Raw genomic sequence first — 144,179 nt, forward strand, 5'->3', positions numbered from 1 at the left:
TGAGTATCTTTATCCCTTGATTCTGTAGGGAGCCGACCTATTTAGGGAACCCCGAAATCAGTTGAATCAAAAATCAGATTGAATCATAAATAAAGAGACTTAACAAGAATTTTCGTATTGATAGGAACATGGATCGAGGTCATCGTGGTAGAAATGGTAACCCCCAACTTGATGAAGAAGAGCTCGACCTGGATGTTCATAAAACTCTTCATAGTTCGCAGCCTGGACCTTTCAAGGGTGAAGGGGAAAACTTGGGCGCGAGGCTGTGGAGAAGTGGATCAAATCAATGGAAGAATACTTCGATGTCACCGGGTACAATGAGAAGAGAAAAATGGCTCTTGCAAGGTTGAAGATAGTGGAGATAGCTAGAGTGGCATGGAGAAACAACTGCGAGACAAACCGTCTGGATCGAAATACCCAAACCTGGACTAATCTAAAAATTTACCTAAGGACGAGGTTCTGTCCTCCCAGCTTTTTAGAAACAAAGATGAACGAATTCGTAGAGTTAACCCAGGGGAGTAGAACTATTGAAGCATATCACCAAGCATTCGCACTCCTCGTCAGATACTCACCTCCACTGGATGAAGAACAACTGATGGCCAGGTTCATTCAGGGACTGAATGAACCTTTGAATATCCTGGTGAAGAATGCCAAGCCAGTTTCCATGGCCGAAGCAGTTCGGATGGCGAAGGATTTTGCCAAAGCCTTTGATGTCAAAGTCCCGCCAAAGCTAGCACCATCACCTTTATTGCTAGAAGATGATTCCAACCTTCCTCCGCCCAGAATGGAAGAAATGTCCTTTTCTCGAAAGTGAATCCCCTGGATTTCAACTTCAGAAGTTCCACCCTTGAATAAGAGAGTGAAATGCTATAATTGTCAAGGGTTTGGACATCGTAGCATGGATTGCCCAACTCCTTTTGGATCAAGGTTTTCAGGGTAGGAAAATCAAGGATTAAGATTCCAGACTCCAACCCCTTCCGTCCAGAGTAATCAGGGTTCTATCTGCCAAAATCAGGGAAATCCCAAAGGTAGACCCTCTATCCAACCTGCAGTTTCAATCCAAAGTAATGCAAGACCTCCACCTCAGAATAGGAGAAGTCAAAGAGAGTTGTTCCCAAATCGGCCGTCCACTTCCAAGGCAGTAATGCTGGAAGTGATTGAAGTTGAAGAAGAAGATGAAAGAAATCATACTCCACCTGTGAGATGAGGACATCTCATGTTTTTTAAGTGGGGTAGAATGTAAGATTCCTCCCTAGCCTCTCAGGATGTCCAGTACTTCCCCTAGTCAATCTCTCTTCAGAAATATAAAAGATCTTGTTTTTACCCTGTTTTGATCTAGAGAGAGAAAATGTCTAGAGGGAGGTAGTCCAAAATTGAGATATTTTTGGATATAAAAATCCTCCTAGTGTCTAAAATGAATTCCCCTGAAACGGAAATTCAAAAAGAACTTTCAATGTGTAATTGGAATTAATTGGAAATGGGTATAAAGGACCTTAGCCTAAGGGCCTAGATTTTCAGAAATTTTTGGATTATGGTCCAATTAAGGTTCATATGGGCCAATAAGATCAATCCATGTGTGGGGAGGACATACATCCAATTTGTAAAAGAAAAATACCAAAAAATGAGTAAATGCTCACATAAGATGAAGAGTTGACTATGTACAAGGGTTATTAGTAAAAAACTATGAGTATTACTAAAAAAAATGAGATATTTTGGGTATAATGATTCCATTTTGACACATGTGTAAGGAAGGGGAGTCCCTTCAAGGAGGCGCCTACTTCACATGCTTGAATGAGTTTTAAACTCAAAACTAATGTGATATTTTTATCTCTTCTCTCTCTTGGATCAAACCGAATAAAAAAGGAACCAAACTAGGTCCAAATCTGGTCCAAATTCAACCAAACTGAATCTGGAAAATTTCTAGAAATCAGTTGGTCTTGGTTAGAGCCTCCCTCTCCTATAAATAGAACCTAAGCCCTTTGTAAAAAAATAGGAGAATTATACCATGCCAGAATTATACTAAAATAATGATAATTTTTATATTCTCTAAAATTCTCTCCAAATTGAAGAAATTGGAGCTTCCCTCCTTCTTCAATCTCCATTGGTGGCTCCATCAACATACCAAACCAATTGATTGGTTGGGGGTCTTTACCGTGATCAAAGAATAAAGCAATTTGTAAGGTAAAGGGTAAATTTTGATCTTTTTCTATAATTTCTCAATGTTTCTCTCTTCTCAACCCCTCTCAAGCTTTAGAAGCTTAATTGGAATGGCTTTTTAATGCTATTGAAGTTAATTGATGAATGGTAGTAAGGAAATACATAAATTCCCATTTATGCTTAATTTTAATGGTTTTTATGATTTTTATCTTCTCTAAAATGAATATGATATTATGCCTCATTGAAAAAAGGAATTCCCCTCTCTTCTTTAGTAAATCCAACCATTCTTTATCCTAGATGAACGATTAATGGATAAAATCAAGTTTTTCATAATGTTTCTCTTAAATAAGTAGAAAAATGTTTACATTAGAATGATTTAAATACTCTTGGTGAAATTCTAATTAATTTTAGAGAGTTAAAAATTGAAAAAATGGTCAGCCATACAAAGGAGGTTTTGGCAAAATTTTTTAAAATTGCGTAAAAGAAGTTTTACTTTTTTTAATTCAAAAAGAGTAATTCCCATCGTATATGTATTCTTGAAGTGTTATTTTTCATCCTAGGTATAGAAAAATGCATACTAAAAATATTTTACTAAAAAAGTGCTACTTTCTTTAGAATTAAATTCTATGCATAGAAGGAAGCATATTGAAATTATTATTTTGATTTTAAAAGTGTTATTTTTATCATAAATGATTTTAATGCATAAATGGATGCATGAAAGAAATTCTTTTATATTAAAAGAATGATTCTCATCATAAATAAATGGATGCATAAAAGAAATTCTTTTATATTAAAAGAGTGATTTTCATCATAAATGATATGTATGCATAAACATATGCATAAAAGATTTTTTTATATTAAAAGCATGATTTTCATCATAAATGAATTTTATGCATAATTTAGATGCATAAAAGAAATTCTTTTATATTAAAAGAGTGATTTTCATCATAAATGATTTGTATGCATAAACATATGCATAAAAGATTTTTTTTATATTAAAAGTGTGATTTTCATCATAAATGGATTTTATGCATAAATTAGATGCATAAAAGAAATTATTTTATTATAAAAGTGTGACTTTCATCAGAATTGAATTTATGCATAAAAAGATGCATAAATGAAAGTTTTTATTTTAAAAGAGTTATTTTTCATTGGATTTAGTTTTTATACATGGGAAGATGCATAAGAGAAATTCTTTTGTTCTAAAAGTTTAATTCCTACTAAATTGGATTTATGCATGAAAAGATGCATAAAGAATTTATTTGTAATCCAAAAGTATTATTCTCATCAATTTTAATTTTTTGCATAAATAGATGCATAAAGAATTATACTTTTAATGTAAAAGAGTTGCTCTTATCAATTTTGATTTTATGCATAGAAAGATGCATAAAAGATTTATTTTTATTTACAAAGTATTATTTTTATTGAAATAGAAATTATGCATAGATAGATGCATAAAAGATTTATTTTTATTTTGAAAGTGTTATTCTCATTAAAATGAAATTTATGCATAGTAAAATGCATAAAAGGTTTATTTTTAATTCGAAAGTGTTATTTTTCTTACAATTGAATTTATGCCTAAATAGATGCATAAAAGCATTTTTATAAAAGTGTTATTCCTACTAAAGTTATCTTTATGCCTAATTAGATGCGTAAAGAATCTTTCTATCAAAAATTAGAATTCTCTCTTACTTGTGAGATGAGATGTGATAGGAATCAGATTGATGTAGATGGATGAATGGATGATGTGGTTTGATGTGTAAATGATGTAGATTAATATAGATTGATGTATGGATGATGTGGTTTGATGTGTGAATGATGTGGGATGATGTAGATGGATATATGGATGTGGATGTGGATGTGGATATGGATGTGGATGTGGATGTGGATGTGGATATATGAATGTGGATGTGGATGTATGGATGTGTATGTATGAATGCGGATGTGAATGTATGGATGTGTATGTATGAATGCGGATGTGGAAGTGGATGTATGAATGTAGATGTGGATGTGGATGTATGAATGTGAATGTGGATGTGGATGTATGAATGTGAATGGGGATGTGGATGTGGATATGGATGTATGAATGTGGATGTGAAAATGGATGTATGGATGTGGATATGGATGTATGAATGTGGATGTGGATATGGATGTATGAATGTGGATGTGAAATCGATGTATGGATGTGGAAATGGATGTATGGATGTGGATGTATGAATGTGGATGTGGATGTATGGATGTGTATGTATGAATGCGAATGTGGAAGTGGATGTGGAAATGGATGTGTGGATGTATGAATGCGGATGTGGAAGTGGATGTATGAATGTAGATGTGGATGTGTATGCATGAATGGGGATGTGAAAGTGGATGTATGAATGTGGATGTGGAAATGGATGTGTGGATGTATGAATGCGGATGTGGAAGTGGATGTATGAATGTAGATGTGGATGTGGATGTATGAATGTGAATGTGGACGTGGATGTATGAATGTGAATGGGGATGTGGATGTGGATATGGATATGGATGTATGAATGTGGATGTGGATATGGATGTATGGATGTGGATGTGAAAATGGATGTATGGATGTGGATGTGGATGTGGAAATGGATGTATGGATGTGGATGTAGATGTGGATGTATGAATGTGGATGTGTATGTATGAATGCGGATGTGGAAGTGGATGTGGAAATGGATGTGTGAAAATGTATGAATGTGGATGTGGAAGTGGATGTATGAATGTAGATGTGGATGTGTATGTATGAATGCGGTTGTGGAAGTGGATGTATGAATGTGGATGTGAAAATGGATGTGTGGATGTATGAATGCAGATGTGGAAGTGGATGTATGAATGTAGATGTGGATGTGGATGTATGAATGTGAATGGGGATGTGGATGTGGATGTATGAATGGGGATGTGGATGTGGATGTGAATGGGGATGTGGATGTGGATGTATGAATGTAGATGTGGATGTGGATGTGGATGTATGAATGTGAATGGGGATGTGGATGTGGATGTATGAATGTGAATGGGGATGTGGATGTATGAATGTGGATGTGGATATGGATGTATGAATGTGAATGTGAAAATGGATGTATGCATGTGGATGTGGATGTGGATGTACGAATGTGGATGTGTATGTGGAAAAATGTGGATGTATGCATGTGGATGTGGATGTGGATGTGGATGTACGAATGTGGATGTGTATGTGGAAAAATGAATGCAAATGTGTATGTAAAATGATGTGATGTCGATATGAGTGAATGGATGAGATGTGGATGTGAATAAATGATATGTGATGTGAATGAATCTGATGTGATGAGATGGAAAATGATGTGAATGAATCTGATGTGAATAAATGATATGTGATGTGATGTGAGGAGATGGAAAATGATATGATTGGATAAGAGTGAGTACACATATGAATGCAATGTGGAATAAGTAATGTGGATTAATGAGGGATAATGTGGAGAGACGAGAGTTCATTATAGAAACTATATTTGTGACCTGTTTGTAAATGACTGTTTTATGTTAAGAATGCTGGGGAAGCATTTTGACCGTCTTGTGTTTAAGGTCGTGGAGACCTAATTGATAAAGTTGCAACAGTTGACAGAGAGTCAACGGAGGACGTCTTGCATAGCATGGTCGGCCGAGGTCTTGACCATCGGTCCGATTTAAATGGTGAGCTTCCGGTACGGTGGATGAGGGACCAAGGAAGCGGCCTATGAGTGAAGCGCTAGGTGACCTGCGAAGGATCCTAAAGGGTGTTGACCATACGGTGCTTGGGCCATGGGTCGGCGAAGATACCCACACGTGCGTCGTAGAAGATATTGAAACAAGGAGTAAGAGTTGTTTTCTGAAACTGGGCAAGGATCTGGTTGATTGACCTTGCTGGTCCTCAACGGATGAGTCCATGACTCTTTTATATGGATCTGTTGGTTGATCTTGCTGATCTTCCACAGAGATTCCATTTTGTTATGTGAATATATTGCTAGTTACCTATGAGCTAGGAACTATCAAAAAGGTCCCTGAGTGAACAAGTGGTGAGCGTTCTGGTTTGCCAATGATGCCATAAGTACACCGACGAAGGAATGATTGGAAATAAGAATTCAACCAGAGATTTTGAGGATTGTGATCAATGACACAATGGTTTCATTAAAGGATTGTTTTAAAGATGGATGATGCTGAGAAAAAAGACAATTTTATATTAGATGTGTAAGTGGTGTGACTAGTTTTATGTTTGCATGAACATCCGGCTAGGGGGCCTGGGAACTCTTTTCCCTGGTACCCAGGACAAAACCTAACCAAATTCCTAATTGGATCCCATCACTACAGTGGTTGGACGGTTGGCTATAACCCATGGGAATGGATGGGGTTAGGCTGGACTGATGGTTCCATAAATCGAGACTCAATTTCTGTTTAGTTCGATAGATGAAGTAAATTCCCGACAAAAGTTGTTCTATGGAAAAGAATCAATGGCTGTGCCTCTCAATGAGGAAAAAGCGTTGGTCTCTATGATCCAAGTACAGTCTTTTTCCCTACTCTGACTATAGGACTTACGGGTTCGGTCAGATGAGCTTAGTTAGTTAAGGTTTTTGACTACGTTAGGGAAAAGTTATCCTAGTGGAATCGCCCGTGCTTTCCGGGCAAAGGAAGTTTTTTCGGATTTGGTTTTGGAAAAACCGATGGATTAGTCTCTTGTCCAGATATCCGTGGGCGAGGCCCCGAGTGTGGGACCCTGCCCCACACAAGAAGTGCTACTTCCGCTACTAGCACCCCTAAATTTGTTGCGCGGTGGGGACAGGGATCTTACATTATCTACCCCCTTATCCGAAGACATTACTGAAAATTAAGGGTAAACCCGTTGAGACTATATTTACTATGTAAACCCGCATATGAGTTTCCTTTAGTCTAAACTACTCACTATGAACCTCTTAGACATTATCTAACATGGTTACATATAGAATAGAAATCACTTACAATTGACAACACAAAAAAGTCCCAAAATTATAAATCCCAGTTAGAATTAACAATTATGCTCCTCCATTTGAGGACATTAATAAGTGTCATGCAAAGACACTATGAAAGTTGTAACATTATGAGATATTGGCCACCCAAGGCCTTAGTTAGTAAGTTTTGGGCACCCCAGTGTGAATAAGGGCCAATTGTAGATAAGGTATTTTCTCATAATGAATAGACAGAATCCCCCTTTGTGCTGCTATGAGAGCTCTTGCCTTGTTTTGAGAGAGTGTGTGAGAGTTTACTCTAGTGCATGTGCCTTCTCTATGCTTGTATGCTTGTGTAGAGAAGTTAGAGAGAGAGAGATTTCCTTGTGAGCAACTCTACGATGAGACAGTATCATGGAGGTGAATCTTGGAGCATTGGAGCTTCTCAAAGTGAGCTTGGAGACCTCAAGGGACATGAGCTCAAAGCATTGGTAAGTTCCCTAGGACGGTTTTGATCTATTGCTTCTTCCAAAGCTGAACTTGCTTAGAGTTCCTTCTTGGAAGGTGTGGTAGCCCCTAACATTTTTGGTGTCACTGCCAAAAGGAAACAGCCTTGTTTCTTCCGTTCTCTTTAAGTTTCTTCTCCCACTATACAAGTTACATCATTGCCTTTACATTCTAGTAGTGCATTGTGTATGGAATTGATGGATAAGGTTTGAGTGGAAGTGAAGGTTTGTGAGAAATTGGTTGTTTTTGTTGTGTGGGTGAGTACTGGAGTGACCTTAGAGGAAAGCTACACCATTTTTTCCTTTCAATTTTGATGTTTGTATCACCAAATTCATGAACGCGAATGAGCAAGGTGATACTATGTTTTTTGTTTTTTCAAAAAAATCCACAAAAATAACAAACATAAGGAGCCATTGGTTGTGTTTTGACCTTGCATTACATTCCTTATTACTAGCACAACCATTTTGTTGCATCTGGATAGGTAATTTGTACCCATATTTCTTCTGTCGACATAGGAACTTAACACGTGAAAGTGCAGGAAAACTGTTCACGACGTGAACTATTTCCTGCTATCTTATGGTGTGAACCACTTCCGCAATCAGCGCCAAACGTCATGGGATTACCTTGCTAAAAATAGGTCACCTTATCCTAACATTTCTAACACAATGGGTCCTACACAATTTTCATCCGTGAACTAGCAAAGAATACTTCACAACATGAAACACTATTTGTTTCATGGCGTGAACCAATTAGATCTCACGATGTGAACAATTCTCTGACATCTCTCACGACATGAACTACATAGCTTTTCATGACGTGAACTAGTAACTATTTCACTGTGTGAACTATTTTCTATAGTTTCACGATATAACAAAATCTAGTTCACAAACCTAGTATTGTCAGATTAAGGTTAGGGAAGTGTCTTAATTGAGAAATGTGAGGACCCCGCCTCCTCCGAGGGCACAGGCGGCAGAAGCGGCATCAGCCTCTCGCACGGGGCAGGGATCCACACTCAGGGCCTTGCCCATGGATATCCGAACAAGAGACTAACCTGGTGGTTCCTCTGAAACCGAACCCGAAAAAACTTCCTTCACCCGGAAGGCACGGGTGATTCCACCAAGAAAATCATCTAACAAGTCAAAGTCTTAACGAACTAAATTGATCCGACCGAACCCAAAAGTCACATGGTCAGATCAAGGAAGAGACTTGCACTTGGTCAATAGAATCACCGCTTTTTTTTTCCTTTTTGCGAGGCATAGTCATTGATTCCCTCCCATAGAACAAGGATCTTCCTAGGACTTAATCTAACTAACGTAACTTAATCGTAACTATTTGTATCGTAGGAATCCCCCGATCCAGCCTACTGGCCCATGGGAGCCACCCACCCAACCACTGTATTGGTGGGATTCCTTTATAAAAATTTGGTTCTGTTTTGCCCGGGTACCGAGGAAAAGAGTTCCCAGGCCCCCTAGCCGGCATTTCAAGCAAAATGTAAGGTAGTCATACCACTTACACACCCAATATGAAATTGCCATTTTAACAGATTCGGCTCTCTTTAAAACAATCTTTCAATGAAATCATAGTATTACTGATCATGATATTCCAAAATATTGAGTCCATTGTTTTACAAAATATATCATCCAGAATCTCCATTGAAGACCACCTGGTCAACCAACGAGATCCAATATCAAAATTCAGTTCACAAAAGTAATTCCTTTCAGTTCGTCTATATCTTCCTCGATGTATGCATGGGTGTCCTAGCAACTACGAGTCCATGCATCACCTGGTCAAAACCCTCTAGGATCCTACTTAGGTGTCCTAGCACTTCACTCAGGGACCGCTTCGTCGGTCCTCGCCCATCATACCGGAAGTGCACCATATTAACCATACCGAGGCTAGTCAAGACCTCGGCAACCTTTGCCGTCGAGCGACGTCCCTCGAGGACTCCCCGCTAGCTGTTGCAAAACAACGAGTCTCTCCTTAGTTAAACACATACCAAACGCTTCCTCGATCATTCTAGCGTAAAACAGTCCTTTAAAAAGAAAACAGAGGTTCTATGCAAGTAGAATTCCGAGTTCGAGATTAGTTCCACAAAACCCTTTTCCCTTAATCTAGATTTTCTTAATGAGAATCATTGATCTCTCATCAGGGTAATCTACCCATCATTTGAATGAATTTTCAACTAGATTCTTGGAGATTTCGGTTAAGGGAAAACTATGCTAATTCAACGGTACTCTATTCTTTATGTCAAGAATTGGAATTGGTCACGAGGTTTTTGGTTGATTCAAATTCGAGAGATGGACAAGTAGTTTACTAGCCGCCCCTCTCGGAGTCGTGGTCTAACCAAAATTATTCGGTTTACTTCTAACTTTGATTTTTAAGGATTTTCTTTAGATAAAAATCTACTGAATTTCTAACCATAAGAAAAATTCCAACTTTATGAATTTCATTCCTTCCTAACCATAATAGATAAAGAAATGCTTCTATATGAGAATATCGGGTTTTTATAAAAATACTCTTCTTCCATTAATCTAATTTTGGGTAAATATCAATTTGGTGATTTATCCACCTAAAATATCTAAGAATATTCTTTCTACCAATTTAATTATCAACCCTAAGTTTCTAGGTGAAATTATGGTGAAAATTTCTCTTTTGTCACCAAAATTTAATTTAAACCTTTCTCTACTTAAAATACCATAAAAAGTTTTATTTTAATTAAATACAAATATCCATTTTTTTGAATATGCTTAAAATTTCTCTTTTTGCATTTAAATGATTGAATTTCAAATGTCATGGGAATTCCTCTTTTATCATAAAATAAATTTATCTAAAATTTATCTTTTTTATAAAAATATCTTATTTTAAATATGCCAAAAAATTCTATTTTTGTATTTAAATGATTGAATTGCAAATTTCATGGGAATTCCTCTTTTATCATTTAAAAGTTTCTTATGTATAGAATAAACTTACCAAAAATTTCTCTTTTCTTTTAATTAAATATTTATGCATAAATACTAAAACTTTATTTTCCATGAATATGATGAAAATCATTCTTTTTGGATAGAATGTCCAATCCTAGAATATGGTAGGAAGTCCTCTTTTAGCTTTATGATAAAAATAAGATATGTATTATTGTTTGAAAAGTTTGCCATAGCTTCGTTGCTATTACTGATCATTTGTTTTTTTTAAAGAATAAAACATTGTAAATGAAAATATGATAGAAGATCTATTTTTAAGCTTTAATCTAAACTATGGATTTAAATCATAATTTCAACCATAATCATAAACTTAATTATGATTATTGTACTAGATTAAGCTAATTCCATTATTTCTCTTTTTCCAAAATTGATAGGATAATCTATTTCTCATTTAGAATTAATCAAAGTAGTTTTTAACTACTTATAAATAATCTAAAAGAATTAACCATTATTTTGTTAACACAAAATCATAAAAATACTATTTTCTTATTCTCTAGATTAACAAGTCTAGAGTTTGGTTTTGGAATAAGAAATTATCAAAGAGAAACATTCTTTTGCTAAACAATTAGTCATAGAAATGACTATTCTTTTTGAGAGAGAGATACACATAAGAAATCATTCTGAATAAACATAAAGATTAACTTTTTCTTGGTTACACATTAAGATTCTTAGGGAAAGCTTGATTTGAACTTAAAACAACTAATTAGAAAACTTCTCAAGCTTGAGAGGGGTTGAGAAGTGGTCATTTGAGAAAATTCACAAAAACCATAAAATTCATTCTTACCTCAAGGATTAGCTTGCTTCTTTTTCTAGAAGTGAAGCCCCCAACCAATAAATTAGTTTAGCAAGTTGAGAAGAGAGCTCAAAGAGTTTTTGAAGAGAGAGAGAAGCTCCAAGCTCCCCAAAAGTAGAGGAAAAATTAAGAGATAATAGAAAATATGATTATTTTAATGTAATACTAGCATGGTATAGCTCACAGATGAGAATACAAAAGAATGAGGGTCTATTTATTTGTGAGGGAGGCCACTAACTAAGTCCAACTGGGTTCTTGGATTTTCCAGCTTCAGTTTTACTCAATTTAGACAAGATTTGTACCAGTTTGGGTCCCCTTTGATCGAGTTTGATCCAGGAGAGAGGAGAGATAAAAATATCACAATGTTTTTGAATTAAAAACCCATCCACACATGTGAAGGAGTCACCTACCCTCAAAGGTCTCCCTCTCCTTACCAAGGTGTCAAAAATTCATCATTTATCCAAAATATCTCATTTTTTTAGTAATATCTCTTAATTTTTAACTAATACCTCAAAGGTCTCCCTCTCCTTACCAAGTTATACTCAGTCAACTCTTCATCTTATGTGAGCATTCACTCATTTTTGGGTATTTTCTTTTATTCTTTGGATTTATCTCATCCCAACACTTCTTGCATTTTGAAATAGAGATTATAGGGGATTGAGGTGAAAGCTTATTCATTATTCAGGATGAGGAGGAATCTTACATCCTCTCCCACTTGAAAAACACGAGATGTCCTCATCTCGCAAAGTGGGGGTAATCTTTTACCATCTCTTCTTCTTTCTCCCAGGTGGCGTCTTCTAGAGGGAAGAACTTCCACTTGACTAAAAACTCTCTAAGGACTCTGCTCTTGAGAACCTTCTCTCGAACATCAAGGATTTCTTTAGACTGGGGTACCATCTAGCCTTGAGTCAGAGAAATCAATTGTTCATTGTCAAGCACGTGACTCAGGCTGGGTACATATTTCTTAAGCAAACTAACATGGAATACATTATGTACCTTGAGATGGGGAGGAAAAAGAAGTTTATAAGCTAGATCACCTTATAACAGCATACGGTCCACAGTATCTGGGAGAGAACTACTTGTACTTCCCTAAAGATAAGGAACTTCTTTTTGATCCGTAAACTCAAATGAAGGTCTGAATGAATGTGATGTGAGTGAATGTGATGTGGTTTGAATGGATGAGATGTGAATGAATGTGATGTGATGAGATGTGGATATGGGTAGATATGAGTGGATGAGATCTGATGAGGATAAATTGAGGAATGATGTGATGAGATGAAAATGTGATGTGATGAGATGTGGATATGGGTAGATGCGAGTGGATGAGATCTGATGAGGATAAATTGAGGAATGATGTGATGAGATGAAAATGATGTGATTGGATGAGAATAGGAATACTTATTAAATGGTTGTGGAATTAATTAATGTGGTTTGATGTGGAGCAATGTGGAAAGACGAGAGTTCGTTATGGAAACTAGATTTTTGAACTATTTTTAAATGACTGTTTTATGTCAAGAATGCTGGAGAAGCATTTTGGCTATCTTGTGAATGAGATCGTGGTGGAGACCTAATCTGGTAAAGTCGCAACAGTTGACGGAGAGTCAATGGAGGACGTCTCGCATAACAAGGTCGGCCAAGGTCTTGACCAACCTCGGTTCGATTAAAATGGTGAGCTTCCAGTACGGTGGATGAGGGACCAAGGAAGCGGCCTATGAGTGAAGCGCAAGTCACCTATGAGAAGGATCCTAGAGGGTGCTGACCATACAGTGCTTGGGCTCTCGATCGTCGACGATACCCACACGTGCATCGTGAAGATATTGAAACAAGGAGTAAGAGTTGTTTTCTGAATTGGGACATGGATCTGGTTGATTGACCTTACTGGTCCTCAAACGGATGAGTCCATGGCTCTTTTATATGGATCCGTTGGTTGATCTTGCTGATCTTCAACGGAGATTCCATTTTTGTTTTGTGAATATATTGCCGGTTATGAGCTAGGAACTATCGAAAAGGCCCCTGAGTGGACAGGTGGTGAGCGTTATGGTTGCCAATGATGCCATAGGTACACCGATCAAGGAATGATTGGAAATAAGGATTCAACCAAAGATTTTGAGGATTATGATCAGTGACACAATGGTTTCATTAAAAGATTGTTTTTAGAAGATGCTGATTCTATGAAAAAGGCAATTTCATATTGGGTGTGTAGGTGGTGTGACTAGTTTTAAGTTTGCATGAATATCCGACTAGGGGGCCTGGGAACTCTTTTCCCTGGTACCCGGGACAAAACCTATCCCAATTCTTAATTGGATCCCATCACTACATCCCATCACTACAGTGGTTGGGCGGTTGGCTAACCCACGGGACTGGATGGGCTAATGGATCCCTAAAATGAGACTCAATTCTGTTATGGTATGATAGATGAAGTAAATCCCGGATAAAAATTGTTCTATGGAAAAGAATCAACGGTTGTGCCTCTCAATGAGGAAAAAAGCGTTGGTCTCTATAATCCAAGTGCAATCTTTTCCTTGATCTGACTTTGATACTAGGGGTTTGCTCAGATCAGTTCAGTTAGTTAAGGCTTTTGACTACGTTAGAGAAAAATTTATCCTGGAGGAATCGCTCGTGCTTTTCAGGCAAGGGAAGTTTTTTAGGGTTTGGAAGAACCGATGGATTAGTCTCTTATCTGAATATCTGTGGGCAAGGCCTCGAGTGTGGGACCCTACCCCATGCAAGAAGGGCTACTTTCGCTGCTAGCACCCCTGAATTCGTTGCGCAGTGGGGATAGGGATCTCACACAAAGTCTTAGTGTAGTTGTTATTCCATATCACTTTCAAATCCAAACAAAGTAACTCTAATCATGTACCTAAAGAATAACCATAGATAGGATAGTAATGAATAGTCCATGTTAGAATGCCGTGAACCTCAAAGTTTTTTTGCCTATAGGCTTGGACATGTCAAGCACTTTTATCTCTTTCCATAGTTGTTGTATATCTTTGATAAGTGGTTCCAAGTAGACATTGATGTCTTCGACTTATCGTTTTCCTACATGGAAGTGTTGTATTGAATGAGAGTTATCAAGAATTATAAACATATCAGGTGGATATAATTTTAGATCATGTTGCTTGTGCATGTACTTGGAATTAGTAAACTCAATATTAGATGCTCCTTCTTTATGGACATGAATCGTGGTAGGCTGTAACTGATCAGCACTACTAACCAAGTTGACCACTTGCTTGATCTATGTGAAAATGGATTAATTCCATTGAGACCAACACCAAGTTTTTAGTGTGACAGGGTTCTTCACTAAACTCTGGCCATGTTCTATCAATGTGCTTGAAGGCTTCATAGTCAAACGGAATGCGTAGGATTTTGTCTTTGCTCACATTCTTTGCCACCCAATCCATAAGCTTTCATAACTTCAGGCTCCAAAATACGTACTTTATTCATGGGGATAATGGAAATTGTCTTAGAGCCTTATTGATGAATAAGTGTTACTCCCTCCTTAAAACATGAAGAATTGCATTTGGGACGGAGAACGGAGTTTTTATGCTCTCTTGATATAAAATAGAATCATTGAAGCATGCATGGATTGTTTCGTAGTCAAGTACAAGGCTCTTGATCATCTTTTGTGCCTCATTCGGTGTTTTTGGGATGGTGTTATTGGGAGGTAGAATCTTACCAGAAAGTAATCTAACAACAACAACAACATTATATTAGGAAAATAAACATACTGTATTACTTAGCATCCATGTATATGATAAACTTATGTTAGTAATACTAAAACTAATACATTACTCCAGGAGTAGCGAGCTTGGAGGTTCAAGATTAGGAAAGTCATACATAATCTTGTCCACCAAAGAACTCTCATAGTTCTTTGTGAGTGCTTCTTGTCGGAGATTATTTTCATGAGGATCACTGCCATTTGTATTACTTTGAAATCAATCATCGGGAAATCTAGTCATGCCATTAGCATCATGCTTTGCATTGTCAGGTTTCTCTATTTGACATGCATATTTTTCTCTCAACCTTTAAAAAGTACTAGGATCATGTGCTCTAAGAACATGCATACATTGTATTGTGACAATTGAGAGTGACCTTGATAATATAAGGGCACATCCTCTACAATTGAGAGTGACCTTGATAATATAAGGGCACATCCTCTACAATATCATTATCTAGAACCTATGATCCACTACGAATTAGACAATCATAAAGACAAAATGATTCATAATATGACAAGTGCCAACAAAGTAATAAGATGAGTGACAAACAAAGCACAAATTATTAAATACATTTGTAAAGTCTCATCAATTTTTGACATCATGTACACACAATGTTGCAAATATACTCAAATTAATATAACCTTCAGTGCCACACGTTATAATAAGTGAAAAATGTAAATATACCACTAGAATGTCATGGATTGAAGCTTGTTACAAAAGACATGCATTAAAAATGTTACAAATACATCTATTATCTATGTGGAGCTAGTGAACACCTACGCCAACCATAATTCACTAGCAACTCCACACCAACATGCAACAATCTATTAGCATTAACGACAATGTATCTAGGCACATCTCTACTCATATGCACTAGCTCATGACATTGTCACACTCCACAAAATTACAATAGTTCTTTTATTTCTCCCTCTGCTATCGTTGATTAGACTAGATATATTTTTGTGAGTGTAAGTTCTTCCATCGATATACAATCTCGTTGTTTCGTTATGGTTAATGCCTCTTCTAGCAAGAGAGACAACATTAGCACATAGCCCATATGTGGTCATACTCCTGATACAAACTGATGCCATGGACCCCATGAATAGATATGTCCAAAAAATGTCATAAGAGTGACCTTAGAGTGAACTAGGACATATAAATCCTATGTAATAAAAAGACCTTGACCCTCGCCAACAAATTGTAGATGGCGCAATCACATTGTGAGCACCCTAGAAGCTAAAAACTCTCCAGCAGCAGGCAGCTGGAAGTGATGCTCCCAACTAGCCACCATAATGTCGACAATTATATGTCTGTATGAGAGGTAGTAGTAGGCGACTGGGTAAGGGATTATTCTCAGACGTCTCGAAATGAGAACAAGGAGGTAATTGGTGCATACATGCCTTCATTTGTAAACTGAAGAATAGGTTGACTATGATGCATGTGAGGAAGCACAGATCAATCAAGCCCATGAAAGCCATACTCCATTTGTAACTGAAGAATAGGTTGACTATGATGCATGTGAGGAAGCATAGATCAATCAAGCCCATGAAAGCCATACTCATCATAAGAAAGATGTACAATTGGATTTGGCCAATGATGATTATACCTAGATGCATGTTATATATCACTTTGTCTATCAAGATCATATAGAATTTGAACGAGTCAATGTAGAATGATGAGGAAAAAGAAATATCACTTACCATAGTCTGATCGTGTCTCTCAGACATCAGTGCGTCATGACATCTTCCAAACTCTAGCTTATGGATATGGCATTACCGTCATGTGCATTGATGAATGCCTTGACAATTCATGCACCAACATGTAACTCTCTGCTCATAGTATGTTTGTGCCTTATTAGCTTCATGTTGCATGGATCTAGATCACATCGGATGTCGATGAAGATAAGGACACACCTCCTCGCCCTATCATAGGAGCTTGTAGGCATACTAGAGGAGGCAGTGTAATGGAGTATGAGTCAAAACCTCTATTTACCATTGGAAAAAAAGAAAAATTACAACAACTACTCATTAAAGTTATCTATTTATGAGTTTGTAGTGAAAGTATTCATAGCATGTTCAATTTATTTAGAGTTCTTCACTCATATGAACCTAGTAAGTATTATCTCTAGTTGTAATCTATATTTTTGGACTTAATGTTTACTACAACCTGTCTGAGTGTCCTCCTATGGGCAAAGAAAACTCTCTTAATCTCATGGATAATTGCTAGTAGAGCATCTTGCACTCCTGTAGAGCTGATATTTTTGAGCCTCAAGCTGCCTCATTTTCTCTTGTAGCACCAACACTTGTGTTGGAAGAGTTGCCTCCTCAAATGCCATGTGGATTGGGTATTATCCCATAATATGTTGAAAACAGGGCTGAAAACCTTTATTATAAAGGTCAAAAATACCCTTAGGCCTCCCTCGTCCCTCCACCACCCTTTTTACAGGTGAGTGGGTTAAGGGATGGAGGGCCCTGAGGGAAGCCTTCCGGTGGTAGTGGCCATTCTGCACATACTCTCTCTCTCAACATGGTATCAGAGCGACTCACTCTCCTCTCCTTGCTATGGTCATTGTCCGCTCCTACCCAGTAAAGCCTCTACGACTAAGCTCGCCATGGTCCTTGAACAAGCTTCTGCTACCATGGCCAAGCCAATGCTACCTCTCAGCCTAATCCATTTTCAAGCCCCTTAGCTAAGCCATTGTACTCAATGCATCCTCTATCATGATTGTCGTGGGGCTGAGTTCAATGCCAGAGAAGGTATTGGAAGAGCCATCTCTTTAGCTACCACATGGACTGGGTATTATCCCATTTGTTGAAAACCCTTAGTATAAGGGTCAAAAAGGCCCTTAGTTCTCCTTCATCCCTCCACCACCCTTTACAGGTGAGTGGGTTAAGGGATGTCTTGAGGAGGGAAAGCCAATCGGCAGTGACCATTCTGTGCATACTCGCTTTCTCTACAACTTGTTTTGGAAATTTTCTATAGCCATTTGGGACTTTATGGTATGCATTTAAGATAGTTAAAGAGATCAACTAAATATATAATTCCTATGGTTTTAGTTGGGAAATCATCCGCCAACCGCTAATGCAGCACTAGCTCTCATAGGCCACCTTCTTACGTACATTGTCAGATGCTCATTTAGTAGTTTGCCTAGAATTTATGGACTATGGTCCCACAATATGTGTAACTAGGGACATAGGGTGAAGGTCCCTGGATCTTGTAGCCATAGGTACTATTTCCTAGGGTAATTCTTTCTTAGTACATGCCACCTCATTTTCATGTTGGCTAATACTGCCCCCCTACTACTGCTAAGATTAACTATTTTCTTTGCTTGTGCCTTCTCATTACCCTCCCCATTTTATGAAAAATCTTGAGAGAGGGTTCTCCTTAGGTCTACATTTGATTCAAGGAGCATGATGAGATCTATTCTCCTTAGCACACAAACATTTTCTTTCTAGTCTTGGCCTCTACTGGACCTTTTGTGGTGGTTTATAAGGTCTCTTCCACTCTTAGTTCTTTGGAGGGGTGGAGTGGGTCTAGGTGAGTCCACATCTCTTTTATTTGGCTTCTTAGGTGTTTGCATATTTAAGCTTGATTTGTTGTTCACCTCCCCACCATGAGCTCTCACAATTATACTATGGTTTCAAAGTGAAATCCCACACCAAGGTATTGATCCCTAAATGTTAAGAGCTTTTCAATCTCTCTGTAGACATGCTTTGTAAAGATCTTTATTTCTAGCACATTTTTGACTACCTCTATGGTCAACGTAAGAATAACTCATCGTCCACCATGTCCCTAGATTGGATCTTCCTGGATGCTTCGGTGGTCCTATCATATGTGATTATAGCTTGGAAGTGGTGAAGGTAATCCATCCCCCATGGCTACAATGTGAAAAATTGTAGGAAGACCATTTTTGTAGTAGTTGACCGACCTTGACATCATCTACCATGAAGTGGACGACATTCAGAAGAGATGGGATCATGTCATAGGAATTCTTATTGATAAGTCTACCCTTAATGTGGAATTGTAGCATACATTTTCCTACTTGCTCCAACTCTTCAATTATGAAATATCAAACCTTGTTTAGGGGGCTACAGGCTATTTGGTGGCTAGACTTTGTCTTGCTAATCTTTGGAGACTTGAGAATGCTTCTTAGCATTGATCAATCTCGAATAGGCTGATCAGGTTGGCATTCTGCTAGAGATACTCTTCCTCTTCAATCATCAAGGTCTAATCCTTCCAACATATTTTCTCTCTCACGACAACTTTCAGTCGAGATGGATTCTCCACTTTTCACCAGCTGACGATTAAAATCCTGACTCTCTTCTTTCCTTTGGCAGATAGTTATCCTATCTGCATCCCAGTCTTGCTTGTTCCTTACCTGCCCGGAGCCATGGCCTGGCCTAGTAGCACGGGTAGGTACCTTTGATATCCTCCATTTAGAGCACCAGTACTGCAATTTGGAAATTGAATCTAGTCACTTCAAGCATGACCTGGTGGATTAATTTGAGTGGTTGTACTTGCCGGCCGCTGATCTACCATTTTTACAGGGAATGGAGTGGGCTCCCATCTGCCTTAAACAACCGAGCATTCTATTGGTCGTATATTGTTGAAATATACAATTGAATAGGGTGTGAGCGGGAACAAGTCCTTAGTAGCAAGAGGCTGTAAAAGAGAATCTGTAAATGAGTGAGAAGCTGTGAAAAGGTGAGAGGTATCTGAGAGAATAAAGGGTAGCATGAGAAGATGTAGGATGTGTGGAGATATTCTGGGAAGAGGTGGAGAGAATCAAGCAAAAGAGGTGGAGTGAATCAAGGAGAGGATTGGATGTAAACTCTATAGATTGAGGCATTGACCTAATAAGAATTTGCTGGTTTTTGATTATCCATGCCTACATTAAGTTATCAGTTAATTGCTCACTAACTGCATCTTAAAATCATTGTCTAATCTCTTTGTTAATCATGTTTATTCTTGCATTTGATCCACCATATCTCATCACATTGCTGCAAATTTAACATGGTATCAGAGCCTAGCTTAGAATCCATCAAATTTATGAGCCCATTATCTTGCTAATCACCATATTTTGAGACAAGAGGAATGATTATAGGGGGAGAGATTGGACATCTTGATTGGCTGGGGGGGAGGAATCTTACATCTTTCAAGGTAAAATTAAACAAAGAGTCAAATTTCTTGAATTGATGAAAAAATTAATGTAATTGGTATTTTGATGCATCTAGATACTCTTAAAACACTCAAAAATACTAATTTTGACTACTCACATGATCAATTTAAATCCTAATTAACACATTTTTAAAATTTTTTACCTCTTGAATAAGATTAATCACCCTTAATAACAAAAACCAGTCCATTAAGAGAAATTAATCAAGTTCAAGGATTTTTTGATAGTTTTAAATTTAAAAAAAAAAGACTAAGCTATTATTAATGCTTGCTAACACTGTAATGCAAACAATTTCAACAAAAAACACACAATTAAACTAGAATTAATTATTTTAGTTCTTTGTTTAACACTAAAAAGAGCTAACATTTACTAAAAATTGTATTCTATTGCATTGTTTGATGCAATGGATGCAAACTAAGTCTAATACAAACTATGTGCAAGTCTTAAGAACATTAAAAACCACATTAACAACACAAACAATAAACTAAGCTAAAAATTAAACAAAAAGCATTCTTTACAAAAATAAAAAAGAGAGCTATTCTACACCAATTCACGTACAAATCAGCATCAAATCCACATCTTTTTTATGAAAAAGTAATAATCAAGATAATGGGCAATGGGTAATGCGTAGATTAGAGGAAAAACGATGGAAAAAGCCAAGGGATGAATCTCCAACAACGGCACCAAAAATGTTATGGCTCACCCTAACCTCCCTTGAAACACATCCAACAAGAGACTACATGGTGAATCGCAATTATCGTGTGAGGATCTTTCCGATGGCCGAGCTTGTAATACTTGAGGTCTCCAAGCTCTACAACTCCGTGTGAAGCAATTTCGTAGCACCTAACGAGCGTTGTCACACTGCCATGTTGCACTACAGGTACTCGTCCCTTCCCTCACCTCACTTCACTCACACTCACTAGCATGCATTAGAGAGAGAGAGAGATTAGCAAGAAGATTAGCAAGAACAAGACTCAATTGCACAATGAAAGAGTATGTTGTATTATGAGAGATATTCTCTTATATACATGACCATAAGTGCTCACACTCACTTAAACTATGGCCAACGAGGCACTTTAGGCTTATAAGAGGCCTAATGCTATTACAGTGACTACTCTCATAATATATTCATGAAGTACATCACTTGGGACTTCATCATTCTAACTTGCTGTTACATGCTCTTGAAGCGAGAATCATCATAATTATTACTGTCACACCATTACGGGCGCCCGTCCAAGTTGTAGCTTTGGACACCATTTCTTCATATCTTCAATGTATTACCCTTTGGTATAGCTATCGCGACTCCTTAACATAAGATAATGGTGGTAGCTCTTGTTAACCCTAGGAATGGGTTAACAGAGCAGCGAATGGAATCCCCAACATCCCAACAAAAAAACGATGCTATGTCCCCGACGTGTTGTAGTGTTTCATACACAAAATCCTTCACGACTCCTCTAAATCTTTCAACCCAAAACATCCATTGTGTGCTTACAACTCCAACAAGCTCCACCTTCTCAACGTGGTGGATAAGCACATAGACTTAGGAAACTCTTTTTCCATCAAGCATAAGAGCTCTATGCACTCCAACTTTTTTTGTGAATCTCTTGAGTGTCTATTTCTTTTGACATGATCCTCCTGAGCCATGGACTACCTTTAGGAAGTTATGCCAGTCATGTGTCTTTAATCCAAAAAGACCGTTATCGTCCATAGTAAACATGTTTTGCAAACAATGATGCACCATAGCATGTAGGTGTATGTATCGATCTCATCCTAGAATTGATTGTGTTCATCTCGTCCTTTGTCAATACCCATGGTGTGTTGAGATATTGAGCTCATCTAGTGAGGCGGTGGACACTGATGACCTGCCTGGGGGATAGGCCCAACACTTACACCACTGGCATGGTTGATATATGGTCAGTGGGATGACAGGCTGTGTGACAGCCATTCTAGAGACTGGCATAGTTATAGCGCCAGCTCATTTAGTTGGGTTCACACTATAGAGAACCCTAGTATGTATTTGGTTGAGTACCTTTTCATATTGTGTGTACTCTTATCTTTGTATATGGTGTATTGAGTGTTGTGTGAAGAAGAAGAAGATTTTCAGCCTCTCACCTTGTGTGTTCTCTTTTAGGGTTTTGTGAGTGTGTGTGTGCTTGCAAGAGCTCAAGCTCTCTTCTCCCCTGCATCTTTTCATGGTATCAGAGCCTAGTTCATGCAAAGGGCTAAGCTGCAAGCAAGAGAAGCACAGGAAGCGGTACAAGGATAAGAGCTTCATCTACTCTTCCCTATTTGTGTTGGCGACTGCACCCTTGTCGGGAGCTCTACGGGAGGCACCGATAAACGATCTTTGATATTGAGGAGCTTTCTTCCTGGGAGTAAAGCTTTTGGGAAACTATACTGCCCTATTGGATAGTTGGATAGAGTTTTTTGGGCCAAAAACGCATTTCGGGCGCGTTAGGACCTTTGTTTTTCAGAAAGCAGGCGATTTCGAGCACTACGGGTAAGTCATCGATTCTATGCAGAACTCTGTTTTAAGAACTGCAGGAAGATAGATTGGTTGTGTAGACATTGTGTGTACTGCAAGGAGGTTAACAGTTGCCATTGGGTGTATGTATGCACATTGAGATCACTGGTTGTGACATTTGAGTGTAGTACAGTATCGCTGTAGAAAATACAACAGTTTGTGCAGGATAAACCAGAGTGCTTTTTTTGGTAAATTTGTGTGTCTGGCAAGATGTCAAATGATGGCATAAACCAGATTGTTGCTCAAAAGCTTGATAAGAAAAACTTTCATGCTTGGAGGTTCAGGTTGACAAATTTCCTGATGGGAAAGGGTTCTGGGACTACATAGAAGGTGAGCATGAAGAGGCATCGGAGATACCGGCGAAGATCAATCCGACTGCTGCTGCTGCAGATGTGAAAGACTTCAAGGATTGGAACCAAGGAGCCAGAAAAGTGATGTATTGGCTCTCTATGAGTATACAAGACACCATGATTGGGCATATACAGGATGCCAAGTCTCCCAAGGAGGCATGGGACACCTTGGTAAAACTCTATGAAGCGAATACCAAGGTGGCACAAAAGATATAGTTGAAGAATGACCTTTATACTGTGGAGAAAAAGAGTATGTCATGACTATGCATTGAAGATCAAGGGTATTGTGGAATCCCTTGCATCTATTGGCGTTTCAGTAGATGATGATGATAAGGTGGAAGTCTATCTACGTGGTCTCGGACCACAATACAAGGCGTTCAAGACGTCTATTCAGACTTGAGAAAACATTCCCAATTTCACAGATTTGGTGTCTATGTTGATTAGAGAAGAGAAGAGCTTGGGTGAAGACCAACAGTCTTCACAAAACAAAAATAGTTCAAAGCAACAGGCCTTCTACACAAGTTCAGGAAGAGGACGAGGTAGAGGAGGCCATGGATGCGGCCAAGGAGGTGGCCAAACAGGTAATCAAAATTATAGCCAGTTAGCAGCAACAGTCCTAGAATTCACAACAACAACAACACGTAGGTGGAAGAGGCCAATTCAGAGGCAGGAAGAGTCAAAGTGGTCGTGGAAATTAGCAAAGGCGGTATAATGATACACGTGGATTCTTTTATTGTGGTAATCCTGGACATGTGTAGGCAGATTGTTATAAGAAGTAGGCTGACATGCAAAATGGGAAATTGCAGCAAAACAACTATGCATCCTCGAGCAGAAACAATGAGGATAATGAAAGGTTGTTTATTATGCAGCATGTCGTTAATGCCATATCTGAAAATGTTGAAGCAACACATAAAGATGATGTATGGTACGTTGATTCGGGTGCTTCGAACCACATGACAAGTCATGGGGAGTGGTTCAAGGAGATGAAAAACCTTGAAAGACCAGGCTTTGTGGAAACAGGGGATGACACCGCTTATCCAATTGCCCATGTTGGAGATGTGCCATTGTCTATGCAGGATGGCAAAGTCAAGTACCTTGCAGATGTACTTCATGTTCCGAACATAACAAAGAATCTGGTTTCATTTGGCCACATGATTGAGCAGGGTTTGCAGGTTCGAGATAATCCTGATGGTTGTTATGTTGAAGACTTTAAAGACAAGTGCACGTTGGTTGCAAAAGGCAACAGAGTGGGCAGAATGTTTACATATTGAATGTAAACATGCCTGAAGTGAGTGCTGCGATGTTTGCAAATGGTTCAGGAATTATTGCAGACACAGATATTTGGCATAAAAGAATTGGACATGTGAATGTGCAGAGAATGAAGTCTATGCAGAGACTAAAGGAATTGTGACAGGGCTGCCAAAGTTTAAAGTTGAAGGTATGCAGAAAATATGTGAAGCATGCCAATTTGGAAAGCAAACAAAGCATGTATTTCCATGTGACAAAAATGTGAGTAGAAATGCACTAGATGTTGTGCATTCAGATGTATGGGGTCCTACGAAGACCATGTCTTTGGGAGGCTACAGGTACTACGTGACATTTATTGATGACCACACAAGGAAAGTGTGGGTATACTTCATGAAGGAGAAGGGTGAGGTGTTCACTCATTTTTTCAGAATTTCAGAGTTATGTGGTTGAAAAGCAAACAGAGAAATATGTAAAGTGCCTAAGGTCAGATGGAGGGGGAGAGTACTTCTCCAATGAGTTCTTTGAGGTTTTAAAGAAGAATGGTATTCAGAGACAGTTTACATGCAGATACACTCCGTAGCAAAATGGAGTTGCTGAGCGGAAAAACAGACACATTGCTGAGATTGCACGAGCATTGATGGGAGAGAAGAATATTCCGCATAGCTATTGGGCTGAGGTTGTTTCTACAGTAGTTTACATCATGAACAGGACTCCAACTGCAGCCATACATGATGTAACTCCAGAGGAGAGGTTTACTAGCAGAAAACCTGATTTGTCTCATCTGAAAGTCTTTGGATGCATTGCATATGTGCATATGCCAGATGAGCTGAGAACTAAGCTAGATCCAAAAGCTGAAAAATGTGTGTTTATTGGGTATTCCCTTGAGCAAAAGGGATACAGGTGTTATAACCCTGCTACACGTGAGTTGAGGGTAAGCAGGGATGTTGGTATGCTGCTGAAAAAGAAGCTGTTGGGGCTGATGTGAGTGGAAATGTGGATGCACAGAATGCAAATCAGCAATCACACTCTTTGAGTGAACCAGGAGAGTCCTCATCTAGTCATTCAATTGATAGACCATGGAGTGGCAGGCTGCGTCATAATACCAGTCGTCCTGCAAATGTGATTAGTACATCACATAAAGGGAAAGAGAAAGTGGTTGAGCCCCTTAGTATGCCTGACATTTCTACAGAGCATTCTGATGTTGATGGAAAGTCTAGTGGCTCCAGAGATGAGCCTTCATGAGGATCTTGGGATACCAGAGAACACCTGGTGTAATGAAGACTATGGAAGCCATGAATGCAAAGCTACGAAGATCTAGGAGAGTGAAGAATCCTATGCAGAGTTTTACCTATGATGGTTAGGTGGCACATCACTATGCATACATGGCAAAAGTTGTGCAGGTTGTAGAGCCCACATGCATTGATGAGGCTGTTGGAAATGTGTGTTGGGAGAAAGCTATGGATGAGGAGATGGATGCACTATATGAAAATGAGACTTGCGATTTAGTGCAATTGCCTGAAGGCAAGAAAGACATTGGATGTAAGTGGGTGTACAAAGTAAAACATAACAGTGATAGAAGCATAAGCAGGTACAAGGCTAGATTGGTAGTCAAAGGATATGCGCAGACATATGGCATTGATTATGAGGAAACTTTTAGCCCAGTTGCCAAGATGGCAACAGTGAGAGTTGTGATAGCAGTGGCTACGTCAAAGCAATGGTCTTTATATCAGATGGATGTAAAGAATGCATTCTTGCATGGGGATTTGCAAGAAGAGGTGTATATGTTGCAGCCACCTGGTTATGAGGATGTGAGCCACCCCGAGCATGTTTGTAGGTTGAAGAAAGCCTTGTATGGCTGAAAACAAGCACCAAGAGCATGGTCTGACAAGATTTCTGAATATCTTGTCACTATTGGCTGTCATGTAGCCAATGCACATTTCTCGCTGTATGTGAGACACAGTGATAGAGGGGTTGTGCTTGTTGTCATCTATGTAGATAACCTGATCATTACGGGGGACCATGATGCAGAGATCTTTGATGTAAAGATCTTGCTTAGACAGAAGTTTGAGATGAAGGATCTGGGGGATCTTAGATATTTCTTGGGCATTGAGGTGATTACGTCACCACATGGTATTGGATTACTGCAGAGACAGTATGGCTTGGATGTTGTCCAAGTATGGTATGATAGGCCATAAGCCTATCTCAGTGCCATTAGATCAGAATGGCAAGTTGAGTGCAAATTCACGAGAGATTTTGGTGGAGGATCCTACTATGTATAGGCGCATAGTAGGAAGCTTGATCTACATGATGATCACCAGGCGAGATTTGAGCTATGCTGTTGGGTTGGTGAGTCAGTTTATACAGGTTCCTCGAAAGCCACATTTGGATGCATTGAGACGCATACTGAGGTATGTGAGGTCTACTTTGTATTGTGGACTACTTTATGAAACTGGGACAGAGATGTGTACATAGGTACACAGATGCTAATTGGACTGGTAGTATCTCAGATAGAAGATCTACTAGTGACTTCATGTTTTCTTTGGGGAGTGCTGCTGTGACTTGGAGCAGCAAGAAGCAGCCTCTACGGTACACAGATGCTGATTGGGCTGGTAGTATCTCAGCATCTGTGTACATAGGTACACAGATGCTGATTGGACTGGTAGTATCTCAGATAGAAGATCTACTAGTGACTTCATGTTTTCTTTGGGGAGTGCTGCTGTGACTTGGAGTAGCAAGAAGCAGCCTCTACGGTTGCTCTATCCAGTAGAGAGGACGAGTACAGAGGTGCTGCTCTACGGCAGCATGTGAGATAGCTTGGTTGAGAAAGCTACTTGCAGATTTGGGTCTATTAGTGGGATAGACAAGTTGTCATTTTCTGTGACAACATTAGTAGTATACAGTTGGCCAAGAACCCAATTTTTCATGCTCCCACGAATCATATAGAGGTCCACTACCATTTTGTTAGAGAGAAGGTTTTGGCAGGAGACGTTGACCTTGTTTATGTCAGCACACAGGATCAGGTAGCTGACATCTTCACCAAAGCATTGGGTACAGAGAAGCTTCGCAGATTCAGGGCTTCGCTTGGTGTACATGAGATGGAGTTGAGCTCAAGGGGGGAGTGTTGAGATATCGAGCTCATCTAGTGAGGCAGTGGACACTGAGACCCGCCTAGGGGATAGGCCCCACACTTACACCACTGGCATGGTTGGTGAGATCATGGGTGATATGCGGCTAGTAGGATGACAGGCTATGTGATAGCCATTCTAGAGATTGGCATAGTTATAGTGCCAGCTCATTTAGTTGGGTTCAAACTATAGAGAACCCTAGTATGTATTTAGTTGAGTAGCTTGTTGGATATGATAATTCAGCTATGAAGATTGATCAAAACATACTCAAGGTGGATCTAAGATTGTACAAAACATCATGAATATGAGAGACAAAAACTAGTATATGTAGAAAATTGCTTTGAGATTAACACAAGAAGACACTAATTATAATTAGGCATGAACCAAACTTACATAATCACTTGATCATGACTTGTATCTTATTTAGGGACTCCTCTACCCTATTTTTAGTTGCATGAGTTGCATGAACAACATGCACCAACCATTTGTAGGCTTTAACTTGATCACGACTTGTATCTTATTTAGAGACTCCTCTACCCTATTTTTAGTTGCATGAGTTGCATGAGCAACATGCACCAACCATTTGTAGGCTTTACACACCAACCACCCACTGACCACTAGCCTAACCACCACATATTAAATTGGACTAAGGAGTTGGGATTACATTTATCCAACAATATTGTGTGTACTCTTATCTTTGTATATAGTATAGTGTTGTGTGAAGAAGATGAACAACATGCACCAACCACCACTGACCACTAGCCTAACCACCACATATTAAATTGGACTAAGGAGTTGGGATTACATTTATCCAACAATATTGTGTGTACTCTTATCTTTGTATATAGTGTGTTGAGTGTTGTGTGAAGAAGAAGAAGATTTTCAACCTCTCACCTTGTGTGTTCTTTTTTAGGGTTTTGTGAGTGTGTGTGTGCTTGCAAATGCTCAAACTCTCTTCTCCCCTGCATCTTTTCATGGTGCACGACAATAAGTCGTCTTTCTTATTTTATGACTTACTATAGACCAAAAGATGGTTTAATAAAGACTATAGTTTTGTTCCTTTAAATCCGCCCTCGTAGCCTCTATATCTTTGATACTCACAAGATGTTTCCAAAGCAAGTGTCCAACATTTTTGAAAATATACATGGGATCAAGAATGTGTGATTTTCGATTCTTTCCAATATTCCAAACTATACCATATTGAAATCTCAGGTGTCATTAATTTTTTCCCTCTGTCTTTGTGATAATCCTCATCTTCCTCATCGCTTGTTGTGAGCTATGCATTTGGATCTATAATAGGCCCAATTGTTTGTTTTTTGTACCAGTCCATAGAAGTCATTCTTATAGGGCATGAGCCACTCTCAACCCTTCTATTGAAATGTCTTGCTTGTTCTTTTGGATCGCAATATGTGTCCTTCTGGCAGACATCTATACCAATCCATAGGAGTCATTCGTATAGGACATGCTCCACTCTCAATCCTTCTATTGAAATGTCTTGCTTGTTCTTTTGATTACAATATATGTCCTTCTGGCATAAGTCTTCTATGTCGAAGATATCTATCTTGTTGAGATTCATACTATATTTTGATCGTAGCCAATCTTTGCATGGTGGACATGCCTGGTGGACATGCCTTGTAACCCTTTGTTGATAGACCTGTGAACAATCGAAATCTTAGTGCAATTGCTATTTCACGTCACTTCAAATCCAAACAAAGTAAACCTAATCATGTACCTAAAGAATAACCGTAGGTAGGATAGTCATGAATAGTCTGTGTTAGAATGCCACGAACCTCAAAACCTTGTTCGCCTGTAGGCTTGGACATGTCAAGTACTTTTATCCCTTTTCATAGAACTGTAGATACTCCTTCTTTATGGACATAAATGGTGGTAGGCTGTAATTGATCAACACAACCAAGCAAGTTGACCACTTGCTTAATCTATGCAAAAATGGATTAATTCCACCGAGACCAACACCAAGTTTTAAGTGACCCCGGGATTATTGACTCAATTCTGGCCATGTTCTATCAATGTACTTGAAAACGATGGGAATGCGTAGGATCCCGTCTATACTCACATTCTCTGCCATCAAATCCACAAGCTTTCACAACTTCGGGCCTGGAAATAAGTACTCTATTAGTGGGGATAATAGAAAACATCTTAGAACCTTATGATGAGGAATAAGTGTTTCTCCTCTCTCCTTAAAACATGAAGCACTGCATTTGGGACAGAGAGAACGGAGTTTTGATGCTCTACTCAATACAAAATGCAATCATTGATGCATGCATGGATCGTTTCATAGTCAAGTGTCCAAGACTCATCATCATCTTTCGTGCCTCGTTCCTTGTTTTTGAGTCCTTGTTTTTGAGATGGTGTTATTGGGCGGTAGAATCTTACTAGAAAGTAATCTGATAACAATAACAGTTTATTAGGAAAATAAACATACCCTATCACTTAGCATCCATGAATTATTCTATAAGATCCACTTACGTTAGTAATGCTGAAACTGATACATTGATCTAGGAGTAGCGAGCTTGGAGGTTCCGGATAAGGAAGGTCATAGATAATCTTGTCATAGAAGAACCATCATAGATCTATGTGAGTGCTTCTTCTCGGAGGTATTTTTCATGACTATCACTGTCATTTGGTATTGCTCTAAAACCAATCATCAAGAAATCCAGTCATGTGTCATCAGCATCATGCTCCAGTACATTGTCAAGTTGCTCTGTTTGACGTTTACTACTCTCTCAGGCTTTGAAAAGTACTAGGATCCTGTGCTCTAAGAATCTGCATACACTCTACTGATAATCGAGAGTGACTTTAATGATATAAGGACACATCCTCTACAATATCATAGTTTAGAACCTATGATCTAATACAAATTAGACAATCATAAAGACAAAATAATTCATAATAACACAAGTGACAAAAAAGCACAAGTAAACACATTTGCAAAGTCTTATCAAATTAAATTCTGATATCATGTACACATGTTGTTTCAAATATACTCAAATTAATAGGATCTTTGGCACCACAAGATATAATAAGTAAAAAATATAAATATACTACTAGAATGTCATGGATCGAAGCCCGTTTTACAGAAGACATGTGCCCTAAAAATGTTATAAATATATATATTCTCTATGTGGAGCTGGTATTCGCCTATACCAACCATAATTCACTAGCAACTCCTCACCAGCACGCAATGATCTAATATCATTGACTACAATGTATCGAGGTACATCTCTACTCATGTGCAAAGGCTCATGAGCAATGTCACACTCCACAAAAGTACAATTAGTTCTTTCATTCCTCCCTCTGCATAATATTTCCTTGATATATTTCCTTGAGTGTAAGGTCTACCATCGATATACAATCTCTCTGATTCGTTATGGATAATGCCTCTTCCAATGAGAGAGGCAACATTAGCACATAGCCCATATATGGTCATACTCTTGATGTAGTGAGAAAGCTGACGCCATGGATCCCATAAAAAGATAGGTCCACAAAATGTCATAAGAGTGACCTCAAAGTGAACTAGGACATGTAAATCCTATGCAATAAAAAGACCTCGACTCCCCTGGTAATCGTAGCTAGTGTGATCACATAGTGAGCACCCCAAAAGCTAAAAACCTCTCCATCAACCGGAAGTGATGCACCTAACCAGCTCCCATAATGTCTGTGATTATATGTCTTTATGAGAGATAGTAGGCAACTGGGTAACGAATGATCACCAGATGTCTCGGACTAAGAACCAGGAGGTAATTGGTGCACACATGCCTCCATTTGTAACTAAATAATAGCTTGATTGTGGTGCGTGAGAGGAAGCATAGATCAATCAAGTCCATGAAATCCATTGTTATTATTATAAAGATATACAACTGGATTTGGCCATGGTGATTGTACCTAGATACATGTTATACATCACTTTGTCTATCAATATCATATAGAATTTGAACGAGTCAATGTAGAACACTTAGAAAAAGAAATCACTTATCATAGTACACATGCCTCCATTTGTAACTAAAGAAGAGCTTGACTGTGGCGCGTGAGAGGAAGCATAGATCAATCAAGCCCATGAAATCCATCATCATTATAAAGATATACACCTAGATTTGGCCATGGTGATTGTACCACCTAGATGCACACCTAGATGCATGTTATACATCACTTTGTCTATCAAGATCATATAGAATTTGAACAAGTCAATGTAGAATGCTTAGAAAAAGAAATATCACTTATCATAGGGTGATCTTGTCTCTCTGGTAACCGGTGCATCATGACATCTTCCAAACTCTAGCTCGTGGATACAACATTGCCATCGTGTCCATCGATGAGTGCCTCGATAGAGGATCCTCCTTCTCCTTGCTCTAGATCATGAGGATGACGAGAGTACAGATCATGGAGACTAGAGGACCCTCCTTCTCCTTTCTCTAGATCATGAGGACAACGAGGGTACAGATGATAAGGATGATGTGGGTATAGATCATTGAGACTAGAGGATTCTCCTTTTCCTAGCTCTAGATCCCTAGCTTGTTTCGAGCCCCATTTTGTATTTGTTCAACAAGGGGATTTTTAAAATCCTTATTTTACACATTGTTTACATATAGAAGGGTACCATTTAAAGGGGATATTTACAAGTTGAATAGAAAAAGGGTGTGGGTTATTTATGAAAAATTCACAGATAAGGGGTTTTTAAAATAGACTTTGAATGCGCGTGATATAAGGAGTTTACATATAGTGAACCCCCTGAGTTATGACTTCTGCTTGTATTACCAGAAGCTATATTTCCACTTTTGTAACTAAATCTTATTAATATGAACTGACTTTCTCCTACAAAAAAAAAAGGATTAGATACCTACCAAGTCACATGATTAGGGATTTTGAGATCATGGTAGACACAAAATTTTAAACTCTGTTTAAGGCCTTTCTCGAATGGTACAAAAATGATTAGAGATCTAGTACCTACGCTGATTTGTATCTTCAAATAAGTGTTTATATTTGTTAAGGGAGGGAGATGTTAGAAGAGATGATCGTCAAAATTGGGCCCAAACATCACAAAGAGCGAGCTGCCGCTTAGGCTTTTCAAGGGCATTGACCAACTTCTCGCCATTGTCTACAAAATCTTTTAATTCTTCAATGGCAATGTAATGATGTTATATAAAATGGGTCATGGTGTACAAGTATGATGATAGTAATGGTTGGCAGTAGGAACTAAGTGAATTGTAGGGGATGACAGCTTGGTGCATAGAGATATGCCACAAATGTTGGTGTGAAAGCCCATTGCAATTGGTGTAAGAGCCTATTTAGGATACCCATTTCGACATGCATGTGCATGAGTGGATTGGTGAATGTTTCATAATCAAAATATTGTTGTAATACTGGAAGATTATTTATCTTTTTTGTCTTTCACTAAGGACAATGAACTTGAATGGCCAAAATGCATAGCTAGCCAAAATGGATGTCTTGTTTGTTTTTTAGATGGCTCTTGGATGTCTTAGGTGAACAAGTGTGTGTCCAAATGCAAATAAAAGGTCCTTGGGGTTAGGGTTAGGAGGGCTTGGTGCCGAATAGAGATCCCAATTTAAGGGTTCTTCGAGCTAGATACTCCCGATCTATCAGAGAACCAAAAAAGACCTGTCGAGAGGATTAGCAGCAAATGGTATTTATCGGGCCGTAGATCCCCCGGATTCGACCCTTCTTACCCTAGTTTTTTTTTGTTTAAGAAGGCCTTTTAAAAATGAGAGGGGATGAGAAGGGGACTACTCCCAAATTGTGTTTCTTTCCCTAGTGATATACAGATACAAGATTGTTGCATGAACTCATAGAAGAAATACAAAAAGACTTAGGTAAATTTGTTGACGTGTCATTACAGGATCCTGGTAATAATGTAACTCGCAAATTCAAAAGTGAAGAATTTTTGCAAACCAAGATCATTGCCTCAAGAATTCCACAAAGAGCTTTTAAGAATTCTCTATATAGGAAAAATAAAGACAATTTCCAAGTTACAAATGAACATAACTAGTAAAAGTGCAAACTAAAGAACACTTACTAGATAGCCTAACTAGAAAATCTGCTTGCACTTTTGCAAGTTCTATTTTCTCTAGTTTGCACTTTTCCTAGCTATGTTCATTTGTATCTAGGAAATTGTTTTTTTTTCCTTATATAAAGAACGTTCTCTGGTGAAAATTACCTATATGGAGATCTAAGCTACCTATACTCCTCTTAGTTTATACTTTTCATGTATATAGTTTATCCTTTAAAAATGCCTATAAGATTATTTATAATAATTCTTTAAATGATTATAAAAATAGCACAATGATTATGAGCAAGCATAAATTATTCACACTTTAAAACAGTATTCAAAATTAATTAAATATTATAAAGAGAACTCCAATGTCACACACATAATATTTTACTTTGAAATAAGTGTATTAGTTAAAATGATTAAATATATGAATTTTTAATTAAAAACTCAAACAAGAAAGATGGTTTATCGAGTTGTATTTATGAATTGGGAAAAGCATGATAGACTTAAGGTGGGGACAACAACTGCTTGTGAAGTCACCTCAATCTTTATTCTCAAGACCCTCTAAAAGTCTCTATAGAGTTCAATCGGATGTGTGGATGGAGAAGACGCTCTAAGAGTCTCTATAGAGTTCAATCGGATGTGTGGATGGAGCTGCCTAAAGAGGATTTGCACTCTTTGTTGCTGTACAAGCAGGAGAAACAGCCACAAGAGGGTCAAGGGTCTCATCCTGCTCTGTCTCTTGGTCACTATGTTGGGGAGCCTTCAAGGGCTTACAATTTTTCAATCCCTAACTTCAGAAGCGCACAGTGTACAGTTGACCCAACATGAAGATGGCCTTCACCATAGAATGCCATTAGAACCCGACAGTAGACTGTTGATACTAATGGTGACAATAGCTGCCAAAGCTGATGGTGGGGGGCATGTTAATCATGACAGAGGGAATCCTGATAAGAGGTGCAGGCTGCTCTTCTCACAGAAAACCTCGGCATCAGGGGCTATCCAGGATATGGTGAGTTAAATGTTCCTTCAATAGGACTCTGCCTATGGATCCTATGCTCTCTACAGCTCTCAGCTTTCAACCATGCCCCATGGGACAATACACATCTCAGACTTATGAGGGAAAACCTCATGATGCAACGCAACCTTGCAAGAGGTCAACTCAGCTCCCAAAGGTTGGAGTCTGGCCATAGCTCTTATAGTAGAGATTCTATCAACAACCAGTACCTATAGAGAAGCTGCCACAGTCAAATCATTGTATAAGCACTGTGAGCATACAACAAATCTCATTTGCTAAACTTAGCCAACGTAGAATGTTTGTATATGCTTACTTGATTGATAGCTGGATTAAACCCATGTGTTGTGCTGCTTTGTTTAGGATCCCTGCTGCATTGGGTGATAGGGTATAATCATTGATGAATGGCCTCTCATAATCAAATACAGAATCTGTAACACAAGATGATTAAAAATACAATAGCGGCCATCATGTAGCCAGCCTTAACGTCAAGGGCACCCTAGATAATATCCAGTACAATGTAGCACTGATAGGGAGACCACACCTCAATAACTTTGAAGTTTTTTCTTTTACACCCTTAGGATTAATGAAGCTGTTGGTATGAACTCAGAAAATAAGAAACAAAAGCAGGCCTAAAACGGAGAAAAGAAGAGAGAGAGAGACAAGAAAACAATCCCAAAACTGAGGTAAGCTGAGTGATCATACTGTTTTGGGAGAGCTGATGTGTATACAAACGGATCAGACTATGCAAGAACCTGAAAACTTCTTTCAGGAGGCCACTACTTCAGTACAAGTAGTTTTACAGGCTCTTATGGAAAAGGGCAATGCGGCAATAAAGACCTATCAAGCACAGATACAAATCTTACAGGATGTCCTTAACAAAGAAAAGATCTCACAGCTTGAAACAGCCATCGACCCACTCAAGGAGGAACTGACTTCAAATCTTTACACAAAGCTCAAGCCCAAACTGAACACTACAAAGATGAATTGGCGACTCAAGAAGGTGAGTTCCAAGAGAAGCTGAGGAAGGCGATCACTGAAAAAGAAGAACAAGTACAAGCAATTCAAAGGATGGTCAAAGATCACATCAACGAGGCTCAGTCTCTTAATAAAGAGAAGGTGCTGGAATCCAAGTTGGAACGCCTAGAAGGAATGTCACGTGCATTCCGCACTTGGATGCCACGTAGATATATCTGTACAGAAGGTGCTACATCTTAAGGCGTCCATCCATTCCTTCAACCCTTCTTCTGATTGTTCATCCTCCTCGTGTGTTTGTTCACTAACCTCTTGTTGAGTTTCTATTATTCGGGCTATTTCCTCCTTGGGGTCCACAGCCTCATCTGGCTTTTGTGTTGTTGTATGCACATTGAATGTATCTACTATATATTTTGCCATTATTCCCTCCACATCCAGCTAAAATAATGAAATCAGCTCTGGATTTTCTCTGATTATTCTTTCCTCCTCATCCTCCTCTGTAATGTCCAGCAGGTTCAACCCGTCCACATGCAATGGTCTGACTGTCGGATCTATGTCCACCTTAGCTACTGTGCTGACTCTGATCTTCTTCTTTCCCCTCCTGATGGTAATGCTTTCTTTCAGCCAGTCATGTTTGATTTTTCCATACCTTATCCATGGTCTACCCAACATGGGATACGATTCTGAGTTGCCCTACATTTGGAGTACCAAGAACACAATGGGGAAGCTACATCTAGCTACAGTGATTTGTTCTCCTCGGACAAGTCTGAGCGGCCTCACTCTGCTCCTCTTGATTGGCCATGCGCACCAAGAATGGAGCTGGGTGGAACTTGGTGATTCCTAATTCCCTGGCTATTGATTTCGGAAGTATATTCACTCCTGACCCACCATCTACAATGGCTCTTCTGATTTCTTTTCCCCTCAGATGTACTGTTATTTGGGGCACCACATTATCTACTTTTGGAACATCCTCTGTCTCCACCGCTGCCTGACATTTTGCTTCTTTTGTTGATTCAACCTCGCTCTCTGAGTGATTAGAGCCTTCCGTTCATCCCATGGGATTGAATAGCTTCTTGATGAGCCGCTTCCTATAGTTAGGCACTAGTGACAACAGTTGATTGAGGGTTATGTCTAGTTTCATGGTGTTGAGGTCTTCCCACAGGTCATATTGCTCCTCATTGTTTAGTTTGTGGCCTCGTTGGGCACTTTTCCTTTTTTTCCTCCTTCTTCCTTCATCTTTTTCTGAGGACTCCGCCTCTTCTAAGTGTTGGTGTGCTGGGTCAATCCCTCTTGGAGAAACTCCCTTCTCTTGTTCCTTGATTTGTTCAGACATCTGTGTCCCACGCGCGAGGATCATCTTCTCGCATCGCATTCTTCTGTCTGAATGCTTCATCGGGGGTGCCCCTAGTCTTCATCTGATCCTGACCGGGTTGTGCAGTCTTTTTCTTGCCCTTGGCTTATGCATCTTGAACTTCTCTGACTACTTGATCCCTAACCTTCCTTTGTTCCTCCCAATTCAGGGGGGTCTTCTTCTGTCCCCCCACTTCAGGTGTGAGATGCTTTGCTACATCTGCCTTTTCCTTTCCCTTTTAGCTTGTGGTGAAAACAACCACCATCGGAGCCGACTCATCATCCAACTATTTAATTTCCACCATGTTCACGGCAGGCAAGTGCTGCCGCTTCTGCTGCTGAATCTCCAGTGACTTCCTTGAAGGTCTTGCTGATGTTTTAAGTACAACGGACATTCAGTTTTCCTATGTCCAGGCTTCCAGCAGTAGTAGCACTTAAATGCATTCTGTTGTTGTCCACACCGCCCCTTCCTCTGCCGAACCCTCGGCCATAGTAGGACCTCTGTGGTGTCAACACATCAGCCCCATTGGATCCGCTACATCAACTGCATTCACACTACTGCTGCTACCCGACTTCTTCCGTTATATCTACAATTCTTTGTCCACATACGTGAAAGTCTGACGAGTTGCACATATTGGCTGCATCTTGCATTCTTCTTTCAGATGCCCCTCATTTTTGCAGATCGGATAGAACACACCAGGTCTATAGTCTGACAACTTTTCAATAATCCTCTTGGCCAAGACATCCACCTCGTCCTTCTTGCCTTTTTGTTTACTTTTCTTGCTACGCTTGGGTTCCTCCTCAGCATCTAACTCACTATCTGATTTCTCTGTGTTCGACTCATTGCTTGAGTCACTGTTTGATGAATTATTTTTTTTGTTCTTTTTCTTCTTGGACTTCTTTTCCAAGCCCATGTTCCTCTCCTCCCTCTTGGCTACCTCGACTAGTCCATCAAACCCTTGTAATGCAATGTCTCTTGGAGCCACGATTGGTTTGGTTTTCTTGTTTAGGCCATGCAGAAACCAGGCTGTTACACAGAACAGCCTCAGATGGCCTATGTGCCTTGGTTAGTCTTGAACGTAGTGTGCAAAACTGTGCTGTATAATCATCCACTGGGGTAGGGACTTCTACCTCAGGCTCCTGAGCTTCTCTTGCAACTCAGAAGGTGTTTTGACTGTTTGGAACCTCCTGAGGAGTGCTTCTTTTAGTTCTTCGAATGTGGTAAAATAGTCATGTGCATACTGAGATAGCCATTCTATTGGAATGTTTTCGAATGTAGCTTGGAACTGATCCCACTTCCTTTCATCAGCGACATTCCCAAGAGGATGATTCACCCTCCACACTACTTCAAATTTTGTGACATGCGTGTCAGGGTCCTCAGACTTCTTGCCCTTATATCTCAGATACTTCTGGTTGCCTCCTTGATTGGCCATTGGATGCAGAGGTTGCACGTTGCCTAGCCTGAGAGGAGCTGCATGGGCAGCTGTTGCTGTAGGTTGTTGTGATTAGGAGTCGCCTTGCGAGGGTTTGTGCAAGCGCTTCTTCCTATCCGCCCCAAAGCTTGCGCCAGAATGCCACACTGAGGGGGTGAATAGAGAGCCTCCTATGTTTCTCTGAGCGCTTCCACTTCCCCAGCAGGATCGCCAAAGTGTCAGTGGTGAATCCGACTAGCAAGATGGAATTAGTCTAGCTGAATATCCGTCAATGCCTGATGCCCACGGGTTCGACCTGCGCCTCACACTGCTGATCTACATAGAAGATGCTACAAACAACACTCTCTTGCTCTCTCTCTCTCTCTCTCTCTCTCTCACACTTCAATAGCATAAGTGATGCACAGAAGGAGACAATGTACTTCTCTTCTAATTTAGATACAAAAAGATACACAGTTGCCTAAGATGTTGCCTCTTTCTTCCTTCTTCTTCTACTCTCCTGAATCTACGGGTACAAGATGACTCTCGACTATCATGCCCCAAGATTGTATTACAAGACTGTACAGTTACAACAACTCATATGATTACATGGTAGGGTGAGCATTCTGTCGGACGTGTTTTGTGCATTCATGGCCGTTGGGGATCATTCGGCACGGCCATTGATGTATGTCCCACCAATCATCCGATGATGTGGCAAACGGACGGCCAACAATAGACATCCATGTTAGACTCCGAGAAGGCAGGTCTCTTGATAGCTATCAAGAGACTATTGCGGAATCTTGGTTTGAGTAGGTCCGAGATAGAAGAGGACATGTCATAGTATTCTGTGTTGAGCGTTGATGATGAACTAGAGGCTACTGTCACTCTTGCCTCTCTTTCTCCTTGCGACCCTAAGTCCCTATAGCAAGGGAACCTCTAGATCCGTTGGAGGAGGAGAAGGATCCAGAGAAGAAGGGTCAGGAGGAGGGGGGTCAGCAGCATGTTAACCACATATTGGTTACCACATTCTTATGACAACTATGTCTGCATACTTATAATGGGTGCCAGCACTATATATTATAAATCCCGTCATTTGATGAGACAAACACCCTAAAGCCGCTCCCAAGTATTGAGATTCAAAGGACAAACAAGAGGATCTTGGTCAGTTGGCCAAACCATAGACAAAAGCCTTTTAACTATGTTTTGGGTGCCCCGAGTCACTTAAAAGGCTTGGAACTATAAAAGCAAATTTCTCTTGTTTGTAACTCATTATCCCATTTGTGAAATGGAAGTGGAGTTTTCTCTCTCTCCAGTTGATTTTGCAGTAATGTGATGAGCTATGGTGGATCAAATGTAAGGATCAATATGATTAGCAAAGTAATTAGAAGGTGATTAAGATAAGATTAGTACATAATTAATCTAATAGCTTAATGTAGGCATGGATACTAAAAGACTAGCAATTTCTCATTAGGACAGTGCCTCAATTTATAGATTTTATATCCACAAGATGCCAACCATCTAATCCCACTGATTTCTCCTTGATTTGTGCCACCTTCCTTACATCTGGGGGGCACCTTTTCCTAGAATATTTCCACACCCCTATATTCACTCATGCTACCCTTGATTCTCTCATTCAGTATATTCTTCTCACCTTTTCACTACTACCCACTCAGTTACAGACTCCCTTTTACAATCTCTAACTAAGGGCTTGTTCCCGCACACACCCATTCATTTGCATATTTCAACACCTCCCCTCAAGTGAATAATTCTAGCACACCTGGACCCTGTACCAAGTTTCCATCTTACTTGGTAGCCCGCAACCACTAGTGCCTCAAGTCCCTAACTCATAGTCCTTGACACTCTCTCTCTCTCTATGTGTTCAAGGCTACTACAAGTGTTTGTGACCTTGACTAAAGCGCTCACACATACATCTACCACATGGCCTACATCATCGGTGGCTCAGAGGTGGTTTTACTCTATTGGGGCAGGTTACATTGGGTTGTGGGGTTTCTCTCTCTAAAAAGATGTCCTGACTCCTCTACCTTAGGAGTCTCTTTGAAGCTTGCCGATGTCGATCCTTCTTCATTTGTTTTGCTTTAGCAGTCTCTAGCCATGTAACCTGGCTTCCCATAATTGTGGCAAGTAAAAGTCCTTGCTCCTCCCTTGCCTCTTCCTCGTCCTCGTCCTCTTCCTTGTGCGAGGCCTCTTCGGGTGTAGAATGCTTTCTCCTCTCCAGTTGTTGGTTCTAATCCTTTCTTCTCTTTGACCTTGTTATCTTGATCTAGTAGAGCTCCTTCTATCTCATGCAGCTTCAAATATGGTACATTCTTTAAGGTTGCCACAATGTTCTTATACTCTCCCTTTTCCACACTTTTTAGAAGCACTACTATTGCCTCATTATCTTCTACTTTCTTCCCAATGGCTGCAAGTTGTTGCTTAATGCTTATGTATTTGTTCAAGTGTGTGGTTAGAGGTTCAATTTCCTTCATGTCAAGTTTGTAGAATTGCATTAGTAGATTTATCTTTGAATTCTTTGCTTGAGTGCCAAATAATTTGTTAAGTTCATCCTATGCATCTTTAGCTTGTTGTATCCTTGCAATGTATCCCTGCAATGTGGTGAATGATTTCATCATTTAAGCTAAGTGCAATGAGTCCTAATGCTTTCTCATTTCTGTTCTTCCACTCATTCTCGGGTTGGACATTCATCTCTTCCCTCAACTAGCCCATTGGACAATTCATCTCTTCCCTCAACTAGCCCATTGGACATTCATCTCTTCCCATTGGACATTCATCTCTTCCCTCAACTAGCCCACAAAGATTCTTCCTCTCATGAGCAAATACATGGTTTTTGTTTGCCATGTAAGGAATTTCTCCCCATTGAATTTAGATACTTCTTGTGCAGTGCTCATGATGATGTGAAGGGGGTCTTACCTCTTGATCCAAGTCAAGACTAAAGGGCAGTGTCTACCCTTTTACAACTCCATTTTGGTGTTAAATGATGATTACAACAGATATACAAGCATGAATACACCAAAAATTGCATAAAGCCAAGGATAATTGATTTGTATTGGATGGTTGGGATATCAAACCAAATTTAGATTGCAATATAAAATGATAGAGATCTGTATCAGATACCTAATGGTAAGTTTGAACCATCAATTGTACCAAAATATAATGATTAGTGCTAATTAATCATTGATTAGTGAAATTAATCTCTTATTTTGAGTGCAAAAAATAGAGTGTACGGGGAGGCCAGATCTAGTGCCTAAGAGTTCAAATGAGCTCAAATCCTTTCAAAGGCATTAATAGAAGTTAGTCTAGTAGAGGATCAAGCCCAAAAACAAAAGATTTGATCAAACATTGAATGCTTAATCTCTCTGTTTTACCCGTTGTTGCAGATTTGATGGAGAGCTTGATGCCACTTCTCCTTGATAAATTTTTGAAATCTGAGATCACCAGCATGTTCAGCACACGTGAAAACCCCTTGGGCTAGCTCCGTTTCTTCCAATTCAAAGGGATGATGGCAAATTTTCAATTTTACTCTCATAAAACATTAGGAATTTTTTGGACCCAAAAAGGGCCTCCTAAGGATTCCTAATTTTAAGGGATTAGAGCTTAAAAAGCTGGGCTTAAGGGAGACAAAGGCTATGATGACCCCTGTTTTTTGCCTTGCCACATCAGCCATACCCCCCTAGTTTCACTTTTTAAAGGGAATATTCTTATACTCTCTCTCTCTTACTTTTTGACTTTTCTCATACTTTCTCTCTTACTTTTTGAATTTTTTATCTTCACTCTCTATAAATTGAATCTTTCTTGTCAGTTTGAAATCTCCTTTCTCATTAACTCCCACCATATCTCCCTTCCACATCAGCAAAACATTCTCGTATTTAGAGGGTCACAAAAAGTGAAATTTTATTATTATTATTATTTTAACATTTTGAGGTGAAAAAAACACCACCCAACCAATATGTATGATGAAAATAATTTTTTCCCTCCAAAAAGCTTGTAATTCAAGGGTCACGTCAGAAACTTGTCAGGAGTTGTCAGGTCCCCACAACCCCATAAACATAACTAACTGTTAGATCCCGAAATTGTGGGGACCCCAAAAATTATTATTTTTTAATTTTTCTCATAAATGTAATTTATTGATGAAAAACTCCATGTTAGTATATTTGTATATCAAAAATATCATTTTCTATTTAGAAAAACGGATTTGTGTTAAACCTGCAATAGCAAAGTTTTTACAATCTCTCTCACTCACTCCCTCCCTCTCTCTCTCTCTCTCAAGCACCGTGACTACCTTGTAACGCAATTGGCCACACACTAGTTCCCTCCCATGAAAGGAGGAGGCTTTGTTTACAGCTTTTGTACTTACTTCATGGGGGTCCCATGGGCCGTTTTTTTCAGCCTCCTGAGGACGATAATATATTCTTCTTCTTCTTCTTCTTCTCTCTCTCTCTCTCTCTCTCTCTTTCTCTCTCTCTCTCTCTCTCTCTCTCTCTCTCTCTCTCTCTCTCTGTGTGTGTGTGTGCTTTAGCTTCTTCCTCTGCTTAGCTATGGAGCCTTTTGCAGCTGTGTGTATAGCCCCTTGTGAAGCTAGAAAATGGAAGGTTTATTTACACATTCGTATTCCTGAAGAGTATGGCAGCTCTTAAAAAACCCATCCTACTGATGCACAATCTGTCCAAGCTCGTAAAATAGCTAAGGAGAAAAATGTAGATCTTTGGGTTGATGGGCATCTCTATCCAGTTGACCCTCCATTAAGAGCAAACCCTCCTTTTCGCAATTTATCATCTTTTATGCAATTTGTTGGTGAAGGAGAGCTTGGCTTGTTAGGATACTGTAGAAGATTGACTACAAGTGGAGCTTGGCAAACCCATATTCTCCAATCTCAATTGCAAGCATCACAATTCAGCCTTTTACAATGTCAAGAAGGACTTAAAACATCATCAGATAAAATGAAAGAGATCCTCGTAGAGAATGTGGAGAAGGATGCAAAGATTCAAAGGCTAGAGGAACTTATCAAAAACGACTCAAAGAAATGCCAAATGGTGCTCGTGAATGCAAAAAGACATTGGCTGGTATAGAATCTCTTGCGTTTAAAGGTGGAGCACAGAAGAAAAGGATTCATACAACAAAGTAAGTAACATAAACTTTTATTATGCACTTAGTGATTTAAACAAAATAGTCATGATTTGTATTTTGCCAGGAATTTTTTGCACAAGAGGTGTGTGGTTCTAATGAAGAGGGATGGAAGGATTTGTTGGTCAAATCCATTCTAAATACCAAGGATATGCTCTCAATTATTACTGACCCTCATCATCCTAAAATACGCCAAGCTGTTGTTCAGCAATGTAGTGAGCAAGATTACCACCTCCATCGATTCTTCATTAATTCAACATGCTTGTGATGTGGCTGGAATCAGCATGAAAGGGTACCAAGCAATCCATCAGGTTGTAAAAGATGCATTTCTAAGACAAGGAATCAGTGGCACTTTATTTCCTACACTCAAGGTGATTCACAATGTCAAGCGTATCAATAATGATGATGTGCAGCAAGCTATAGGATAGTTTTATCACGTTGAGGGCACAATAACATTAGACACAAGGTCGAGCAGAAAGAAAATCAAGACAATAAGTACAAAATTTCACTATGATGTTTATAATAACATCTTTGTTCATATTGAGAGACTACAACAAGCTATGGTGAAGTTCTATGGTCTTTCACCAGAAGGTGAGAACTTGCACTACTATTCATGTTTTTCAGTAGAAAATGAAGACGATTATTTTGTTTAGAATATTGTAAATTACCGTTTATTTGCAGTTTTGGGGAGCACACTTTCATTTGTGCTTAAGCTAGATGAGTGCCAAATTGTGAAAGGTCGGAAGCTAGAACATATGAGCATTACGCTCATGAATGAGGCCATGATCTATGCATGGGAAAAGACTACCAAATTAAGTTTTAGTGTGCAATCTGAGAAAGAGGTCTGGTGGCTTGGTGCATTCGAGGTACCGAAGAAGGAGACACATGAGGTATTGACATGGATGTTTGAAAGGACTCCCTGGATAACAGATGTAATCAAAAAGCAAATTGATGGTCAACTTTTAGATGTAGAAAACATGGGAAAGTTCAAGGTGGATTGGCATCTTGGGGGAGATTTGAAGACAATTAAATGCATGATGGGTTGTGCTCAAGAAGGCGCGATCAAGATGGCCTTGTCCATACTGCAATGCTCAGATTGATATTCCTAGGCAGAAAAAAAATGAAAAAGGTATATAGAAGGTTGGTTCTATTGGTTCTGTTGGGAAGGATGCCTCAAAAGGTCCCAAGAAGGCGCGATCAAGAAGGCCTTGTCCATACTGCAATGCTCAGATTGATATTCCTAGGTAGAAAAAAAATGGAAAAGGTATATAGAAGGTTGGTTCTGTTGGGAAGGATGCCTCAAAAGGTCCCGAGAAAGGGAAGAAGCAACAAGAGGATGTAGTAGATCCAACCGAGTTAACTGATGAGATGAAGATGAGGAACAACCAAATGCAAGATGGGTGGAAGGTGACATGTCTCGTGATATGCTAGGAGAACCAAACAGGAATTCAAATTGGAGCCCCATCATTAATTTTCCACTAAAGAATATTCACTTTTGCACACTTCATGCATTCATGAGAATCTTTGATCGATTGCTTAAGTGCCATATCGATTATGCATTCACAATGCCTTGGTAAATTAGAGCATCTTTTGAATTCTCTGGGCTGCCATGGCGGAAACGTGAAAATTGGAGTGAATAAGCAGGCCTCTGGTATGTCATACGAGGTTGCTCAAAAGGTCTCCATGACTAGATCAAAGGCAAGGAGATTTTTGGAGAAGCCAGCAAACATAGAGAATTCAAAGAAGACTTGGGGACTCTAGAGAGACCTGTGTGCAATCACCACAAATGTAGATTGTCCAATGCCAGCTCTTGTAAATATGCGCAAACAGCTTTGGATAAATTTTAATAACATGGTTTGCATTATGAATCAAAGTAGCACAACTGCCCAAGAACGAGCATCATTCCAACAACATATCATAGAATTCACCAAAAGTGTGCTAGGTGCTTGGGGAGAGAGTAAAGTAACACACTATATGGTAAGTTATACAGTCAAAAAATAAACTGGTGTTTTAACCTTGACTTTTTCTAATTAAATTCTATTGTCATATGTGTACAGCACATAGTTTATGAGCATGGTGCATATTTCATGAACAAGTATGGATCGCTCGACATCTGGAGTACCCAAGGGATGGAGAAATCACATTATAAAGCAAGAGGGGTTTATTTTAAAAATACAAGACATGGAGGTGGAGCTTCTATAGGAGGAACACATACAAACTATCTATAAGAGATGTTCAATTGGTTTTATCACACAACCTTTGGAAGGGTATTGGTTAGGGAGTGGGCCCAACAATCTAAGCTTGCGCAAGAGGCACGCAAGGCTACAAAAAGTCATGCTCGACTTCAATGGTTGCAGACCAATGCTCCCCATAGGCATGGTGCTTGGCGTGCAGGAATGAGGAGACAAGGGAGGCGTTGGGTTGTGCACACACCAGCATAAATCTAGATGTAATAAGGCTAAGAAAATAAGTTTAGTTAGGTTTTTTTTCCCTTAAAAAAAACTATTAATAGTTCCTTCTCTCACTTCATTTTCATTTCACTTTTTTAGAGAGATTGAGCTCAAGATCTACGTAGACAACCACGTAAGGACACTAGTACATCACCACGTTAGCGTAGTCGAACATGGATATGGCACGCACCAAGAACACCGCACGTGTTACCATGCCTTCACAAAACACAGTGCAAGGCACCCAACGACCACATACTGTGGCGACACCACGGAAGAGAATGATCCCTTGGATTCTAGGACACCCAATGGGATCACCAAAGTCCAACCCTCCTCCCACAGCAACACCAACGCACACACATGCAGGCCCTCTACTAGTGGGAGCAAGCGTGTGAAGAAGACCCCACAATGCAGCCACCCCAGAGATCAAGACAAAGAGGCCAATGATGTGATGAGCAGTTCGACTGGGTTGGTGAAAACATTCCTACATTACGCAGCACCATAGGTGGCAAGACCCTACTACCAGGACAGGGTTCCCTACCTACCCGGGAGGAACTTGATACACAGGTACCACAGCAACAGGAGGAGGAGGATTCAAACTATGAGAGAGACCAAGAGAAAGTTCTTGCAAGTGTGCGCAAGCATAGAAAGGTCAAGCTCTTCAAGCCAAGAAAGTCCCAACCTCGCCAACGCACTAACACAACACAGAGAGCTCCAAGGAGAAGGATGCGCCAAGGAAGTCCCAACCTCGCCACACACACACAACACAGAGAGCTCCAAGGAGAAGGATGCGACAAGGGCATAGGGCTCTACAAGAAATCAATTTTTATCAGAGGAACATTGAGTTGCTGATAAGAAGAGCCCCTTTTGCTTGCATAGTGAAGGACATTCTCCAACGATATAGAACAGAGTTCCGTGTGCAGGGGATTGCCCTTGAAGCATTGCAAGAAGCCTCCGAGGGCTTACTTGTTAGGCTTTTTGAAGACACCAACCTCCTTGTAATACATGCAAAGAGGATTACCATATCTGCCAAGGACATGCAACTAGCTCGGTGCATTCGAGAGACGAGCGAGACACGATCTAGAGATCTTAGACGTTAACCTTTTTTTTGAAGCAACTCTTTTGTTTCAAATCCCCCTTTGTAACAAGCCTATCTGGATTTCATTTGTAACCTTTTGATAGTTAAAATTTTAAGTTTCTCTTACAATGTCTCAGTGTCATCATGTTTGTTTAACATGGAGTGTCTATCATGTGCCAGTTTGTCACCCAAGGCATCAGAAATACTCCTAGAGGACTGAGGAAGCTGTGCCAGAATAGTGCGAATTTTTAATGCATTTATAATGAAGTTAAGCACACTAATTGTGAGAAATATTAGTTTATAAGATAAAAACACCTTTAATCATGTGTAAAAATATAGTGTTTATCATCCAATGCATCAGAATTGCTCTTGGAGGACTGGGGAAGCTATGCCAGAACAGTGCGAATTTAGGCTCTGCAGCGGACGGTGCAGGCTCAAAATTTGCACTGTTCTGGCATTGCTCCCCCAGCCACTCAGGATCATTTCTGATGCATTTATAATAAAGTTGAGTATACTAATTGTGAGAAATAATAGTTTATTAGATAAAAACAGCTTCAAAATTGCTCCTGGAGGACTGGAGAAGCTATGCCAGAACAGTGCAAATTTAGACTCTGCAGTGATGGTGCAGGCTCAAAATTTGCACTAGTCTGGAACTACTCCCCCAGCCACGCAGGATCATTTTTGATGCATTTATAATAAAGTTGAGTACACTAATTGTGAGAAACAATATTTATAAGACAAAAATAGCTTTAATCATGTGTAAAATTACATTGTTTGTCGTCCAATGCATCAAAATTGCTCCTGGAGGATTGAAAAGCTATGCCAAGACAGTGCGAATTTAGGCTATGCAGCGGCGATGCAGGCTCAAAATTCACACTCTTTTGGCACTTCTCCCCTAGCCACTCAGGATCATTTCTGATGCATTTATAATGAAGTTGAGTATATTAATTATAAAAATAGTAATTTATAAAATAAAAATACCTTTAATCATGTATAAAAATATATTATTTGTCATCCAATGCATCAGAATTGCTCTTAGAGGGCTAGGGAAGCTATGCCAAAATAGTGCGAATTTGGGCTCTACAGTAGCAGTGCAGGCTCAAAATTCACACTGTTCTGGCACTGCTCCCCCAGCCACTCAAAATCATTTTTGATGCATTTATAATTAAGTTGAGTACATTGATTATGAGAAACAGTAATTTAAAAGATAAAAATACCTTTAATCATGTGTAAAAATACATTATTTATCATCCAATGCATCAAAATTGCTCCTGAAGGGCTGGGGAAGCTGTGCCAAAACAGTGCGAATTTCGGCTCTAACAGCAGCGGTGCAGGCTCAAAATTTGCGTTGTTCTGGCACTACTCTCCCAGGCTCCCAAGGTCATTTCTGATGGATGCATTCAAAAAAACATTGATGGTACAAACTAGAAAAAACAATGATATACTTTATGAAAATAAGTTTGCAAAAATTATATTGTATTCATATAAGAAATGATACATCATCTTTACAAAAATTGTATTGTATTCATATAAGAAATGATACATCATCTTTACAAAAGATTTCTTACAATATTGAGCTTCCTTCTCTTGTTATTGGGTAGAGTGTGCTCAAGGAGTGATTGGGCTATTTCTTGAGGATCCTCTATGCCTATGCTTTTGGCTATACCTATACGAGCAAGAAGCTTACTCCTAAATCGAGATCCAAAAATATCGAAGGCAAGGGATTTTTTAATCAGAACTATACATTTGGTGCTCTGTGCCATAGAGGCTACACAGAGCACCTTAGAGAGGGCTTTCAAAAAGAAGAGAGTGAAGGCAGATTGAGGGGTATAGTCCCTGTGGATAATGGCGATGCCATCCATAGGAAGTCGACCAAGATAGTGCGCCAACGCAGCATCATGTCCATGGACCTTGGCCTCGTCTCTGCTGCCGCCACCTCTCCCAGTAAATGTGTCAATTTCAACCACCCTCTGCAATCAAAGGAAAAATCAAAATATTTTCCTATACATAATTACAAATGTTTCTAGGTTGTAAAAGGCTGATTATTACCTCTTGCTCAATGTCTTCTTTTGCCACAGTGCTGGTGGGGGGGGGTGGAGAGGTCAATCGAGGACTTAGCCTCATCTTTTTTTGGTGCTTTGGTCTCCTCCATTACTCCAGCAGCAATGGTATCCTTTTCAGCCTCTAGCTTGTCTCCTTGTAAGGTTGTGAATTCCTCCTCTAGAACTAGGGCTTGCTCCGCGGTCTCAACCACAGTTTCCTTGACCAAAGTAACTGTCTCTGCGATAGATTCTCCAAGGGGTAATATAGCACTATCTAGGTGACGACCGAGGTTGGACGTATCAAGATCCACCTCACATCACGTGCATATAATGCCCAACATTCATCCATTCTCAAGCCAGCTGTCTTTTCAAGGTCATGAAGAAATAAGTATTCTTCACCTTCCACCACAATGGTGCTCAAGAGATTGATCTCAAGCTCTGGTAGCTTTCCAAACCTAGAGTATGTTGGGAAGTTTGAGAGGGAAAACACACTTTTGGGAAAAAAATAAAAATTTTCAATTTTTAGGGTTTTTCATCTACGCAATTCTAGGTGGGGGGACCTCTACGTTTGGGCCCAAGAGGTAGGGGGACAAGAGTAGTAATTAGGCCCCATTAGCAAACCAAAGCCTAGGCTCCCTAGGGTCAAAGAAGTTAAAAATGTGCACCCAGCCCTCTTCCTATTGGTCCATCCAAAAGTCAATCCAAGAGGCTCTCTTTGGGTCCAAAAATTTCCTAATGAACAAGTGCTAGCGATGTCACGAATTTTGGCTGCTCCTCTGAGCGGTTTGACAAATTGAAGTGATGGGCTGATGAGTGGGGAAGCTAGCTAAATGTGACTAAGAGCTTTTTTTCTAATTTGATGGCTAGAGGGAGATCAAGCCCCTCAACAAGCTAGGGATGTAGAAGGTTAATTGAAAAAGACTAAAAACAAGGATTACTCCTAATCTATAATTAGCAAGGTAATTAGGCTTAAAAATTAGATGAATCCTAGGCTATGACTCTGATACCAAGTTGATTTTGCAGCAATGTGATGAACTATCATGGATCAAATGCAAGGTTCAACATGATTAGCAAAGTAATTAGAAGGTGATTAAGATGAGATTAGTGCACAATTAATCTAATAGCTTAGTGTAGGCATGGATACTCAAAAACCAGCAATTTCTCATTAGGCCAATGCCTCCATTTATAGATTTTACATCCATAAGATGCCATGCATCTTATCCCACTAATTTCTCCTTGATTTGTGCCACCTCTCCTACATCTGGGGGCATCTTTTCCTAGAATCTTTCCACACCCCTATATTCACTCATGATACCCTTGATTCTCTCATTCAGTAGATTCTTCTCACCTTTTCACTGTTACCCACTCAATTATAGACTCCCTTTTAACGATCTTTAGCTAAGGGCTTGTTCCCACACAGACCCATTCACTTACATATTTCAACATATCCCTCTCTCTTGTGGCTCTAATCTAGCATGTGTGGTGTGCTTAGTATTAGGGTTTGGAAGTGATTAGTGCTAATCACTTGTTTCCTCTTGCTTCCTCTCTCTCTCTCTCTCTCTCTCTCTCTCTCTCTCTCTCTCTCTCTCTCTCGCTCGATTGGAGATTTGGAGCCATATGTTTGTGTTGCCTTCATGGAAGCCTTGAGCTTTGAGCACATTGGTAGGCACCCAACGTTGTTGGCTTCATTGTGCTTGGAGTTGTCGAACTGAAAACTATGGGGCCTTTTGTCGCAGCTTCGTGGGGGGAGTGGCTGTGGGGGATGAGCAAATGCACCATGCTTGGGTAGCCAGAGGAGAGTGTTGCCTTCATAGTAGTCTTATGCTAACAAGTGATCCAACGTTGAAGCTTTGGCTTAATGTTTGTTTTTTTTGGCTTAGTTGGCTTTTTGCACTTGGGTTTTAGAGATGGCCATTGGGGGGGGATCCAAAGTTCTGTGTAGCCATCATAGAAGCCCAAGGCTTCCATGATGGCAAATCCATCATTTGGCTCCCATGGAAACACCCTCAATAGTTCGCCCAAACCACACTACCCAAGACCATACCTGTCCACTCGACAAAGATGGTTTAGTAGCCAATGGGTAGGCAAGTCCCCTCCTCCTCGACAAAATCCTACAGACTTGCCCTCACCCAACCCATGGGCACTCAAAAGATCAAATTTTCCCACTCCTTTTCCCCAACGTAGCCTCCTTCACAAAGCTCCACCCAGACCCTTGACTTTGTTACCAAATCAAGGGACAATTCTACAAATGGCTAAGCTTCTCCAACACTCAAAGGTAAGCTCACAAATCTAGCCACATGGGCCACTCAATACAAAACCCTCTTTAGGGGTGCTGACCAATAAACACATGTCAAAAAAGAAGAAGAAAAAAGAGAGAGCCTCTAGGTGATTAGGACCATGGACACACCTTTTGCTCTTGCCCATGCACGACACCTACAATAAACACATGTCAAAGAGAGAGCCTCTAGGTGATTAGGACCATGGACACACCTTTTGCTCTTGCCCATGCACGACACCTACAATTCTCACTAGGCTCTATCCTATGCACACATACCGCACAAGGCTTCATCATCAGCAACAACAACCATCCAGATACATCTCTAGATGGGGGGACCAATGGTGGACGCAAGCCTTGTCCATGGTACGACCCATCGCCTCGATCTTCTTAATCACCCTTTTTTCACACGAATAATTGTGCTTCATATCTAATTAATCCTACCCTTAGCTTCTTCTTTGGCTCCACATGTCTGGATCCTCACCATCAACTGCCAATCCTATGTTCAAAATTTTTGAAAATATGCATGGGGTCAAGAATATGTGTGATTTTCAATTCTTTCCATTATTCCAAACTATACCATATTGAAATCTGGGGTACCATTGCTTTTTTCCCTCTCACTACAACAATCCTTATCTTCCTCGTCTACTTATGAGCTCTGCATTTGGATCTATAAAATAGACCCAATTGTCCATTTTTTGTTCCAGCCCATAGGAGTCATTTGTGTAGAGCACACTCCACTCTCAATCCTTCTCTTGAAATGTCTTGCTTGTTCTTTCAATCGCAATATGTGTCCTTCAGGAAGAAATCTTCTATGTTGGATATACATATTATTTTTGAGATTCTTGCTATATTTCAATCGTAGCCAATCCCCGCATGGTGGACATTCCTTATAACCCTCTGTTTATAAACCTATAAACAATCAAAGTGTAAGATTCCTCCCTCCAGCTTTTGAGGTGTGCAGGTGTAAGAACCTCCCCTTCTGATCTTATAATTATTCCCCTCTCTGAAATAAAAGAAATATCCTATTTTACCCTGTTTTGGCCTAGAGAGAGAAAATGTCTAGAGAGAGGTAATTCAAAATTGAGATATTCTTTGATATAAAAATTCTCCTAGTGTCTAAAATGATTTCCCCTGAAAGAGAAATTCAAAAAGAACTTTCCAATGTGCAATTGGAATTATTTGAAAATAGGTAAAAAAGACCTTAGCCTGAGGGTCCATATTTTCTAAAAATTTTGAATTAAGGTTCCTATGGACCAATAAGATTAATCCAAATGTAGGGAGGAGATAAATTGAAGAATAAAATAAAATTTTCCAAAAATGAGTAAATGCTCAGATGAAGAGTTGGGTTCAAACTTGAGAGCACTCTTCTTCCCATCCTATGGCATTAGAAACACGACTTACACACCAGTGATGTATATCCCTCTAGATAGAGGGCCATACATAACATTCTAATAGTATCTTTTGCACGAACCGCCCTCCACAACCTCCTTCATGATTCATTTCTAGAATACGATAGATTGCCTCTCTCCATGGGATTCTTCTCAGCACTAAATCTAGTTCTTCCATAAACAAAGCATCATTAATAAGACCACTTTTGACATCTTTTAACAAAATGATACCTCTTTGATTTTGGCACATCCGGTGGGACGTTTTCTGTCAGGAGAAATGTTTCCTCCCAGGAGAAATGTTTCCTCCTTATGAAGATGTTCTCTTTCTTGATATAAAGGTCCATCCACTGTAGACACAATTGTATTTTGAGCAGCTTCATGTACTTCATGATTTTGTTCCATGTCTATATGTTGGATGCTCCATGCTTCAAAATGTCCAAGTAACCTCTTTACTTGTCCTACCCAAGCCTTGAGATGAACATGTTTGGTTCTACATACTCCCAACACTTTCTTAACTACCAGCAAAGCATCTCCTTTAATTGCAACCCTTTTGATTGTTAAGTTATACCTTTAACTTTGACATAAGGTTGAGTATTTTGGTTCATTGTTGCTTTTGGCCTCTAGCTGAAGTCCTTCTCTTTGCACTTCCTTCCCTTGGGGATCAAAAATCACCATCCCTCCAGTAGCTTTGTTTAAACTCTTCTTGAAAGAGCCATTTAAAAAAAAGTACGTGAGCATTACAAGTTGTTCATCTTCCATTCTTTTGCTTTGCTTCTCTAACTCTTTCTCCAAGATTTCCCCGTCTTTGTATGTGAGTAGATCGGCTAAAGAGGCTTGTGTGGATTCCTTGATCAAGAATGTGAACTCAAATTCTTGCAACTCAACTATCCACTTCATCATACTTTTTGACAGGTTAGTATTGTTGATAAGCTATGGCAAGAGGGTATAACTGGTCAACACTACAAAGGGTTTGGGTAGCAAGTATGTTCTGAACATCCTACAAGCATAAACTAAGCTTGACAACACAAGCTTTGCATCTGTGTACCTCCTCTCCACTTCATTCTTCACTCTACTTGCATAATAAATTGGCCTCATATATGTGGATTCATTCCCTTGTTGCAATAGAATAGCCCCTATTGCGTCTGTCCCAATAGAAAGATTCACATAAAATGTCTTGTCGAACTCAGGAGCCTTTATATTTGAAATTTCTGCCAATACTTCTTTGACCTTGCCAACACTTCTTCACACTCCTCATTCCATTGAAGAGGATTCTTTTTTATCGCTTGTTGAAGTGGATATCGCAGTTGAGATAACAAAGGAATGAACCTTGACATATATTTTACTTTTTTAATGAAAGTGTGTAATTTCTTTGTAGAAGTAGGAGAAGATAATAGAATGAAAGACTTGACCTTATCTGGATCTGGTTCTATCCCATTTTGGGACACTACATGTCCGAGAAGCTTAATCCTTGGCTGTTCAATAAAACACTTTTTTGGATTCAGCTGCCCACCCCTTGAATCCAACTTGTAGAATACTTGCTCCAGCTTACTGGAATGTTCATGCCTTGAACTGAAAATACAAATGTCATCCAAAGAAACTTTAACAAAGTGATATAAGAATGGTGCAAGTACTTCATCCAATCTTTGTCGATACCAGGAAAGGAGCATTTGTTAAACCGAATGGCATAACATTGTAATAAAAACATGAAGGTTGTCTTCTCTTGATCTCAGGTGCAATGGCTATCTGGAAATACCTAGAATATCCATCACAAATGCTATATCTCTCATGCCCTGCAATCCAAAATATCATCAAGAAAAGGCAAAGCATCTATCCACATTCATCCTCATCACATCTCATCCATTCTCATCTACCCATATCCACATCACATCACATCACATCCATTCACATCTCATCTCATCCATTCACATCTACCCCGATCCACATTACATCACATCCATTCATTCTCATCTACCCATATCCACATCTCATCCATTCTCATCACATCCTCATCACATCTCATCCATTCTCATCTACCCATATCCACATCACATCACATCACATCCATTCACATCTCATCTCATCCATTCACATCTACCCCGATCCACATTACATCACATCCATTCACATCACATCTCATCCATTCACATCTATTTACATCACGTCACATTCACATCCATTCACATCACATCTCATCCATTCACATCTATCCTGACTCACATCATTTCCATTCACATCACATCTCATCCATTCGCATCTATCCCGATTCACATCACATCACATCACTTCCATCCGCATCACATCTCATCCATTCACACCTATTTACATCACATCACATCACTTCCATTCACATCTATTTACATCTCATCCATTCAAATCTATTTACATCACATCACATCACTTCCATTCACATCACATCTCATCCATTCACATTTATTTACATCACGTCACATTCACATCCATTCACATCTCATCGCATCCATTCACATCCATCAAATTCATTGCATCCCCATCCCATCACATACATTCTATCCACAATACATCATATCCACATCATATCTCATTCATTCCATTCACATTACATCACGTCACATCCATTCTCATATCATCACATCTCATTCACATTCACATCCACATCCACATATATTCACATCACATCACATTTCATCCACATCTCATCGCATTCACATCTGCATCCCTTTACATCACATCACATCTCATCCACATCCACATCCATTCACATCACCACATCTTATCACATCCACATCCATTTACATCACATCACATCTTATCACATCCACATCCACATCCACATCCATTTACATCACATCACATCCTTTCACATATCCTCACATCTCATTCTCATCTCTTCATTCACATCCACATACATTTACATCACATCTCATCTTATCACATCCACATCCACATCCATTTACATCACATCACATCTTATCACATCCACATCCACATCCATTTACATCACATCACATCCTTTCACATATCCTCACATCTCATTCTCATCTCTTCATTCACATCCACATACATTTACATCACATCTCATCTTATCACATCCACATCCACATCCATTTACATCACATCACATCCATTTTCATCACATTACATTTGTAACATTTTCTACTTTTGATACCGACGGGATTTTTTCTAAATTTCTGCCAATTGCTTGGCCTAGGTAGAGGTACTTTTTCTTGATGGATATTTTCTTATGCCAATTGCTTGGCCTAGGTAGAGGTTCTTTTTCTTAATGGATATTTTCTTATTCTTTCTCAAATCTCTCAAGTGAAATATATTCAATATTCTTCTTTTGAGTAAAAGATTCATGGGATTTACAAAAATCAATTCTACCCATATTTCCCAATAAAATTAATAATGCTCAAAATTTCACTTTTGATAAATACTCATAATTTGAATTATACCAAAAATTCCTCTTTTACCATTTAATTACTTGGATCTCAATTATCATGGGAATTTCTCTTTTTGCATAAAATAAATTTATCAAAAATTTCTCTTTTACCATTTAATTACTTGGATTTAAATTATCATGGAAATTCCTCCTTTTGCATAAAAATAATTTTATCAAAATTTACTATTTTCTCATAATCAATTAATCATGCATAATTACAAAATTTTTATTTCTCATGAATATGATGAAAATCATTCTTTTTGCATAGGATGTCCAATCCTAGAATATGGTAGGAAGTCCTCTTTTAGCATTATGCATAAAAACAAGATATGTATTATTTTCTAGAAATTTTACCATAGTTACTGATAATTTTTATTTTTTCTAAAAAAGAATAAGACATTGTAATGCAATTATGATAGAAGATCTATTCTTAAACTTAAATCTAAGTTATGAAATTAAATCATAAATTTGACCATAATCATAAATTTAATTATGATTAAATTCTACTAGATTAAGCTATTTCTATTATTCCTCTTTTCCCAAAATGATAGGATTATCTCTTTCACATCAATTAAAGTAGCTTTTTAACTACTTATAATAATCTAAAAGAATTTACCATTATTTTGCTAACATAAAAGCATAAAAATATAATTTTCTTATCCTCTAGCTTAACAAGCTTAGAGTTTGGTTTTGAAATAAGAATTGATCAATGAGAAGCATTCTTTTGCTAAAGAATTAGCCATAGGAATGACTATTCTTTTTGGAGAGAGAGATATACATAAGAAAACATTCTAATTAAGCTTAATGATTAACTTTTTCTTGATTACTCATTAAAATTCTTAGCGAAAGCTTGATTTGAACTTAAAACAACTAATTAGAAACTTCTCAAGCTTGAGAGGGGTTGAGAAGAGAAATCATTTGAGAATATTAACCAAAACCATAAAATTTCTTCTTACCTCAAGGTTTAGCTTGCTTCTTTTTCTAGAAGTGAAGCCCCCAACCAATCAATTGGTTTAGCAAGTTGGGAAGAAAGCTCCAAGAGTTGTTGAAGAGAGAGAGAAGCTCCAAGCTCTCCAAAAATAGAGGATTTTTAAGGGATAATAGAAAATATGATTATTTCAATGTAATATTGGCATGGTATAGCTCACAGATTTTTTTACAAAAGACTAAGGGTCTATTTATAGGTGAGGGAGGCCACTAACCAAGTCCAGCTGGGTTCTAGAATTTTCCAGGTTCAGTTTGACTCAATTTGGACAAGATTTGGATCAGTTTGGCTCCCATTTTGATTTGGTTTGATCCAGGAGAGAGGAGAGATAAAAATATCACAATTTTTTTGAATTAAAAACCCTTCCATACATGTGAAATAGGCGCCTACCTCAAGATTCCCCCTCTCCTCCAAGGTGTCAAAAATGTATCATTATTCTAAAATATCTCATTTTTTTAGTAATATCTCATAGTTTTTAACTAATAAACCTTATACTCACTCAACTCTTCATCTTATGTGAGAATTTACTCATTTTTAGGTATTTTCTTTTATTCTTTTGGATTTATCTCATCCCTGCACTTGGATTAATCTAATTGGCCCATTGGAACCTTAATTGGACCATAATCCAAATTTTTTTGAAAATATAGACTCTTAGGCGGCTAAGGTTCTTTATACGCATTTTTAATTGATTCTAAATGCACATTGGAAAGTTCATTTTGAATTTTTGTTTCAAGGGAATCCATTTTAGACACTAGGAGGATTTTTATATCCAAAGATATCTCAATTTAGGATTATCTCTCTCAAGACTTTTTCTCTCTCTAGACCAAAATAGGGTAAAACAAGATCTTTCTTCTATTTAAGAGAGGGGAATAATTGCAAGAATAGAAGGGGAGGTTCTTACACCTTTACATCTCAAAAGTTGGAGGGAGAAATCTTATAGTGTGCAAGTGATATGACTTGAATTTTGCTTGAAACACCGGCTAGGGGGCCTGGGAACTCTTTTCCTCGGTATCCGGGCAAAACAAAACCAAATTTTTATAAAGGAATCTCACCAATACAGTGGTTGGGTGGTTGGCTAACCCATGGGCTGGATTGGGGGATTTCTGCAATACAAATAGTTACGGTTAAGTTACTTTAGTTAGAATAATTTCTAGGAAGATCCTTGTTCAGTGGGAGGGAATCAGCGACGGTTGTGCCTCGCTAAAGGTGGAAAAAAGCGGTGATTCTATGGACCAAGTGCAAGTCTCTTCCTTGAACTGACCATGTGACTTTTGGGTTCGGTCGGATCAATTTGGTTAGTTAAGACTTTGACTCGTTAGATTAATTCTCCCATTAGATGATTTTCTTGGTGGAATCGCGCGTGCCTTCCAGGCGAGGGAAGTTTTTTTGGGTTGCGTTTTGGAGGAACCACCGAGCTAGTCTCTTGTCCGGATATCCGGGCGAGGCCCCAAGTGTGGATCCCTGACCTGTGCGAGAGATTGACGCTACTTCCGCCGCTGCCCCCCAGTGCCTCCTTCGGAGGGGGCATCGTAGAGGGGGCGGGGGTCTCACAGCTACAATCAAATGCCAAACACTAATGGTGGCTGAAAGCTGAATGCAGAAGCCAAGCACTAAAAGCTCAGTGCAGAAAGCCTACTTGAATGCTGAAAAGCGAAAAGCCAAGCATCGAATGCTGAAGGCTAAAGCTGAGGGCTGTAAGTGGAAAGCTTGAAGCCAAATGGCTAAATGTGGAAGCTGGAGAGTTGAATGGTAAGCCAAGGGCCGAATGCACAAAGCTGAAGCCGAAACGGTTGAATAGCTAAATGCTAAAGTCAAATTCTTTAATGCGGAATGCCTAAATGAGGAAAGCTAAGCGTTGAATGGCTGACCATGCAAAACTGACTGAAACAACTGATGGACAAGAAAGTTTGACGTCAAAATCTGAAAGCCACCAACAAAGGTCCAATTTCTAGCAGACAAGGTAAAACTAACAGAAAGCAGTTGGATGGCTGATCAATCATCAAGTACAGCTAAAGCTGAAGCTAAATGGTAGATGTGCAAGGGCTGACTAAGGAAAGCCAAAGGCTTATCAACTGACCAAGCCAAGCTGAGACGGACGTAGCTTAATGGCTGACCAAGCACAATCAATGGACACAGAAGTCCAATGTCGAAAGGAGTATCAGAGAAACAAAACTTGACAGATACCAAAATTGAATGTCGAAAGCATTTGAAAGCTTGATCCCGAGTGTAGTGCTAGTGTGTGGGGTCGGCCAGAATGTACGGCATCATAGAAAAGCTAACCATGTATAGAGTAGGCAAAACCCCCAAATCTGTGTAAATTGAGAAGTGCAAGAGCTTACCCAGCCTTGTGGGTGGGGCAAAGATGAATGGATGTATGACAACGTAGATATAAAACACCAGCAATGTACACCAAGCTTCACCACTTTAGAGAATGATGGTGAGGAGCTAATGGCTATGCAGCCAAGCCCTAAAACTAGTTATGAAAAGCCAATAGGTGGCCACACCAACGAGGAAAGAGACAAGGCCAATGGCAAAAAGTCAAGGCGGGAGGAGGCATGAATGTCGATGGGGTAGGTGGCGATAGTCAAATGCATGTAGACTCCAAAACCAAGACACTGAAATCGAGGCCATAAACCTTAGCTCTGGTACCAATGTTGGATGAGGGAGAAGATGCTATGCACACTTACACAGACACACACATTCACATAGTGATAGAGAAGCTCAGAGAACGAGAGAGATGAAGCTTGATGCTGCTCGATAATGATGATGATTAGAAGTGAGTGGAATACAAGAGTAATAATAGAAGCCCTAGCCCTAGGGCTGATGTGGCTAACACACAAGTGTGTTCACATGGGAAAAAACCCCTGCGAGCATAGGGTAACACAAGAGTGATAGAGAAGCTGAGAGAGTAAGAGAGACGAAGCTCGATGCTCGATAATGATGATGATCAGATATGAGTGGAATACAAGAGTAATAATAGAAGCCCTAGCCATAGGGTTGATGTGGCTAACACATGAGTGTGTTCACATGGGAAAAAAACCTTGCCAGTATATGGTAAAAAGTGCCTACGTGTAGGGATGTTCATACTAGGGACTTCCAGGCTAACAAATTTTCCCACTTGCATTGACGTCCTATTTCCCTTGAGAGTAAACAAAAGTGATCACCCTTACCATGCATCCACCCTCATGTTTTCTATAGGTGGGGTTGGATGGTTTTAGTAGATAGCTTATATAGACTTAGTACTATGCCAAGAAGGATGCATAAGAGTGGTCTTATAAAGCGTATTATAAAGGTAGAAGGATATCTTCACAAGGATACCTAATGCTTACATTGTGAGGGCCAAATGTGTGTCTAAATGATCTTGAATAGGCCTTGAAGCTATGCCAGGATTTTTGGTTTTTTGTTTAGTTTGATGTGACCAGTTTGGTCCATCTAGACCAATTGTATGATGGTTGACCTAGGCTGACCTACATACTGTACTATATAGGTGGGATCAATAGCCTTATTTTTCATATTGAGATCATTAGTTGAGATCTATCTTCACTTCATTATAGGTCCTTATTAGTGCATGACATCCTTCATTTCAAAGTCAAATGCTATCAATTTATAATGTAATTTTTGAAGTAATTAGTAAAGTATTGAATAGACACTAAGACCTACCTAGCCACATGATCACATCATGTGTGCATGGACATCAAACAACATAGATGAAGCTAGGTGACTATGGCCTAACACACCACCCCCTACATGAATAAGCATGCAAGCACACATGCAGGATATATGTCCATACACTTGTATATTGTACAATTTTTATTTCTCACATAAACACTCTAAGTAAATTTATTGAATTTACATGTACACAAATATCATGTGTACTCATATATCCAATTTTCAATTGCACCATATTAACACTAACTAGAGATGGATCTATAGTTTAAGAGTGTGAGGTCACTAGGGCACATAATAAGTGAGACATAAGGTATCCCTTCTTGTGTATAGAGAATATTAAGTTTATTCCTTATGCAAAATGAATTGAATCTAAATGACCAATAGAAAATTAACGACTCCTCACACATCCACCATAGTCATGATGTTCGTTGCATCCAATCTTTATGCACTGTACAAGTTAACATCATACTATAAACACTCAATAAAAATATTATACACATTATACATTATTGGAATATTTATAAAATAAGAAATGAATTTATAATATTTATTTGGATATATATATATATATAATATGGAGGCATAAACATGAGCACAAAATACAAGGTTCATTATCATATAGAACTAAAAATATAAAAGATTTATAGGAGGTTAAAAACATCTTTATCCAAAATAATTTTTAACAAATCTTGTATGTATGAGCGCTCCCTTCCTTCATGCCATTGGCATGGATCCATTAATATTAATAGAAATGTGAAGAAGTAACATTTTCAAAAGCTCTGCCGGGAGCCTGGAGTGGCTGGAGCAAGCAATGTATGTTACATTACAACATTTAATGGAATCATTATATAATGGAATCATTATACCCAAAATATCTCATTTTTTAGTAATACTCATAGTTTTTTACTAATAACCCTTGTACATAGTCAACTCTTCATCTTATGTGAGCATTTACTCATTTTTGGGTATTTTTCTTTTACAAATTGGATTTATCTCCTCCCCACACATGGATTGATCTTAATGGCCCATAGGAACCTTAATTGGACCATAATCTAAATTTTTTTGAAAATCTAGGCCCTTAGGCTAAGGTCCTTTATACCTATTTCCAATTAATTCCAATTGCACATTGGAAAGTTTTTTTTGAATTTTTGTTTTAGGGGAATTCATTTTAGACACTAGGAGGATTTTTATATCCAAAAATATCTCAATTTTGGACTACCTCCCTCTAGAAATTTTCTCTCTCTAGGTCAAAACAGGGTAAAAACAAGATCTTTTATATTTTTGAAGAGGGATTTGACTATAGGGGAAGATACTGGACATCCTGAGAGGCTAGGGAGGAATCTTACATTCTACCCCACTTAAAAAACGTGAGATGTCCTCATCTCGCAGGCGGAGTATGATGTCTTTCATCTTCTTCTTCTTCTTTAATCACTTCCAGCGTTACTGCCTTGGAAGTTGATGGGCCGATTTGGGAACAACTCTCTTTGACTTCTCCTATTCTGAGGTGGAGGTCTTGCATTAATTTGGATTGAAACTACAGGTTGGATAGAGGGTCTACCTTTGGGATTTCCCTGATTTTGGCAGATAGAACCCTGATTACTCTGGACGGAAGGGGCTGGAGTTTGGAATCTTGATCCTTGATTTTTCTACCCTGAAAACCTTGATCCAAAAGGAGTTGGGCAATCCATGCTCCGATGTCCAAACCCTTGACAATTATAGCATTTCACTCTCTTGTTCAAGGGTGGAACTTCTAAAGTTGAAATCCAGGGGATTGACTTTCAGAAAAAGGACATTTCTTCCATTCTGGAACTTCCCATATCCTGGGTTGTTTGACCCTGATGTCTCTTAGGCGGAGGAAGGTTGGAATCATCTTCTAGGTGAAAGGTGATGGTGCTAGCTTTGGCGGGACTTTGACATCAAAGGCTTTGGCAAAATCCTTCGCCATCCGAACTACTTCGGCCATGGAAACTGGCTTGGCATTCTTCACCAGGATATTCAAAGGTTCGTTCAGTCCCCGAATGAACCTGGCCATCAGCTGTTCTTCATCCAGTGGAGGCGAGTATCTGACGAGGAGCACGAATGCTTGGTGATATGCTTCAATAGTTCTACTCCCCTGTGTTAACTCTAAGAATTCGTTCATCTTTGTTTCTAAAAAGCCGGGAGGACAGAACCTCGTCCTTAGGTAAATTTTTAGATCGGTCCAGGTTTGGGTATTTTGATCCAGACGGTTTGTCTCGCAGTGGTTTCTCCATGCCACTCTAGCTGTCTCCACTATCTTCAGCCTTGCAAGAGCCATTTTTATCTTCTCATTGTACCCGGTGACATCGAAGTATTCTTCTATTGATTTGATCCACTTCTCCACAGCCTCGCCCAAGTTTTCCCCTTCACCCTTGAAAGGTCGAGGCTGGGAACTATGAAGAGTTTTATGAACATCCAGGTCGAGCTCTTCTTCATCAAGTTGGGGGTTAACATTTCTACCACGGTGACCTCGATCCATGTTCCTATCAATACGAAAATTCTTGTTAAGTCTCTTTATTTATGATTTAATCCAATTTTTGATTCAACTGATTTCGGGGTTCCCTAAATAGGTCTGCTCCCTACAGAATCAAGGGATAAAGATACTCATATAGAACGCATTATCAGTTAAAAATTCATTCAGAATATCTCATTCATATCTTTAACACAATAATGGTCCATCAGACTAATTTTTTCCATCTGAACACTCCCCATGGGGATTTCAAATTTTCAGATTTTTTATTTATCATCCCTTAACTTGATTCACTGGACATTAGTTAACAGTAGCAATCTGCCTGCACAATCCACTAATCTCATAGTGATTGGAGGAAGTCATTAGCATCATTCCAGTTAAGAACATCATCACAGGGACTCGTCCCATTCATCCTCATTGCGGTTTCGCTCAGCTTATTACATTTCAACCAAATTTCAGGGATCATCATTTTTCAATCAGAATCCAAATCAACTCATCAGTTCTTAACCAGAATTTAAAAATCATATCAACCACATTCGAATTCATCATTTGGATAGCATTAATGCTTATAATTTCAAGTCTTAGATTTACTCGTACATACTGCCAGTAAAGAGCTGCAGTTATTCCCTCGTCGGTATATACGGGTAGTCATGGTTCTTGGAACTATAAGGTAAATACCATCATGTCTAGGCCTCAAGCAAGTCAGGGATTTCATACAATTACGGTACTTCCATCTGAAGACCCAATTACTAATTTACGAATTTTAGTTTGAATATCAAATTGTATGAATTTTATCACACAATTACAACCTTTTAGTGCCTCTTGATAAATTTTTGATATATTTGGCTTCTTGGTTGATCCTCATTAGCCAAATGGCTCTGATACCAACTGTAAGATCCCTATCCCCACCGCGCAACAAATTTAGGGGTGCTAGCAGCGGAAGTAGCACTTCTTGTGTGTGGGGCAGGGTCCCACACTCGGGGCCTCGCCCACGGATATGCTGGCATCTCCAGATCCTCAGTCTGCGCTGGGGTCTCCTCCTGGAGGGCAGCAAAGCTGTTCCTCACTGAAACCCAGTGATGCTGGGGGTGTGACTGCTCTGCTGCATCGGCCTTTGGGCCTGTTGGCTGTGGCTGTCTCCCTCTACGACGCTACTATCCAGGCTGCCAATCCGAGGTCTCTGTGGGCTGAGCAGGTGTCCCGAAGGCTGCCTGCCGAGCCACATCTATGGGCGGGCCATCGGGGGCCTGCTACTGCGGTGAAGGTCGGGGTCTCCTACGAGGGCAGCACGCCTTGGCCAGGTGGCCGACCTGCCTGCATATAAAACACTGGTTTGGGAGCCCCGAGAACTCCACTCTCTGATCGATCCATCCCCCCTATCCTAGGTAACTGAATGACCTTCGGAAGAGAGGAGATGTCACGAACCAGAACTCTGACCAAAGGCAAGCCAGCTGCTCTAGCCACCACTGAAGCTGCTGTGGGGCCAGTCTCAAGCACCGAACCCACCAATGCTCCTATCCTAGAGAGGAGCGGAAGGCGCGGCAGGGTCCAGGGAAGCAAAATGTGACATGAAATAGGCGCTCTCCCTGCTCGGCCGCTGTGCTGGGTCCCGCTGCTGGGTCGAAGCCATGCTGCCAAGGTCTGAAGAAGGCTCGAGTGCCCCTGATGTCAAGGGGACTCATGGCTAGGACCTAGGCCACGCTCTTGGCTGTCTTGACCTCAATCTGGTAGTGTCCACGGCCCAGTAGTAGCTGAACGTCCAGGATCTTGCCCACATCTGCAAGAAGGCGGGCCTGGAGAAGATCTCGGATCTCCCCTCTGTTGGGGCGAGTGCCGACTATATGGCAGATGGTGGAGTGTGCCTGGAGGTGTTCCACCTCTGCGGCGGCGGCGAGGCTCGCTTCCTCTTCTGGCGAAAGAGAAAGCCTGATGGGGGTATCCTCAGGGGGGGCGGGCGAGGGGGCTGCGGAAGAGTCCCTCTGAGGTGGGGTGGGAGGAGCCTCCATCAGAGTCTGAAGCTTTGTCGAAGGCGAAGCGAAAGCGGAAAGCCGTGCAAGAACCAAGCTACCCTCCTAGTGCGGAGTGGGGAGGGGCAGAAGAACAACGGGGGGCAGAAAGAAAATGAGGAAAGGATTAAAACAAAGGCCGGGGGGCGGGGGGGTGAAAAAAACGACAAAAAAGGGGGGGGATGAAGGAGACGGAGCAGGGGGTTGGCGTGAATGAGCAGAGGCGGGGGGGGGCTGGCGCGAATGAGCAGAGGTGGGGGGGCTGGCGCGAATGAGCAGAGGCGGGGGGGGGGCACGAATGAGCGAAGGCGAGGGGGCTGGCGCGAATGAGCACAGGCGGGGGGTGCAAATGTGAAGAGGTGACGAATGAGCAGAGAGACGGGGGGCGCTGATGAGTAGAGGTGGGGGGAGCAGGCGCGAAGGCAGATAGGAGGCAAGGAGGGGGTGTGCATGCAAGCTGCAGCGCGAGCAGGGGGGAGAGGAAGCTTCAGCGAACCAGATTGTCCTCTAGTCTACCTTGTGGAAGAGAAGCTGAGTTATCTTATCCTCTATCTCATAAAATTGACACTCTGTCTCGCTTTTGATATGAGATTCATCAAGGAGGATAGTGTGAGGGCACATATGGCTGATATGATCACCTATAAGGAGATACAGATAAAAGCCAAGCCTATAAAGGATGTTGAGAAACAGATTGTTCCTAATTCTACAATGCATGAAGAGTTACAGGACATAGATGGTATTTTGCTTTTTGATGGAGCTTTCAAGAGGAGTATTGGAAAAGGAGGAGCTAGTTTTGTTTTTGTGGAGAAGTAGGGAAAAGAGCTTTGGTATGGATGCTAAGAGATAGTGGTGAAGAGCAACAATGAGGCCGAATATTTCAGCCTATGCTTGGGTCTTGAAGAATCTAAAAGAAGAGGATTTCGGAGGCTAATTATAAAGGGTGATGCTATGCTTGTTATAAGGCAAGTATAGGGCACTTGGAAGGTCAACAAGGATGAGATGAAGGGCTAGTTCTTCAAGGTAAGGAGGCTTCTTCACAATTTTCAAGCTTTCCAAATATGGCATGTATCAGGGATGAAAACAAGAGAGCACATGAGTTGGCAAAACAAGTATTCATCAAAGATGCGCATGCTATGAAGATTCAAGAGCCTTTGTATCAAGGTAGATAGTCTCTTAATGAAGAGGAGTATGTACTTCTTACAATTTTTGGAAGGAAGACTTAAAAGGTCGTCTCAGAAAGAAAAATCTATTGTCAAAAGAGCAATGAGGTATGTCTTGATTGGTGATTGTCTTTATCACAAGGGGATTGATGGCATTCTGCATAGAATTTTGTGTCATGATAAAATTCAAGAATGCTTGAATGCTTCCATGAGGAGGGATGCGGAGGTCATTGTGGAGTTGAAATTACAAAAAGAAAGATTATGGCGGCTGAGCTTATGTGGCCGAGCATGAATAGGGATATTATTCATTGGTGTAGGAGCTGTCATGAGTGCCAAGCTTTTCAAAAGAAGTTGTTACTTCTGGAACCTATGCATCATATTTTAAGCTACTTTTCCTTTCAAAAATTGGGGTGTGGATGTGATAGGCCCTCTTCCAGGTATAAGAAATCAGAAACATTATATTTTATCACTACAGTAGACTATTTGACTAGATGGCCAGAAGTAAGAACAACAAGCAGTGCTATAGCAAACATGTATGTAAGTTCATATATAAGATGATTTGTTGTCGTTTTGGGGTTCCTTTGGAGCTAGTTTCTGATCAAGGGAAGGAGTTTAGAGCTGATTTGATGAAGAACCTCATAGAGATGTTGAACATAAAGCATAGGTTTACAACTCCCTACCATCCGCAATGCAATGGGCTCATTGAAAGTTTTAATGGTGTGTTGCAAAAACTTCTATTCAAGCTTGTAGAGGAGCATCCAAAATATTGGGACATGTATTTGGATAGAGCATTATGGGCATACAGGGTGTCAAAGAAGAATGCTACAAGATTCACCCCCTATCATTTAGTGTATGGTGAAGAATGTGTGCTGGCTATAAATATTATGCTTCCATCACTTAATTTTATTTTGCAGCATGATTTGGTGCAGGAAGAGCAAGAGAAGAAGAGATGGACTAGCCTTCACTCTCTTCTTTTGGATAGGGATGAAACCATCAAATGGTATAAGAAGATGAGCAACAAGAGGATTGAAGCATTTAATGAAAAGGTGGGCAATAAGGAGTTGAAAAAAGGTATGCTTGTGCTAAGGTACAACAGTGCTCTTGACACCACCTTTCAGAAAAAATTTAGAGTAATATGGGAAGGTCCATATGTTATTCATGAAGCTTTCTCTAAGGGAAGTTAGCAATTAAAGGATCTTGATGGTAGGATGCATCCAAGAAAAGTCAATGGCCTAAGGTTAAGGCTGTATCACATCCGAATTATGTAAATCAAAGAAGGTGGAGTGAAACACTTGAAAGTGTTTCACAATGGGGTTGGGGAAAATATCCTAAGACTAGTCCACCACACACATACACAACATCACAACCAATTTCTCATGATTTCTTACTACCATACAAATCTTATCCATTCATTGTTAACTACCAGAATGCAAGGGCAATCATGAATCTTATGCAATGGGAGCCCAAACTCCAAGAGGATGGAAGAAACAAAGGTGTTTCTCAGGAAGCGGTGCCAAAAATGTTATGGGCTACCACACCTCCAAGAGAGAAGTCAGTGCATTCACCTAAAGGATGAACAATAGATCACAACTGTCGTAGGGCACTTACCAATTCTTCGAACTTGAGTCCCTTGAGGATTCCAAACTTGTTGGTTAAGCTCTAACCTCCAAGCTCCACCTCCACGATGTCACCGTAGAGTCGCTCGCACCCGTTGCATAAGGCAATCACTCTCTCTCTCTCACTCTTCCACACAAGCATAGAAGAGGAACATTGCTAGAATTCCCTCTCTCTCTCAATCTCTCTCAAGATACAAGGAAGAGCTCTCTATAGCACAAAGGGGATTGTGTCTTTTCATTATGAGAAAATGCCTTATATACATTTGGCCCTTATTCACACTTGGGCACCGAAAACTTACTGACTAGGCCTTGGGTGGTCAATATCTCATAATGTACAAATTTTATAGTGCCGTTTCATGACACTTATTAATTTCCTCAATTGGAGGATCATGTTTGTTAATCCAAAACGGGATTAACAACACCATATCATTTTCACCTCCTTTGCGCCATAGGTACCGGAATGGCTAAAATTCACCTAAAAGCCATGTGTTGTATATTTTGCATGTGTGCTTGTTGCTTGTCTATGAAAGGCATACCACGAGATTAAGGAGTTTAGGTTACTACCTTTGGATGAGTGTCTCGATTTTCAAACTAAATAAATTAGATAAGGCCTCTTGTAACCAAAAACAAATTAGATAAGGCCTGATTTTTAAGTTTTGGCCGCCCAAGGGTATAAACCCTAAAAACGAATTAGATAAGACCTCTTGTAAACCAAAACCTCTCATTGTTTTATGCATAATGTAATAGAGTGATCTTCTTCTCTATGCTATCACTTACTTGCTTGTCACTTACTTGTTTGAGATCTTATGTGTGCTTGCTTGCATGTCTGTGAGAGAGTAAGTGTTTGAGATTGAGTTGTGAGGAGGGTCGAGGCTCCATTGGTGTGTGGTGGCAGAGTGAAACTCTTGGGTGCTTCTGTGCAACGACAACGCTACCTACGATAATCCTAGGTGACCAACTTTCATGATGTGAGTGACACACCTCAATTTTACATTTGTGAGCTAGTCCACGGTAAACAGGTTTCTCGATTGAGTTTTTTGTACTCCCAAGTGTGGTTGGGAAAATCCCCATAACACTAGGTTTTTCCCTATGGTAGAACTTTCCATGGCATGAGGGCTTCTCACATAGTTCCTATTGACCAGGAGAGATTTAAATCAATCTACTTTCTACAGGTGCTTTAGGCTTTTGAACGAAAGGGTTGAAATAAAAACACAAGGCTTAATTGCATTGAAGCATGGGGATATTTAACAAAGAGAATTGATAAGCACTTTAAATAAAGGCTTAATTGAGTAGTTAGTGACTTTAAACCTAATATAACCACGCTTTGATACCACTTGTTAGATTTAACAAGTGGTTTAATCAAGACTAATTATCAATTTAGAGGCCATTATAGTTGAAGAGATTATGTAAGAGATAAACTTAAACAAGTAATTACCATAAAGGTGAACTGTACAAGTTCTAAGAGATGAGCTTCTTCTACTATTCAAGAGGAGTAGAATATATATAGGCCTTATACAAAGCTCTTTCTTTTTTATGTTTTTCTCTAATTTACATGTACAACTTGCATGTATCCTAATGTAGATAACTAAGACTTATCCTATGCACCTAGTCTCTCTAAAACCTTAGCACTACTAATTTATTCTGTGAAGGATAGTAAGGAGAGAAAGCTTATAGAATTCAATATTAGGACAAGTAAGTTTGACATTTGGGAGGTTAATAATGTCTAACTATTTGGCATTTAATGGAGTTGAGTGAATGGGGAAAGGTTAATGATATCTAGTTTGGTATTGAAATGTTTTTATTTTGAATGGAAAACACCTAAGTTACATACTTTAGCCATTAAAAACTCAATTTGCAAATACAAGTAATCACAATAAGATGTAAAATATATAATGAAAAATATGAAATAAAAAAAGGATTCGTTCAACAAAAATGATGAAAAAATAGCTTAAAAATTAAGCTTTCCATAAACTTAATTGTTATTATGCTTTGATTTGTCCAATGATCTAAAAGAAAGATGTGATGTGTTTGTGTGACATTGGTTATTATAATAGCTGCTTGTCTATGTATCCATATCATATACAACAAATCTTTGGTTCTCATCCTTAATGACTCAAAGAAGACCAAATTTCTCTATGAATAGACACTAAGAGAAACCTCTTATCTCAAAGCATGCTAAGTGTTATGCTCCTTGGGATAGACCTTGACATGTCATGTGTAGATAAGACACCTCTCCCTATCCTAATGTGAAGAGAAGGTGATATTGCTCAAAGCTAGCATATTAAGATCCCTAGTGCATGTGATATCGCTCAAAGCTAGCATATAAAGATCCCTAGTGCATGTGATAAATGATTTTTAGATGGCCTTAGTACAAGATCATACTTAATGGGAGTGTCTCCACTAGGATTGCCTTATGGATGTAAACTTACTCTAAAGATTCTGTTCAAATCTTTCTTTGATAATAAATAGGACTATCCAAAGTAGTCAACTGGTGGCAAAGCACCTAAGGAGTAAACATGTGCTATCATATATGTAGTTCTTACTTTATATACATGGGGCTATCCAAAGTATTAAAATGGTGGTAAAGCATCTAAGGAGAAACCATGTGCTACCATATGTAAAGTTCTTACACCTTGGTTGTGCATGGTGCTATCCAAGGTATTGAAATGGTGGCAAAGCATCAAAGGAGAGCCTACGTGCAAAGAATGGATAAGAATATGGGGCTAGCACATAAAAATCCTTAGTGCATGTACCATGAATCTTCTTTACATAGCATAGCACGCCGTGAATCGTCTTTATATATCATAGCACACCATGAATCTTCTTTACATGTACCATGAATCCTCTTCACATAGCATAGCATAGCATAGCGTGAATCTTTGTATAGCAAAACATTCAGATAAACCTATCATTTGTGAATACTGGAAATCAATCTTAGTGTAGGCTCATCCTTGATAAGAGTGTCTCTAGAAAGATTCATGTCTTACGAATGTGAATTCCAGTGACTCTCTCTTCAGTTCTGTCCTTGATAATGCATGTGGTTACCCAAGTTTATTGAAATGGTGGCAAGGAAGGCTATAGTGAGAGACCATGTGTTACCATCCATTTTGTTGACCTTTATGGATGCAAGATGCGTGCATGCCCACGTGCACACGGACACGCCAATGTGAAACAAGAAGCTCCCAATATAGCAACATTTCAAATCTATGGTTTGAAAAGGTTGGAGTCGATTGCGGGGAAATTTTATCATGGTCTTGCTAAGGTTGCTTTTTAGACTAATTGATATTTTCTCATTTTGCACAAACATAAGAAAGACACACTTTGGATTGTTCACGAAGTGAAGAACTAAGTCTTGCAAAGATGCTTTATAGATGGGGATAGCGGCTAGGGTATAAACGAGACAAGCTACGAGAAGAATCGTTCTCTTTATGGTTTACATGGAGAATCTTTACATTGGGTCATATCTTTGAGAATAGAGTGCATGTTTTATATAGGGGTTTTCTAAGGCATGCTTGGCGTGTAATTCTTGGTGGGCACTCTATACTTACTTCCAAGGAGAGGGCCACACAGAGCCAAGGGGGTTTTCCATAAAAGACAGAGAGCCACACAGCTTGGTTTTGGGCGTGGTGGTGGTGGCGGCGGCCTCTCTTCTTGTATATTTTCATAAGAGAGGCAAGGGCTGTGGATTCCCCGTGAAACTCCACGCCTGTCCCTCTCCTTGCCACTCCCCTCCCACCCATCAAATATGGGCTGCCGCTCCTCAACCCGGGCCTGCTGCCCCTCCTTGCCACTCCCCTGATCCATGCCACCCAGCATTCCCCTCCTCCTTGAACGTGAGCACAACGAGTTGAAAGACCGATACCAGCAACTTGAGAAGAGGCTCCAAGAGTCCGAGAGCCAACTGAAGGAGAAACTTGAAGAGGCCCAAAAGGGGACAAAGGCTTGGGTGGAGAAGGTGAGGCACTTGCAAAACCTATTGGAGGAGGTGGAAAAGAAGGAGATGGAGCTGGAGACCTTCCTTGAACAGGAGACTTCTCGCAGGATCAAGGTGAGAAAGGCTGGCGAGGAGAAGGTGAGGGCCGTGCAAAACCTTATGGAGAAGGTGGACACGAAGGAGAGGGAGATGGAGACCTTTCGTGAGAACAGGAGGCTTATCGCATCTCCAAGGAGCACCACCACAAGCTCAACGAAAGCGTGGAGCAGCTCTGTGATGAAAGCTTTGCACAGCTCCAAACCAAGTGGCAAGAGAAACGCTTCCTTGTTGCTCGCCTAAACGAATACGCCAAAGCGACCCTCCCCCACCGCACTCTTTTGGATTTTAGATGATGTATGTACATGTATATGGTTATCTTTGTGTTTTAGTATTGTACAACAAGTAATCAACATTTAGCTACTAATATGCAGTACTTCAATGACCTTGTTATTTCCAACGTTGCCTCTCTTGGAACGCAGAAGTTGAACATTCTATACACTTCTCCTTTCCTTGATCAATAATGAGTATAAATGAAGTCCATATCATATCTTGCCTCTCTTGGAACGCAGAAGTTGAACATTCTATACACTTCTCCTTTCCTTGATCAATAATGAGTATAAATGAAGTCCATATCATATCTTTGTGAACAATGTCATTCAATCTAAGAAATCATGGACACCATAAAATCATGCATTGATATAAAAGTAATTTGACAAGATACCGATTGATAAGCTATGAGAAATAACCAAATGACTCATATTGGCTAGTTATGGTGAAAGATAAACTAATGCCCCAAGATCCACAGACCCAGGAGCATATGGGGACACTCATTGCCCAACTCCCAAAAGCTTTAAAAGAGCACAACAAACAAACTTGCCAAGATCTTGCAAAGATGAGTGGGGAAAAAGGTAGACTTATGTGAAGGGCTCCACATCCATTTATAAAAGGGGCATTGAACCTAGCTAATTGGCTTATTTGAGTGTTGTGTGAATTAAAGGAAAAGAAAGAATCAACTAAATATAAAGTATGCCTCCTCCTTCATAGGTTATAACACTACACCCAGTTCCTCTGGACATGCACCCATATATTCACAACCACATCCACACTAGCAGGCATTATTTTTGTAGCATTTCTTGAAGACCTAGACCCCCACATTTATCCAAGTGTACAAAAACTAACTACAAAATGATGTAATCTCTTTTATTTAACAACCATGAAAAAGTCCATCACCGAGCTTCCATAGGACACTGACCGTTAAGAGAAGAAACTGCTTATTTATCGTGTATCAAAACACAATCTAGAGACAAGAAAATACATATATAATGTGCTAAATTCACACGTATACTTGCATGGCTTCCTTGTAAGTTCTTCAAGTATTAATAACGTGGATATTTGTAGCATGGAAATTTTAAGAATCGACACCTCTTCTTTCTATTCATCAGTAATGATGTCTGTAGTAGACTAGTTCTTCGGTTATGAAAGCATGGAGAAGCTCTGTGATGAAAACTTTGCACAGCTCCAAGTTATAAGAGAAACGTTTCCTTTTGCTGACATGCCAAAGCTAACCTCCTCCAACCACACTTTTTTAGATTATGTACATGCATGTATATGGTTATGTGTATTTTAGTAGTGTACAACAAGTAAGAAAAATTCAGCACTACGGTTCTAATTTGAATGAATTTGTGATTTCCAACATTGGCTCTCTAGAACACATTCTTTATTGTGGAGGATAACCATCTTAGTAAGACTTTTTTTAATTAGTACTGATAAGACATTCCACTAAGCATTCCAACGGGTGATGCAAGCTCTCTCGCAAAGATTATGTGGGATCTCCCTGCTGGGAAGAGGATTACGTTGGTTAGCCTAATCACTCAAGAGAGAGAGAGAGAGAGAGAGAGAGAGAGAGAGAGAGAGAGAGGAAGTAAGAGGGAACAAGTGATTATCACTAATCACTCCCAAACCCTAACCCTAAGTACACCACACATGCTGGATTAGAGTTGCAAGAGAGAGGGAGAGAGAGAACACTCCACTTCTATTGCACAAATGGGAGAATGAGTTACAAATAAGAGAAATTGGCTTTTATAGTTCCAAGCCTTTTCCCACGATGCCTCAGGAGAGTAAGTGACCCAAGGTGCCCAAAACATCGTTACAAGGCTTTTCTCTATGGTTTGACCAACTGACCAAGATCCTATGGTCCCCCCCTCTAGAGATGTACCTGGATGGTTGTCGATGAATGAAGATTTATGCGGTGTGTGTGCATAAGACAAAGCCCAGTGAGATTTGCAGGTGTTATGCATGGGCGAGGGCAAAAGGTGTGCTCATGGTCCTAATCACCTACAGACTCCTTTTTTTTTACATCTGTTTATTGGTCAGCACTTCTAAAAAGTGTTTTGTACTAAGTGGCCCATATGACTAGAGTTGTGAGCTTACCTTTGAGTTTATCTTTGAGTGGTTGGATAAGCTCAGCCATGTTTAGCAATGCCTCTTGGTTTGGTGACGAAGTCTAGGGGTGTGGTGGAGCTTCGTGGATGAGGCTCCGTGGGTTGAAAGGGTTAGGCGAACTGAGCTTTGGAGTGCCCATGTATTTGGCATGGGCACGTCCGGAGGATTTTGTTGAGGAGAAGGGGACTTGCATGCCCATTGGTCACCAAACCATCTTTGTTGATTGGACAGGTACTGGCGTGGTTGGGTGTGGTTTGGGCAAACTACTCAGGGGTATGCCTTGGGAGCCAAATGATGGGATTGCCATCTTGGAAGCCTTAGGCTTCTAAGAGACATTTGGGCACCCAACCCTGTCGAGTGATAAAGGTCCGTGGTGGTTGGCGAGACTTCTAGCTTTTTTGTCGATGAGGCTTTGAGCTATGAGGTGGTTGTCAATGCAGAGAAGAGGATTTTGATTCTGGCTTGGGGAGCCACAGGTGTGTGCTGCCTTCATGGAAGCCTTGTGCTTTGAGCGCATTGGTAGGCATCCAACGTTGTTGATTTCGTTGTGCTTGAGGTTTCTGAACCCATGGTTGTGGGACCTTTTATCATAGCTTCTTGGGGAGTTGTTGTGGTGGATGCACACAAGAAGCATGCTTGGGTAGCGAGATGCGAGTGTTGCCTTCATAGTAGCCTTGTGCTTGTATAACAAGTGGCCAACGTTGAACCTTTGCATCTTAGGGCTGGTTATTATTAGCTTTTTTTGCCTTTTGCACTTCGGTTTTAGAGATGGCCATTTGGGGATCCATAGTTTTGGGTAACCATTATAGAATCCCTGAGTGGCTAGAAGATTATTGGAAACCCACCATTGATTGTCATGATATGAGGTCGAGGTGCTTGCAATGTGGGTGGTCACTCAAGGATGAAGAGTTGAGGGGCAATGTTGACGACGAGGCTTGTTTGTCATTGGTGGGTGGTGTCGATAGTGGCCGACAGATCAGCTTTGGTGAGGCATGGGGTGGGGGAATAGGAGAGACTGCCGGTGATGTGAGGATGGGGCATGAGGGGGAGGGGCAGTCGGGGGTTAGGGTGTGTGCCATTTCCTCTTGGGGACAGAAGATGTAAGATTCCTCCCCAGCCCCTCAAGATGTCCAGTTTCTTCCCCTGTAATCAATCCCCTCTTCATAATAATAAAAGATCTTGTTTCTACCTGTTTTGGTCTAGAGAGAGAAAATTTTCTAGAGAGAGATAATTCAATTTTTTGATATTTTTGGATGGAAAAATATCCCTTCTTATTAAAATAAATTCCCCCGAAACAAAAGTTTAAAAAGAAATTCCTAAGGTGCATTAGAAATAAATTATAATGTGTACAAAAGACCTTAGCCTAAGGGTCCAAATTTTTTGATGAAAATTTTGGATTAAGGTTCCAATGGACCAATAAGATTAATCCAAATGTAGGGAGGAGACAAATTGAAGAATCAAAGAAAAACCCCCCAAAAATGAGTAAATGCTCACATAAGATGAAGAGTGGACTAAAGACCAAAGAAAATAGTAAAAAAACTGAGTTTTGACACCTCAGAGTGGGGATCTCCCCTCATGAAGGGGGGCACCTTTTTTCTCATCATTACCCCCAATTTTAAATCAATAAAATGAGATATTTCATCTCTCCTCTCTCCTATTTCAAAACTAGATCCAAAAAGTAAGCTGAACTGACCCAAAAATGGTCAAAAATTGACCAAACTGATCTGGAAAATTCTAGAATCAGTTTGCTTCGTTAGAGGCTCACTTTTTCCTATAAATAGAAGCCTCCCCCTTTGTAAAAGCTTAATGGTGTTTATGCACTGTTACTCTACTCTTTTCCTGAGCCATCTACATTGAATTTCTTAATAATTCAATTGTTTTTGGCCTAATCCTCTCCAAAGTGAATTGGTGGCCACTCTTGCATCAAACAAGAGTAGAACCCTCAATCCCTCAAGCCAAAGGAGAGCTTACAAGCTCCATGTAAGCTAATTTCTTACTCATTTATGAATTTTAAATCTATGATTTTCTTAATTTTTATGCTTTGCAGCAAAATATTGAATTAAATTCAAATGTTATACCTTGATGAAAACGCCACCCCCTTCTCTTCTTTACATTCTAGCCTTTCTTAATCCTATAAAGATTAACCAAGGGATTAATTAAACTCTTCTTATTGTTTACTCTCTTGAAATTAGAAAATTATGTAGATTAGAGTGCCATGAATCTAATTTGGGTTAATTTAAGTCAAAAATAGAATGATAAAAATGAGAAATGGTCAGCCATACAAAGGAGGTTATGGCAAAAATTTCTAGAATTTTGTGGAAAAGAAAGTTTGTTTTTATGTTATTCCAAAAGAGTAATTCCCACCATTTTTGCATCTAAAAGAAATATTCTAATTACTCCATGTACATATTCACCTATGAATATGCATGGATATCACTGATATTAATTATTAAAATTGAATACATAGAAAGATGCATAAAGAAATTATTTTATTATAAAAGTGTTATGAATAAATAGATGCATCTCGGAAAAAAAATAAATAACACTTTTATTATTTAATTTTTATGAATAAATAGATGCATAAAGAAATTCTTTTTATTTTAAAAGTGTTATTCCTATTAAATTTGATTATATGCATAAATAGATGCATAAAAGGATTTTCTTTTATATAAAAGTGTTATTCCCATTGAAGTTGATTTTTATGCATAAAGAATTTTTATATCAAAATTAGAATTCTCTTAAATTCTATGTTTAAATTGATAAATGAATAGTTAAATACTCTAAGAGAAAAATTTCTTTCATTTTATATTCACACGATTTGTAAAAAGAAAATTCAGGAAATCTATTGAGATCGAATTATTCAGATAAATGATTAATTTATTCCTCATTGGAATTTCGCAACTAATTTAGAAATCAATTAAGTGTATATTCAAAGAAAGAAATTGGATAAAATAGTAAGTGAAATATAAAACCTTTTCGAGAAAGATAGTTCACGAAAAATCTTATCAAACTCGAACCGTGAATCAGACTATAACCACAACCAAACTCTTTTGTCAGTTTTGAGGAAAGAAGGTGTGACCAGTTTTGAGGAAAGAAGGTGTGACCAATTTAGAAAAATACACTCAAAACTCTTGCCAAATCTGAAACTAAGTTTGAGACCCTTCAAATTGATCTGTAGATCAAGGTTACAGAATTTGAGGAATTCTGGTATGAAATTCAAAATTCCGTTTAAGAAGTTTTGGGGATACTCATTCAAGAAATACTCATTGTATTCAAAAGAAAATCAAACTGAAAACTTACATAGAAACCCTGTTTTCTTAAAGGACTGTCTTACGCCAGAATGCTGTGGAGGGAGCATTTGGTATATGTTTTTCTAAGGGAAATTCAGTTGCAATAGCTGGTGGGGAGTGTTCAAAGGACGGCTCACGCGGGAAAAGCCTGCCTAGGTCTTGACCAGCCTCCGTATGGTTGAAAAATGGTGTGCTTCCGCTACGATGGGCGAGGGCCGATGAAGCGGTCCCTGAGTGAAGTGCAAGGATACCAAAGGAGGATCCTAGAGGGTTCTGACCAGGCGATGCATGGGCTCGTGGTGCTTAGGACACCCATGCGTATGTTGTGGTGGGACAGATATGTATGATGGACGAAATGACTATTGTAATCTGTTTACTGGATCTCGTTTTGCTGACCACAGTGGGTCTCAAACAACGGAGTGTCTAGAGTGATACTGTTTTTTGAGAAACAAGGGATTGGATGGAAATTTGATATCTATAACCAATAACTGTTTGTCAATGGATTATTTTATATGTTGAAGTTAAGAAAGCATCTGTATTCGAAAGCAAAAGTTAAGAAAAGCATTCAATTATGGGTGGGTGAGTAATTATCTGGTTCTACCGATTCCAGTGGTTGGGTGGTGGCTAACCCATGGGCCAGATGGGGTTAGGCTGGAATCAATGGAGTCTTAATAATTAAATTGAAATAATAGAAATACACTTAGAATTCGAGTAGTTAAATAAAACCCTAAAGAATTTCTCAAGTGAGTAGATCAACGGCTGTGCCTGATTTCGATTAGGAAAAAAGCGTTGAATTCCTCAGATGATTAGATCAACGGCTGTGCCTGATTTTGGTTAGGAAAAAGCGTTGATTTCTTCAAATTAAGTCAGTGATAGTTTTCCTTCTATCTGGTTTATTCAGGTGAAGGATAGTTTAGTCTCTTGACCCCGTTAGAAAATTCATTAAGAAAATCAAAAAGGTGGAATCGTCTCCTTTTTCCGGGCATGGGAAATTTTCCCGGTTTTGGTTTTCGGAATGACCACCAAATTAGTCTCGTGTCCGGACATTTGCGGGCGAGGCCCCAAGTGGGAAACCCAGCCCCGCGCAAGAGGGATCTACTTTCACTACTAGCAACCGGGAATCCAGTGCATGGAGGGGGCAGAGGGGTCTCACACAAGAGGACGGTGGCCTCGTTCTTCCCATTGATTTCCATGAAGAACTAAGGTTCAAAGTATTTAAAGAAAACTATGTAAAACTCTAGATTTTACACCTAGCACACCCGGTATAAATTTTTTCTTTAAAAAATTTTAGAACTAAACCCACTCCCAAAATGTTACTCTATTGAAAAGTATGTAGATTACTTTTCAGTTACAGTCTCTTGAGTTTCCTTCGTGCCATCTTCCTTATCTACTTGAAGGATCTGTTGCACAGGGTCAATATCCACTTGAACATTTGAAATCTTCTCAACATCTAAAATCTTTCAACATTCTATTTTGCAACATCAGGTACAAGCGTAAGAAGTTTCACACTATCCACCTCCATATCTTTCTTTTTCATTGCATCAAAAGTGCCTGTTCCTGCAAAATCACATCCAAACTGAAAAGACCTCTAGCTGTCACCAAAAAAACCTTCTTCTAAACCATGATAGCCCTTGAGGGAGTACAAAGGATCCTCCCACATTGACTTTTGAGGGGGTTTCACTTGAAGAGGCTTTGGGGTAGCTGGCAGCAGCTATTTCATTTGCAACTTCAAGCTGTCCTCCTCCAAAGCTGCAATATGCTCCTTAAGCAATGTTATCTCTGTTTTACGCTGCTGTGCTGATCTGCAAATGCCTCCCAAGGTCTTGTAAGAACATTGTGAATCCTCTCTTTAATTCAATCCCAAATCAAATTTCCTATCTGCATTAATTCCCCCTACATTGTTGCCAAATCTGTGCTACTCATGAAGACCCCATCTACATCAATTTCCTCATCTTCTACAAAGTTCCTCAATTGCTCTTGACTTTCTTTAAAGTTGTCAATTGCTGTAACAAAATCTCATTGGTTGTTACAAACTCAGTATTCTTCTTTGTTAACTCCTCCAATTCTGTAAATGCAACCTTTATCTCTGTAAGCCAATCTGTAATCACCATTTCTGTGAATGAATTTTTGCTTTAGCCTTTTCTTGCCACTTAGCCAAGTCTGCTTCATATTCTTCTTTCATCTTCAAAAACAACTCCTCTTCAACCTTAACTTTTCCCTCCAGTTCCTTCACTTTGCCAAGTTTTGACATCCTATTTGGTTAACTGTTATTCCAAGCTCTGCACTTTATTTTCTAACTCCCTCTATATCCTTTTATCAATCTGAGCATTACTCTCCTGCTGTAACAAAAAAATTTCCATCAGCTTCCAAGCTCTCTTTGCCTTTGGCAACAGTAATTTCCTATGGCAGTTTTGACGTTTGAAACCCCATAACTTCAGGCTTCCCTGAAACTACAACATCTTCCTACTTGGTTGACGTTGCCTTGTTCATTTTCAATTATTTCAATCCCTTCTTCTGAGCTGAATTGGGTGATGTTTGATATCGTCCACCACGAGATCCTAAGACTTAAGAGGTTCCGAAACAAGACAAATGATCTTATTGGAGATCTATGACATATGTCCGATAACAGATTTTCTTTATAAAATCATCCATAAACAATCACTTATACAGCAGGGAATCTTTCTCTAGAAAACATTTCTTTATTTATATAAAAGTTTCAATATGTACATAGAGCGGCTCGGCTCCAGAAATCAAAATCTCCTCGGGAGACGCATAAGACGGCGGTAATGGGCCATAACCATGCCCTGATACAAACGTTCACTTACTACCAAGGGAGCTATTATCTTCTCCTTGGAAAAAAAGCGACTAAGGAGTCTATAGATTTGGTATGGGAGTCTAAAACTCAGAGGCGTTGAATGATATAGAATGACACCATGTACCACTTTCAACTTTATCATAATCATGGCCAATGAGAGGTTCTGCCTCAACATTGCAAGCCGGTTGCAAGAGGCATGGACATACTGCCTTGCAAACCACTTATGTTGCCGTCTCTCCATTGGGTCAGGAAAATATAAATCCTCGAAATGGCGTGCGAGTCTGACTCGGCTTGTTTGAGTTGTAGTGGAAGAGATGAGATGCTCAAAGGCGAATGCAGTCATGTCTTGTGATTGGGTGAGGTCGGGAATACTAAATAAGTACGGAACTTCCATCTATAAAAATAATTTCTTTGATTAAAAATTCTTCATTAAAGAAGCTTACGGAATGAAAATACATTATGAAAATGCTTTTTTCTGAGTTTTTATTATCAATTTCTGATAAGAATTTGTTTATTCTTATTAGCTTTCAACAAGGCTCTGATATACCAGCTATGAGGTCCCTTGCCCGCTCCGAGGCTCCGCTCTCTGGGGCTCCTGCTCTGGCGGCGGAAGCGGCGTCGGCCTCTCGTGCGGGGCGGGGTTTACACACTGGAGGCCTCGCCCCCACGGATGTCCGGGATGAGAGGCTAGCCCGGGCGGCCCCTCCAAGGGCTCGGAAGACTGAAAAGATGCAGGGGAGAAGAGAGCTTGAGCTCTTGCAAGCACACACACACTCACAAAACCCTAAAAGAGAACACACAAGATGAGAGGCTGAAAATCTTCTTCTTCTTCACTTAACACACCATATACAAAGATAAGAGTACACACAATATGAAAAGGTACTCAACCAAATACAAAGATAAGAGTACACACAATATGAAAAGGTACTCAACCAAATACACACAAGGTGAGAGGCTGAAAATCTTCTTCTTCTTCACTCAACACTCAACACACCATATACAAAGATAAGAGTACACACAATATGAAAAGGTACTCAACCAAATACATACTAGGGTTCTCTATAGTGTGAACCCAACTAAATGAGCTGGCGCTATAACTATGCCAGTCTCTAGAATGGGTGTCACACAGCCTGTCATCCCATTGGTCGCATATCACCCATGATCTCACCAACCATGCCAGTGGTGTAAGTGTGGGGCCTATCCCCCAGGCGGGTCATCAGTGTCCACCGCCTCACTAGATGAGCTCGATATCTCAACACTCCCCCTCGAGCTCAACTCCATCTCATGTACGCCAAGCGAAGCCCTGAATCTGTGGAGCTTCTCTCTACCCATTGCTTTGGTGAAGATGTCAGCGACCTGATCCTGTGTACTGACATAAACAAGGTCAACGTCTCCTGCCAAAACCTTCTCTCAAACAAAATGGTAGTGGACCTCTATATGCTTTGTGCGAGCATGAAAAATTGGGTTCCTGGCCAATTGTATACTGTTAATGTTGTCATAGAAAATTACAACTTGTCTATCCACTGATAGACCCAATCTGCAAGTAGCTTTCTCAACCAAGCTACCTCATGCTGCCATAGCAGCACCTCTATACTTGGCCTCTGTATTGGATAGAGCAACCGTAGGCTGCTTCTTGCTACTCCAAGTCACAGCAGAACTCCCCAAAGAAAACATGAAGCCACTAGTAGATCTTCTATCTAAGATATTACCAGCCCACCAATCAGCATATGTGTACCCATGTACACATCTTTTTCCCAATTTCATAAAATAGTCCACAATGCAAAGTAGACCTCACATACCTCAGTATGCGTCTCAATGCATCCAAATGCGGCTTCCGAGGAACCTGCATAAACTGACTCACCAACCCAACAGCATAGCTCAAATCTGGCCTGGTGATCGTTGATGAAAAACAGGTAGAGGGAGAGGAGACACACACACAGGAGCAAACCCTAATGTATATTGCGAACCCTAACCATAGAGGGAAGCCATCTCACTTTACACAATGCATAAAGCCATAATCCATAATACACAAGACACACACTGTGTTGTGTTCACACACTACTAACCCTAGCTAATGTCCACACACTATGACCAGCTGGACGCGATCATTTATGTCTCACACATGTTCCTACCTAACATGCCGGCACATAGTGCAGCTGGCACACACTAACATCGAGCTTGAATCTCAACAGCCCCTCTCAAGCTCATGATGCACTGCCATAGATGAAGATGTAGATGAGCTTGGGCTATCAAAGCTCTCAACACTCCCCCTTAAACTCATCCCATGTACTCTCAACATAGTACGGAAGTACTCAAACTTCTCCTTGCTAAGTGGCTTTGTAAAGATGTCAGCCACCTGCTCTTCAGTCTTCACATATTGTAGATCCACTGTACCATCCACTTTCTCTCTGACAAAGTGATAATGGACCTCTATGTGTTTGGTCCGCGCATGAAACATTGGATTCTTGGCCAACTATGCTGCTCATGTTGTCACAATGAATGACAACTATGCTGCTCATGTTGTCACAATGAATGACAACTTTGCCATCAAAATAGGCTCACCCAAATCAGCCAAGAGACTCTTTAACCATATTCCTTCACATGTAGCATTGGCTGCACCCCTGTATTCAGCCTCTGTACTAGATAAAGCAAAAGTAGGTTGCTTCTTGCTACTCCAACTCACCACGGCACTTCCAAGTGTAAAGGCATAACCACTGGTAGACCTCCTGTCATATGAGCTACCTGCCCAATCTGCGTCTGTGTAGCCATGTATATCCAAGCCTTTACCATGCTCATAGAGAAGACCATAATGTGCAGTGGTCTTTACATATCGCGCATAATGCGTCTCACTACATCCAAATGAGGTTTTCTGGGGCTCTGTATAAATTGGCTTACTAGCCCCACAGCATAACTGAGATCCGGGCGTGTGATAGTCATGTAAATGAGACTTCCAACCATCTTTCTAGACATAGATGGATCATCCAACTCTTCACCAAAATCAGCCCGCAACTTCACATTCTGCAAAGGTGTACTCATTGGCTTACACCCTGTCATCCCATATTTTACCAACATATCCAATGCATATTGGCGTTGCACTAACCATGTACCTGTTGCATGGACTTTGATCACTTCAATTCCAAGAAAATATCTTAATTCACCCAAGTCTTTCATGTCAAACTGCCCACTCAATGCCTTCTTAACATGCATAACATCTGTAGCATGATCTCCTGTGATAATCAAGTCATCCACATAGATGACAAGTAAGACAATCCCATGATCTATTTTCTTCACATAGAGTGAAGAATCTGCAGTAGAAACCTGAAATCCAAGGGAGATAAGATATCGGCTCATCTTATCACACTCCAAGCACGAGGTGCTTGCTTCAAACCATATAATGCTTTCTTTAATCTGCATACATGAGTGGGATATCTTGGGTGTACATATCCTTCTGGCTATGCCATATAAACTTCTTCTTGTAGATCACCATTTAGAAATGCATTTTTCACATCCATTTGATGCATTTCCCAGCCATTTGCTGCAGTCATAGCAATGACTGCTCTCACTGCTCCCATCTTTGCCACTGGACTAAATGTTTCATCATAGTCCAAGCCTTGGGTTTGTGCATAACCCTTAGCTACCAATCTTGCTTTATGTCTCTCAATGGAACCATCTGACTTGCATTTCACTTTGTAAACCCATTTGCAACCAATAACATTTTTGTCTTGTGGTAATGCAACCAAATCCCATGTTTCATTATGAACCAATGTGTCCATCTCAACATCCATTGCCTTCTCCCATACATGCTTTCCAATAGCTTCTGTATAGCATGTAGGTTCCACATGCTTCACCAAAGAGGTCATATATGCGGAATGCATAGCAAAATCATGATATGTCAACTTGTCAACTGGATACCTGACCCTTTGGGATCTCCGCAATGCATGCGGATCACTCTGAAACACCTGTCACTCTAGCATGTGGAGGCACATATCTATCCTGTCTTGCACCAGGTGTGCGTAAAACGGGTATGCCAAGTTCCTCATCCAAACTCTCTGAACTTGACGACTCATAACCTGTAATGCCAATTCCTTCAACCTTCTTCTTCCCTTTATCCACAGCACTACTCCTAGTGCTCACACTCTCATGCCTCAAGTATCCTGACCATGGACATATAGTGCTACTCTCAGACTCTACCGGCCCAGACATAGAGATAGAACTTGCTTGTGGCAAGTTCACATGCACATCAGCATCAAGAGAATCAATGACACCCTCATCCTTTTCTTTGTACCAACTAGCAAGTTCATCAAACACCACATCTCATGAGATAACCACTTGCCTAGTTTCTGGATTATAACATTTGTATGCCTTACGATCCTGTGCATATCCAACAAACACACACTTTTCTGCCTTAGGATCCAACTTCCTCCTTCTCTTGTCAGGGCACATGTACATAAGCTATGCAACCAAACACTTTGAGGTGTCCAATGTTTGGCCTAAAACCTGTAAGCCGCATCTCTGGCGTACTTCCATGTATGGCTGCTATAGGTGTCTTATTAAGTATATACACTACAGTAGCACATGCTTCTGCCCAATAATAGTCTGGCATGCTCTTTTCATTGAGCATCGCCCTCGTCACTTCACAAATGACTCTATTCTTTCTCTCAACAACACCATTTTGCTGAGGTGTATATCTGCAAGTTAATTGTCTTCTTATGCCATGCTTTCTCAAGAAATACTCAAAAGCATGTGAGGTGTATTTCACCACCTCCATCTGTCCTCAAACATTTTATTCAAGAGCCATATTGCTTCTCTACAAAAGCTTTGAAATCCATAAACTTTCCCAACACTTCACTTTTCTCTCTGAGAAAGTAAATCCAAGTCATTCTGCTGAAATCATCAATGAATGTCACATAATATAAACTACCTTTAATGGATGGGTTTTGTGCAGGACCCCATACATCGCTATGAACTATTTCAAGTGGCCTGCTACTCATGTTGCCTTCTCTAGGAAACGGCAACCTGGCCTGCTTTCCAAACTGACAGGCATCACAAACATGCATATTTCCATCATACTTGAATCTAGGCAGCCCATTAACAATGCCTCTTGCCTGCATGTTCTTTAACCTTTGTATATTCACATGTCCAATCCTTTTATGCCACATGTCAATTTCCTATACCACATTTCGGCTTTTAGAGAACATGGCTGATTTCAACTCAGGAATCCCAGCATCCAACTTAAATAACCTGCCTTCTTTCTTGCCTTTTGCAATGACTCTACATCCATTTTTGAAATCCTCGAAGCAACCATGCTCGTTGAAACGAACCTGTAATCCCTGTTCCAACATTTGACCAACTGAGGCTAAACTTTTTGTAATAGAAGGCACATACAAGACATCTGCCATAGATTTCGTTTCACCATTGTGCATAACCAATGGTACACCTCCAACATGTGTGATAGCATGTTGGGTATCATCTCCTGTCTCCACATAGCCTTTCACATCCATAGGCTTCATATGCTGAAACCATTCACCACCATGACAAGTCATATGGTTTGATGCTCTAGAGTCCATATACCAAGTGTCATCATTTTCACCATTCGACATCATAGATACCACAACATGTTTCATGGCAAACAAGTGATTTAGCCAAACTGAAGCTGGAAAATTCTAGAACTCAATTGGACTCAGTTAGTGGCCTTCCTCTCCTATTAATAGACCCTCATTCCTTTGTAATATTATCTGTGAATTAAACTATGTCGATATTACTCTAAACTAAGCTTAATTTTTATTATCCTCTAAAAACCTCTACAAAATTGAAGAGATTGGATCTTCTCTCTCTCTTCAATCTTCCTTGGTGACTCCTACAACATACCAAACCAATTGATTGGTTGGGGGCCTCTACTGTGATCAAAGAATCAAGTAAATTAGAAGGTAAAGTGTGGATTATTGTCTTTTTCTTATTAAAACTCCAAATGCTTCTCTTCTCAACCCTTCTCAAGCTTGAGAAGCTTTAATTTGAATGGCTTTTGATTACTATTGACGTTCTTTTATGAATAAAGAAACACCTAAATTTCTATTTATGCTGAATTTTAATGGTTTTTAGAAATTTCTCTCTCTCTCCTCCCCAAAGAAAGGTCATTCCTATAAACTATTCTCAATCCAAATGAAGCTTCTCATGAAGATTTTCTCTAATCCAAAAGTAATTTCTATGCTTGTCTAATTGGAGGTCAAAATAATGGCTTTTTAATACTTTTATGATATTTATTTCATAGAGAAATTATGAATTAATCCATAATTGCATAATGATCCAATTAGTGGTCATTCTAATCATATCAATAATATTAAACTTCATTCTTTCAATTAAATTAAGAATTATCAGTAATAGCAGCAGCGGAGCTATGGTAAAATTTTTGTAAAATAAACACATTTTTGTAAAACATTTTCATTCATAATATGAAAAGAGGACTTCATACCATATTCTAGGAATTATCATCCTAGATTAATTGAATGATTCTCATTGTAATCATGGAGAAATTGATTTTTATGTTTATGCATAATTAGTAAATTTAGGAAAAAGAGAAATTTCTAGTAATTTATTTTTATGTTAAAAGAGTAATCCCCATGACATTGGAAATCCATGTATTCCAATATTTTAGAAAAAAAAAATTTGGAATGCTAAAATAATGTATATTTTATGAAAGATTTTAGTTAAATTTATCTTTTTGTATAGATAAATTTTTATGATAAAAGAGGAATTCCCACCATATTGAAATTCAAATATTTAAATAAGGAAAGTATAATTCCTAGTGCAAAGGAATAAATGAAGATTTTTATTTAATTTTTAAGAGAAAATATAGTTAAATTTATCTTTTTGTATAGATAAATTTTCATGATGAAAGAGGAATTCCCACCATATTGGAATCCAATTAATTAAATGAAGAAAGTGTAATTCCTAGTGCAAAGGAATTAATGGAGATTTTTATTTAAATTTTAAGAGAAAAATTTAGTTAAATTTATCTTTTTGCATAGATAAGTTTAAATGATAAAAGAGGAATTTCCACTATATTGGAATTCAAATGTCTAGATGAAAAAAGTGGAATTTTTAGCTTAAAGGAATTAATAGTTATTTCTATGTAATTTTAAGAATAATTTCAATAGATTTAATTTATGGAAAAAAGAGAAATTCCCATGATAATTGGATTGCACTCATTGAAATGAGAAAAAGAAGGATTTCAAGTTTATTCAAAAAAACAGGTATTGATATTTTAGTTAAAAGATGAATTTCCATGATATTTGAGAAAAGATGGATTTGAATTAAATTTTAATGTCAAAAGATGAATTTCCATCATAATTCTACCTAATGAATTCAGGTTGAGAATTTATGTGGGAAAAAGAATATCTTGGATAATTGAATTGGTAAAATCACTAAATGGATATTTACCCAAAAACTAGATATTTAGTTGAAAGGAATCCTGGTAGAACTAAACTAAATGAATTTAGTTAGACTATGTGAGGTCGGGCAGTAAACCTAATTGTCCTTCTCTCTCAAACTGAATCAGACATAAACTTCGTAATCAATTCCAGTTATTACTAAATCCAAAAAATAGACTATCGAAACTAATCTAGTTTTTTCCCTGACCAATCTCACCAAGAATCTAGTTGAACAAATGGATGAAATGACAGGTAGATTACCCTCATGAGAGATCAAGGATCCTCATTATGAAACTGGGAATTATTGGAAAAAGGGTCTTTGGAACCGATCTCAAACTTGAATCTCACTTGCATTGGAAACTCTGTTTTTCATTCAAAGGATTGTGTTACGCCATGGAGGAAGCATTTGGCTTATGTTTTTCTAAGAGGAGGTTTGTTGGAACAGCAAGCGGGGAGTTGTCAAGGGACGTCGCCCGCGGCAAAGCCTGCCCCGGTCTGGACCAGCCTTGGTACGGTTAAAATGGTGCGCTTCCGATACGATGGGCGAGGACCGACGAAGCAGTCCTCCCTAGGTGAAGTGCTAGGACATCTAAGGAGGATCCTAGAGGGTTCTGACCACGCGATGCACGGGCTCGCGGTTGCTAGGACACCCAGGCGTACATCATCGAGGAAGATATCTTATGGACAAAAAGGAAAGGTTTTGGGAACAAAAAATTGATACTGGATCTCGTTGGTTGGCCAACTGGTCTTCAACACGGAGAGTGTAGAGGATGCATTTTTGTAATACAATGGACTTGGAATTTTAGAAAATGATGATCGAAAATATTATGATTTTATTCAAGGATTGTCTTAAAGCCAGTTGAATCTGTTTTATAAATTGCAATTTCATATTGGGTGTGTACGTGGTATGCCTATTTGATTTTTGCATGAATCGTCGCGGCTAGGGGGCTTGGGGTGGTTGGCTAACCCATGGACCGGATGGGGTTAGGCTGGATCGGAGGATTCTTGAGAAACAACTAAATATAATTAGTTACGTTAATCAGTTTAAATCCTGAGAAGACCTTGTTCTGTGGGAAGGGATCATCGGCTGTGCCTCGAAAATGAGAAAAAAAGCGGTGATTCCATGGACCAAGTGCAAGTCTCAGACCATGTGACTTCAGGTTCAGTCAGATTAGTTTAATTTAGTTAAGACTTGACTCGTTAGAGTAATCTCCTAGTTAGAAAATTTTTCCAATTGGCGGAATCGCCCGTGCCTTCCGAGCGAGGGGAGTCTTCCGGGCTCGTGGTCTCGGAGGGACTGCCCCTCAGGCTAGCCTCTCGTCCCGGACATCCGCGGGCAAGGCCCCGAGTGTGCAGGACCCCCGCCCCGCGTGGGAGGCCGATGCCGCTTCTGCCGCCCGCCGCTGGTAGGAGCCCCAGAGCGAGCAGGCGGGGACCTCACAAAGCTGGTAATAGGGCCTTGTTGAAAGCTAATAAGGATAAACGAATTCTTATCAAAAATTGATAATAAAAACTCAGAAAAAAACATTTTCATAATGTGTAAGCTTCTTTAATGAAGAATTTTTAATCAAAGAAATTGTTTTTATAGATGGAAGTTCCATACTTATCAGGTATTCCCGACCTCACCCAGTCACAAGACATGACTGCGTTTGCCTTTAAGCATCTCATCTCTTTCGCTTCAATTGGAACAAGCCGAGCAAGACTTGCACGCCATTTCGAGGATTTATATTTTCCTGACCCAGCGGAGAGACGACAGCATAAGTGGTTTGGAGGGCAGTATGTCCACGCCTCTTGGCGACCGGCGTGCAATGCTGAGGCATAACCTCTTATTGGCAATGATTCTATTAAAGCTGAAAATGGTACATAGTGTCATTCTATATCATTCAATGCCTCGAAATTTTAGACTTTCATGCCAAGTCTACAGACTCCTTAGTTGCTTTATTCCTAAGGAGAAGATAATAGCTTCCTTGTCAATAAGTGAATGTTTGTATCAAGGCATGGCTATGGCCCAGTACCGTCGTCTTATGCGTCTCCTGAGGAGATTTTGAATTCTAGAGCCGAGCTGCTCTATGTATATATTGCAACTTTTATATAAATAAAGAAATGTTTTCTGGAGAAAAGTTCCCTGTTGTATAAGTGATTTTTTATATGGAGACGAACTGATAAAGAAAAAAATGTTATCGGTCATATGTCATAGATCTCCAATAAGATCATTGTCTTGTTTAAGAGATTGTTTTCCGAACCTCTTAAGTCTTAGGATCTCGTGGACGATATCAAAATAAAAATTTAATAATATATAATTTTTGGCAGAATCATGAGACGAGGAAACCGTGGCCATCAGCCAAACCCTCTCTGAAGATGATGAGCTTGACCCTGATGTTCGCAAGGCTCTTCATAGGACTCAGACAGGACCCTTATCAAAGGAGAAGGGGAGAACCTGGGCGAGGCTATGGAGAAATGGGTGGAAGCCATGGAAGAATATTTTGACGTCACAGGTTACAATGAGCGGAGCAAAATGGCTCTTGCTAGGCTGAAAAAATAGTGGAAATAGCCAGGGTGGCATGGAGGAACCACTGTGACACCAACCGTCTGGAAAGAAATACTCAGTTCTGGAATGACCTTAAAACCTATTTGAGAAAGAGATTTTGTCCCCCTCGATTTTTGGAAACCAAAATGAACGAATTCTTAGAGCTGAAGCAAGGGAGCAAAACCATCGAGGCATATCACTAGGCCTTTGCTCTTCTACTCAAATATTCACCACCTCTAGATGAAGAGCAACTCATGGCCAGGTTTATTCAGGGAATGAACGAACCCTTGGACACACTGATCAAAAATGCCAAGCCAGTGTCCATGGCAAAGGCTGTCAGAATGGCGAAGGACTTTGCCAAAGCCTTCATCGTAAAAGTCCCGCCAAAGCCTTCATCGTAAAAGTCCCGCCAAAGCCATCTCCCTCATCCTTTAAGAGATTTCAAACACCGGGAAGTTCTTCCAACTTTCCACCTCCAAAGAGACACCAAGGTCCTCACCAGAATGTGGAGATGGGAAGCTTCAGAAATGAAGGAAGACCTTTCCCCGGAAGTACATTCTCAGGAACTCCGGCTCTCTCACGAATGCAAAGGGAAGACTTCAAAGCAAGAACATTTGCTTCAGATGTCAAGGACTTGGGCACCAGCTCAAGGATTTCCCATCTCCTTCTGTGGTCCAAGGAAGCCAGAGTCCCAGAGTTCTGAGACAGACTCCTTCTTATCAGCCCAATCAGGGTCCCCAGCGGGGCAGAATCAGGGTAACCCAAGAAGAGTGCCAGCTCAACCTGCAGCCTCCATGCAAAGCAGTCTCCAAACTTCCTCCCAGAATTGGAATAACCAAAGAGAGAGAGTTCCACCTCAGACTGCAGCAACCAGAGCAGTCACCATAGGTGAGGAAGTGGAGAAAGAGAAAGGACAGATCTATGCAGCAATTGAGCATCAGGGGAACAACCGTCAATTCTCAGTCATCTAGACTCGAGCAGAGTACCAGGGTAAGAAATTCAAGCTTTTGATTGATTCAAGCAGTACTCATTCTTTTATTTCCCTAGGATGTCTGCGTAAATTAGTTCTAGATCAAAAATCTGGGAACCTATGCAAGTGGAATCAACTAGTGGGAAGATTCTTTTCACTCACCTTGAGACTGACCTTATTCAGTTTAGCCTAGATGGGAACATAACCGAGTGCCAGTTCAGAGTCCTACCCCTGGGAATATATGACGGAATCCTTGGAATGGATTGGCTCCAAAAGAACCAGGCTAACATTCATTGTCACAAAGGAACCATCTCTTTCCTTGACCTTCACAGGAATAAAGTTCAAGGAATTGGAATTTCCGGATCCCCAGTGCTGCAATTAGTCAAGGCTTCCAAATTATTAAAAGGGCTCAAAAAAAGGCAAGCTGTGTATGTCGTTAAAATGAATCCAGTAGACATAAAATGTAAAGCTAAAGGACCAGAGTGGTTAAGTGAGTATGCAGATGTATTTCCTGAAGAGCTGACTGAGATGCCTCCGTCTCGTGAAGTAGATCATGAGATCAAATTAACCCCCGGAGCTCAGCCAATAGCCCAGCGTGCATACAAAATGCCAGTCCTTGAAGCCATAGAACTTAAGGAACAGTTAAGACAACTGTTAGAGCAGCAGGGATTCGTCAGACCCAGTGTCTCACCTTGGGGTGCACCCGTTCTCTTTCAAAAGAAGAAATATGGAACGTTAAGACTCTGTATTGACTACAGAGGATTGAATCAATTAACAATTAAGAATAAGTATCCTATTCCTAGGATTGATGAACTTTTGGATCGGTTAAGTGGTACCCAAATGTTTACAAAGATAGATCTCAAATCCACGTACTACCAGATTAGAATCAAGGAGCAGGACATCCCAAAGATAGCATTCAATACTCGCTATGGGCATTATGAGTACACACAGTCATGCCGTTTGGATTGACTAATGCCCCCGGCGACATTCAATCATCTTATGCAAGATATTCTCACAGAATACTTGGATGATTTTGTTCTTGTCTTCTTTGATGATATCTTAGTATACTCAAAGAATGCTGCAGATCATGAAGATCATGTGCGCAAAGTCCTGGAAATCCTAAGGAAACACCAACGCTTTGCAAAGAAGAGCAAGTGTTCCTTCTCTGTTGACCAGGTGGAATACTTGGGATTCATAGTGTCAAAGAATGGGATTTCTCCTGACCCCGCAAAGATCCAAGCAGTAGTTGAATGGCCAGAACCCAAGTCAATAAAGGAAGTCAAAGGATTCCTAGGATTAACTGGAGGGTATAGGATCTTTATACCTAGGTATGCTCAGATAGCATCCCCTTTAACTAACCTTCTCAAGAAAAGTACACTTTTTCAGTGGACTACAATGTGTCAGAGTGCCTTTGACAAGCTGAAGATAGCCTTAGTAACCAACCCTGTCCTTAAATTGCCAGATTTTACCAAACCCTTTGAGGTAGTTTACTGATGCTAAAGGATTTGCCTTAGGCGGTGCTCTAATGCAGGAAGGTCATGGAGTGGCCTATGAATCCAAAAAACTCAGAACACATGAGAGGAATTATGCCGTCCATGACTTGGAGTTACTCTCAGTAGTGTATGCTCTGAAGTTGTGGAGACATTATCTTTTGGGGCAAAGATTCACCTTGATGACAGATCATCAAAGTCTGAAGTGGATCTTCACCCAAAGGGATCTCAACATGTGTCAAAGGAGATGGATGTAGACCCTGCAAGAATTTGATTTTGAAATAAAGCGGTCGGGAAAAGAAAATGTGGTTGCAGATGCGCTCAGCAGAAAATCCTCCTTGCTTGCAATAACAGTGGTGTCAAATCCATTGATCAATGAAGCAAAGGAGAAAATCATGTAGGACAAATTCTTTGCCCCTATTGCTACCCTTTTGATGTTGCGGGAAAGCAAGACTCCTCAGGAAATGAGTCAAGTTTTTGGATACAAACTGGATGAAGGATGCATGTATTTTAATAATCGGCTATGTATCCCCAATGATGCGGGAATAAAGGGAAGAATTCTAAGAGAAGCCCATGATAGCTTGATAGCTGGACATCCAGGGTTTATAAAAACCTATATGTCTGTGAAGAAAAGCTTCTTTTGGCCAGGACTCAGAAAGCATATACTTGATCATGTAAGGAAATGCTTGATGTGCCAAAGAGTCAAGGCAAAGAGAGTCAAGATGCCAGGGAAACTGCAGCCTCGAAGCATTCCACAGATGAACTCCACAGATGAAGTGGGAATGCGTCAGTATGGACTTTGTCACTGGATTACCTTCAGTGCAATCAGGTTACCTTCAGTGCAATCAGGTTACAGTAGTTGATAGGCTAACCAAAGTTTCCCATCTGATTCCAGTGAAATAAACATACTCTGCAGTAGATGTTGCCAAAGTTTTCCTTAAGGAGATCTTCAGATTACATGGTTTACCCAGGAGGATATTAAGTGACAGAGATCCCAAATTCACATCGAAATTCTGGACTATGTTCTTTGAAGCAGCAGGAACTTTCTTGGATCTCAGCATAGCCTATCACCCCAAAACTGATGGCCAGAAGGAAAGGGTGAATCAAGTAATTGAAGATATCCTTCAGTCATGCTGCAGCAGCAGCAAGCAGGGAACCCAAGAAGTGGTTGTCATTTGCATCTGGTCGAATTTGCTTACAATGCTTCTTATCATCTAAGCATTGGGATGAGTCCTTTCAAAGCTTTGTATGGACAAGATTGCCTTACACCGTTGACTTGGTCTAACCCATTGATCAGAGTCAAAATGTCCAGACAAATGCTTGATGACATGGACCAGTAGATGCAATCAATCCGTAAATATATAAAGGCAGCCCAAGACAAGCAAAAGCAGTATGCAGATAAAAAGAGATGAGAGAGAGAGTTTGAAGAATCAGATATGGCCTTCATTCGAGTACGACCAAAAAGAAGTTCCTTATCCTTAGGGAAGTACAAGAAGCTCTCTCCCAGATACTGTGGGCCGTATGCTGTCATAAAGAAAGTGGGTGATCTAGCCTACAAACTTCTTCTGCCTCCCCATCTCAAGGTACATGATGTATTCCATGTCAGTTTGCTTAAGAAGTATGTACCTAGCCCGAATCACATGCTTGATGATGAGAAATTGATCTCTCCGAATAGATGGTACTCCAACCTGAGGAAATCCTTGACGTTCGCGACCCGAGAAGATTCTTAGGAGCAGAGTCCTCAGAGAATTCTTAGTAAAGTGGAAGTTCTTCCCTCTAGAAGATGCCACCTCGGAGAAAGAAGAAGAGTTGGTGAAGGATTACCCCCACTTTGCGAGATGAGGACATATCGCATTTTTCAAGTGGGAGAGGATGTAAGATTCCTCCTCAGCCTTAATATCAAATAAGCCTCTACTTCAATTCTTTGTAATCATTCTATGTTTCTGAATACAAGAAAATATCATTTTTCCTTGTTTTGCCTAGTGAGATAAAAAAATTATAGAGAGTGGTAAATCAAAATTGGGATATTTTTGGATAAATAAATTCTTCAAATATCAAAAAAATGTTTCCTTGAAACAGAAAATCAAAATAGATTTTCCAAGGTGCAATTGAAATTAATTAAAATTGATTCAAAAGACCTTAGCCTAAGGGTCCAGATTTTTGATTTTTTTTATTATGGTCCAATTAAGGTTCCTATGGACCAATAAGATTAATCCAAGTGTTGGGACAAGATAAATCCAAAGAATAAAAGAAAATACCCAAAAATGAGTAAATGCCCACATAAGATGAAGAGTTGACCAAGTACTAGGTTTATTAGTTAAAAGTTATGAAGTATTAATAAAAAAATGAGATATTTTGGAGTAATCATTCATTTTTGACACATGTGTAAGAAAAAGAGAGACCTTCAAGGAGGCGCCTACTTCATATGCTTGGATGAGTTTAAAACTAAAAAATAATAGGATATTTTTATCTCTCCTCTCTCCTAGATCAAACCAAATAAAAAAGGGAGCCAAACTGGTGCAAAACTTGTCCAAATTCAGCCAAACTGAAGCTGGAAAATTCCAGAACTTAGTTGGACTCAGTTAGTGGCCTCCCTCTCCTATAAATAGACCCTCGTTCCTTTGTAATATTATGTGTGAATTAAACTATGTCGATATTACTCTAAACTAAGCTTAATTTCTATTATCCTCTAAAAACCTCTACAAAATTGAAGAGATTGGAGTTTCTCTCTCTCTTCATGGTGACTCCTATAACATACCAAACCAATTGATTGGTTGGGGGCCTCTGTTGTGATCAAAGAATCAAGTAAATCAGAAGGTAAAGTGTGGATTATTGTTTTTTTCTTATTAAAACTCCAAATGCTTCTCTTCTCAACCCTTCTCAAGCTTGAGAAGCTTTAATTTGAATGGTTTTTGGTTACTATTGAAGTTCTTTTATGAATTGTAATAAAGAAACACCTAAATTTCTATTTATGCTGAATTTTAATGGTCTTTAGGCATTTCTCTCTCTCTCTCTCTCCCAAAGAAAGGTCATTCCTATGACCTATTCTCAATAATCCAAATGAAGCTTCTCATGAAGCTTTTCTCCAATCCAAAAGTAATTTCTATGCTTGTCTAATTGGAGGCCAAAATAATGGCTTTTTAATACTTTTATGATATTTATTTCATACAGAAATTATGAATCAATCCATAATTGGATAATGATCCAATTAGTGGTCATTCTAATCATATCAATAATATTAAACTTCATTCTTTCAATTAAATTGAGAATTATCAGTAATAGCAGAGCGGAGCTATAGCAAAATTTTTGTTAAAAAAACACATAAAATATTTTCATTCATAATATGAAAAGAGGACTTCGTACCATATTCTAGGAATTATCATCCTAGATTAATTGAATGATTCTCATTGGAGAAATTGATTTTTATGTTTATGCATAATTAGTAAATTTAGGAAAAAGAGAAATTTCTAGTAATTTATTTTTATGTTAAAAGAGTAATCCCCATGACATTGAAAATCCATGTATTCCAATATTTTAGAAAAAAAAATGGAATGCTAAAATATTTTATGAAAGATTTTAGTTAAATTTATCTTTTTGTATAGATAAATTTTTATGATGAAAGAGGAATTTCCACCATATTGAAATTCAAATATTTAAATAAGGAAAGTATAATTCCTAGTGCAAAAGAATTAATGAAGATTTTTATTTAATTTTTAAGAGAAAATATAGTTAAATTTATCTTTTTGTATAGATAATTTTTTATGATGAAAGAGGAACTCCCACCATATTGGAATCCAATTAATTAAATGAAGAAAGTGTAATTCCTAGTGCAAAGGAATTAATGGAGATTTTTATTTAAATTTTAAGAGAAAAATTTAGTTAAATTTATCTTTTTGCATAGATAAGTTTAAATGATAAAAGAGGAATTCCCACTATATTGGAATTCAAATGTCTAGATGAGAAAAGTGAAATTTTTAGCTTAAAGGAATTAATATTTATTTTTATGTAATTTTAAGAAGAAGTTTAATAGATTTAATTTATGGAAAAGAGGAATTCCCATGATAATTGGATTGCACTCATTGAAATGAGAAAAAGAAGGATTTCAAGTTTATTCAAAAAAATAGGTATTGATATTTTAATTAAAAGATGAATTTCCATGATATTTGAGAAAAGATGGATTTGAATTAAATTCTAATGTCAAAAGATGAATTTCCATCATAATTCTACCTAATGAATTAAGGTTGAGAATTTATGTGGGAAAAAGAATATCTTGGATAATTGAATTGGTAAAATGACTAAATGGATATTTACTCAAAAACTAGATGTTTAGTTAAAAGGAATCCTGGTAGAACTAAACTGAATAAATTTAGTTAGACTATGTGAGGTCGGACAGTAAACCTAATTGTCCTTCTCTCGAACTAAATCAGACATAAACTTCGTGTGATCAATTCCAGTTACTAAATCCAAAAATAGACTACCAGAACTAATCTAGTTTTTTCCCTGACCAATCTCACCAAGAATCTAGTTGGACAAATGGATAAAATGACGGGTAGATTACCCTCATGAGAGATCAAGGATCCTCATTATGAAACTCGGAATTATTGAAAAAAGGGTCTTTGGAACGGATCTCAAAGTGGAATCTCACTTGCATTGGAAACTCTGTTTTTCATTCAAAGGACTGTTTTACGCTAGAATGCTGGAGGAATCATTTGGCTTATTTTTTTGTAAGAGGAGGTTCGTTGGAACAGCTGGCGGGGAGTCATCAAGGGACATCGCCTGCGGCAAAGCCTGTCAAGGTCTTGACCAGTCTCGGTACGGTTAAAATGGTGCGCTTCCGATATGATGGGTGAGGATCGACGAAGTGGTCCCTGAGTGAAGTGCTAGGACACCTACGGAGGATCCTAGAGGGTTCTGACCAGGCAATGCACGAGCTCGCGCGGTTGCTAGGACACCCAGGCATACGTCGAGGCAGATATCTAATGGACAAAAAGGAAAGGTTTTGGGAACAAAAAATTGATACTGGATCTCGTTGGTTGGCCAGCTGGTCGGAGAGTTCAGAGGATGCATGTTTGTAATACAATGGACTTGGAATTTTGGAAAATGATGATCGAAAATATTATGATTTTATTCAAGGATTGTCTTAAAGCCAGTCGAATCTGTTATAAATGATGATCGAAATTCTTATGATTTTATTCAAGGATTGTCTTAAAGCCAGTCGAATTTGTTATAAATGGCAGTTTCATATTGGGTGTGTACGTGGTATGCCTATTTGATTTTTGCATGAATCGCCAGCTAGGGGGCCTGGGAACTGTTTTCCTGGGTACCCGAGCAAAAAACCAATCAAATCTTTATAAAGGAATCCCACCAATTCAGTGGTCGAGTGGTTGGTTAATAACCCATGGGCCGGATAGGCTGGATCGGAGGATTCCTGAGAAACAACTAGATACGATTAGTTACGTTAATCAGTTTAAATCCTGAGAAGACCTTGTTCTATGGGAAGGGATCATCAATTGTGCCTCGAAAATGAGGAAAAAAGTGGTGATTCCATGGACCAAGTGCAAGTCTCTTCTTGATCTGACCATGTGACTTCCGGTTCGGTCAGATCAGTTTAATTTAGTCAAGACTTGACTCGTTAGAGTAATCTCCTAGTTAGAAGATTTTTCCCAATTGGCGGAATCGCCCGTGCCTTTCGGGCGAGGGGAGTCTTCCGAGTGCAGTCTCGGAGGGACCGCCCCCAGGCTAGCCTCTCGTCCCGGACATCCGCGAGCGAGGCCCCGAGTGTGCAGGACCCCCGCCCCGTGAGGGAAGCCGACACCGCTTCTGCCACCACCGGCAGGAGCCCCGGAGGGCGGGCGGGCGAGGACCTCACACTGATGAAGAGCAACAATAAGGCCAAATATTTCAGCCTATGGTTGGGTCTTGAAGAATCTAGAAGAAAAAGAGGATTTTGGAGGCTAATTATAAAGGGTGATGCTATGCTTGTTATAAGGCAAGTACAATGTACTTGGAAGGTCAACAAGGATGAGATGAAGGGCTGGTTCTTCAAGGTAAGGAGGCTTCTTAACAGTTTTCAAGCTTTCCAAATATGGCATGTATCCAGGGATGAAAACAAGAGAGCACATGAGTTGGAAAAACAAGTATTCATCAAAGATGTGCATGCTATGAAGATTCAAGAGCCTTTGTATCAAGGTAGAGAGTCTCTTAATGAAGACGAGTATGTACTTCTTACAAGTTTTGCAAGGAAGAATTTAAAGGTCTCGGAAAGAAAAAGCTGTTGTCAAAAGAGCCATGAGGTATGTCTTGATTGGTGATTGTCTTTTCACAAGGGGATTGATGGCATTCTGCATAGAGTTTTGTGTCATGATAAAATTCAGGAATTCTTGAATGCTTGCCATGAGGAGGGATGCAGAGGTCATTATGGAGTTGAAATTACAAAAAGAAAGATTTTGTGGCTGAGCTTATGTGGCCGAGCATGAATAGGGATATTATTCATTGGTGCAGGAGCTGTCAAGAGTGCCAAGCTTTTCAAAAGAAGTTGTTACTTCCGGAACATATGCATCATATTTTAAGCTATGGAGCTTTTGAAAATTGGGGTGTGGATGTGATAGGCCCTCTTCCAGGTACTCCTCAAGATATGGCTTCTACAGGCTGCTGTAGCTCCTCCACCATGAGGGGGTTGAGCTCCACACAAGAAAGATAAGCAAAAAAGTGGATATTTTTTGACCTAATCTATACCACAAATGGTTCAAATCACCTAGGCTCTAGATACCATGATGAGAAAACGTGGTGCTCATGCTAGATCAAGTGTGTGGAGAGGAGAGACTCAAAAGTACAAGAACAAACTCTTGCTTATTAAGTTGTTTATGAATACAACTAGGCCTTGCTCTCATGCAAAATGCCTCATGTCCTCACCTTTAAATAGGTGAACAAGTGGACCTCAAGTCCATTCACACTCATACCCTTCTCTCACCCTTCTACATAACCTTAGTCTCTTAATAATACAATCATTTGTACAAGTATTTTTTATGAAATTAATGAAATGGCTTCTTCCTCTATGTCAGTATCTTGCTCCAAAATTCTTTCACTGTTTACACTCTCGTCTGCTAAATTAAGCCAATGTCCAAATCGTCTTCTATCTCAAGGCTAGTGCACGATGTACGTCCAACATCAAAGTTCTCGTCTACTACATCATCACAATCGTACATCCCTCTGGGCATATCTTCTTCATACTCTTCGCTTTCAATGTCTCGCAAGATCTTTTTATTGCTATACATGTAAACAAGTTTATCTGCTCGATCTGTAAATAGTACTGTGAATATATTTGTACATGCTCTAGTTTCTTTCTGAGCCTGAGTTTAAAGAGCACTGACTTAGAACCTTCATCGCAAGGTTGCGTAATAAAGCATAGTGCTCACCACCATTCATCATCCACCACATGTGCAGGCTACTCTTTAGCCATTTGTTGAACAAGGGAGTTGGAAAATAAACCCTCTTTCAATCGAAATGAGGTCATCTCCTTTATGCACTTTACACGATCATCAACATTATTATAAAAAGTGTTTACCACTTTATAAAATCCTTGAACCACCTCAATGTTGGACATCAAATCCATATTCTAGTATTCAGGATCTAGCATGTAAGCAGCACTGTTTGTGTAGTGGTGAATGCGCTCCAATCCATCTAGCATGGAAGTACTTCAATAGGACTTTTCTTTCTCTACTGGAGAATGGTACACGCCATTGCTTTTCCACCCCACTGAATGCTCTAGTTTCTCAGGACACTCCAAACTCCGCTGGACAGTCCACCATTGCATCCATGCTTTCCCAAGATTAGGCGCTCTTTGATCAAGATTTCATATGGCATACATAACAGGCATCATTATATGATGGTATGCATCCATCACACTGTTCCACCAACTTCTTCTCGTAAGCGCTGCCTTCAAGACTTTGATTTTCTCTTTCACTTTTTCAGGTTTTCTCTTTCACTTTTTTAGGTTGAGTGCTCTCCCAGTCATGAAATGTCATGCATGTAAATGTTTCGCAAAATGCATCTTTATTTCGAAGAAGAGACTCAAAAGTGTAAAAGTGAGTGCAAAACCTAGTCTCCGCTAGAAGCTTTAACATAACTGACATGCGAGGTCGAAAAATATCTAACACTCTCTGTCTCTTGAGCATGAATCTCACAAGCTGGCGAGAGCAGTGTCGACGATTGAGGCAAACCATTTGGTATCATCACTTTTATACCAATCTTTTAATACAAGATTCAAACTATGAGTATTACAGCCTACCGGAAAAACATGTGGATAGTGCCGCTTTAGGATTTTGGATGCATTCTTGTAATTCTTTGCATTGTCCATGACGATTTGGACTACATTTTTGGCACCCACTTCCTCTCTATCACACAGAGCCAATGACTTGAGCAATGTAAGCCCCAATTTTGATTGAACCAACAGAATCCACGGCACGGATGAAAGTCTCACCTCTAGGTGAAATAACCATTATATTAATTAATGGTTTTCTTTGTGCATTGGTGGACCATCCATCACTTACTATACTACATCCAGAAAGCTGTATATTGCTAAGAATTATTCTTTGTACACGTTCTTTTACTTGCGCATAACATTTCTCTAATAGATCATTTCGCATAGCATGGTACATAGGCGGTGAAAACCCTGGTCCAAACTCACCAATTTTCTTCCATGCTCTCTTCCAATGCTCACTGTCCACCATCATCATAGCACTCCCAGAAAAGTAAATCGCTTCAGCAAGGGCGAGTTGTGCATCATCGAGCCAACCTTGACGTAGGCTTTCTTGCAATGAAGTTTGATGCATGGGTATATTTCCTACGTCAAAGTTCCGCTTGCAGGAAGATGCACTGGGTAGATTACTTTCTGGTTGCACATTGACGTTCAGAGTATAAGCAGGCGATGTAGCCAGAGTTTAATGATTAGAACAACAGTGTTCTTGCTGCCTTGATACATTAACGGTAGGAGTGTAATGTTTTCTTACATCTTTCTTTTGAATTTCTTCTCTTATGCGTTTGGCCACTGCAGGTGCAGAGGGGTGGGTACATGACTTTTTCTTCGCTCCGCCTAAAAAGTGTTCTCTTAGTCGAGGCGCCCCACCTGATTTTACTGCGTGGCATAGCTTACACTCCCAATCTATGGATCGATCACCGACGTTAATTGCATATTGCCACTCTATCCCAGGTGCCTTTTTTTTCCTACTATTTGGAATTTGGACTCTATTTGAGGTATCACTGGATCCAACATTGTCCTCCATCTCAAATAACCTATTCAAGCAAGCATATAACAATGAATACACAAATGAAAAAACAACAAAGTCACTCACGTATTACAAAACATACATCAACAGACAAACTACTTCGAAACTATCTTGACAAACACAAAAGATCGTCACATAACACAAAACTACTTCTATCTTGCAAGGTCTGACTACAAAAACAATGAGGCTTGCAATCATAACTATGAACGAAACTCTCCATATATGAATGCTAACATTGAAAATAACAACTATGGTAATGCCCGCAATTAGAGTTTGTATGAAGGTCACGGGGCCGAAGTTGGGCAATGGGCAAAATCAACATGTCAAATATTGCGATCAAAGCAGACGCAGTAGATATGCACGTCATCCACTTTGTTGATGCTTATGAGAACATACTAGTGGAGGTGAAAGGAGAACTTTGATGCTTATGAGAACATACCAGTGCTTATGAATGTGTGTTCTAAGATTAAGATGCATATAATTAATAGCATGCATACAATGCACATTGCACTCCCAATGAAGGATGATCATCATATACGTAGTTTAGTGTTTTAACTTTAGAAAATAAAGATATCCATGACGATTCATGCTAAATGCAAAGGATGACTGAAAGTTTTTAGACCATGAATTATTTTATTTGGATACTTACATGACCATAAATATTAATCCTTGCTAAACCTTTAGCATCACGACGACAAGACGAATGCATAAATGTGTGTTCTAAGATTAAGATACATATAATTGATAGCATGCATACTATGCACATTGCACCCCCAATGAAGGATGCCTTTTGTACCCAATTAAGGATACTTTACACAATCAAAGATCTATGCTTGCCCAATACTCTACTATAGGACAATAGACCTTCTCTAACATTCACAAAGAAAATCAAAGATCTATGCCTGCCCAATACTCTAGTATAGGACAATAGACCCTTGTCTACTCTAAACTATATCAAGTATCAAGAACCAATACAAGCCCCTAAGTAGGACTCTTGGCTCCATCAAACCATTCATAAAGCAGAATGAGGTAGATTACCTACGTAGCTCAAATGCAAAGCTGATTGACTCCAACTTTGTCCCTAAATCTCCGCAAGTATTAGCTACGAACCACACCCTGCCCCCAATTCAAAGAACTAAGGACGAGTGGCTCAATAGCCTTAGGAGTGCCTACAAGAAAAGACGACAACCCCTAAGATAAGGACGTTCTTCCCAAGAGGACACTTCTAGCAACTCGAGAGCTCTACAAGTACTTTGAGGAGAGATATCACGCCCCCAAAACAAGGACTATCTCCCCAAAAGTTGCATGATGGGTATCGGGCAATGTTTATAAACATGACAGAACCCCGCCGGGTTTCTTTTGTTTTCCCGGTAGGCCCGCCGGGATATTGAGATATCCGGTGGGGTTACGGGACTAGTAGGTTTTGGTAGGTCATTGCTCAGGTCATGTGAATATACAATGTGATCACAAGTTTTAATATGTTAATAACAGGTTTTGTTAACATGATCACGAAATTGTGAAGACGTTAATGAAATCCCTGATTTGGACTCTTGTTTGTGCTACTAAGAGGTTGAAATCGTATTTGATTTACAAGCCTTTTGTGGTACTTACCTCTTGTAGCTTGTTGCCTCATGTGTTGAGCTATCTAGGTGACAATCCAAAAGGTGCAGAAATGGGTTATGTCTCTTCAAGAATTTGATATGAGCTTCATCAAGAGGATAGTGTGAGGGCACATATGGCTGATATGCTCACTTATAGGGAGATGCAGATAAAATCCAAGCCTATAAAGGATGTTGAGAAACACATTGTTCCTAATTCTACAATGCATGAAGAGTTACAGGACAACATAGATGGTATTTTGTTTTTTGATGGAGCTTTCAAGAGGAGTATTGGAAAAGGAGGAGCTCGTTTTGTTTTTGTGGATCAGTAGGGAAAAGAGCTTTGGTATGGATGCTAAGAGATAGTGGTGAAGAGCAACAATGAGGCCGAATATTTCAGCCTATGGTTGGGTCTTGAAGAATCTAAAAGAAGAGGATTTCGGAGGCTAATTATAAAGGGTGATGCTATGCTTGTTATAAGGCAAGTATAGGGCACTTGGAAGGTCAACAAGGATGAGATGAAGGGCTCGTTCTTCAAGAGGTAAGGAGGCTTCTTAATAGTTTTCAAGCTTTCCAAATATGGCATGTATCCAGGGATGAAAACAAGAGAGCACATGAGTTGGCAAAACAAGTATTCATCAAACATGCGCATGCTATGAAGATTCAAGAGCCTTTGTATCAAGGTAGATAGTCTCTTAATGAAGATTCAAGAGCCTTTGTATCAAGGTAGATAGTCGCTTAGTGAAGTGAAGTATGTACATCTTACAAGTTTTGCAAGGAAGACTTTAAAGGTCGTCTCAGAAAGAAAAAGCTATTGTCAAATGAGGTATGTCTTGATTGGTGATGGTCTTTATCTCACAAGGGGATTGATGGCATTCTGCATAGAGTTTTGTGTCATGAAAAAATTCAAGAATGCTTGAATGCTTTCCATGAGGAGGTATGCGGAAGTCATTGTGGAGTGAAATTACAAAAAGAAAGATTGTGGCGGCTGAGCTTATGTGGCCGAGCATGAATAGGGATATTATTCATTGGTGTAGGAGCTGTCATGAGTGCCAAGCTTTTCAAAAGAAGTTGTTACGTCCGGAACCTATGCATCATATTTTAAGCTATGGAGCTTTTAAAAATTGGGGTGTGGATGTGATAGGCCTCTTCCAGGTACAAGAAATCAGAAACATTATATTATCACTACAGTAGACTATTTGACTAGAAACACCATATTGGGGAATATGGGAATTTCCTACAAGTTTGGGACACGTGGTCAAAAGTTTGGATTAACCATAACTTGAATACCACTAATCCAAAATGAGCGCTTTATAGCTCTTTAGATTCCATTTTTCAAGCGCTTTCCAACGATAGGTCATATGATAGGGTTTTGAGAAACTTACAAACATGTTATCCATGTCCCCTTTTTTAAGTATTCAAAAATGGGAATTGGGAAATTCCCAAATTCACTAATATGGTGTTTAGATGGCCAAAAGCAAGAGCAACAAGCAGTGCTATAGCAAACATGTATGTAAGTTCATATATAAGATGATTTGTTGTCATTTTGGGGTTCCTTTAGAGCTGGTTTCTGATCAAGGGAAGGAGTTTAGAGTTGATTTGATGAAGAACCTCATAGAGATGTTGAACATAAAGTATAGGTTTACAACTCCCTACCATCCGCAATGCAATGGGCTCATTGAAAGTTTTAATGTTGTGTTCAAAAACTTCTATTCATGCTTATAGAGGAGCATCCAAAATATTGGGACATGTATTTGGATAGAGCATTATGGGCATACAGGGTGTCAAAGAAGAATGCTACAGGATTCACCCCTATCATTTAGTGTATGGTGAAGAATGTGTGCTGGCTATAAATATTATGCTTCCATCACTTAATTTTATTTTGCAGCATGATTTGGTGCAGGAAGAGCAAGAGAAGAAGAGATGGACTGGCCTTCACTCTCTTCTTTTGGATAGAGATGAAGCCATCAAATGGTATAAGAAGATGAGCAACAAGAGGATTGAAGCATTTAATTAAAAGGTGGGCAATAATGAGTTGAAAAAAGGTATGCTTGTGCTAAGGTACAACAGTGCTCTTGACACCACCTCTCAGAAAAAAATTAGAGTAATATGGGAAGGTCCATATGTTATTCATGAAGCTTTCTCTAAGGGAAGCTACCAATTAAAGGATGTTGATGGTAGGATGCATCCAAGAAAAGTCAGTGGCCTAAGGTTAAGGCTGTATCACATCCGAATTATGTAAATCAAAGAAGATGGAGTGAAACACTTGAAAGTGTTTCACAATGGGGTTGGGGAAAATATCCTAAGACTACTCCACCACACACATACACAACATCACAACCAATTTCTCATGATTTCTTATCCATTCATTGTTAACTATCAGAATGCAAGGGAAATCATGAATGTTATTCAATGGGAGCTGAAACTCCAAGAGGATGGAAGAAACAAAGGTGTTTCCCCGGAAGCGGCGCCAAAAATGTTATGGGCTACCACACCTCCAAGAGAGAAGTCAATGCATTCACCTAAAGGATGAGCAATAGATCACAACTATCATAGGGCACTTATGAATGCTTTGAACTTGAGTCCCTTGAGGACTCCAAGCTTGTTGGTTAAGCTCCAAACTCCAAGCTCCACCTCCACGATGTCACCGTAGAGTCGCTAGCGCCCGTCGCATAAGGCAATCACTCTCTCTCTCTCTCACTCTTCCACACAAGCATGAATCACACAAGCATAGAAGAGGAACATTGCTAGAATTCCCTCTCTCTCTCTCAATCTCTCTCAAGATACAAGGAAGAGCTCTCTATAGCACAAAGGGGATTGTGTCTTTTCATTATACATTTGGCCCTTATTCACACTTGGGCACCGAAAACTTACTTACTAGGCCTTGGGTGGTCAATATCTCATAATGTACAAATTTTATAGTGCCGTTTCATGACACTTATTAATTTCCTCAATTGGAGGATCATGTTTGTTAATCCAAAACGGGATTAACAACACCATATCATTTTCACCTCCTTTGCGCCATAGGTACTGGAATGGCTAAAATTCACCTAAAAGCCATGTGTTGTATATTTTGCATGTGTGCTTGTTGCTTGTCTATGAAAGGCATACCACGAGATTAAGGAGTTTAGGTTACTACCTTTGGATGAGTGTCTCGATTTTTAAACTTTGGCCACCCAAGGGTGTAAACTCTAAAAATAAATTAAATAAGGCCTCTTGTAACCAAAGACAAATTAGATAAGGTCTGATTTTTAAGTTTTGTCCGCCCAAGGGTATAAACCCTAAAAATGAATTAGATAAGACCTCTTGTAACCAAAACCTCTCATTGTTTTATGCATAATGTAATAGAGTGATCTTCTTCTCTCCTCTCCTATCCTATCACTTACTTGCGTGTCACTTACTTTTTTGAGGTCTTATATGTGCTTGCTTGCATGTCTATGAGAGAGTGAGTGTTTGAGATTGAGTTGTGAGGAGGGTTGAGGTTCCATTGGTGTGTGGTGGCAGAGTGAAACTATTGGGTGCTTCTGTGCAACGACAACACTACCTACGATAATCCTAGGCAACCAACTTTCATGATGTGAGTGACACACCCCAGCTTTACATTTGTGAGCTATTCCACAGTAAAGGGGTTTCTCGATTGAGTTTTTTGTACTCCTGAGTGTGGTTGGGAAAATCCCCATGACACTAGGTTTTTCCCTACGGTAGAACTTTCCATCGCATGAGGGCTTCTCACATAGTTCCTATTGACTAGGAGAGATTTAAATCAATCTGCTTTCTATAGGTGCTTTAGGCTTTTGAACAAAAGGGTTGAAGCAAAAACACAAGGCTTAATTGCATTGAAGCATGGGGATATTTAACAAAGAGAATTAATAAGCTCTTTAAATAAAGGCTTTTTTTTTTCCGAGAAAAGATCCTTTCATTAGTTATGTAAAAAACGCCCGTAGGGCTACAAAAGAGATCTCTCCTGCTCCTAACAGAGAGAAGAGCAGTGAATACATCATGGCAGCCCGGGAGACTCTCCCTAGGTGCTGCAAAATACAAGCATCAGTCTAAAGAACTGAGCAGCTAAATCATACAATAGGGGGGGGGAAGAGCCAAACAGGTGGCCTGTAGTGCCAACGGGGGGATCCCGTGTGTAGGGTGTAGAACGGGCCGCAGCGCCAAGTGGTGTGAAAGGCCTGGTGCCGTAAGATCGCCTCATCCGAGTCTCCCCGGCGGATGCGGTCGTACTGTCCTCGCAGGGTGTGGATCAACTCCTGCCAAATCCCCCGAACAGTCTCTGCTGGTGGCTCTAATCTCCCCTCAAAGGCCGTAAAGCACCGGGCCCTCCAGGTGAACCAGATGGTGAGGCTGCTGAGGAGCTCCCATCGTAAATCCCTCTCCTGTGTCCAGCTGGCGGACGAGAAATCCGGTGCCGGAACCAGGCGAGGCTGGCCCCTAATAAATCTGATGGCCTGACTGCCCTGCTCCATCTCATAGCCCATAGCAGGCCCTGACGAAGTCGACCAAGCAGCGGCACCCCACGTAAACATACCCTCTGGAGAGAGGGGGGCCAGAATACGCAGCATCCGCAGCCAAATCTACTGTGCCTGAGGGCAGTCCCAAAGGCAATGTCTCTGTGTCTCCATAGGGTGGCCGCATCGGACGCAGGCCGCCGGAAGACCGCTGTAAACAAGCCAAGTGCCAACTGCTGAGCCCCTGTGGGCGACCAGCCACTGAAAAGCCGAGATCCTGCGGGCCTGTCGACTAGCCCAGAGCCGAGCCCAGAAATCCTCCAGGAACTCCTGTGATAGTCCCTGCAATCGCCAATGCCCCGCTGCCGCTGGAGAAACTGTCCTCCTCGCCGTCAAAATATGCCGTCCCAGCCGAACAGTATACTGGAAAAAGGTGATCTCTGTGGCCTCAAGGGATGCATAAGGATCATGCCACTCGTACTCCCCGGGGTCCCACTGTAGCCGGGCCAAGGGGCGCGCTGCATATGCCCATATGCGCCAATCCGGGAGCACGTCAGCAGGGTCGGGGTCAATATGCCACTTCCGAGAAGCGGCAGCCACTACCCGAATCCTCTGAAAGGTGCACTCTGCAACCAAAGGCGACTCCACCTCCACTCTCTGGAGTCTGCCCTCATCCTGAATCTCATAATAGAGGCATCTGCCATCCTCAGTGCTAGCTCTGACAGCAATCAGGATCTCCAACTGTGTAAAGGCTCCCATCCACCGTGGGGCCACTGGCTCGAGAGGTGTGAACCACTCCTCTGTAAGTGCCTCCTGAATATCATCCCTCATAATCAACCCCCCTCTGAAGTGACTCAGCCTCTCCACCTGGGTCTCCTCTGGTAGACTGCAGAAAGCCTGCCAGTCTCCAAAACTACGAGCTGGGCTTGCCGCTAAAGGTCCCCAGGCTAGACGAGGCCGAGAACCCAGCATATGACCCTACTCTGTACGAACCGCTGGGCTCCAGATGAGCGGCTGCCTGGCCCGCTCCTCAACACAAGAAGGAGGCCGCTGAGAGAGCCCCGGTCTCAGCAGCTCCCAAGCTCTCAGGATACTCAAAGCAAATCTGTCCTCCCATCCTCTACTGAGGCCTGTCCTCCTCATCTCTATGAAGATCCAGCGAATCTCTGGTGCCCAAGTACCCCCTGCAGGAGGCGCCCGGGCCTGCAGTCGCTGCAAGAGGAGCTCTTTCCAAGGCTCAGCGCCTGGAAGCAACCCCCGAACAATAAGCTTCCCCAATAAGGCTCTACTCTGATCGACTAGATCTATAATGCCCAAACCGCCCTGAGCCAGCGGAAGTGTAATCACTGCCCATGCAACCTTTGCCCGAGCTGGCTGACCGTCCCGCCCAGACCACAGAAAGTTCCTGATCAGCCTCTGTACCTGGCTGATGCAAGAGCTCGAGAAAATCCAGCAAGACGTAATGTACCACATAGTCGCTAACAGCACCTGATTTGCCACCACCACCCTCCCTGCCAAGGATAGTCGAGCTGTACTCCAATACAATAGCTTCTTCCGAATGCTCAGAAGAAGCGGGGCAATCTGCTGCTCAGGTGACAAATCGAGGCCAATCTGGCATCCCAAATACCGCACTACTGTGCCTGGAGGGATCCATCTAAAACCGGGGTCCGGGCTCCATGCCGGAGTGGGAGCACTACTGATCCAAAAGGCCACTGTCTTGCGCCAATTGATCGATGCTCCCGAAGCTGCACTAAAAACCTGGAGCGACTGCTCTGCCCGAATAAGATTGGCCTCTTGGCCATGCAAAAATAAGCCCGTGTCGTCTGCAAACTCAGCATCAAGCAAATCCTCCCCCCGGACTGGGAGCTGGAGTCCTCTCAAACCAACCTCCTCTGCCGTCAAATACATACTCATAGCCTCCGCAAAGAAGAGAAAAAGGAAAGGGGCGAGAGGACACCCCTGACGGACTGATCTGGTCAGCTCAAAACTCGGCCCCCGACCTCCTGCAATCAGCACCTGGCTGCGAGCTGTGGAATACAAAGCTGCCACCCCTCTGATCCATCCTGGCTCAAAGCCCAGGCATAGCATAGTGCCCTCTAAGAATCCCCAATCAACTCTATCATATGCCTTCTCAAAATCGAGAAGCATCACGACCAAGTCCTCGCCAAGAAACCTAGCTCGGGCCGTCGCCTCCCAGAAAGTAAAGATGTTGTCAAGGATACTGCGCTCCTTGACAAATCCTGTCTGAGTAGCATGAATCAACTCCCCCAGGAAGGGCTGGATCCTCAAACTCAAGGCCTTTGCTAAGACCTTGTAGACAGTATTGAGGATCGTAATAGGCCTCCAATGCCGAATGTCATCCGATACTCCCTCCCCCTTGGGGATAAGATAGATCAAGCCCTCTGAAAAGCTCTGCGGCATCACCCCAGTGTCCAAAACATGCTGAAAGCCCCTGCGGAGGCCTGGCCCCAAAAGGTCCCAATAGCGCATAAAAAAGGCCGGCGTCAGTCCGTCCTCCCCTGGGCAACTATGTCACGGCAGGACCCTCAAGGCCTCGGCAAGCTCAATCTCTGACAGAGGCGCACCTAGAACTGTGCGCATATGGTCTGTGACCCTCCTCTGCACATGGGCCCACACAGTCTGTCTGCACACATCTCGATCCTCAGTGGCTGGCTCCGCTGAAAGCAGGTCACTATAATCCCAAAGTCGGCCTATCACATCAGTCACCTCCAGATCGCTCATGTGGTGAGAAAACTCAACTGCTTGAGTCTTCAAAGTGCTGAGAGCGAGCTCTAGAGTCCACTCCCGATCACAAGGTCCACATAGAGGGAACGAGAAGGCCACCGCTGAGTCTAGTGCCTCCTCCCCGCGGGCCGGAGGTATCACTACATGAACTCGAATGGGTGCTGGCTCATGGGGGCCCTCTGCTCCAAAAAGCCGTGTAAAGGTATAATCAAAGGCCTCCGAGCGCTGTCTAATGCCAAGGCGACTCAGCCGACTGCGGATAGATGAAATCCGTGAGGCCCTAATCGGCATAGGTCTCCTCTGTGATGCTAGAGCGAGGTCAGTGCTCAGCGCTCTCCGGACTGTAGGTGAGCGCCAGGGAACTGCCAGAGTCTCCTGGGAAGGTGAGGCGGGCGGAGGGGGAGGAGGGGGAGGCGAGGGAGGTGGAGAGGGAGCCGCTGCCGAAACCGGAGCGGAGGCGGGAGGAGGCGAAGGTGGAGACGAGGCGGTGGGAGGGGACGGGGGTGGGGGGGTGAAGAAGGGGGAGCTGGCATCTCCTGGTCCTCAGTCGCTGCAGGGGTCTCCTCCTGAAGGGGAGCAAAGCTGTTCCTCACGGGAACCCAGTGAGGCTGAGACTGTGGCTGCTGCTGCAGCGGTCTCTGGGCGTGCTGCTGTGGCTGTCTCCCTCGGCGGCGCCCCTGTCCAGGCTGCCACTCCGAGGTCTCTGTGGCCTGAGCAGGTGTCCCGGAGGCAGCCTGCCGAGCTGAATCTGTGGGCGGGCCATCAGTAGCCTGCTGCTGTGGTGGTGACGGTCGGGGTCTCCTGCGAGGGCAGGCCTTGGCCAGATGACCGACCTGCCTGTAAATGAAGCACTGGTTCGGGAGCTCCGAGAACTCCACTCTCTGATCTATCCACCCCCCCCCTATCCTAGGTAGCTGAATGACCTTAGGAAGGGAGGAGATGTCAGATACCAACACTCTGACCGAAGGTAGCCCAGCTGCTCTGGCCACCACTGAAGCTGCTGAGGGGTCCGTCTCAAGAACCGAGCCCACCAATGCTCCGAGCCTGGAGAGGAGCGGAAGATACTCCCGGCGGAGACCAGGGAAACAAACTGTAATATGGAAGAGGCGCTCTCCCTGCTCCGCCGCAGCTGGGTCAAATCCATGCTGCCAAGGCCTGAAGAAAGCCCGAGCACCCCTGATGTCCAGAGGACTCATGGCAAGGACCTTGGCAACGCTCTGGGCGGCCTCGAACTCGATCTGATAATGTCCCCGGCCCAAGAGCTGTACATCCAGGATCTTGCCCACATCTGCTAGAAGGCGGGCCTGAAGAAGATCCCTGATCTCCCCTCTGCTGGGGCGAGTGCCGACTATATGGCAGATGGTGGAATGAGCCTGGAGGCGTTCCACCTCTGCGGTGAGGCTCGCTTCCTCTTCCGGCGAAAGAGAAAGCCTGATGGGGATGTCCTCGGGGGCGGGCGAGGGGGTTGCGGATGAGTCCCTCTGAGGCGAGGTGGGAGGAGTCTCCATCAGAGTCTGAAGCTCAGGCGAAGGCGAGGCGAAAACGGGAAACCTGCAAGAAACGGGGCTGTACACGAAGAGGCGGAAGACCGGAAGAAAAGGAAAAAAAAACAGAAACCCCCCTGGGGGTGAAGAAAGGCACGAAAGAGCAGGGAGGGGGCGAAAAAACCCCAAGGAGAAGCCCTGGGGGGGGCGGCAGCAACGAGAAGGGGGGGGGCGGGGCACTGCTGAGAGGAGGCGGGCGCGAGCAGGCGGAGAGGGGGGGGACGAATCAGGCGAAGAAGGGGAGGGAGGGCGAATAGGCGAAGAGGGAGGGGGGGGGTGAGTCGGCGCGAAGAGGCTAGGAGGGGGGGGGATGAGATGGCGAGAAGGGGGGGAGGCGCAGCAGCAGCGAGGAGGGGGGGCGCAAGCAGGCAAGACCGCGAGAAGAAAGGGGGGGGGCGCAACGGCGAGTAGAAGGGGGGGGAGCAAGAAACGAAGGCGGCGGCGATGGGCGAGCAGCGCAGGGGGGCGAAGGCGGGCGCTTCAACGAGCTTTTTCCTTTAAATAAAGGCTTAATTGAGTAGTTAGTGACTTTAAACCTAATGTAACCAAGCTTTGATACCACTTGTTAGATTTAACAAGTGGTTTAATCAAGACCAATTATCAATTTAGAGGCCATAGTTGAAGAGATTATGTAAGACATAAACTTAAACAAGTAATTACCATAAAGATGAACTGTACAAGTTCCAAGAGATGAGCTTCTTCTACTATTCAAGAGTAGAATATATATAGGCCTTATACAAAGCTCTTTCTTTTTTATGTTTTTCTCTAATTTACATGTACAACTTGCATGTATCCTAATGTAGATAACTAAGACTTATCCTATGCACCTAGTCTCTAGAACCTTAGCACTACTAATTTATTCCATGAAGGATAGTAAGGAGAGAAAGCTTATAGAATTCAATATTAGGACAAGTAAGTTTGACATTTGGGAGGTTAATGATGTCTAACTATTTGGCATTTAATGGAGTTGAGTGAATGGGGAAAGGTTAATGATATCTAACTATTTGACATTTGGGAGGTTAATGATGTCTAACTATTTGGCATTTAATGGAGTTGAGTGAATGGGGAAAGGTTAATGATATCTAGTTTGCTATCGAAATGTTTTTATTTTGAATGGAAAAACACCTAAGTTACATACTTTAGCCATTAAAAACTCAATTTGCAAATACAAGTAATCACAATAAGATGTAAAATATATAATGAAATATATGAAATAAAAAAAGGATTCGTTCAAAAATGATGAAAAAATAGCTTAAAAATTAAGCTTTCCATAAACTTAATTGTTGTTATGCTTTGATTTCTCCAATGATCTAAAAGAAAGATGTGATGTGTTTGTGTGACATTGGTTATAGTCGCTTGTCTATGTATCCATATATCATATACAACAAATCTTTGGTCCTCATCCTTAATGACTCAGAGAAGACCAAATTCCTCTATGAATAGACACTAAGAGAAACCTCTTATCTCAAAGCATGCTAAGTGTTATGCTCCTTGGGATAGACCTTGACATGTCATGTGTAGATAAGACACCTCTCCCTATCCTAATGTGAAGAGAAGGTGATATTGCTCAAAGCTAGCATATAAAGATCCCTAGTGCATGTGATATTGTTTAAAGCTAGTGTATAAAGATCCCTAGTGCATGTGATATCGCGCAAAGCTAGCATATAAAGATCCCTAGTGCATGTGATAAATGATTTTTAGATGGCCTTAGTACAAGATCATACTTAATGGGAGTGTCTCACACTAGGATTGCCTTATGGATGTAAACTTACTCTAATGATTCTGTTCAAATCTTTCTTTGATAGTAAATAGGACTATCCAAAGTAGTCAACTGGTGGCAAAGCACCTAAGGAGTAAACATGTGCTATCATATATGTAGTTCTTACTAAATATATACATGGGGCTATCCAAAGTATTAAAATGGTGGTAAAGCATCTAAGGAGAAACCATGTGCTACCATATGTGAAGTTCTTACACCTTGCTTGTGCATGGTGCTATCCAAGGTATTGAAATGGTGGCAAAGCATCAAAGGAGAGCCTACGTGCAAAGCATGGATAAGAATATGGCTAGCACATAAAGATCCTTAGTGCATGTACCATGAATCTTCTTTACATAGCATAGCACGCCGTGAATCGTCTTTATATAGCATAGCACTCCATGAATCTTCTTTACATGTACCATGAATCCTCTTTACATAGCATAGCACGCCGTGAATCTTTGTATAGCAAAACATTCGGATAAACATATCATTTGTGAATATTGGATATCAATCTTAGTGTAGGCTCATCCTTGATAAGAGTGTCTCTAGAAAGATTCATGTCTTATGAATGTGAATTCAAGTGACTCTCTCTTTAGTTCTATCCTTGATAATGCATGTGTTTACCCAAGTTTATTGAAATGGTGGCAAGGAAGGCTATAGTGAGAGACCATGTGTTACCATCCATTTTGTTGGCCTTTATGGATGCAAGATGCATGCATGCCAACACGCACACGCACACGCACACGCTAATGTGAGACAAGGAGCTCCCAATATAGCAACATTTCAAATCTATGGTTTGAAAAGGTTGGAGTCGATTGCGGGGAAATTTTATCAAGGTCTTGCTAAGGTTGCTTTTTAGACTAATTGATATTTTCTCATTTTGCACAAACATAAGAAAGACACACTTTGGATTGTTCACGAAGTGAAGAACTTGCAAAGATGCTTTATAGATGGGGATAGCGGCTAGGGTATAAACGAGACAAGCTACGAGAAGAAATGTTCTCTTTATGGTTTACATGGAGAATCTTTACATTGGGTCATATCTTTGAGAATAGAGTGCATGTTTTATATAGGGGTTTTCTAAGGCATGCTTGGCGTGTAATTCTTGGGCACTCTATACTTACTTCCAACAAGGAGAGAGCCACACAGAGCCAAGGGAGTTTTCCATAAAAGACAGAGAGCCACACAGCCATTATTTTTGTGGGGAGATTAGGTAGCTTGGTTTTGGGCGTGGTGGTGGTGGTGGTGGCGGCCTCTCTTCTTGTATATTTTCATAAGAGAGGCAAGGGCCGTGGACTCGGCCACCACAGCTTCCCCGTGAAACTCCACGCCTGTCCCTCTCCTTGCCACTCCCCTCCCACCCATCAAATATGTGGGCTGCCGCTGTTGCCCCTCCTTGCCACTCCCCTGATCCATGCCACCCAGCACTCCCCTCCACCCTGCACTCGTGTAATTTGGCCCTCCCCTCCTCTCCCGGATACGCGCGCCTTGAACGTGAGCACAACGAGTTGAAAGACCGATACCAGCAACTTGAGAAGAGGCTCCAAGAGTCCGAGAGCCAATTGAAGGAGAAACATGAAGAGGCCCAAAAGGGGACAAAGGCTTGAGTGGAGAAGGTGAGGGACTTGCAAAACCTATTGGAGGAGGTGGAGAAGAAGGAGATGGAGCTGGAGACCTTCCTTGAACAGGAGACTTCTCGCAGGCTCAAGGTGAGAAAGGCTGGCGAGGAGAAGGTGAGGGCCTTGCAAAACCTTATGGAGAAAGTGGACACGAAGGAGAGGGAGATGCAGACCTTTTTTGAACAGGAGGCTTCTCGCATCTCCAAGGAGCACCGCCACAAGCTCGACGAAAGCGTGGAGCAGCTCTGTGATGAAAGCTTTGCAGAGCTCCAAAGCAAGTGGCAGGAGAAACGCCACCATGTTGCTCGCCTAAACGAACACGCCAAAGCCAACCTCCCCCAACTCAGGGCACCGCACTGTTTTGGATTTTAGATGATGTATGTACATGTATATGGTTATCTTTGTGTTTTAGTATTGTACAACAAGTAATCAACATTAAGCTACTAATATGCACTACTTCAATGACCTTGTTATTTCCAGCGTTGCCTCTCTTAGAACGCGGAAATTGAACATTCTATACACTTCTCCTTTCCTTGATCAATAATGAGTATAAATGAAGTCCATATCATATCTTTGTGAACAATGTCATTCAATCTAAGAAATCATGTACACCATAAAATCATGCATTGATATAAAAGTAATTTGACAAGATACCGATTGATAAGCTATGAGAAATAACCAAATGACTCATATTGGCTAGTTATGGTGAAAGATAAACTAATGCCCCAAGATCCACAGACCCAGGAGCATATGGGGACACTCATTGCCCAACTCCCAAAAGCTAAAGAGCACAACAAACAAACTTGCCCCAAGATCTTGCAAAGATGAGTGGGGAAAAAGGTAAACTTATGTGAAGGGCTCCACATCCATTTATAAAAGGGGCATTGAACCTAGCTAATTGGCTTATTTGAGTGTTGTGTGAATTAAAGGAAAAGAAAGAATCAACTAAATATAAAGTATGCCTCCTCCTTCATAGGTTATAACACTACACCCAATTCCTTTGGACATGCACCCATATATTCACAACCACATCCACACTAGCAGGCATTATTTTTGTAGCATTTCTTGAAGACCTAGACCCCCACATTTATCCAAGTGTACAAAAACTAACTACAAAATGATGTAATCTCTTTTATTTAACAACCATGCAAAAGTCCATCACCGAGCTTCCATAGGACACTGACCGTTAAGAGAAGAAACTGCTTATTTCTCGTGTATCAAAACACAATCTAGAGACAAGAAAATACATATATAATGTGCTAAATTCACACGTATACTTGCATGGCTTCCTTGTAAGTTCTTCAAGTATCAATAACGTGGATATCTGTAGCATGGCAATTTTAAGAACCGACACCTCTTCTATTCAGTAATGACGATGTCTATAGTAGACTAGTTCTTCGGTTATGAAAGCATGATGAAAACTTTGCACAGCTCCAAACCAAGTTATAAGAGAAATGTTTCCTTTTTGCTCGCCTCCTAAAAGGACATGCCAAAGCTAACCTCCTCCAACTACACTCTTTTAGATTATGTACATGCACGTATATGGTTATGTGTATTTTAGTAGTGTACAACAAGTAAGAAAAATTTAGCACTACGGTTCTAATTTGAATGAATTTGTGTGTAAGATTCCTCCCCAGCCTCTCAAGAAATCCCTCTTCAGATATATAAAAGATCTTGTTTTATTAAAATAGATTCCCCTGAAATAGAAGTTCAAAAATATTTTCAGAAGGTGCATTAGAAATCAATTATAATCTGTTCAAAAGGGGTCCAGATTTTTTAAAAAATTTAAATTAAGGTTTTGATGTGCCAATCAGATTCATCCAAATGTGTGGAGGAGATAAATAGAAGAAATAAAGAAAATCCCCCCAAAAATGAGTAAATACTCACATAAGATGAAGAGTGGACTAAGGACCAAAGGAAATACTAAAAAAATGAATTTTAGGTGGACACCAATTTTCCTTTTAATTGCACTAGGCCCAAAAAATTTCTTAAGCCTAAAACAATTAACTGGTTTCTGAAACTGATTTCTTGATAAGTCAGACAGTAAGAAAGTGCCCTGACCCAATACTTGATTAATCAAAAATGGGCCCACATACCTCAATTTCATCTTCCCTGGATGTGGATCTAACTTTGAATTATACAGTATGACCAGATCTCCCTCCTTGAAGAGCTTGAATTTTATATTCCTATTAACCTAAGACTTTCTTTTCTGAATCATTTCTAAAATGTAGGATGACTATATTCTACAAGTCCCTAATAGGAGTGAACTAATAATTAAATATACATTTAGGCAATTGTCCAAATCTACATTAAGTAGTTGGCCAAATCTAGTGAGAGGAGCATTAGTCATGTTCATGGTTAGGGTTATCATTAGGCCAATCCCCACTAGAAGTAAGCTATGAACTATAGATAGCTTTGAACAATTGTCCATATCTATATATTGAATGGTTTGTCAAATCTTGTGCGATGCGAATTATGTGAGTTGTTGAGATATCGAGCAGCTCAACTAGTGCTACAGTGGACATTGATGATCCGTCTGGGTGATAGCTTTCACATCTACACCACTGGCATGGTTGGTGAGATTATGGGTGATATGCGGCCAGTGGGATGACAGGTTATGTGACAGCCATTTTGGATTACGAGGGACTGGCATGGTTATAGCGGCCAGCTCATTTAGTCAAGTTCACATTATGGACTGACCCCTTGTATGCTGTAGTAGTTGAGTACTAACCCGTATAGTGTGTATTCTTATCATTATGTTATGTTGGTTGAGTAGAGAAGAAGAAGATAGAAGAAACTTCAGCCATCCATCTCTCTTGTGTCTTGCTCTCTCTTGTGTGTGTGTGTGTTTGCTTGCTAGCGCTTGAAGCTCTCCCTCTCCCCCACATTCGCTTTATGGTATCAGAGCCTGGTTCATGTGAGAGCTAAGGAGACAAGCAAGAGGCAATAATAAGCTAGAAAGGAAGCAGCACTACACGGGTAAGAGCACCATCATCTCTTCCCCCTTTCTTGGTTTAGATACAACACCCCCTTCTCTGAGAGCTACACATCTTTGATTGAGGAGCTATCTTCGCAGGAGCGAAGCTACAAGGCATGTAGATTGTCTTATTGGACTCAAATTTTTGGCTAGATTTGCATTTCGGGTGCGTTACAGGTCGTCCCATTTCGTCATTGGCAAGGTATTTTCGACAGTTTTTCGAAGTTCTGGTAGAGAACTATTTCTACTCGAAATCTGGTTATTGTAGTGCAACAATGCATTTTGGAAGTGCAGACAGGGTTTGCACATGTATTGTTGTTTTTACTGGTGGGTGTATATACATGTACTTTGGTCACATTTGGTGACACACAAGTTGTGGTGAAGTACCACTACTGTAGCAGTTATAGGAGATACTACTGTATTATAGGTTGTATATACAGAAGTTATATACAGAAGTTGTCTGTTTGCAGGTTATTTGATTGCTCTGCAAGAAAAAATGTTTGACAAAATTAATCAGATTGTTAGTGAGAAGCTGGATAAGAATAACTTCCATGCCTGGAAGTTCAGAATGACCAATTTCCTAATGGATAAAGGATTTTGGGATTATGGTAGAAGGAGACAATGAGGAGCCTCCAAAGTTATCTGAGGAGAATGCCACTCCTGTAGATATAAAGGCATTCAAGAATTGGAATCAGGGTGCAAGAAAAGTCATGTAATGGCTTTCAATTAGCTAGTGTCACAGACACTATGAAAGGACACATACAAGATGCAAACACACCAGCAGTTGTATGGAAAAATCTAGTGTAGATGTTCTAGACTAACACAAAAGTAAGGAACTTGCAGTTAAAGCAAGAGTTGCATACTATGGAAAAGAAAAGTATGTCCATCAATGAATATGCCTTAAAGATCAAGGTCATTGTTGAATCGCTTGGGTCTATCAATGTATCAGTGGAGGATGATGATTTGGTGAGTGTCTATTTGAATTGGCTTGGCAAAGAGTACAAGCCATTCAAGCCATTCAAGACCTCCATTGCACTTAGGAAGAATATTCCCAACTTTCGGGACTTGATATCTATGCTGATCATAGAAGAAAAGGCTTTAGGTGAGGAATCTTCTTCACAAAGCAAGAACACATCGGAACAAGACTTCTACTCTAATTTAGGTAGAGGCCGTGGTCGAGGCCAAGGTGGTGGCCGACAAGGAAATCAGAATTTTGGACAACAATATTCCAATGATTCACAATAGCAATCATACAGAGGTGGAAGAGGCTAGTCTAGAGGCAGGGGGGGAGCCAAAGAGGCCAAGGTGGTTGGTAAATAAATCAAAATGCAAATAGCATAGAGTGCGATTACTGTGGCAAACCAGGACACATGGCAAACCAGGACACATGGCAAAGGACTGCTACAAAAAGCAAAATGACATTAAAAGTGGGAAGTTGCATAGCAAGGCAACTATGCATCATCTAGAAAACATGGAGGTGATGACAGAAGTGAACAGCTATTTATGAAGCAGCACATGCTTAGTTCCATAACAGGAGATGTGTTAGGATCTCAAGATATATGGTATGTGGATTCTGGCACCTCTAACCACATGACTAGTCATGTTGAGTGGTTTAGAGATATGCAGAAAATGAAAAAAACTAGGTTATGTAGAAACATGTGTGATGGTACAGCGCATCCCATTGCGCATGTTAGCAAAGTGCCATTGTCTATGCAGGATGGCAAAAGTAAGTCCTTGGTTGATGTACTCCATGTTTCAAATATTACAAAGAACCTGGTTTCTATTAGACAGATGGTTGAGCAGGGTGTCTGCCAAGTGAGGTTTATTCCTCGGATGTTTTGTGGAAGACTTTAAAAACAAGTGTCGCTTGGTTGCAAAGGGTAACCAAAATGGTAGGATGTTTATAATCTTTCATGCTCGCACGAAGCATATAGAGGTCCACTACCATTTTGTCAGAGAGAAGGTTTTGGTAGGAGACGTTGACCTTGTTTATGTCAGCACACAGGATCAAGTCACTGACATCTTCACCAAAGCATTGGGTACAGAGAAGCTCCGCAGATTTAGGGATTCGCTTGGTGTACATGAGATGGAGTTGAGCTCAAGGGTGAGTGTTGAGATATCGAGCTCATCTAGTGAGGCGATGGACACTGATGACTTGCCTGGGGGATAGGGCCCACACTTACACCACTGGCATGGCTGGTGAGATCATGGGTGATATGCGGCCAGTGGGATGACAGGCCGTGTGATAGCCATTCTAGAGACTGGCATAGTTATAGCGCCAGCTCATTTAGTTGGGTCCACACTATAGAGAGCCCTAGTATGTATTTGGTTGAGTACCTCTTCATATAGTGTGTACTCTTATCTTTGTATATGATGTGTTGAGTGTTGTGTGAAGAAGAAGAAGATTTTCAGCCTCTCACCTTGTGTGTTCTCTTTTAGGGTTTTGTGAGTGTGTGTGTGCTTGCAAGAGCTCGAGCTCTCTTCTCCCCTGCATCTTTTCACTTGATCTGCCACCAAGTCACTCATATGTGGAGGGTGACTTTAGTGGCGCTGAGCAGAGCCTTGATGAGGAGCTTGGCATTCTGTCTGTGGTTACCCCTGGTGTAAGGAGAACCAAGGCTGTTTTGAGGATACCTGGCAGTTATCCAGGTGTACACAATTCTACAAGGGTTAAATACCCTGTTTTGACAGGTTGAGATATGATGTATATATAGCCCATCATTATGCTTACATGATGGTAAAAGCAATACAGTAGGTTGAGCCCACTTGCTTTGAGCAGGCAATTGGAAATAAGAAATGGGAAGATACCATGGATGAGGAGATGGCAGCATATTGGATGCAAATGCAACATGGGAGTTAGTGCCTTTGCCTAAGGAAAAGAAGGCAATTGGATGTAAGTGGGTGTACAAAGTCAAGTACAATGTTGATGGTTTAGTGAGCAGGTACAAGGCCAGATTGGTTGCCAAGGGCTATGCACAAACTTATGGCATAGACTATTAGGAGACATTCAGCCCGATTGCATGAATGGCAACCATGAGAGCTGTCATTGCTATGGCTGCAACAGTAAAGGGTTGGTATCTACATCAAATGGATGTAAAGAATGATTTCTTACATGGTGATTTGCAAGAAGAAGTGTACATGATGCAGCCACCAGGTTATGAGAGTGATGCACACCCAGATTTTGTGTCCACGTTATGCAAAGCCTTGTATGGCTTGAAGTAGGTACCCAGAGCATGGTCAAACAAGATCGAGGAGTATCTTGTACCATTGGATTTCAAAGATCCAATACATATTTTTCACTATATGTGAAAAAGACAGATAGAGGGATCATGCTATTAGTCATCTATGTGGATGACTTGATTATCACTGGTGATAGTGATGCATACATACATGATGTCAGGATGCTTTTGAAGTAGAAGTTTGAGATGAAGGATTTAGGTGAGCTGCGGTATTTCTTAGGCATAGAGGTGGTGAGATAACCTCATGGCATTTTGCTATTATAGAGGCAGTATGGCTTGGACATGTCCAAGAATGGTATGATAGGCTGTAAGCCTATTTCAGTGCCATTGGAGCAAAACACAAAGCTTTCTAGATACAGGTGAGATCTGGGAGGACCCCACTACCTACAGGCGCATAGTGGGTAGTTTGATCTACACGACTATTACGAGGCCAGACTTGAGCTATGCTGTTGGACTTGTGAGTCAGTTTATGTAGGCCCCTAGGAAGCCACACTTGGATGCGGCTAAACGGATTCTCAAGTACATAAAGTCCACAGTTGATTATGGACTTTTCTATGAGGTTGGTATACACAAAGATATAATTGCATGGGTACACAGATACTGATTGGGCTGGTAGTATGGAGACAGGAGATCTACCAGTGGTTTCATGTTCTCATTTGGGTGTGCTGCTATGAGTTGGAGCAGTAAGAAGTAGCCAACAGTTGCCTTGTCGAGTACTACAGAGGCAGAGTATAGGGGTGCTGCTATGACAACGTGTGAGGTAGCTTGGTTTCAAAAGCTACTTGGTGACATGGGACAGCCTGTGGATAGGGCAATTATCATATATTGTGACAACATGAGAAGCATATAGTTGGCCAGTAACCCAGTATATCATGCCAGAACGAAGCACATTGAGGTGCATTATCACTTCATGACGGAGAAGGTTCTAGTAGGAGATGTGGATCTCGTATATGTTAGCACAGAGGATTAGGTGGCTGACATCTTCACGAAGGCATTGGGCACACAGAAGCTCCATACTTTAGGAGCTTACTTGGAGTGCAATGTGTGGAGTTGAGCTCGAGGGGGAGTGTTGAGATATCGAGTTCAACTAGTGCTACGGTGGACATTGAGGACCCGCCTGGGTGATAGCTTCCGCATCTACACCACTAGCATGGTTGGTGAGATTATGGGTGATATGCGACCAGTGGGATAACAGGGTGTGTGACAGCTATTTTGGATTACTAGAGACAGCCATAGTTATAGCGTGCCAGCTCATTTAGTCGGGTTCACATTATGGACCGACACTTGTATGTTGTAGTAGTTGAGTACTAACCCACATAGTGTGTATTCTTATCATTATGTTATGTTGGTTGAGTAGAGAAGAAGAAGATAGAAGAAAATTCAGCCATCCATCTCTCTCTTGTGTGTTTGTATTTGCTTGTGCTAGGGTTTGAAGCTCTCCCTCTCCCCCACATTCTCTTTATGAGTAAGCTATGAATTGTATATATATTTTGACAACTGTCTAAATCTATACTGAATGGTTGGAGTTAGTGGAGCATTAGGAAAATCCCCAATAGCAATGGGTATATGTATGTATGTAGATTTGTCCAAATCTATATCAATGAATCGTTGGTTGTATCCAACTGAAAGAGCAATAGAAAAATCCATATTGAGGACTTTTCCAATCTGTAAATCCAATGATTCTTCAAGTGAGAGCATGCATGTTACTGCTACACTGAGACTATGTAATATTCCTCCCCACCCTCTCAATATGTCCAGTATCTTCCCCTGTAATCAAATCCCTCTTCAGATATATAAAAGATCTTCTTTCTACCTATTTTGGCTTAGAGAGAGAAAATATTCTAGAGAGAGATTATTTAGATTTTAGATATTTTTGGTTGGAAAAATATCTCTTCTTATTAAAATAAACTCCCCCAAAAACAGAAGTTCAAAAAGATTTTCAGAAGGTGCATTAAAAATCAATTATAATCTGTTCAAAAGGCCTTATCCTAGGGGTCCAAATTTTTTAAAAATTTTAAATTAAGGTTTTGAGGGGCCAATCAGATTCATCCAAATATGTGGAGGAGATAAATAGAAGAAATAAAGAAAATCCCCCCAAAAATAAGTAAATACTCACATAAGATGAAGAGTAGACTAAGGACCAAAGGAAATACTAAAAAAATAAAATTTTGACACCTCAGAGTGGGGATTCCCCCTCATGAAGGAGGCACCTATTTCACATGTGTGGTGGAGTTTTAAATTCCCAAAATTGAGATATTTCATCTCTCCTCTCTCCTAATTCAAGTTTAGTTCCAAAAAGTAAGCTAAACTGACCCAAAAATGGTCAAAAATTGACCAAACTGATTTGAAAACTTCTAGAATCAGTTTGCTTGGCTAGAAGCTCACTTTTTCCTATAAATAGAAGCCTCCCCCTTTGTTGAAGCTTAATAGTGTTTTATGCATTGTTACTCTACTCCTCCCGAGATCCAAAAACTGTGAATTTATTAATAATTCATTAGCTTGTAACCATGCCCTCTTCTAAAGAATTGGTGGCTACTCTTGTTGCAAACAAGAGTAGATCCCTCAAACCATCAGGCCAAAGGAAAGCTCCCAAAAATTCTTGTAAGTTAGAAATCCTACTTTTTCTTTATTCTTTTAATGGTGTTCTAATTTTTGTTATCTTTAAAATGATAAATTGATGCTATGCCTTATTGGAAAGGCTTTCCCCCTCTCTTCATTCTTAAGTTGAGCCTTTCTTTATCCTAGTTAAGTAATCAAATTGTTAGAATTAAACTTTTCATATTGTTTCTCTTTTAAAAGTGAAATTTCATTAGTTTAAAATGCTTTAAACCATTTGGGGATAATTTTTAAGTAATCTAAGGTTAGGAAAATTTGAAAAATGGTCAGCCATACAAAGGAGGTTATGGCAAAATTTTCTTAAATTTTGTGAAATAAGTTTTATCTTTTATTATTCAAAAAGAGTAATCCCCATCGTTTATGTATTCTAAAAGTGTTATTTTCATTCTAGGCATAGAAAAATGCATGGTAGAAATATTTTTATTATAAAAGTTTTATTTCCATTAAAATTAAATTCTATGCATAGAAAGTTGCATATTGATTATTATTATTTATTATAAAAGAGTGATTTTCATTAGATTTAAATTCTATGCATAGAAAGATGCATATTGATAAAAAAATTATTATGATAAAAGAGTGATTTCATTAGATTTAAATTCTATACATAGAAAGATGTATATTGGATAATTTTTTTAAATTATAAAAGTGTTACTTTCATCAATATTGATTTTTATGCATAAAATGATGCATAAAAGAATTTTTTTATTATAAAAGTGTAACTTTCATCAATATTGATTTTTATGCATAAAATGATGCATAAAATATTTTTTTTCTATTGCAAAAGTGTTACTTTCATCAATATTGATTTTTATGCATAAAATGATGCATAAAAGATTTTTTTTAATAAAAGTGTTACTTTCATCAATATTGATTTTTTTGCATAAATAGATGCATAAAAGATTTTTTTAATAAAAGTGTTACTTTCATCAATATTGATTTTTATGCATAAATAGATGCATAAAAGAAAAATTTTTATTATAAAAGTGTTACTTTCATCAATATTGATTTTTATGCATAAAATGATGCATAAAAGAACTTTTTTAATTATAAAAGTGTTACTTTCATCAATATTGATTTTTATGCATAAAAGAATTTTTATTATTATAAAAGTGTTACTTTTATCAATATTGATTTTTATGCATAAAATGATGCATAAAAGTTTTTTTTAATTGCAAAAGTGTTGCTTTCACCAATATTGATTCTTATGCATAAAAGAATTTTTTTAATCTTAAAAGTGTTACTTTCATCAATCTTGATTTTTATGCATAAAAGATTTTTTTTAATTTTTTTGCAAAAGTGTTGCTTTCACCAATATTGATTTTTATGCATAAAACATTTTTTTAATTATAAAAGTGTTACTTTCATCAGTACTTGTCTGTTCTACCAATTCCAGTGGTTGGACGGTGGCTAACCCATGGGCCGGATGGGGTAGGCTGGAATCAGTAGAGTTTTAATAATAAAATTGATCAATAGGAATACGCTTAGAACTCAAATAGTTAAATAATAACCTGAAGACTTCTCAAATGAAAAGATCAACGGCTGTGCCTGATTCAATTAGGAAAAAAGCATTGATTCCTTCAAGTTCAGTCTGTAATAGTGTCCCTTCTATCTGGTTTATTCAAATGAAGGTTAGTTCCGTATCTTAACCTTGTTAGAAAAATTCGTTAAGAAATTCAAAATGGTGGAATCGTCCCCGTTTTCCGGGCATGGAAAATTTTCCCGATTTCGGTTTTCGGAATGACCACCAGCTTAGTCTCGTGCCCAGACATTTGAGGGAGAGGCCCCGAGTGGGCCCCGCACAAGAGGGAGCTGCTTCTGCATGCCAGCAATCGAGAATCCGGTGCGCGGAGGGGGCAGTGGGATCCCACAATTGGTATTAGAGCGCTGTTGTAAATTTACGTAACAGCATCAGAAATTGCTTAAAATTTTAAAGTAAATCTGGGAAATAATTTTTTCGCTTGTTAAATTTATGTTGAATGAACTTCAAAAATTGGAAACTCATAAATTGAATTGGAAATTTATAGATGGATACCCTGAATCTATTTGGCATTCCTGAACTCTCCCAGAGTCAGGATATGATAGCCTTTGCATTCGAGCACCTCATCAACTCTGCTACGACCCGAGTAAGCAGAGTGAGACTCGCACATCATTTTGATAGTTTTTACTTTCCTGATCCTCTTGAGAGCGACGTTGGTATATGTGGTTCTGTGGAGGACGATGTATTAATGTCAGTACCAGTCAGTGTTAGAGGCTCACGCAAAATATTTCCTTAGCCATGATTCTGATAAGGCTAGGGCTTGTTGTTCAGCATGTATAACTCTTTGATCATTCACCCAGGAACTTCAGAATTTCATGCCGAGTTTTTAGGCTTCTTAGCCGCTTTATCCCTAGAAGTAGAATTACAGCACCTCTTTCTGTAATGAATCGTGTGTACCATGGCATGTCTCCTTCGCAGTTTCGCTTCTTTATGGGTATATGATTGAGGCAGTGATTTCGGAAGCCGTGATGCTCTATGTATATATTTAAAACTTTTGATAATAAACGATGTTTTGCAAAAAAATTCCAAATTGTTTTCATGATTGTGAATATGGTTAATAAAATTATCAGAGTAAATCTTGTTTCATGATGTATGATGAAATAATTATCTGCTTAAAGAAAAAATCGCAAAAATTAAATAATCATAAATTTGTTGTCAAAGTTAAGTTGACAAAATCTCGTTTTGTCATAGTCATGAGGCGCGCGGCCCGTGCAAGGCAACCGGATCCTCTAACCGATGAGACGAAGAGTTAGATCTGGATGTTCAAAAAGACCTACATAGATCCTAGCCTGGTCCCTTCAAGGGTGAAGGGGAGCAGGTGAAGTAGTGGAAAAGTGGATTGAGGCAATGGAGGAATACTTTGATGTAACTGGCTGCTACAATGAGAAGCAAGATGGCTCTCGCCAGGTTAAAGTTGTGGAAACGGCCAGGGTCGCTTGGAGGAATCACTGCGAGACTAACTGTCTCAATCCTTGAGACTAAAATGAATGAGTTCTTGGAACTAAAGCAGGATAGCCGGACAATTGAAGAGTACCATCAAGCTTTTGCCCTTCTCCTCAAATATTCCCCGCAATTGGATGAAGAGCAATTGATGGCCAGATTCATTCGAGGAAAGAACGAGCCATTGGACACCTTAGTAAAGAATGCCAAACCTGTCTCAATGGCCGAAGTAGTAAGAATGGAAAAAGACTTTGCCAAAGCCTTTGTTGTTAAGGTCCTGCCGCCGCCAAAGCCTGCACCCTCTAACTTTAAAAGATTCCAAACCCCGGGAAGTACTTCAAACTTTCCTCCCCCAAAGAGGCAGCAAGGCCCAATTCAGAATCAGGATATTGGGAGATTCAGAAGTGAAGGAAGACCCTTCCCACACAACACTTTCTCACAAGCCCCATCTCTTTCAAGAATTTAGAGGGATGAGCTCAGAAGTGAGAACCGGTGTTTTGGATGCCAAGGTTTCGGTCACCAGTTGAAAGACTGCTCGACTCCTGCCATGTCAAGGTGACAGGGAAGTCAAGGACCGAGAGAGCAGAGACCAGCCCCTTCCTATCAGTCAAATCAAGGTCCATCTCGTCTAAATCAAGGCAATCCCAGGAGAACTCCACCTTAGCCATCTACCTCTGTCCAGAGGAGTCTTCCTTTTCTCCGAGCGAACCTTTTCGAGCGAGATGAAAAAACCGAGCGAACCTTTTCGAGTGAGATGAAAACACCGAGCGACACATCCCAAAGCACATGATATAGATCAAGACAAATTCAATGACAATATCTAGTCACTAACACCAATATCATATATACTCCTTATACACACATACTCTCTCTCTCTCTCTCTCTCTTTCCCCACACACAAAACTACTAAGGTTAAGAGACAAGATAGTTATTGTTCTAAAGCAATTACAACAAAAATATTTTCTTGATTTTTTAGATTTTTAGATTGGTTGTCTAGGACAGACAACCCATGGAAAGACTTGCTCACATTGACCCAAGACATGTAATCTCTTGACTTGTTTTAATATATCAACATGTGTCTAAATGGTTCATTCTTAAAAGATGTTTTGATATGTAAATATGTTTCTAAATGGTTCATTCTAAAATTAGACACATGGCACCACTAGACCAGGTCTTTGATATATGCATACCATGAAAGGAGGTTTCAGTGAGACAGTTAATCCAAAGCAATAAGAGAGAGAAATTTCTTGCAAATATCATTTTTAGAAAACACCATATGGTCATTAACAAATTGTTCAAGTCTATCACTAATAGAGAGAATGCCACAACATCATGCTTCTCTCCATGGACCTCACATGGATTCACACTCATCGTCCACACAAAGACGTCTTCGTTGTGGCTCTAAGGAGCCAACATCAAAGCATGGATCTTCAGCCATTCTCCTAGCCGCTATTTCCGCGTACACAGGCAGTACACTTCTAGCAACACAACAACAAAGCACGAAATCAACACTTTTCATGGCTATCACTACTCATCACATATGTTCAGCATGTACTAAAAACTAGATTCAAGAAACAAACTACTATCCTAATGATAAAATTGAGCTCACGTAAGTCCATCAATACAACAAATAATAGTTAGAACTACTATAAATTGTATCAACATACAAAAACTTTAAGTGACTTCTACATGAAAGAGATCAAATACTGACTAGTCATACAGGTTTTCACCCGCTCTCTCGTCCACCTCTTCACCAAGCATTGAAGAACCGGCCTCCATACTTGGCCCTTGCATGGCCTATGCCAATGATGGCTGCACACAAGAGCTAATGATGTCATTGTCCATGTCAAGGGAGCCGCACACACGACCAGTCCTGATGCATGCCTTGAGAATGGGTGCAGTACCACAACCCAACTCAAGGCAAACACCCTCCTTGGGACAGAGGAGCTCTAAGAAGCATGCCATAAAAGCATGGCTCCTCTCCATGTTTACTCTCCAATCTCTACTGTCAGGCCTCTTGGCCCTCACCACAACTGGCATATAATGACACATGACACTGTCCATCGGATGCCTGCGAAGAGCGTGAAATAGTGGCATGCTCTCTGCCATGTAGACACGGGGGTCCGTTCCACGATGTCGTATCATGAACAGCATCGAAAGTTTTGCCTAAGAAAACATAAGGTGTATCAGATAGATAAATGCATTGCAAACATTTAGAAATACACAATACCATGAGGCAAACTTAAAAAAATATACCTCAACCTGGGAACCACCAACATCGTAACACCCAAAAGAAGGTTCATGCTCTACCACCACTCGGCAATGTATATCTAGATCTGAAACACGGGTGTATCTCTCCACCCATCCAATAGAATCCCCTGCACAGATAATAAAGCTTGGAGCCATGTAGTTGGTGGGCACTTGTTAAAACTATAAACATGACATATACATTTACATTGCAAGTACCTACAAAGGAAGCCATGACCAGTAGCCAACCACAATCTGCCAATGTGGAGGCAGCAAAAGCAATCCCAAATCGTACATGCTCCTCTGTCAGCCTATCCCATATTGGACATGGCTCTCCACCACTACGAGGAAGAACACTGTCGGGAGGCTGGGAAAAGAAGAAATGCCTCTACAGCTACCTACCCAGCAGCTTTGGAAGACACAACAAACACAAGGGGCACCACCAGCACAATGCTGGAAACAGAAATCTCTCACTCTTCGGGAATGGCCAGGTCATCGAGGCCGGAGCTCGGCGGCTCAACGTATCCTCTCCTGCAGCCGAAACCATAGACAATGGGGCACCACAATCCCCAACACAACACAGTTCAATCTTCACACTTCACCCTTCCCAAACCACCCATACAAAAAACACTCCTTCATCACATCAAATATACGGACAAGTCTTTATTCATGGCTTTCCAGAGCTTCAAGACATCACAGACACATCATGGAGAAATTCCCTCTCTTTTCACCATCAAAACACTCTAGCATGCACCCCCCAGGCAGCTCTCTCAGAAGTCAGCACCATACTCCTTCATTGCTTCAGCTACCACCACGACCCCTTGTCTCACTGCTCTGTACTGGTTGCACTAGCAAAACCCAAGCAACCCCTTCTGTCTCGTATCTAGCATCTGCCTTGTTTTTGCAAAAGCGGCCTCTTTTGCTACCAGCCCTCCTCTTTGCTGCAAACCACCAGTTGTACCAGCCCCTGCCGGCTTCACAGCAACCTAATTCTCTGTCACCAGCACAATAACCAAAAAACCTCTGCTGTATCACCAGCCCAACACCACTGAAAGGAGACAGCGACCCCTTCTGCTTCAGTCAATGCCAGCAGCAGCCCTCTCTCTCACCACGCCTCTGCTCTCTCTCACCACGCCTCTGCTCTCCTACCAGCAGACGACCACCACCTCATATACACGATCTTCACATCAACACCAGGATGTATACTTACCCAGCTGTCCCCAGTCAGCTCTGCCGCAACACCTTCAGCTGCGCTCCTCTGTCTTTTCGCTGCTCTCCCTTTGCACCTGTGGTGGCTGCACTCCTTTGCGCCTGCAACATCCTTACCCACTTCAAGGCGGCCTCTACCTGCTTGCCTTGAGGTCCCCAGCTAACCCAAGGCCCACACCAGCCTCTTTTGCAGCTCCCCTTCGCCTGTGCAAGGCCCTCTTCTTTTTACTCGGCGGCCCTTCACTCTTCACGTCTGCTGCAGCTTACACGAATCCCTGGCCTCCCTTCTACTCGGCGGCCTCTTCACATCACTTGCTGCAGCGCCTCTGCAAGGCGTTCCACAACTACCCGGCAGCCCCTATCCTTTCCAGCCGCCGTCGCCTGCAGAATACACGAGCGCCTTCGCGCACCAGGCAGCCTCCTCACATCACTTGGAGCTCTCTCCTGCACTTGTGGCTGCACACGCCCCAGCTTGTCAGCGTCCGAGAGGCCCCCAGCTCTCCACACGGTGAACCTCCTCCAGTCTCTGCACAGCGGACTTTCTCTTTTGCGTCGCTGTAGTCTCTCGCCTGTGCGTTAGCTAACCAACGCAACGCCAAAAGCCACAACTGCAGTCGACCCAGCCTCCGTAGCAGCTGCAGTCCAGAGCTACTCACCAAGCTCTGTAACCTCACCTTTCTCTTGCCTTCGAAGCCTTTCCACGCCTCTCTGCAAATCGATCAAAGCCCCCAGGCCTCCTCTCGTCAAAGGCGGCAACCTGCTTCCACCTCTCTTTTTTATCTGCAGAACCGGGGCTGTCGTCTCTCTTTTTCCAGCTGTCCTCTTCTACTCGGCGATCCTCAGCTTCGAGGCGGCCACACCACTCTGCTCTCTCCGCAGCGCCACAGCAAGGCCGTCGCCTCTTCTACTCGTTCCACCCCCCGTCATCTTTTCCATGCGCCAGCTCGCCAACCTTCTTGCGATCCTTCCTGAACGTCACGCTGGCAACAATGCAAGCTCCCATGTGGCCTCCAAAATTATTGGCCACGTTGATATTATATATATATATATTTTAATTTTATTCCTAAGGCCTAGAAGATGGCCATGCAAAATGCCTTTTCACACACAAATGTCCAAAGCTACCTTGGCCCCTTCTAATCTTTTATTGCCCATGCCTTTCACACACACTTCAATACAGCTTCGAGTGCCCGTTCATTTAAAGGGACGCGTACACATTAGAGCAACCGGACGGCTGATATCATCTCTAGCGACCTCAAGTAGACCACGCTTCTGACAAACCTGTAAAAGCCCAAAATAAAAGCGATCCACCCTGTACATCTTCACACGCATTCCATAGCAAAGCTTTCACACCTGCCATGCATCCCATATGTACACAGACCAAAAACGCCTTTCAGAAAAAAGCCTAACATACTTTGCCAACCACCTAGCCTGCTAGAGCATTCATGCTCAGCAGCAAAACACAAAGTCGAATAGCTATCCACCAGGATCAAAAGGAAATCTCGGTGCATCTATCTTCCAATCCTTCAAGTATTTTCCTCTGTCAAATAACCATTGATATATCCTGTTATGGTCTTCCACTTTCAGCAATCCCCTAGGCTCTTCATATATGGCATCCTCAATATATTCTACTACATTTCCTTCTCCATACCAGCTCACATGGTCTTGTGATGGAAACATCCATCCCTCACCTCTACTCCCCTCTGACACATTTGATTAGCACTCATAATCATATACTGATTTAACCAACATCTGATCATCAACTCCCACCTCATGATCATCCAATTTGCAACCTGCATCATTGGCTTCCAGCTCTCCCTCTGGGCAAACTGCCAGACCAAGACTATAGCCAAACCACTCATCCATATGCTGAGCATCAACATATGGTGTGTCCACCATAAACCCATTTTCCTTCAGCCTGTCAACATCAAACACAACAACTTCATGCACTGTAGACTCATCATTGTCACTTCCCTATAGTTTCTCCAGCTTCAAGACCATTGATGATCCTTCAAGATTCTCCACATCTTGCACAGGCATCTCTACCAAGTCCAAGCTCCCCAAACTGCCAGGCAAAGCATCCTGGTCCCCCTGACCAACAACAATAGCCTCACATGCATTCTCACTACTGACAACCGACTCATTCTCTTGGGCATGACAAGGAACACACACCTTATGATCAGCATCCGCACATGCAAAATCCATCATGTCATCATCCAGAATAGCATCTAACTCATCATCAGTCACACCACCACTCCCTTCCTGCACAATTGGTATGCAAGCATTTGTTACCTTTTCCAAGGAAACCAATTCCAACAGATCATCCAGTGCATTATCAAGAACATAGTCCAGCTCATCATCCACATCTTCTTCTCCTTGGGTCAATTCCAAACATACTTGGGCCTCACTTGTCCACTGCACAGCCACAGTTAAAAGCATATGCATTAACATTTTGCAACCAAAATCCTTGGATCTCTGATTACCTGGCTCATAAGCATTCATTGTTGTGGATAAATTTCCGTCTTCTTCCAGCATAGCATTCCCAGAACTCATAACCCCAAATTCACCTGATTCTGGCTCCCACATGCCGGGTTGCTCAAGCATTAGTTCTTCTTCAACCGGTTCAATAAGAAAATTCCCAGAATCCAGCAGATAAGCATTGCTCTCACTCACAGGATCATCCGTGACCAGCTTTCCACTTCCACTATCCTCTTCGGAAGACAGACTCATTTCCGAAGGTGCTTCAAGCATCATCTTGTCCTCTACTTCCTCATTGCCAACCACCTTTGGTTCTTCTTCAGGCCCAAGATTTTCCTTTGTCTCATCCCTCATGTCAAATCCTGCTAGATCCTCCATTTGCAGTCCATCTCCTTCAATCTCTTCGTCCATTTTCTCTTCCATTCCATCCTCTTCTTGTAGACCATCTTCTGTCTCTCCCCTATCCACCTTAGGTTCTTGAACTGGCTCTTTAAGCCAAGAGAAGCATCTGCCGACATCTAAATCCCTGCCTATGATTGGCAAAACCTTATTCTCTGCAAGAATTTTCTCTGCTTGAACTTTAGAAGCATAAATAACATCACTTAACACACCCTGACTAGTGGAAACATTATCAAAAATCTGGTAATTCTCATAACCATAAGCTGGCATAACATCCACCACTATAGACTTCACAGTGCTCTCATTAAACTGCCCAAAATCCTTGGCGACTACCTTAGCATTTACCTGGTACATTCCCCTGCCAATTTGTTGGTACATAGTAGGTGTTTGTTGCACAAAATCAACCTGGACCATATTCACATCAAGACAACCATTCTTGACCACTTCGTCACACTTGATCATCCCATAATCCGCCATTTTCTTCAGCTTCCATTCTTTCTCTTCCACAATCCTCACCGCCTCTTCATAAGTAGAAGGTTGCTTCAAGTCCACTTTTACCAACAAACTTTGCTTCAAACCTGCTATGAATTGCATCTTCTTCACAAACATGGGGGGAACTTTTGTTTCAAGAGCTAAACACCATCTTGTCCATAGCTCACTAAAAATTGTAACATAACTTGCCACACTCTGGCTTTCACCTTGCTTCAGCTGCTGATGGAGCTCCTACCAAACGTCATGATCTTCTCTTCTCCGAAACTCTTTTGAAAGGGCTTCTCTCAGGTTTTCCACCATCGTCATTCCAGATGGGCTACCAATCGTTCTTTTTGCTTCAAACCCTCGAAGCCATGTACCCGCTGTGCCCTTCAAAAAGATCTGGAAGAGCCTTAAAATTTGATCCGGATTATCCACATGGTTGGTAATACATGTTACCTCCATTTGCTCCAAGAAATCCTCTACATCCTCATTCTTATCACCGTGAAATTCAGGATAAGCAAACACCATGGTTGCAATCTGTAAACTGAAGGGACTTGAAGAAAGATCCTCAGTGGGGGCACCAGAAAACTGTCGGGAGGCTGGGAAAAGAAGAAATTCCTCTACAGCTACCTATCCAGCAGCTTTGGAAGACACAACAAACACAAGGGGCACCACCAACACAATGCTGGAAACAGAAATCTCTCACTCTTCGGGAATGGCCAGGTCATCGAGGCCAGAGCTCGGCGGCTCAATGTATCCTCTCCTGCAGCGGAAACCATAGACAATGGGGCACCACAATCCCCAACACAACAGAGTTCAATCTTCACACTTCACCCTTCCCAAACCACCCATACAAAAAACACTCTTTCATCACATCAAATATACGGACAAGTCTTTATTCATGGCTTTCCAGAGCTTCAAGACATCACAGACACATCATGGAGAAATTCCCTCTCTTTTCACCATCAAAACACTCTAGCATGCACCCCCCAGGCAGCTCTCTCAGAAGTCAGCACCATACTCCTTCATTGCTTCAGCTACCACCACGACCCCTTGTCTCACTGCTCTGTACTGGTTGCACTAGCAAAACCCAAGCAACCCCTTCTGTCCCGTATCTAGCATCTGCCTTGTTTTTGCAAAAGCGGCCTCTTTTGCTACCACCCCTCCTCTTTGCTGCAAACCACCAGTTGTACCAGTCCGCCGGCCTCACAGCAACCTAATTCTCTGTCACCAGCACAACAACCAAAAAACCTCTGCTGTATCACCAGCCCAACACCAGTGAAAGGAGACGGCGACCCCTTCTGCTTCAGTCAACGCCAGCAGCAGCAGCCCTCTCTCTCACCACGCCTCTGCTCTCCTACCAGCAGACGACCACCACCTCATATACACGATCTTCACATCAACACCAGGATGTATACTTACCCAACTGTCCCCAGTCAGCTCTACCGCAACACCTTCAGCTGCGCTCCTCTGTCTTTTCGCTGCTCTCCCTTTGCACCTGTGGGTGGCTGCACTCCTTTGCTCTTGCAACATCCTTACCCACTTCAAGGCGGCCTCTACCTGCTTGCCTTGAGGTCCCCAGCTAACCCAAGGCCCACACCAGCCTCTTCTGCAGCTCCCCTTTGCCTGTGCAAGGCCCTCTTCTTTTTACTCGGCGGCCCTTCACTCTTCACGTCTGCTCTGCAGCTTACACGAATCCCTGGCCTCCCTTCTACTCGGCGGCCTCTTCACATCACTTGCTGCAGCGCCTCTGCAAGGCGTTCCACAACTACCCGGCAGCCCCTATCCTTTCTAGCCGCCCTCGCCTGCAGAATCCACGAGCGCCTTCGTGCACCAGGCAGCCTCCTCACATCACTTGGAGCTCTCTCCTGCACTTGTGGCTGCACACGCCCCAGCTTGGCAGCGTCCGAGAGACCCCCAGCTCTCCACACGGCGAACCTCCTCCAGTCTCTGCACAGCAGACTTTCTCTTTTGCTTCACTGCAGTCTCTCGCCTGTGCGTCAGCTAACCAACGCAACGCCAAAAGCCACAACTGCAGTCGACCCAGCCTCCGTAGAGCAGCTGCAGTCCAGAGCTAGGCCTCCTCTCGTCAAAGGCGGCAACCTACTTCCACCTCTCTTTTTTATCTACAGAACCGGGGCTGTCGTCTCTCTTTTTCTAGCTGTCCTCTTCTACTCGGCGATCCTCAGCTTCGAGGCGGCCACACCACTCTGCTCTCTCCGCAGCGCCACAGCAAGGCCGTCGCCTCTTCTACTCGTTCCACCCCCCGTCATCTTTTCCATGCGCCAGCTCGCCAACCTTCTTGCGATCCTTCCTGAACGTCACGCTGGCAACAATGCAAGCTCCCATGTGGCCTCCAAAATTATTGGCCACGTTGATATTATATATATATATTTTTTAATTTTATTCCTAAGGCCTAGAAGATGGCCATGCAAAATGCCTTTTCACACACAAATGTCCAAAGCTACCTTGGCCCCTTCCAATCTTTTATTGCCCATGCCTTTCACACACACTTCAATACAGCTTTGAGTGCCCGTTCATTTAAAGGGACGCGTACACATTAGAGCAACCGGACGGCTGATATCATCCCCAGCGACCTCGAGTAGACCACGCTTCTGACAAACTTGTAAAAGCCCAAAATAAAAGCGATCCACCCTGTACATCTTCACACGCATTCCATAGCAAAGATTTCACACCTGCCATGCATCCCATATGTACACAGACCAAAAACGCCTTTCAGAAAAATGCCTAACAAACACCACATGGAAGATCCAAAAAGATGAAGTCTGAAGCCCATGTGACAACCCTAGCCTTCTTGACATAGTGCCTCTCTGTGGGCCTCACTCGTGTCATATGCTCATGTATCAAAGTAAATGTAGAATTCCTCAAGCCACTTGCAAAGTCTTTTGCAATGCATATATAATCCCCGACGACAACAATACACCTACTTCCAACATCTGACAATGGAGCAAGTGCTACATGCTCCTCTAAGAACAAAAAGGTTTTACTCTTCTTAAGTGTTTTCCTCCCTATAGTGGGCGTTGTGTTCTCCTCCTCATCCATAAGGTCTTCATCTTCTGCTTCATCATTCAATTTCTCCTTTCCTTTTACTTCTGTAAAATTTGCTTATTTAGCATTATTGCTAGCTCTTATTATTTTCAAACGAAAACATGATTAATTGGATGGGATCATTGATATTTACCATTTTTCATGCGTGCCTTGTCCTTCCTGTGGTCCATCTTCATCTTCTTGTAAATCTCCTTTTCCCTCTCAAGTGTGTATCCTGAGTCTAGATCGATCCACCATGGACACTGCTGCAACTCCCATTCGGATAGTGTGTGCATGGGAGGGGGTACATACAAACCCCCTCGTTTTTAGCCAATACAGCCCATTTTCTAGCTCTGATAGGAAGAGCATCCATGAACCCCTGCCCCTTCAAATAGTTTAAGTACCTATAGCCACATTCCCAAACAAAGTACTCTAAGGAAAACATTGAATTGCATAATTCCTAACCATTGCAAAACTATAGACCAAGTACTTGACACTAGTCACTGAGACACTATCTAAATCAAATTTAATTCTCTTAATGCTTTGAGGTCTTCACTATAGACTTAAGGCTAACATTTTTAGACACCAATGTGTAAAGGTCTTTAAAAACTAGCATCTAAGAATAGCAAATATACCTGTAAACTAGTCTTTGTGCAGCCAACTGCACCAAGTCTAAATTCTTCAATGCGTTTAAATCATCTCCTTTCTCCTTTGAATCTACACGAACTTCTAAAGAAAACAAATGTTTTCTTCCTTCAAGCTTGACCTCCTCAAAGTAGTCAAATAATGTGATGTTGCATGGAATGTTCACACCCCCAGGGACATCCACAAATAATGTGATGTTGCATGGAATGTTCACACCCCCAGGGACATCCACAAATAATGTGATGTTGCATGGAATGTTCACACCCCCAGGGACATCCACAAAGTCAGGTAAGATACTTTGGGCCTTTTGAAATATTCTCTCCAACATCACCTCTCTTTTTAGCCATCTATAGTAATATAAAAAAACATGTTTTTAGTTTCTCAAATTTAAAGGCACAACATATGGCAGTTTTTGAGATTCTCAAAGGAAGCATAATAATACGCACAATCTATAATGATGATCACCCCCGAGGAAGGCCAAAGGAGATTCTAGTAGCCTTATTTGACTCAAGCAAGGACATCCAATATGTCTTTGTGGCCAAACAAACATTACAAAGGGCAAGCATGTTTAACTTCTCCAATGTGACATAGCTATCAGAATCCCACTTTAGAGAGAATAGTTTCTCTCGCCACTCACCTCCTAGCTTGGGATCAATGATATTAAGAATCTACAATCAATCGTTTAAGTTTAGAGCCATCAATTAGAAGAGCTTTGCTCAATTTATCCGAAAATGAAAAAGACACTCAATTAAAAATGTAAAAATAGTAGAAGTCTTTACCTTTGATATCCTCTCTCCATAATGTGAAGCGAGCTCATTGACATAGGTCTCTTCTGCCTTCTTCAACTCACTTTGAGACAAAGTAAGCTTTACTTGATCTATTTTCTTTGCAAGAGCCTGACTTATTTTAACCTTTTTAAGACAAACAAGAACCATTCAAATTTTAAGATGATTGAAAGCAATGAAAACATAGGAATGTGTATTGTATACTTACATTATAAACAAGTTTTGCCAAGTAACGCCTTGTCAAAGGGTACCAAGGCTCGAAACCTTTTGTATTCTTTCTCCTGATTTGTGCAATCAACTTCCGATCTCTCTGTCTGGCAAGCCTCTCAAATAGTCATATGCACTTGCCTCATAGATATTTGCACAATTGACAATTTCGTCCCTTAAGGTTGTTGTAACTAATGCATGTGTGTTTAGACTACTCAACCAAAGAGACTTAGTGAGTCATGGAAGAAGAAAGACTTCATTAGCAACATTCAAACAAAATACAAAAGTGGTAAACACTTACACATTCATCCTTTGCAAGCTTGATAGAAGAGCAATTTCGCTTACTTTTGTGGGATCAATCACTGTGCAAAGGACTCGATAGTGTTTACCTCTATTTCTTTCATATGACTCCTTGATAGCCTGCATCCATGCAACTGTGCGGTGATTGCCCTCCCAGACAAAAAACATTTTTCTAGACAAAACTTGTAATTCTTGTTTTTTCTGTAACTCCTCTTCAAATTGCATATTAATCTCTTGCCAAATGCCATCCCATTTCATCGCAATATCCTCAGAAACAACTCTCTCCTCATGGGAACAAGTCCATACAGAGACAATAAATGCACCCTTCTCTGTTCCAAAAGCTGTTTTTAATCCACTCACATCATCTCTCAAACCTCTAACCCTGGCATAGGGTATCAATCTACAAAGAGGAATGGGAGGGCAGTCGAAACAGCTAAATAACCTAGTTTTCCTTAAGATATCCTCTCCCTTATCCATATATATATTTACCTCCTCTCCACTATCATCCAATGGTGCAATCTTAGGCTACACAATACAAGGTACAATTTGTAAACATGCTTCTACCTCTCCAAACCCATCATCGGGTTGACTCTCTACCTCTCCCAACCCATCATCGGGTTGACTCTCTACCTCCAATCCAATGTCTGTTACATCGTGGATATTAGTCTCAGCCACTCTACTGACAGTGTCTAGTGTATCTGCATGGGAATCTTCAATATCCAAAGAGGTCGACGTAATATTCCTCGAGCTACTTGCTCCTTTTCTCCCTCTTTTAGCTCAAGAAGCCTTTGAGATTGGGCTGAAAGCACAAAGTTATAATAAAATAGTGTATGAAATAAAGGAGATGTAAATAACTCATGATAATTTCAACCATTCATTTCTTATATCAAGACATACCTCAATGGTGGTTTCCTGGAAGCCTTTGGTGCCATGAATACTTTTATATTTTCAATCTCTCTATGAAATTGTATCTGGAAGGCATATAGAAAAAATTAATAAAAAAGTTATGAAGAGCCACTAGGAAAAAAGATATGAATGTGTTTTCATTTTTTTGTTTACACTTCACAATTCTTTATATCATGGTAAATTGATGGATAATATCCATGCAAAAAGACTAAACTAAAATTGAACCCCAGACATAGTTAGTCATGGTGTCCACCAAAAAATTTACTTGTGAAATGGAAAGTTCTAAGAAATTGCATAGGTTTCTTGCAAGTGCATCATTTAGTTATATTCAGCTTGATAACTTCACAAAACAATAACAAATAATATAGCCATGCACAATGATATGTATTCAAAGGCAATACCACCAAAAAGTTCTTAAAAATTTCACATGAATTTTAACTTACAAGCAAAAGTTTGAGCTCACTCCCTTATTTGTTGCACCACCAAAAGAACTACTAAGTTTCACGTGATGTTTGTACTGCTATCAAAAAAGAGACTCTAGACTCTACTAAATTTGTAAGATAAGGCGCTCATAAAAATGTAGCAATAAAAGGCAACAAAATTCCTTTGGCACTTCTCGAGCCCTCTTTTCCATTCCCCAAAAAACTTGCACAATGAATTGGCAAGAGATGTCAAAGACTAGTTGTGAACTAAGTTTCAATTCTCAACTTGTTCTCACATACAATCCAAATGTTAAAAAAATTGTGTAGCTACTAAATGTGGCAAACATCCTAACACAAAAAATACGCACCAAGAACCTCCATAATACCGTCATACTACAATATGCAAGAGGGAGAATATGCCCTTCAAGATACTCTTGGCAACCTACAACTAGGAAAACTAAGATCCTCTGAGGCTTTCAAGAACAAGGCTCTCTCTCAAATCTACAACTAGTTCATACTGGTTCAAAATCACCCCCCATGTCTTGGGCCAAAGGAAAACGGTATCTCCCCCCTTGCACTTCATTTTTGTCACCCAAACCATCCTCCAAATCATTCATCAATGTAGCTCTTTCAGCTGCCTCCCTTCATGTCCGCAAGTGCTTGCTCTAGGTGTTCTCGCGCTGCGGCAATCTCTGCTTCTGCTTCGCCTTGGGAAGGAGAGAAAGAAAAATCTCTCTCTCTCTCTTTGGCCCTAAACAGGGCACGGTGCCGTGACCTGTTTAGGACCAAAGAGAGAGAGAGAGTGTTTCTCTCTCTCACAGAGAGTCTTTCTCTCTCTCTCTTTGGCCCTAAACAGGGCATGGCGCTTGTCATGGGGCTGATCCTGAGCTGCCATCCAAGCACGGATACCCTCGTTTAGTAAGATATTTTTTGTATAAAAAGTCTCAAACTCGGGATCTTCTGCTGCACGAGGAGACAAAGTCATACGCACGCAAATTTATTCATATCCAGGCCAGCTTCAATAATAGAGATTACCTTACATATCGGTATAGAATCGTTTGAAGAAATAAAGACTTGACGAAGGGTGTTCATGTGCAGCAACCTTAACTCCTATGTGGGCACTGTCATACCGAAAACACAGAATTCTTCATTCTTCGTAAAGCCAACGAAGATCTTCGATCCTAGTAGAAGCCGTATGAGGCGGAAGCTTCACGTATGATTTTGAAGCCGGGCCTTTCCAGTGCCGTGCCCTGTTTAGGGCCAAAGAGAGAGAGAGAAAGACTCTCTGTGAGAGAGAGAAAGACTCTCTCTCTGTTTGGCCCTAAATAGGGCACGACACCGTGCCATGTTTAGGGCCAAAGAGAGAGAGAGAAAGACTCTCTCTCTCTTTGGTCAAAGTGAGAGAGAGAATGATACCAAGTGTTACCTCGCTCCAATACCTGTTTGTTTTATGCTCAGCCTCGCTCCAATACCCGAACACACAAAGCTCCCAACACTCCAGCCCTGCCTCTGCGGTGCCCCTGTGCACACCATTACTTCAGCACACCCGGGCTGCCTACTGCTCGCTGCCCTAGACATAGGCGCTGTTAAGGTAAAAACAGAGAGAGAGAGAGAGAGAGAGAGAGAGAGAGAGAGAGAGAGAGAGAGAGAGAGAGAGAAAACCTAGATTTGAGACTGCAAGCAAAAGCTCCAAGGCTCCAAGGCTCCAAGCAGACACGCTCGACGGCTCCAATGGTTGCAGTGATGGTGTCAACAATGGTGTCTTGCAAACACCCACACACACAAACACACACATACACACACACACTCTCTCTCTCTAGAGCTATCCTTGGTTTCGAGTGTCACTCTCTCTCACTCACACACACACACTCTCTCTCTCTATCTTGAAAACTCTGTATGTATTTACACACCCACACACATATACACACACACATAAAAATTACACATACACACACATAAAAATTCTGTATAATATTTAGACACACGCGCATACACAAAAACAAAAAAGATTATAATAATCATTATTTACATAGTCTAATAATATTATGTATAATAATATAAATACACATGTGCAAAATATATACTAAATGTTTCAACTATAATTAGACGGTATTATAATATAGTGAATATAATTTTAAGTCTATATATTTTCATAAAAAATTTATAATTATAATTATAACTTAATAATTTTTATATCCTCAAAAACTCTAAATAATAATACAAAAATCATCATAACTTGTAGGGCACGATGTAAAATAAGGAATAAGATATTGTGCTCATAAGGTTGGAAGATTTTTATTAATAGGCTCAATGATGAATTGCAAGTATGGTAGAAAGAGGAGATTGTGGTACATTAATTTCATATGCACGACACCAAAAATTATCAAAACAAATATAAGGACATCATTAGTGCATTTATGACTCTTGAAGGGGGTTTTATTATTCATGTTCAGAGAATTGAAGGGGGTTTACGAATCACAATTTGATTAGAAAATTGACCCCTTTTTAATCAAGTTTTTTTTAATATGAGAACTATATTATGCAACTCTTGAACATGTAGGCAATCTTTCACTCTTCTTGTTTGAGGTCATGGCTAGAGAGATCACTATTTTTGGCCCCCTGGCAGGTCAGAGGCTAGTTCTGTTTTTCCAACAAGAATATGTTGAGCTTAGACTTGCATTGCTTGTGGATCATTTTCATCTTCAAGGTAAGGTTTTTTCTTTGAAGCCTCTATCCTTGAATATAGAGCAATGTAAATTGGAGCCCATATAGTTGTGTCAGATGGTACATATGGTTTTCTTCTAGATTCCGCGGACAACCAGTTATACAAAGTTTGCATTGATGATGCAACTGGCAAGGATAAAACTATTCTCCATGGGCTTGGTGATGAAGGTTGTGAACAAGAGTTGTATGAGCACCATAATGTCAATATAATGGCCTCAGGTTTCGGGTCCAAGGCTGAGCCTTCCTCAGTTTTTTATTTGATAAAGGCTATGCCATTAAATAGTAGCTTGCATTCTGCTATGCAAAGTGTTAAAGACTTCCAAAAGCTTCTTGAGCTTCCAAGGTGTTATGATGGCTATGTTGCATTCGAGCTTCCCCCATGTGCTTCAAAGTCCTCTATGATTGGTATGGAGCAAAAGAATGATAGTCATCATTGGATAGAATATGTTACGATCGAGTACGTATGATTGCTTTGAAGGTGCTGTGCATTTCCGTAGGTGCTCTGGCCACCTTAGATGTATTAATTTGGATTGTTCCTACTACATGAGACTCGGATTTCAAAATGAAACTCAGTGGGGAAA

Source organism: Cibotium barometz, chromosome 61, assembly GCF_041138505.1.
Source record: "Cibotium barometz isolate CiBa-2024 chromosome 61, ASM4113850v1, whole genome shotgun sequence".
In the NCBI taxonomy this organism is placed as follows: domain Eukaryota; kingdom Viridiplantae; phylum Streptophyta; class Polypodiopsida; order Cyatheales; family Cibotiaceae; genus Cibotium; species Cibotium barometz.